Source organism: Ambystoma mexicanum, chromosome 3p (genome assembly GCF_040938575.1).
Source record: "Ambystoma mexicanum isolate Mex_15411 chromosome 3p, UKY_AmexF1_1, whole genome shotgun sequence".
Lineage (NCBI taxonomy): Eukaryota > Metazoa > Chordata > Amphibia > Caudata > Ambystomatidae > Ambystoma > Ambystoma mexicanum.
In genome coordinates this window covers 521303195-521420200 of record NC_090925.1, presented here as the reverse complement: position 1 = coordinate 521420200, position 117006 = coordinate 521303195, and the positions used below count along the sequence as shown (strand labels likewise).

General features: G+C 46.8%; 1 protein-coding gene across 6 annotated transcripts; it reads left to right on the top strand.

Moving 5' to 3' along the window:
- The first annotated feature begins 16330 nt into the window (after positions 1-16330).
- On the top strand, positions 16331-112889 carry LOC138580567 (WAP four-disulfide core domain protein 3-like). 6 transcript variants are annotated; one of them, XM_069651210.1, is made up of 10 exons: positions 16331-16604; positions 31771-31923; positions 36196-36339; positions 36723-36863; positions 63204-63278; positions 69806-69934; positions 76557-76694; positions 88643-88780; positions 111644-111842; positions 112720-112889. In XM_069651210.1, exons 1-9 carry the CDS (start codon positions 16499-16501, stop codon positions 111802-111804), a joined length of 1185 nt encoding a protein of 394 aa, XP_069507311.1. In that variant the 5' UTR covers positions 16331-16498; the 3' UTR covers positions 111805-111842; positions 112720-112889. The 6 variants fall into 6 exon arrangements, with proteins under 6 accessions (XP_069507311.1, XP_069507313.1, XP_069507315.1 ...); XM_069651211.1 differs by having other exon boundaries at positions 16402-16604; positions 31780-31923; XM_069651212.1 differs by lacking the exon at positions 69806-69934.
- Positions 112890-117006: the final 4117 nt, after the last annotated feature.

Here is a 117006-nt window from a genome sequence, read left to right as displayed (position 1 = left end):
AAAAGGCTCTTGATTGATAACACTCATTGCATGGTCTTCAGAAGCGGCTGGTTCAATATATGTGGATTTTCCGGGACAGACAAGGGAGTCAATTTTGCTAGCGGACATCGGGAAAGGGGTAATCAAGTTGCCCTTAAGACTTCTTAAGCCATTCGTCATGATAACGTTGGTTAGGGAAGCCAGGTAAATGGTATGTCACAAAAAGCTTAATGCGGTTCGCTTTAGCAGGTTGTAAGTATTAGTAACATTTACATCAATGTATGTGCTAGGAGCGTTGAAAGCTAGTAGCTAAGTGACAAAATAAGGCGAAGAAATGACTAAGTGTAGTCAAAAAGGCGTTGGTTGTTTTCTCCTTTTTACCTGATGTTATTAATGTAGAACGAGGGGGCCACCAGCTGCCAGCTAACAACTAACAGCAAACAGCGCTATTTAGAGCACGTACCTGAAAGATTGTGGGAAAAGGGGCGGAGTTACCTTAAAAGAAGGAAGAAAAAACACTTAAGAGGAATGGCCCCAAGCTGCTCCTCGCACAATTGACAGCCCCCGGTCTACGATCACAACTCTGGGTTTTGGCTGCTGCCTTATAGCTGACAGCTGGGCAAGGATATATTTCCTCTTTTATTTTTTTTTTTATATACTTACAACACAGAATCAGAGAAATCAGCACAATAAATCTCAGAAAGCAAAGTGAGAATTCCAAAAGCAAAAATGAGTCCGTTCACCAGCTAGTTGTAAAGCAGTTCTGTTTGATACCGCTGAATTCAACGGCACGGAGTACTGACGTTCACAGTTAGATAATTGAAAGTTCGAGCAAGGAGAGCTTAAGCAGCGGGATCAAAGAGACAAGGCTCCGCAGTCTCCCACTATATGGATTACACGGCACACAACTGCTCGTAAGTTTGAAAAGGCAGGAATTCACAGAGGGATGAAAGAGCGAAATCTCCACAGTCTCCCACTGTGATTAGGCACTCAGTACACCGCCCTACGAGAGGACGAGATCTCGTCGGCAGGATCAAAGAGTCTCCGCTCCACAGTCTCCTGCTAGGTTTAAACACTCAGCATGCCGCCATACAAAAAAAGCAAGGCCTGGTCAACAGGATCAAAGAGACACTACTCTGCAGTCTCCTGCTGACATATGAACCTGGCTTGCTCTGCCACAGTGTCCAATCTTCTATCTTCAATCATGTTCACTACTGTGTTAGATCAAAATGACCCAGCAGCGCGAACTCTGACGGCTTTCATTTTTCACAGACAGTTTATTATTTATATATATATTTTTCTCCTCCTTCCTTCCTTTCCCGTGTCACCCGTAGGCCAGTTTTTCGAAATTCACGTGTTTAATAGACAGATACTTTCTCTGTCAGAGGTCAGAAGTTCAGGATGGTCACACTGCAGCATGTGCTTGGCCAGTTGGAACGGGGAGATTTTCTGTCGTCGTTGGATCTAGAGGACACGTATTTCCATGTCCCTATACACAGAAGACATCGCAAGTTCCTGCGCTTCGTCATCCAAGGGAAGCATTATCAGTTCAAGGCTCTTCCCTTCGGACTGAAGTCAGTGCCTAGGGTCTTCACCAAGTGCCTGGCGCCGGTGGTGACCCATCTGCGACTGCAGGGGATTCACGTCTACCCTTACCTGGACGACTGGCTCATCCGGGCCAAGTCAAAGGACATCGCCGTCGATCACACAGCGAGGACCATCCAGCTGCTGACAGACTTGGGATTCTCTGTGAATTACGAAAAGTCCTGCTTGTCTCTGTCGCAGGACGCGCTGTTCCTGGGAGCCAGGCTCAACACGGTGTCCTGCCTGGCGGCTCAGTCAGAGGAGAGGATAGCAGCTATCTTGGGCAAGGTGCAACGGCTGTTAGTACTAAAGATCACCACAGTGAGGACCATCAAGTCGCTGGTCGGCATGATGTCGTCATGCATATACCTGATTCGGCTCTGTTGGTTGCGAATGCGTCCACTCCAGGAGTTCCTCAACGCCCGTTGGGTGCAGGTGTCCAGAGGCTTCCAAGACAGAATTGCGCTCGATGAGGAGTTCCGTCGGGTGATGAGGTGGTGGGGGCGTCCGCTCCAACATCGCCGGAGGTTTGGACTTCCAGAGCCCCACATACAAGGAGACGGTCACGACAGACCTTTCCCTGGAAGGATGGGGAGCCCACACCGGATGTCTTCACACCAGAGGCCCGTGGCTGCCAGAGGAGAAGACGCTACACATCAACACTTGCTGGATGTGGCTTAAGTGCTAAAGTTTTATGTGGCCCGCACAAAGAGTTTCCGGAAAACTTCTCTGCTTTTTGTGAACTTTGGTCCTGTGAACCATGGGAAGGCACTGTCCAAGGCTACCATTTCCAGGTGGCTCTCCGGCTGTATCACTCAGTGTCACTGGTTGGCAAACCGACCGCTGCCTAGCCGTCCAAGAGCCCAGTCTACCAGAGCGATCGCTGCTACGATGGCGTTCCTGTCTGGTGTGCCTCTGCTGGACATTTGCAGGGCTGCTACATGGAGGTCGATGCCCACCTTCACGAAATTCTACTGTGTCGACACTGATTCCAGGGAGGAGTCCAGAGTCAGCCAAGCAGTGCTGCGCAACCTGTTCGCTTGAAGGTGAGCCTGGTGAAGAGGTAAGAGTAATTACTTTTGTTGAGCCTTGCCACCGCCCGTGGTTATGTGTGTGTGTACTGCTATGTATTCTTTATTCATGAGCATGTGAATCCATGCCAGACCCCATGCTGGAGAAGGAACACGTTACTTACCTGTAACTGTTGTTCTCCAGCATGGGTCTGGCATGGATTTGCATGCAAACCCTCCCGCCTACCCCTCTGCGGCTCTTCTGCTGGTCCTACTGCCACTTTACGCGCTACCAAATCTGAAGATGGCTGCCTGGGGAGGGGCTTAGTTGGAGGGCAGTCATTGGCTGGGGGCAGTTTGACCGAGAGCTCAGTGATTGGTTCATAGGAGAAAGACAGTTCAAAAACGAAACTGTTTTTTCTTTTACAGAGGATTCCCAGCCTGACGACAGGGAATATTCATGAGCATGTGAATCCATGCCAGACCCATGCTGGAGAACAACAGTTACGGGTAAGTAACTTGTTCCTTGCCCTTCTGGGCTCCCAAACCTACCCGAGCACACCAAGCAATGGTATCACATACGTTTCCCAGTTGTTAGAGCAAGAGGATGTCCAGAGGCCATGTCAAGTGTTTTGAACTTACCAGGCAGCGCTTGTGAACTGCAGCTGTGCTGGTAATTTACGAGTAACTCCAACCTACTAGCATTGGGCTTGTGCTTTTAATTGCTCTGAACACTGACACTGTGAGTAATTACCAACCCCAAAATGACTAGGGTCCCTCGGGTCAAGAAACCCCACAACTCTTATAGTCCTTTGCAGAGAACTCTGATGGGGCAGAACACCCAACATATGCCTACATTCTCTTATGTGCTTTGCTTAACTTTCTGTGTCTTCCTCCTGAAGCCCTGCTTCTCCTAACTTTTCCCCTCACAATTTATTCTAAATCCATTTGCATCACCAGGAAGAATCTCTCTGACAATGCATCTGTCCATCTTTCCATCTGTCTGTCCCTTCATCTGTCTGTCTTTTCCTCTGTCTGTCGCTCCATCCCTGCCTCCGCTGTCCTCTGTCCATCCCTCCACTCTCCCTTCATCCATCCTTTCATCCATCTACCCCTGCATCCCACCCTCTATCCCTCCATCCATTCCTCTTGGTTAAGACTTAGTCTATGGGGTGAAAGGGCGCTGAGATCAAATTAGACGCCACATGAGTTCTGTAGTACGTTCTTTGACAGCCTGCTTTTTTTGGGACACAGGGCAGTCAAATGATACAGGTGCTGGATCTTTCCACTTTGGGTACAGGTGCTGCCTATGAAGTGTCAGTATCACCAGTAGCATCCCAAGTCCCTGATGGGTCACTGTCCAGAATCCAATACATTGTAATAAGAATATTAGGCCTTTAAATCTATTGTAACCTTTGAACCCTTTTCTGGTTTCATGTTGAAGTATTTATTTGGTTGCTAAGTGGGCTGAGACATATATGTTACATTCATTATTGATCGTATTCGTTCTGTGTAAGATCCTATAAAAGGTTTTTTCTTATAACCTTACTTTCCATTATGGAGATCTTCTTGAGATTCATAGACACTAAAAATCCCTGCCTGTATTCTGCAGAGTGTAACACTTTCCCTCAGAGAAAACTTGTTTTTTCTTTTTAGGCAATGGAAGTGTATTTTAAAAAATCCCTATCTGCCTTATATTTATGTTAATAGAGTATGCCAATTTTAAATTCCAAAAAGGGTATAATCCTTTTTTTAAATCATGTATTTCCTTCATCGCCAACATTAAAAAACAGCGAAAAGGCAACACCTAAAAGAAAAGCTGCCATGTAAAACTGAAATGGATTCCTCCTGCCAGTTAGGGTAGGTGGGCTTACTTTGAGTACTGGAGATGAGGTTAGCGCTCAGTTATCTGAGCGTTAACATGAGTGTGAGGAGAGATTGAGAGTGAGGGAAGGAAGGAAATAAAGTGATTGAACGGAGCCAGGTGAGGGTAAAAGGATGAATTGGCACAGAAAATGAACGGGAGCAGGTGAATGGGGCAACAGTTAATAAGGCACAAGAGTGAGGGGGAAATGCAGGATGAAGAGGATTAAAGGGCGGGGAAACAGAGCAAGGTTTCGGGAGTGTAAGGAGAATGCAGAATAATGGAGGTCTAAAGAGTCAGGGAGAAATGAAGAGTGAGGGGAGGCAAGTGAGTGAGAAATGGGCAGTGGAAGGGCAGCAATGTAAAGGTAACTGGTGCGACGTGGGTAAACGAGGGAGGGAGAAATTGAGTGAAGGAAGGCAGGCGAGTATGCGAATAGCATCAAAATGATGAAGAGGCCGGTATCTTTATAACAAAGAATCTTTGGCAGAAATTGAGAAAGAAAGGTCAAGAGGAGGATTAAGGGAATGAGGCAAGAACAGAGAATGACAGTGTTCAAAAAGAACAGGAAAGAGTGGGATACTAGAGAGGAAATTGCTAGTAAGGAAAAGAAGAGGGCAAAAGGACTGCTGTATGGGAGATAGGGGTTTTGCTAGGTCTGGAAAAGATCCGGGGCTATGCTAATGTAGGGATTGTCAGGACTCTGGGCTAGCTAGCCTTTTGGTTGTAGCCCCTGAGCCTTTATCCGGGGCTACAAACAAAAGATCTGGGGCTGTAGTCCGACCCTCTTCCCCTTAGCAACGCCTCTGATCGGAGAACATGGAAGCAGGAAGGAAAGGAATAAAGGGGAGCAAATTTGTGATGGGAGGTGAGGAGGTGCTTGCCCTAGCTGCCCACCTATATGCAGTCACAGCTGCATTAGATACATGAACGTGGTAGTAATTAAATTGCAGCCACTTAGATAAAAAACGTACGCTCCACCAGCACCCTCAGTATCAGCTTTGTCTCAGCCTCATTTTAATAAACTGATTAGAGGTTGATGATCTAGACACAGGGGCGTCTGGGTAAAGTCTGTAGTCCCTTAAAAGGAGCAATTGGTGGGTGATAATAAATGGGAGGGGAGTATAACGCTGCATGATGACTCAAGCAGATTACCTCATATTGAATTCTCCTTCACTTTTGAATACCTTTTTTAAAAACAAATTATATTGTTTTTAGGTCTACATTCCTTTGCAGGCTGCTACTACAATTGTGCATTCAAGGTGGTGAAAATAAAGCTATACATGTCTTTTTGCTTGACCTATTTCTATAACACTGTATTTAATGTCAGGTTGGTTTCTTATGTCATGTGTGCACTTTTCAAGGCATTGATCAAAAAGATGTCGTTTTTGGAAACCCAAACCGTAAAACATATTTATGTGACCCATCACTGACAAGATATATAGTCAAGTGCTTAAATCACAGCCTGGGTCCAAATACTGATTTCACCACTTTAACAAAATGTGTGATCCTGGGCAAATCATTTAATCTCACTATGCTTGATCTGCTGACATTGGGTGTCGCTATGTTGCAGTTTTTGCTATGAAGAAAAACCCTCATGGTTTAGTAAACTATTGAGTTGTTGTATATTTATAATAGTGAATATTTATATATTGCACAGCATATTATTCTCTTGGCTTACACATGAAAACGTCTTTTAATGTCTTTACCAAAGGTATCCTAGAGTATTGAAGACTGATGTCACTGCTTGTAATGTTATTTACTGTGATGTCACTACTGATCATGTCAATCCATATTGTGCAAATTAAAGTTCTGCATATCTTTTGCTGGACAGGTCTGGAAGACAAATTATAATTGTGCTGTGTATGAGTTCAAGAGCTTCAGGGAAGGGGGGCACGCAGCTGCCCCTATTTTGGCTGTCTTACTACACAGCAACTATTTCTTTCATGGCAATAAATGTGCACTTCGCATTGTGTGCATGCTACAGGGTGCCCTTTTCTGGCAGTTGTCACCTTAACTCAGGGGTATTCAAACTTGTTCATACCGAGCCTCATCCCCCGCGCCTTGAAAAAAAATTCTGAGCCCCCTACCTAGGCATTGGTGCCCCATAGGGGCCCAACAAATGTCTAGTGGGAGGCAGGCTCTTTAAAATATAAGCAGATTTTCTACTGCTTATATTTTCTATTAAAATCAAACAACGTAATCCTTTTTATATTAAAAAACATTAATCTTAATTTTATTTTAAAGAGTCTGCCTCCCCGGACATTCTTCGGCCCCCGTAGTTTGAAGACCACTGCCTTAACTGAAGACTTTAAATGTGTGCTTGGCAGCAGGTTACAGATTGCCTTTGCTAGCATCCAGCAGTATTCACACCTCTTTGTCTTTTACTCTGGTTTCATCTGCATTAGCACCTTGCTGATAGAGCAATTACTAAAGAAATAGAACCTGGGGGTGGGGGTGCATTACTGTTAGGGCAATGCCCCTTGGGCGATAGTTAGAACGTAGCTCCGGAGGCATTACCCGACCGGTAATGCCCCCTCTCCGAGGGTTCTATTGCTATTAGTACCCTGGCACGTTGTACCGGGGTACTAATAGTAATTGTTCTCGAATTGAGACACAGTGTTGCGACCACTTCTCAACTCGGAAAAAAAAAGTGCCCGGAAGGGATCGGAAAGGGAGTACCCGTAGTTCCTTCTCCCTTTCCATGGCAGCCTGAGAAAGAAAGTGAAGGAACATTGCAGGACACAGAGTTTGGAAACGGCAGATGGTGAGTATTTCCCGACCGAGTAACGACCTGGCGAGTGCCAATCAGATTGTTTGTAACAATGTGATTGTCCCTCGCCGGGTACTAATAACTTTTCAGTGGCAGTTTAGTGTTTCAGCTCCTGTGAGATTGATTAAAGGGCATTCCTTTGTACCCATTCTTATTTCAGCAACCCAAGGGTGACACAGACTGTGTCTACCCCTCCTAACTGTAGGCAAGGGGGGGCCAATCATATTGAAATCGTATCCCACAAGCCCTGACAAATGTTTAGCCAGGCCCTGTGAGCGAGTGCTAAAGCTGATCTTTGTTATTCCAATGTGCCTGACTGCCAGCAAGGAGGGAGGGAGGGTGTGTGTGTTGTGGCTGGTGTGGTGAGATGGGAAGGTGTCGGACCAGGAAACGGCAGAGCCCGGTCGCCTTTTGTCTGTCCGAGTGCTAAGTCCACCTTTAGAAAAGCATCATTGTCGAGAGCATGACCAGTGACTTGCTTGCCATCAAGATGTCCATTGCCGTCTACATCACCCCTGAAGCTGGGACTTTTATCATCCAGGTCCTTGTTCATTTTCCTCTTTCATGAAGAGCTAAATGAAGTCAGTATTTTTCATGTCTTTGTGGTGGGGACTGGTATATTCGGTGTAGTTTGAATGTATCAATTCACATCGGTTATGCAGCGTCAAGATGCCAAAGGGTGAACGTGTCCTTTACGTAGCCACACGTTATGTTTTGACAGTGCTCCAGAGTGTGTCAGGTTTTCTGTTTTGGTGGATGGAGCTGTGCCCTGCATGCTGTACGCAGATCTCTACAGCTGGCACATTACCCCTCTGGTTATCGTACCGACTATCCTGTTTTTATTTGATTCTTTTTATTTCAGTAGATACGTTGACTTTGGATTAACTGCATTATATTTAAGAGAACAGGGCTCATTACGGGTCCGGCGGTAAACATGCCAGTGCTACCGGCAGGTTGCCCCTGGATCCTTAATGATTTACCGGTGCCTGACTTCTGGGTAACACCGTGGGATTACAGCCCCGGCGGCCTGGAAAGTCAGGCGCCAGTAAATTGCAAGTCCCCATTCCCATAGTCACATAGGACTCTATGTGAGTGGGGATCACGAAGGCACCATTGTTAAGGGTGCTGGTGCTTCCGTGACGGTCTGCCTAACATTGCTGCTGTGCCCGGCAGGGTCAGACCTGTCGGGCGCAGTGGCTCCAGTAAGCTTACCGGCACCGTTGTTTCCGAAACCGGCAGCCTCTGAATGAGCCCCAACGTTTCTTATACAGGGCTTGTCCTTTCCGGCACCATGCATTTTGTAACAGACAAAACCTCTATTATGCCACTCCTTTAGTTAAATAGGCCAAACCTTGTGAAATGTTTTCGTAGTTATGTAAGCTTCTTAGCCCACACAAGACACATCTTGTGTTTTTCTCTCAGGTATTATTTTGCAATCCTTGTTATCTTCCCCTCGTTTTTCATCCAACATAAATAACTGAAAGAAGGTATCCCACTGGCCTATTTCCCAGCAATATGTACAGCGGTGGACTGGCCTATAGGGAACTCTGGAGATTTCCCAGTAGGCCACTGCACCCTGGGCCTCTATTTTGTGGTAACCTATTTTATTTCCAAATGTTCTCACAGTAAAAGGGTTGGGCCTGCTGAAAACGTGCAATATGGGGGCACTTTGAACATTATTTCCAAGGCCTTGTTTGGTTCCCAGTCCAACACAGAACACGTATGTGTGTATGCATCGGATTTATAAAGTATCAATAAAGATTAGAAGCAGTGGAACACTGTACAGTACAGGGGGCACACATTTAGTGGGCTACAGGTGGGATGATGTTGTAGCAGAGGAGCTGGAATGGATAAGGGTAGCAAGAAAGAGGGGGAGCTCTGGAGAAGTAGAGTTCAGTGGAGTGATCAGCAATTGGCCAGATGTTCTTTGAAGAGTAGGGTCTTCAGCTCCTTCATTAAGTCCAGGGGAGTGAGGGGTGGGGGGGGGCGTCAGTCGTATATGCGTTGGAAACTTGTTCCAGAGACATGGTGCATAGCAGGAAGATCCATTTGATCAAAGTCATAATTACAGAAATGTGTGATTTAAAAGCTTACTTGAAGGAACGGACACTTTCAATGGAAGGACCCACCATGCCAGGAGAAGGAAACCCCAATTTTGGGCAATGGAAGGTTAAAGGCCTCAGACAGGTAGGGTTTATGGTTTTGTAAACTGCAATATGGGGTTGGAAATTGAAGATTTGGATTATGAGACTAACCATTTAGTTGGGTAACATTACACAGCTGTTATTCAGCACCAACATGCCAAAGGGTGAACATGCACTGGCATTATATGGGCAACTATTGTACCTTTTCCACCCATGGTATTACAGAAGGCGCCTCCACAATTAGTAATTCAGTGATGCATAGATGGTGAGAAAGCAAATGTGATTCGGGCTGGTGCTATAGTACGATAATTCTAGGCAGCTGCCGAGTGGACCAAAAGCACAGGACCACCATGGGGCAGCACTTTGTCCCTGATAACCTCACACCTTGCTGATTTGGTGACTAAATGGCAGTTCGCCTGCATCACCATACATTGTTTCATGGGTTGGGACAGTTTCTAGACAATATTACGTCCAGGGCGAAACTCCAGATTATAAACCCCCTCCCCCACGTTGCTCCTTACTGCTATCCCACACTGCACTCCCACTACAAACTAATTTAATCACTGAAATTTAAATATTGTTTTATTGACTTGTACTTAAAATTAATAAGTATACAATGTAGTGGTGTCCCTGACAGTCCAGGGGGGCGCTAGAGCAAGCGGAGTCAAAGAGACTGTGAAATGAAGGCCCTGAGTTGCACATTATCATCCCATTCCCTCCTACCTGCTTAATTGTGTATTTCTGATTTAATCCTTTATGTGCTTTGTGTGCACGCTGTGTGCTCTGTGTGTTTGTCCATGTTTGCTTCCTTGTTTTGACTCCCGCCACCCTATCCCTATTGGGACTTTGGCCAATTTAGGTTATTCCCTGAGGGCAGCCCCTCTGCCTGTGCAGCCCCTTTGGCTGAGAGCCCCATCGCAAAGGGCAGCTCCTGTAGTAGTAGCTCCAGATTGTGTTTGCCAGTGTTCACCGGTGGAGCCTGCAGTGCAGCCATCAACCAGCAGCGACTGACACGGTAAGCAGGTGCGGGCAGGGGGAACAGCTATTACTGTTCCCTATTAAACTGTCCCTCCTCTCTTATTACTCCTATTACCAAAAAGCTTGTAGTCTGCTGCACGTCTCCCACAGTTGTATGTTAGGTGCATCTCGCATTTAGACCCCTATCCAGGAAACTTAAATCTAGGTGTATTGAACTTGTTGTTGTGTTTTCAAATTTGGGCTTTCTTCCCTCTATCCAGGAAACTTGAATCTTGGTGTTTTGCACTTGCTGTTGTGGTTAAAGTTTAGGCGTTCCTCCCTCTATCCATAAATCCAGACATCCTCCCCACCATTCGGCACTGTGCTCTCAGCTCTGGGTGCTCTACTGTGTTACAAGTGAAACAGCTGCAGGACTAAGTCTCTGTATAGTAAGTCTCCTGCGGCTGGCGAAGGAAGGCTGGCAAAGGATCAAGTCTCTTGGCCTCTTTGCCGAGCTTGCCCTCCGCCTGCCGCAGGACTCCCTTCACTGGTCGGGACTTCCTTTCTTGTGTACCCGATTTGTCTGCACCTGGCCTGATGCTAGGCCGCCTGGTGAATTTGTTGTGTATTGTGCAGTTTCTCCCTTGTCCATCTCTCTGCTCTCTCCTTCATGGTGCTTTCCATCTCCCCTATCTTCTCTAACTGCTACTCTATCACCTATACTAACTCTCTTTCGAAGCCTGAAAGGAAAAAGTTCAAGAAAGATCTTCTGATCCCCAATCCAGTCCTGCCCATCACTAAAACCTATGTCAATGCTTCTTTCAGGCAGACTGTCACTGACATCCTCTTTGTCATTCCCTGTCCGGACCTTTGGATTCCCCACATGATCTCATTGATTTCCCCTTTCTCTTCTTCACCCATTAATGGTGGAACCCGATTTGAAGTACTATTAGCTTATTTCCCATCCTCTAAGGGCATCATTAATGTCTGCCAGAAAGGCACCGTCATGCCCCAGGGCTCTCGGCCCAACCGCTTCCTTCATGATAGGCGTCTTCCGTCTCTCATCAACTTCCTCCCATCTCCTGCCACTCCTCCTTCTGCTACCCCTCTGGCCCCTTTGCCGCCTCTGACAGGAATACCACATTCCTGTACCCCTCCTTGGAAGACCTTCAAAGGTGGCAACCAGCGCTACTTAGTTAACCCCAACACTCACTCTGTCGTTAAACACTCCTCTGACATCTGCCACCTCCTTGAAGACTTTGACCTTGATGTCCTTGCTCTTACTGAGATGTGGTACACGGCCAGCCCTGTCACTCTGTCACTATTTTTGACACACTCCTCCCAGAGGGCTACATGATTCTCTCTAAGCCCAGGCCTAACCAGTCTGGGGGAGGAGTGGCCCAGATCTTCCCTGAATGGGTCCATGCTACTATCATACCCACTCTGTCCTACTCTTCCTTCGAATGCCTCATCTGCAGACTTGGTGTCTCTCCAATCCTCTCGCTAACTCTTGCCACCATCTATACGACCCCTGGTCTGCTCTCCCTCTTCCTCTTGGGGTGGTCTGGCCTCACCTCTCCTCTCTTAGCCTCCACCTACAATCTTCTCTTCCTCAGAGACTTCAATATTCACCTTGACTCCCCTAATGTGGCCTCTGGACTCTTACGCATTCTCTGTGACTCTCTTTTCCTCGCCATTCTTCCCCCCGGTCCGACGCAGTCAGCCGGACACACCTTGGAATCTCTCATCTCAGCAGACATCCCCATCTCTAACCCTCTCACTAGACCTCTCTCCTGGTATGATCATGCACTCCTGTCCTCTCACCTGGATCTTTTGAGTCCCCTGACTAAACGTCTGCCCGCACTGCCAGTCTCCTCCCTCATTCGACCGATGAAGCGAGTGTCAGTTGCTGCCTTTGCCGCCACTTTCATTCCCCCTCCCACTCGGCCACTGACACTCACACTGACACAGCCCTTCTAACCTTCACCTCTCCATCTCCAACACTCTGGACATCCTTGACCCTGTCATGAGGATCCGCATGAAGCCTGCCTCCAAAAGCAGCATCTGGTATGATTCTGTCCTAGCCTCTCTGAAACGCAAATGCAGAGCTGCTGAGCGGAAGTGGTAGGCTTCGAGCACATCCTCTGACAGACTGGCCTTCCACCTGCTCCAAAGGCAATACAGACTCTATGTCCGCTCAAAGAAGGTCTATATCCAAGCCTGCATCTCTGGGCTCACTAACAACATGGCTGAACTGTTCTAAATCTGCAAGGAACTCGCCATTCTACTCTGCCATCCCTGACCCTCTGCACCGTACTGGATTCTCACTTTATAACCAAAACTCAGGACATCCTGTCCTCGCTCTCCTCTAGACCCCTCCCTTCTCCCTCACCTGCTATCAGGCCTCCCTTGGCCCCCCTCCACCGTCACTCCTAATCTCCCCTTTCTCACCCATATCACCGGATGTGGTCTCTAGACAAGTCCTCTCTATGAAAGTCTCCTCCAAACAGGTGCTCCCCTGCTCCTCCAGAACTGTTAAGGATAACATTGCCTCCCTTGCTTCAGCTTTGACTGATTTCTGATATCACTCCTTTGCCACTGGCTCCTACACGTTACTCCTCAAGCACTTCCTTGGGCACCCTCTCCTCAAAAAGTCTTCTGACGACCCCTCCTGCTCGGCTAACTACCACCCTATCTCCATTACCCCCTTCTTGGGCAAACTCTTGGAGATCCTGGTCATCTCCCAGTTGATCCATCAGACTGAATCTGTTGGCTGTCTCCACGACCACCTGTCTGGCTTCAGAGCAGCCAGAGGCACAGAAACTGCACTCCTGAACAAATGTGAAGACTTGCTCTCAAGTCACGATTCCAGCTCTCCTTCTGTTCTCACCCTTATTGGCCTTTCCTCTGCCTTTGATACGGTCAATCATGCCACCCTAATAAATCGGCTCTGTGATACCCATGGCATCATCAACCTGGCATTGGACTGGACCACCTCCTTCCTCTCTGACCGACCATCCCAGGTTCAACTGGGCCCATTTTTCTCCCCATCACACTCTTCACCTGTTGCGTCCCTCAGTGCTCTATCCTCACGCTGTTTCTCTTCAACATACACCTTGCCCCTCTGGCCTATTTGATCTCTGCCTTCTCTCCCCACTTCCAGTGTTATACGGACGACATGCAGATCTCATTCAAGCTTCCCTCCACTGCCTCTTCTTCCTCTCTCATTCCTGACTGTCTGACTGCTATTCATGCATGGTGTGCTGCAAACAATCTCTGCCTTAATGCCAGTAAGACTGAGTTCCTTCTCATTGGGACCCCTTCCCTGCTACTCTCTGGCCACCCTCCATTGGCCTCCTCCCCTCACCCTCTGTGATGCAAAAAGCCTTGGTGTCATCTTAGACTTCTCTCTCTCCTTCTCTCCTCACATCACAGACTTTGCCAAGAAGGCCCACTTTCACCTGCACCTCCTCAGAGGCATTCCCCCTTTCCTCACCTTCCCCCAGAAACTCAATGTCTCCAGTGCTCTGGTCCTCTCTAGGCTGTAATACTGCCACAGCCTCTTCCTCAATCTGCCTAAATCCTTCCTTTCGCCCCTTCAATGAATCCAGAATAGGACTGCAAGACTTATCATTGGCCTCAAGCCCAGGGACCGCATCTCTCCAGCCCTAAAATTTCTCTACTGGCTTCCGGTTGATATGATATGATAAGTTATTTATAACGCACTTAATACCCAGAGGTTTCTGAGCGTGGACCCAGGGATCGAACCTGTTTTGTGCCGTGTCGTCTTGCTTCCAAGTCGCACACGTTGCCCCTAAGCTATCCTCCCGAGACTATCAACTTCAGGACCCTCTGCATCATCCACAAGGCTTTCTGGAGCATGGGACCCTGCTACATCCTGCTACATCCAACTTGCTCTCCCTAAATACCTCCCTGCTAGATCGCTTCGGTCTTCTAGTTCTAACTCTCTGCAGATCAGACGCTTTTCCAAGCAGAGAGTTAGGGGTGGATCGCTCTTCCGCAGGAGCATCCCTCTGGAATCGCTTCCCTGCCCTTCTCAGACTTAAGTCAGATCTACTTAAGTTCTGGAAGCTTCTCAAGACCCTCCTTTTCTCTTCTTCTTTCCCTCTCCCCCTCCCCCACTAATGTTCCCTCCTGACGCATTGATTGGCTGCCTGGTTCCTTCTGATTTCTACAGTGCACCAGGCCATCCTTGCCCAGTCATCCCCTGCACCTCGGTCTTCCCTGACCTCCCCCGCAGCCCCACCTGCACTTGCCATACCCGGCACCCTCCCCCGCACTAGCCTGGCTGGGCCTGCACCAATATTGATCCCATCCAGCCCCATCCTCGCACTTAGCATGTGGACCTTCCCCTGCATTCCCTTGGCACTTGTCCACCTGGTCTCCCCATAGCACTCGTCTAGCCCAGGGGCCTTTTCCTCCGCTTCCACATCCCCCCAGCACTTGCACGCTCTCCACTCCTACCTGCTCTTCCTGCCCTCCTTAGCATTAGCGCATTCCACTCTAACTGGCACTTCGCCACCTCCCCACTCCCCTGCACATCTTGTTACTGCACTTGCACGATCCGAATAACAAGACCTTGTTTTACTGTTTTTGTTCATCCCTTCCTCCCCTTGTCTTGTTGTGCCTTGAAACACAATTTGCTGTATAGATGCATTATAAATACCCAATAAAAAAAATATATATATACAGCAATATTTTAAACAGGAATTCAATCTTATGTTTGTGTTTGTTGTCTAAATGAAGGGCTCTCTCCTAGATGGTACTTTTGCAAAAGTGTCTATTGCTGCTTGTGTGGTGTATCTTTTCAACAATTTTGCTCTCAATTAAAAGTGTAGCAAGAGCCAATAGTTCTCTTTGGTTGGTGGACGCTGCGTCCAGAGGCTGTTCCAAATGCTCCTGCAGAAGAACAGAAGATGGGTGTGAAATAAATTAAACGAGTTAGGCGGTGGTGGAAAAGAAGGCAGTGCTCAGCTATATTAAGTAAGGTTAGATCATAAAGAACGTCCTGGAACTACTTCAGAGTGATTTAGGGGAAGACCAGTGAAGTGGGTAGGCCATGAGGTACAGCACATGTTGCCATGTGATCTGCACGACTAGACAAAGTATTTAAAATACTTGTCAATGGTGCCAGTACATGAGCAGTTGGGAAACCTGTTCAAATGACATGGAGACATTCATTTGTTTGTCCAAAATCATTCCACACACAAGGAAATGAGCCTAGTCACTTGGTAAAATACCATAGGCATAAACGAATGGCAATTCCTCCCCATCCTCAGACTACGGCTTCCTTTGGCCATTTACTTTGGTCTCCCACTCTGTGCCCCTTTTGATAAAGCCCGCAAAAAATATATATATATATATTGTCAGTCCATCATAAACTCCCACCCCTACATTCTCACAAGTCAGTGCTTTGCAGAAAGGATCAAACTGTTTAAGCAAGATTAGTTTCGCAAAGAGATGCTCATTTTGGTGGCCGCCTTCTTATAAAGCCTCGGGTGGAGTATTAAGTCATTTGCTGCATCATTCATAGGAGGTAGATGGGTATGGGCTGAGCAGGGGTGGACTGGCCTATAAGGAACTCTTGAGATTTCCCGGCAGGCCTCTGCACCCTGGGCCTCTAATGTGTGGCAATGTTTTCTATTTCCAATTGTTCTCATAGGAAAAGGGTTGGGCTTGCAGAAAATGTGTAATATTGGGCCATTTTAAACATTATTTCCAGGGCCTGTCTTGGTTCCCAGTCCACCCCTGGACTGAGCATGCTTCTGTCCCAGTCTCTATGTGTAGTGCAGCATGCTGTTAAATTCGACTGCTCCCTCTGCTCCCAGGAAGGAGATGAATGGGTGGGGTGGGCTGTCGCCCCACTGCTATTGGAAGAACAAGTCTACCGTTGGCTTAGCCGTTTCCCTAGAACATGAGACAAATGTGCAAGTGAGAGCCGCATAACAAACAGAAGCGAGTCATCTGGTAATACACCCAAAAGGAAGTGCCGCGGGGCATTACAGGTGCACACGAAATGGATTAATTGTGAAACCCAAACAGGGACGAGTCCAAGACAAGCCTACATTGCAACAGTTCCCACGCTGCACTCCTCCTGCTCTGCTTGTCGGAGTCAATAAAAACAGGATTTGGACAGAGCAGCTATCAGACGTATCCCAGCGCCACCATGAAGAAAGCAGGGAGCACCGTCCTTCTGCTGGCAGCTCTGCTCGCCACCATCTTGGAGCTGCACACTGCATGCGGGCAAACGACTGCGAAGCCTACCAACACAGGTGAGTACCAGTGCTTTAAGTGGGGTAAGAAATTGAGGGGGGGGGGTCGTTTGGGGGCATGGCTTCCATTGTGGGCGTGGCCTAAAACGTGCACAAATCATTGTAAGGTGCGCAAACAAATATATAAATGTATGTGAGCATTTATATATTTGTATGCGCACTACTATGGTTTGTGTACCTTTCAAGCCTTATAAACATACCAATGTTACGGATTTCTAGGTTTATAAAAAGGTGGCTTGAAAAGTGCACAAACCATAGTAATTTACGCACACCCCGGCCCACATTAAGCACTGGTGAGTACAGAGCACCACACTCACCACACCGAGGGCCAGTGGGGGCAGGGGTCGTTTCCACGCCGTGCGAAATATGTTTGATAAATGCCGCTCGGAAACCCCAGCTTGCCCTGCAGGGGGCCCATGTATCTGCAATGTTTAGTCTTTTTTTAAAAAATTTTTAGCCCATATAATATTTGAGTATCGAAATGATAAATGGAAAATAATAGGAGCAGAGCATATATTTCAGTATTGGTGAGGTCCGGATTTAGATTGACTGAATCCTAGGTTAGTAACTGTGAGAGATTAGAGAGGCCATGGGAGCACTCAGGTGGGGATAATCTGCTGTATAACATATAACATAACATCCATGGACTCTGCGAGAGTTAAAGAAGAGAGACTGTGTAACTTACTTATGGTATGTAGTCGTTGGCAAGGAGACGGGACCTGAGCTTGATGAGGAGCAGCCAAAGAAAAAGAAAATGGAGGTGGGACGCATGCACGCAGGTATCCTCGCACGCGCTCGTCACCCGATCAGCTAGGATTTTTCTCTGCATGCAAGGGGTAGGCAGGCCCGGCCTTAGGGGGGCGAGCCGGGCGACCGCCCGGGGCGCCGTGAGCCGTGACCCCCAGGGCGCCATTAGCCCCCGCCACGTCCGCTCGGGGGAGTCTTTCAAGGGCTCCCCCAAACTGGCGTAGCGGGAGAAGGCGCAGCAGGCGGGCGCATTCAATGTCAATCGGGTGCTGAGCACCCGACCCGATTGTCACCAAATGCGCCCCACTGCCGTGGGCGCCTTCACCAACAAAAGGCACGGTTAGCCCCCGCCACGCCAGCTCTGGGGAGTCTTTCAAGGGCTCCCACGAGCTAGCGTAGTGGAGGCAGGCACCTCATTGTTAGGCAATGCGCATTTCGGAACAATAGGGTGCTAATGCACCCTATTCATAGAATTGCCTCCTTGCAGGAGCGAGGAGGTTTAAAAAACAAAAAAAACGAAACAAAAGTCACTCCGTGGCCACGTCCCCTGTTGACCAGGGCCGCGCAGGGAAGGGGAGGGCGCCAATCCGCCCAGGGCGCTGCTGCCCCTAAGGCCGGCCCTGGGGGTAAGAGTTTCATCTGACTACCGGAGCCTCGTTGCACACTTAAATGTGTTTGCTGTTGGGTCCGTCCATCTTTTGCCCAAAGAAAAGGGTTTTAGTGCTGTGGGTTCTGCGGAAGAGACTTTACACAAGCACATGCACACCCTTTTTTTGTCTCAGTCCACGCATAGAATACCTAATCCCCCGCACTATCGTGAGTGGGGGTTTAGATTCTATTAAAGACAAGGCGGCAAGTATTATGCTTTCAATCTTTACTACTGACAAAATAGCAGCAAAGAAAAAACTTTGTTCAAACACTAACTTTTTTCTTTTTAAAACAGAAAAAAAAATACATGCACCATAAGCACACAGTGCAGGAACCCAGTCCAAGATGAGGCTCAGACCAGCCCATCAACCAATCAGGATGAACCCACCCCCATAAATGTCCTTTGCTCTAATTGCAACTCCTCTTCTGATGCTGCAAATGACGCCCTAAAAAGCGAAACATAAAAGGTCCACAGACCAATTAAAGAACAGTCCAGCCAACTCCTCAAGGCGCAGACTCTGGAGACCTTCTGCTGATCCAGTTTTCCCAAGGTGATCAACCCGAAGCTGAAAAAGGAGACAAATGTTACCACTGGGTGGGTGGGCAGGATAATACTCGCCTCCTTGTCTTTAATAGAATCTAAACCCCCACTCACGATAGTGCGGGGATTAGGTATTCTATGGCACAACAAGGAGGCTCATATTATGCAAGTTTAAAGCCCTTGCATCACATTGAAAACCACATGATCAATCCGTTTATGATAAAACGTCTTAAAAGTAGATTCCCTGGACCAATCAGCTGCTTTTAGAATCTGCTCCAAACCTCCCCCAAGTGAAGCCTCTTTTGATGCCATGGCACCCCTAACTGAATGAGCTCCAAAGGAAGAAATGTCAATACCAGCTTCTTCAATAACCCATTTAACCCATCTAGCAAGAGTAGCTGAGGACACTGCCTTATGAGGCTTACGGTATGAAATAAGTAGCTGAGTGGTACCTGGGGGACGAAGATCTACTGTTTTAACTTCAAAAGATTTCAAACACTGAACCACACAATTTATTATTTTCAGGAAATGCTGGATAAGAAACAGAAGAAATCATACATTTAGTTCTGTTAGTCACAAAGAAGGTCACTCCCTGAGGAGTGAAGATCTTGTTGTCCACATCAAGAGCTCTAATGTCAGACACTCTCTTAATGGAGACAAGACATAGCAGCATTGCTAAAAAGTTGTTGAAGGAATCATTCCTGATTATGAGGCCAAGCAATAAATACATTCAGAACCTTATTAACATCCCACAGAACGGAATGCTTTAGGAGGAAGCTTAACTCTAATTGACTTCAGAGCCTTCCTGACCAAGAAATGTTTCCCAACTGGTTCCCCTTTAACCAGAACATGGCCAGCAGATATCGCTGATCTGAGCCCGTTAATTGTTCTATAGGCTTTGCCTTCTTTAAGCAATTCCACTAAAAAGTTTACTATGTCTACTGGAGGAGCAAAAATGGGATTGAGGTGTCTAACCATACACCAGCTAACCCAGCGGCCCCATGCCGATGAATACCCTGTCTTGGTGGAGGCTGCCCAGGAATCCTTGATGACGCTTATAGAGTCCTGCGAAAGGCCTCTGAAGCACCAGGAAGAGCTGAAATCCTCCAAACCATAAGGGAAAGATGTCCTTGAAGGACCAGGCTGTGAGGGAGACCCGTCGGGTCCATTAGGAGCTGGGGATGAAATAGAAGAAGGCAAGAAAAATCCACGGCCAACTCTAATAGAGCGGGAAACAATACCTGAGAAGGCCAGAACGGGGTCAATATTATCAAGGTAGCACACTGCCTGCGCAGCTGCACCAGAGCCCTGGCTATCATGGAGAATGGAGGAAAATCATAGGGGATAGGACCTGACCAGTCTTGGAGGAATGTATCGGTCACCAGAGCCATGGGGGCCGGTCTCCAACTGTAAAACCGAGGAACCTGGCAGTTGAGAGGGGAGCCAAAGAGGTCTATCTGAATGGGACCCCAAAGAGACTGTAACAATGCAAAAATACTCCTGTCCAGCATCCAATCGCTGCTGTCCTGAAGGTAACAGGAATTCCAGTCTGCCACTGCATTGCTTATTCCCGGAAGATACTCTGCTTGAAGCAGGATGTTTCTGTCCAGGCAATAATGCCAGAACACCCTTGCCAAGTCTGCTAGGGCCTTCGAGCGAGTCCCCCCCAGGTGATTGATATATCGAACTGCTGAAACATTGTCCATCCGAAGGAGGACGCAGCAATTCCCCTGATCTTTGAGAAGGCTCTTGACCGCGAAGGAACCTGCGAGCAACTCTAGGCAATTTATGTGAAGCAATTTCTCTTGATCTGACCATTTCCCCCCAGTGGTAATCTGACCTATCGCTGGCATCTGACTCGAGGACCACATCCGGAGAGGGCCCAAAGATCGCTCTGCCATTCCAGGCTTTCATATGCTTGAGCCACCAAAGAAGCTCCAACCGGGCTTCTGGATCCAGCTTCACCTTCTGACCATAAGACAGACTATTGCGCAGATGTCTTCCCTTGAGTCGTTGAAGAGCCCTGTAATGAAGAGGCACCGGAAATATAGCTTGAATGGAGGTGGACAACATGCCCACCACCCTCGCTAACTGGTGGAGGGACACAATCCCCTTTCTTAGGATGAGGCAAATTTTTTGGGAATTTTCAAGAGCCTGGAGTCTGGGAGAAGGAGGATGCACTGCTTTGAATCTATATTGAAGCTTAGAAATTGGATACATTCAGTAGGACAAAATATGGACTTTTTGGCATTTAGAACAAACCCTGGATCCTGCAAAAGAGAGATCGTCAGATCCAATTGACCCTGCAGAATCTGGAGATCCTGGGCTGGGAGAAGAATGTTGTCTAGATAAATTATACTCCTGATCCCCTTTGACCTGAGGAAGGCCATCACTGGCTTCATTAGTTTGGTGAAACACCACGGGGCTGATGATAGGCCGAACGGGAGAGAGGCAAACTGCCAAAGGCGACCCCCCCCCAAAGGAACTGAAGAAACTCCTGATGTGGGGGAAAAACAGGGACTACCAGATAAGCGTCCTTGAGATCTAACTTGACCATCCAATCCCCTGGGAGCAGGGTATCCCTCAGAAGATGAATGCCCTCCATTTTGAAATGATGGTAGACTACAAATGACTTGAGGGCTTTGAGATTTATCAGGGGCGAAAACCCTCTTCGGGCTTCGGAACCAGAAAAATCGTGCTGAGGAATTGAGAAGCCTTGAATGTGGCCGGGACTACCGCACCCTTGAAAACAAGCTCTTGAATCTCCGGGTCCACCAGCTTCTGCTTCTCTTGATCGAACACAAGAGGTGGAGGCGGCGAGAGTTGACATGGAGAGGAGTAGAATTCTATCTGAAATCCCCGAACTGTCTGTAACACCCCTGGTCCGAGATGAGACTTTCCCAATGATGAAGAAATCGTACCAACCTGCCCCCCAAACCTTTGTGGGAAGAAACATTTACGAGACAAGACAATACCTGGAGCGGATCTCGCTCTACTTGCACCTCTGCCATTCTGACCTCTCCACTGAGTTCCTCTCTCGGGATAGAAGGTTGTCTGCGAGCCTCGAGCAGAGGAAGAATGATGGGCCCCTCTAGAGGCGTATTGTTGTGGTCGGGAAGAGCCCTGGAAAGAGGAACGGCCAGAAGAGCGGGCTCTTCCTCGTCCGGTCTTATCAAAAATTCTAGGTGCAAAAACCTTTCTAATGTTTGTCTGGGCCTTGTCTAATGCAGTAAAGGTATGGACATAAGCTGAGAGGTCCTTAATAAACTTATCCCCAAAAAGATTTCCTTGAGCTTTGGGACCAGCTTCTCCCTCCGCCATTTCCTGTAGCTTGGGATCTATGCGCCTAAGGAGAGCTTTGCGCCTCTCCTTGGAAATACTGGAATTAGCATTGCCGAGCAGGCAAACGGAACGCTGCACCCAGCCCCTGAGCGCCTCGAAATCTATTTGTGATTCATTAATAGCAGCCTCTTCTGCCAATTTGAATATTTGGGTCAAGGGCCCTAACATGTCAAACAGCTTGTCCTGACAACTCTTAAGTGCCCCATCACCTCCTTTCTTTGGGTCTTTACCCCTTTGGGACAAAAAAGCAACCATGGACTGATCAATAACAGGAGTCATTGCCACCTTGTCAGGAATAACAGGACGGGGGCATTCTGAACGTAATTTATTCCTGTCTTCGCTAGGAAGAGCCCTCCTAACCCAATGATGGAGGAAAGAGGATACTGCCTCAGCAGGACACCATTCCGCTGACCTAGGGTGCTGAATGAGGGAGGGATCAAAAAACGGGACCCGGTGTTATCCAACAATTGCTTCTCAGCAGTCTGGGATACCCCCACAGATGATATTTACCTTTTACGCCTCTTGGGCGGGGAGTCCGAATCGTCAGAGGAATCAGGGGTGATAAAGGAGGAGAGGCCACCCTAATTGGGGCTGAAGACTGGGCAACGCCCTCACCAAACTTACACTTTAAGGCTCTAACAGGGGAGTCGGGGGAAGAGGGAGAACTCTGAACTGGGCTTAGTTGCCCTTGTAAATGTTTAGTTTTGGTTGTGCACTTTCTGGGCGCTGTAGAAGGTCCCTGAACAGGACTAGGATGGAAGTCGGCAATCTTATTAATTAGCCTGTCAAAAGCTGAGGCTAAGGTTGAGTTTAAATTCAACAGAGCTGAATCCATGAAATCCTTTATAGCCCTGGAAATCGACAGGGGTGGAACCAGGGAGGACTCCCCCAACCCCCTCCTTCCGGAATCCTCATTAGGTCTATCACTTTTCTTTGAAGCCGCCTTAACCTGGGTGCTGGCATCCACTGAGGGAACCCCTTCTACCCCTTTATTTGACTGCATTGTTGGTAACAATGAAAAATAGAATGTGAAGGAAAACCACACCGAAGTGACACTGACCAAACAGAAGGCCCATCTTGGACTGGGTTCCTGTACTGTGTGCTTATGGTTCATGTGTTTTTTTTTTCTGTTTTAAAAAGAAAAAAGTTACTGTTTGAACAAAGTTTTTTCTTTGCTGCTATTTTGTCAGTAGTAAAGATTGAAAGCATAATATGAGCTTCCTTGTCGTGCCATAGAATTTGTGTATTTTGTGACACGCTTTAGGTGCGGTCACTGCAATGTCCTTTCAAGAGATGAGGGAGGTTTGTTCTAGTCCGAAAATCTGGAACGTTGTCAACAAGTAGGTGTGTTGCGTCCTTTTTTGTTTTGTTTTCCTATGTGTTAACTGGTAGGAAGGGCGTTGTTCGAGAATTACTAGGACTTTCAGCGAGGTGTCTCTAGGGCTTTACACCGGTCACCAGTCCTAGTGGGAAGGGTATCGCACAAGACCTTGGCGCAAGGTTTCCACCAGTCTCCTCTCCGAGGAACTTTTTTCTTCTAAAACTTCTCGGGAACACCTGGGCCCTTTTTCCCTCAATGCTTTTTCTGTTTATCATTTCTCTTGAGCTGAAGGCATTTGCTTGTCTGATATGTTTGGGTCATTGATAACAGTAGAGCAGTGTCTCTGGAAGGAGTTCAAATAATGCATGATCTGAGAAGAGACTAAAAGTTCAATTGTTTCTTTTTATTTGCAAAAATTCCTACGTGCAAAGAAGTAGGATTACAAGATATATGCTTTGGGATAACGATGTATAGCCGTTTGGTTAAAAAATACTACAATTGGGAATCTCTTTTTTACTCCTCAAAAAAAATTTTAATCCCAACTTCAAAAAATAGGGAGTAGAATACTCCCAACTTCAAAATCGTTTCTGTTGCCCATGCCATCTCAAATCCAATGGGAAATGTAAATGCATTCACATTGTCCCACAACTGCCCTGTGTTGCGTCACATTGCCCCTTAATACTCTGTGTCGCTCTGAATGCCCAGAAACTGACCCAATGCCCCCTAAAATCCCATGTCACTCTTTTGTCCCCTAGAACTTACAAATGTCCTATCACTCTGCCAACGTGATTCTTCCCATGTAACTTACATTGCCTCAATTGTCCCCCGCCATATCTCATTGCACCTCGTTTTGCCCCATGTCACACATTGCTGAGACCTGAACCATTGCCCCTGACTAGCCCCATGTAACTCTTAATGTCACACCCCACAGTCCAGTGATCAGCCTGACCTAGCTCTGTTGGTCCCATCACTGCCCCATTGTTCTGGCACCCTCATTGGCCCAGAACAGACTCATTGCGTCCGATTTGATTGGCGTTCTCATTGCTTCATGGGTTGGCCCATGCCACTCACATTGTCCCCAGAATTACAGCATTGTAGAGTGATTTGCATTGTGTCACTCTACTTCCCACTAGTGGTTCCCCATGCCATGGCCCACAGCCCCTTGTTTTTGTCCCTTTTCACTAGCACTACCCACAGAACTGCTCCATCGCCCCTAAATGTTTCCATGCCAGACTCATTGCACCCTTCAGTTTTGTTCCACGTCGCACTCACTGCCCTTAAATGGCATCATGCCCCATCCCACTGTGCCCCGATTTTCCCATTGTCACTCCTACTGCAGCTGCTTCCTCACCTTTTTGTCACTTGTCAGATCCCTAAAACTGTCCCTTTTCATGTCACCCCCTTATTTTCTGTTGCACAAAGCTTTGGAAGGAACTCTGGCAGAGATCCTTCTCTCGGAAGCAGGTAGTGAGGCAGCAAATTCGAGATTGCGGTGCGATTAGGTTGTGCATACTAATCCCTGCCACCCCCACCCAAACGCCCTTTCTTTCACTGCCCTCATGCTTTACTTCATCTTCCTGCAGCCCAGGGCCAGTGCAAAGACTTTTATCACCCTAGGTAAAGTGTCAGATTGGCGACCCCCACTTAGGCACTTGAGCACTTTCCTTTCATGCTGCACTTGGTACAAATATTTAAATGTACTTCAAGGCCCACATTAATACTGCCTTACAGAACAGAGCTTTAAGATTTCTCATGGCCATGTGCGAGAAAGCCATCCAGTCCTGTTTTTGCTTGGAATTCTGGGACTTGTAGTTTTCCTAAATTCTAAGTGGGGAAAAATATATGCCAGTTTAAAAAACATTTTCATGCTGCCTGCATCCGTACACGTACGTTCAGTCTATATGCAGGCAGATGCCTGCGCCCATACACGTACGTTCAGGCTATATGCGGGCAGATGCCAGCATTAGCATATAAGAACTTACTCCTGTTGGATTTGACAGGAAAACATGTCACTGTAAGAAAGCATGTCCAGACTGGCTGCACCAAGCCAGTATAGCAACCTGCCTTGGTGATGCTGTGACTACCTGACGCATCCTGTTCAGACATGTGACTACCAGCACCACCATGACACAGGCTCAATGAGTACCTGAAACATGATACCCAGGCATTGTGACATTTATGCCCACTCCTCTACTGGTGGAAGCTATTCTGAAGCAGCTGACAGTAGCTGGACTAATGTGCCCTGGAAAAAGAAATCTCTTTATCGACCACATGGCACAAAAAAGTGAGGAGCCGCTCAAACTTTCCCACATTGGTTCTTAAACAAGCCTATTCTGGCATGAGCCACTCTGCTGAGATTGGTAATAAGGGTGCAAGGAGGACCTTTGTGTCCTGGTAGAACTGGACACTGTGGACTGCTGCTGTCACAGCCCACATACTTTAAACAGGCCACATTCAACCATCAGAGGGTGAAGACCTTTCACCAGGCCCCCGTGCAACAGGTTAGGGTGGCAGCTGCAGTGACTGAGCATGGTAATGTTCTCTCTGAATGGCCAAATTGGGAAACAAATTATAATAACCTAAAAAATATTAGGGTATCAAAAGTAAGTAATATTATTTCTGATCATGTTGCATATTCCCGCTTGCTCGGCTGCTATGCAGTTAGAAAGAATGATCAAATGAGTGTGATAGGTCGCACATCTGTTTTTTAAATTAATTTCATGTTTTCTAATGAAAGAATTGGCAAGCCGTCTCAAGGCTTTATGATAGCTCTGGAAGCCTATGTATTATGGCACAATAATTATAGATAACAGTGACAAAAAATGTGCTTTGCATTCATGGAATATTAGGTGACTTAACAAGATATGTCTATGCTGAAAGAAAGCACACAAATCTAACATCTCGTGCTCACAATATAACATAATTAACATGGCCTTTACAAGAGGGGCGACACAAAGGGCAAATTGAGGTTTTGCTTTGTACAGAGAGAAGGTCTCATTCTACAAACGTTTTCTGAAAGGGAATAATGTTTTGCGTGTCCAGGACTTTAATGCATAAAGCTGGCATACTATAGATTGTGTTGCAAAACTGCACTCCATCTGCCTTCGTCTCATCGCCGTCAAAAATCACACCTCCATACAATGCTGGTCCAGTGGGTAACTGTTGCCTGTCTTGTCAAGTGCCTTGCAACATGCCACCTGTGCCTGGCCCCAGTTATAGGGTTGTTGTGAACAGACACATAGAAAAATTGGATATTTAGGCTCAGTTATAGACACTGACAAACAGAAGGACGGTCTGCAACCCAGAACAGTGACACACTCATAGAAGGGAGAAGTTATTTTCGCTCATTTGATCATCATTCTTTCCACAAAGCTTGAAAAAGACCTTTATATTATGTAATAAAATACACGTCTTCAAGCAATTGAGAAGTGGCATAGAAAGTAATTGTTTCTGCAGACATAACTTGGAGGTTTACGGCGGGATGCTTCTCTGCCTCCTTTCAAGCCCCCTCCCCTTTAGTTGAATACACCCTGGCAAGACCTGGCTCATAGTTTCGTTTCCACACTGCGACATACAGAATTCCCACCTAAGCCCACTCTCTGTGCCTTTAAATCCTAGTTTTGGGCAGAGCAACGACCCACATAGCAACTTCATGTGAAAATGTTTATTTGAAAGGGAGTGTTATTTAATTTATTAGGTCTCCATGATGAAAGACAGAAAGGCCCTTGTAGAGGCCAACCGAGACAGAACCACAAAACTAAGGACTAAGGAAGATGAGGGTGGGGCAAAAGGCAAAAAAACCGCAGAAAGCCTAATTTTCCACACCCCATGTACAGTAAATATTTAAATAACATATGTGTGCAGTACAGCCCTGCTTTTTGAACTTCAACTGCAGTACCTTTGGAAAACTGCAATAAACTTAGGACTAAAGGAAAGCATATGAGAGCAGAAGCTTTATGAGCTGCACATAACAGGCCTGAGTTAACTTAAGCTCTGTGTCTGTCTTTCATGCTTAGCCTTGAAAGGAACAGTGGAGCAGGCTGGCTGTCAGGACCTGTGCTGTGGTTAAGGCAAAACTGGTGGCAGATGGCAAAGCCATTTCCTGAAGGACAGATGGACACACACACCTCGATGTCAAAAACACAGCACAACTGTACTTATGTCTGTTCAGCACCCAGAGCCACAAACTAGTGGTTTCGAAGCAAAGTAATAAGGAAAGACAACGAGCATATGGGGCAATGATCGTGTGTTGACAGGAAAAGAGATGGAATTGTTACAGTCACAGTGTCTGTGTCACTCAGTTTCTGCTTTCCTATTGAATAGGAAAGCAGTATTGGCAGCTAAAACATCGTCCACGGCCCCCGCCCCTCTCCTAGCTGACCTGGGAAATGGTCAGCAGATCCCAGATATTTTCCCATGGCCACAGGGGTCACAGTGACACACGCATACATGTACACACTAATTTTCCCTTCCGCTTCCATACATCTATTCTCTATCCTACCCAGTTTAGCTATTGCCGCCCCCTGACTGAGAGGCAGAACAATTACAATAGGGCACCACTCACCTGCCTGTGCTGTGCATGTGTCTGAGTCTCTCTCAGCAGGCATGGCCGCTACACACTGTGGCAGGTTGCAGCCAGTGTGCAGGGCAGGCCAGGGACAGTCCAGACCAGATGACCATCCAGAAGAGAAGAACATTCACACAAGCCTCAGTCACGAGGGCACGTGCAGTGCTAATGCGCAGGTGTGGCCCGAGGCCCTGCACACAGCACAACACGCCACAGCCACACCCGAGTCCCGACCCGAAACTCACGGTGCCTACTGTGCTGACTACTGCTGCTGAGAGGGCGGCCCGCCTCACGATGCGAGAGAGAGAATAATAAATATATGTATGCTAAACATGTATAAGTGGTTATTGCCTTTGGCGGCATTTGAAACTTTAACAAGCACCTAACCTTGCTTAGTGCTAGCACCAGCCCTGCTGCATCTTCCTTTAGGTCAAGGATTGGTGAGGCTCGTGGGCCACTTTGAGGAATTCTCCTTCTGACATCTATCTTTTCTGCTCCTCATTTCATCGTGAAACGGCTTTGTGGTACCAGTGGTTAGCAAGGTCAGGGAAAGGTTGACTCCACAGGGACTCGACAGATTAGACAAAAAACGTTACGTTTAAAGGGCACATTCAATTTCCAAAGCAAGGGTATGGGCAACAAAGGGAAGCAATATGCAAGGAAGAAACCTAGAAAGCTGAGACGGATAAATGTAATGGCAGACAAGTAAGCAATTTCAAGGAGCACGCTTTTTCCCCAGTTTGTGATGCCAGGGAGAGTTAACAGATAGCACAGGGAGATACAAGGTCCAACGTGATGAACGTCAGACCTCATACCCCTTCACTCACTCATCCATCGTCACTTCCCTCAACGGAAAGGAAGTGCTCCTAAGACTGAACGCAGCTGCAGTGCATATTCTTGGGCCACTGGCAGCAGCTTGCTCTCATGCATATGGACAGTTGGACTCCTCAGTAACTCCAGAATGGCCAGGGTTGCAGACCCTATTAGGTTTGTCTGTGAACAGCACTGCTACCCGGTATTACACATCACTGGAGATGGCTTGTGAACCAGAAAGAGGTTGCCAGGTAGTGACACGGTGTCAACAGGAAGTAATGCATGGAAATTACAGCGGTCACCTGGAAGTGATGCATGGGAATGATGAGGGTGACTGTGAAATAAAACATTACTTAAACATTGCCAGTCTAACGTAGGAGCCAGGTAGTACATGACCAAGGTATCGCTCTTCCAGGTACTGTTGGCATTACCTGCACAATAACATCTCTGCAAGACATTATTTGTTATGAACGAATGAGGAACTTAGGGTTGCTCAGGTATGATTTAGCCCTTGTCCATTGAGGACAACAGTAACCTAAAGTTGGAAGCTGTGAAATACTTTTCAGTGTTTCAGGTGGTCTTCTTGCGATCTTAGTTTGCTATTTAGTGGGTTCCAATGTCTGCATCTAGTCTAGTATATTCACAAGTTGGCATAGCAGATCCATGTGAATTCCGCTGCAGGCTATTTTTCCCAAAGCCCTAACCATAGTTCGGGCTATGTTTAATGTTGGCAAAGAAATAAAATCTACTTCTTAATGAGGACACGTTCCTTAAATCCAAAAGATGCTGCCGTCAGCACCGTATTTGGTGGAATGCCTCTGATCTGATCTTCAGTGGGTCCCCGAAACCTATTTTCGAGTTGAAACTGCCGCCTACTGCTGTGAATGGATTATCATTAAGCTTGTGAGGGGCAGCCCCGCAGATCTCTGATAAACAAATCTGATAATCTATCATAGCAGACTTTTCCTTTAACAAAGTGGTTGTTATAAACATTTACAGCATAAACAATTGCTTTAGTTTTCACCAAACCTAGCACACTCCAGTAATCCAGTGGAGAAAGAATCTGTGTTCTTGTTGCCTCCACTTTGGGCTGTAAGTCAGGAAGAGCTTGAAACTTCCTTAGGATGTGGAGCAGGATGTGGACTGATGATCTCACTGCATCTATCTGGGAATGAAAGTGTGTAACGAAAATGGCGCCAACGTTTCTTGTCTTTTCTATGGGTATAGGCCCAAGGAGATGGGCCCTGCGAAGTGGGTAGACTGTAGATTGAATTCACAGCTGTTATTAATATCAAATTGAATGATGCTCAATTTATCGACCTCCGAGGGATGGCAGCTGAGTCGGCCCAGGTGGGATTCAAACCTGCAACATGCAATGTTACCTCATGTCCGAGGCGAAAGCGGGAGCAGTGCTCCAGAAATCTACTGTGAGGCTCTGAAACATAAGCGTTTGGTAAATGCATCAGTCTGGTGTTTGCTTATGTGATACTGCCTTGATGACCCAGGATGCACTGTTTGTTCAATGTGTATATCTTAGAGTGCCCTTTTTCACTCGTGCTTCCATGTAACACTAAATAAAAGTGATAGAGGCTACATCTGTGCAGACCCCAGGCTCACGCACTTACATTCTACAAGCGCTGACTTAAATATTCATTCCAAAGTTGATAAAATAATGCCAGTTTCTAACTTGGACTTCACCATCGAGCATACCAACTGAATCACTTCATAATAATATTGCGTTTTTGCATTCCACTTTATGGCGGATGCCTGCTTCTGAGCGCTGTAATGATGCAGTTGCTATGGTACCCGATGTATCAACTTGGGATTGATAAAGGCTTTCTTGGAATCCAATTTGCCAGCTGCACGCTGGCCCGATGTCTGAGACAAGCGCTTAACCCATAAACTATCCAACCCTTCAGCTTGAGCGCTGTGTAAGAAGGAGACTGTTATCATTGTGCCCCAGTAAGTGGCAGGATGTTGTAAAGATGTGCAAAGAGCCGTTAACCCCAGTTCCCTCTCATCCAGTGCACTAAAAATGTATAGGGCCAATAGAAAGACCATGAGAAGAACAGATCCAATTCCTGATCCCAGCCTAAAATACATTTATTTTGTATATGGATGCATTCTCCTGTGCTTAGGCCAGTGGTCTGCAACCTTTGGCTCTCAACGTGTTCTGGACTCCATCTCCCACCTGCCCTAGCCTGCAGAGTCAGTGGTGGGGGAGCACGAGACCTTCAGATTGATACATTGATTGTTGTTACAGCGCTTGGAAGCCTGAGTAACCCTACATGAAGTGCTATATGTGTATCTAGCCTATCTGTACTTGGTGCAGGGAGGAGAGTAAATGTAATGTGCGCATGCCTAAGTTTGTCCTAGGGTGTTTGTATTACACTTCATGTGTCTGTGGAGGTTAATTTCAAGATCTGCTGGTCTGTGGGCGCTATGGGCAGGCACCTGCGCGTGTCTGACGCAGGTATGTTGGGGTTCAGATGGCCAAGGGTCCATGCACTTATTGACGGGCTGACTTTTTCTACCTGTTTATCGCACTTCAGTGACACCTGCTGACACATGTTCTTCGTTTGGGAGGTTATCTGATTGGCTGAGAGTGGCTGATATCTGATTTAGCTAAACTACGCTGCATTACAGAGGGTTCTGTGTGAAATAGGTGGTCTATAGAGAAAAAGGCAGAGTCTGCAGATTACTGACATCGCCCCTCCCCCACAGCCTTTGCAGCCAGCTTGAACTCTCCGCATTCCCTACAGCCCAGTCGTCCTCCTCTGTGGTTGGACTCCGATGCCTTTCCATCCGGGCCTCTATGTCCAAACTCTGACACCACAGGACGCCCTTTCTTTCTATGTTTCGGGGAACTTGCAAGCCTAGTCTATGAAGTGCTTCGCGCAGGGGCGCGCGGCTTGCTTCATTGACAGCGACCGCCACCGACACGAGAAGTGCTGCAGCTCCCAGTGTGCCCATTAGTGTCTCCAGCCACTGGTCCACACGACTGGGGAAGCAGGCAGCCTGCTGCCCCACTCCTTCCTCCAAAGGCTGCCTTCCATAGTTGAGAGCGCCGACCCCCTCCTCCACTATGAAAACAATGATGAGACCCAGAGGAAGGAGAACTGTGTTGGGTGAGCAAGGATCTTGAGCCAATGAATACAATTACTGATGTGATTTTTTTGCTTCTTAGTCCCAAAAGAGAAGCCCGGAATATGTCCTCCACAGCGTTACCATGAGAAGGACCCGTTCAACGATGCTTACTGTGACACCGATGAAGACTGCACTGGCAATAAGAAGTGCTGCGTTGACAATTTTGACAAAATGTGCAAGCCTCCAGCTAAAGGTATTTATAATTGACCATGTACGTTCATTACAGTCGTCTTACTTTCCCAAACACAGACATTTTCTTTTCAGCAGTGCAAGAATGAACACATTAGGCTTCATGTGAATGACCTATCTCGTGATGTTGAACATCTCCCAGCCATGTCACTCACTCCACAGAGTAGGAGAAAAAGATTCCCTGTGTGCTGTCTCACTGTCGAGGTCATTGCAGCATGGGATGCCGCGTGCTGTAAAGGCCATGCTAAACATTGTCACTGTGAGATGTCGAAAGCACTGGAACTATGGTCATCATAAGAGGTCTCAGCAAGTGTGACACCGTGAGGTGTCTCACTGTCTAGAGCTCTAGAAGCTGCGTGGAGTACAGGGAGCACTGCCATCAAAGGATGTCTCCTGTAGAGCTGGATGGAAGCAATAGCGTCATGAAATGTCTCTCGCTGTTTAGAGCACTAGAGAACATTGACAAAATGGGCCTGTCTCTCACTGCCGAGAGTGCTAGGAAAATGGCTCTACTGGATGCACTAGAATACCCACACTCATTCCTAAACCCAGTAGCCTAGGTTCCAAAGAAGAGTAAAGCTCCATGTTAAATTCCTGCCAAAGTGGCAAAGAACAAATAGCCTTTAGAAGGTCAACCAGGCATTTGAACATATGAACCACATAAAGGTATTGATCACACACATGCAGGCACGCACGCACGCACCCTTAAAGTCAAAACATAGTACATTAGCCAGCATTTCTGTAGCCAGCACACTTTCCCTGTATATCTGATACCTTGATACTAGTACTTTCCTTGTTTGTTTGCCATTGTTTATCTTATTCTGAAAATCACCCTTCCTTCCTCCCTTGGACATCACCCATCTCATTCCTTTCTTCACATGTAAGCTACTTCTTCAGTCTTCCTTTGATGCTGTCTGTCCACATCCAAAACATAAAGCAAGCAGGGTTGAGCAGAGAGGGACATCGTTCTTGCCCCCCACTGTAACTATGTGTGCTCTCTTTGTTCTCGTGTTGGTTCTAGAGTAGTCGCTCACCTTGATTCCTCGCTCTGGTCTCTTATAAAGCCCTCTGATAGCCCAGGGTTACTTGCACTTCGTGCAATTAGTAACGAAATAATTAAATGCTAGATCAGAAATCTACAAAATCTACCTTGAGGGGGTCATCAAGGCACTAAAAGAAATGTCATGCCTTGGTAAAAAAAAAACCTTCCTAAAAAAAAAAAAGACAACAATGTAATTCTTCCAATTTCTGTCTGATCATAACAGTCCAACCATCCAACCAATGCAAAAATCCCAAACACAGGGTGGCCACAGGTGTAAATATCCGGTCCAGTAATACATCAAAGAAGAACTATTGCTTCTCAACGTACTGCCCCCTCACACAACACAATCTTCACCCCGAAGACCCTCACCACAAAAGATCTCCTAAAGAGCCTGTGTACCACCAAGGCCGCAGGCTCCACAGCAGACCCATTGCTCAACACCCTGATGAAAAACAATGGAACATGATTTGCTGCGCTCCTCCCCCACACTCACCACACCCTGACCCCTGGCAGCTCATCAAAAGCAGACCATCAAGCACACAACCTAGACACCCAAACAAGGCTCTGTACATGGCCCTAAATGATGTCTGGACTGCTGCCTCATTTTAAAAAAGAGACCCTAGATTCAAGCTAAACTACAACAATCAGACCATTCACCAATCTCCCCTGCCTGACCAAGGACCTGGGCAGCTCAGTCACCGGCCGATGAAATGATTCCAGGACCAAAGCAGAAACCTTGGCCCTCTCGAAAAATGTTTTTTCGCCTCTTTGCTGGCGCGGAAACTGCTCTTCCAGCAGTAATGAAAGACCATGTTACAGTCAAGCACAGGAAATGCACCCACTTGTTCCCCTCCTGGGCCTGTCAGTAATAACTGAATAAGAGTCTTAGACACATTCCACAAAACACATCATCTACTTCATCCATAATAGAACATGTAGTCCTGGCTCTAAGACTGCAGCCCAACCTCTGCTTGAATTGGAAGTCCCCAAACTTGCTCCTTCTCAGTTCTTTGACACCATATATATGAGCACCCTTAGTGTCGTCCCTGAAGCCTCCGAATTAGGCCTCGACATCTACTTTGAGAGTATCCTGCGGTAGCTGAGTCTTTCAGGCGGGCTGTAGCAGAAATCCATACACACTTCCAGCATCCCTAGCAAAATTGGCCACATAAAATGAGCTTGAACATCTGTTAGCAGGTTTCCTAACAGAAGACCTCGGGCAGCCTGCATCCAGTACAAACCACCACATTAAGGAATTCACATCTATCGATGGAATGTTAGAGCAAATCCTAAGTATCCCTTCTAGCATCTACAATGCACTCCCCTTCGAGTCATATGTGAATGCAGTTGTATTCGCCAACTTCAAGACCCTAGGCTTTGTCCGCAAGCCCTTCCTTGGATAATAATCCACATACGCGTCTTTATGAAGCTCCACCTCTTCACCATCCATTGAAAAGCATTAATGTTGAACTACTCAAAAATGTAGAGGTTTTAAAAAATCTGGCAGCAATCTTCTCTTTGAGCTCAGCAAGGGACACCACCACACTGATAAAACTGTCCATTATCTCCCAGTTTGAGAGCTGCCAATTAGCAACTCCAGGTGTAGGCCACAAATGTCTCTTCACCGTGCCCCTAAATGCTTTGAAGTGGCTATACCAGGGCACTCCCTCTCACAGGCCCTGTGCTCCCACACATTCAGTACAGATCCCCCACCTCCCACCAAGAAGTCAACCGTCAAAAGTAAGTGCTTGCTTGTCTAGAGCCCAGCTCTGTGGAATGCCATAGCCCAGATATCGGAAACCTCTGCAGAACACCAGGCCTTTCACAAAAGCCCCACGTTTGGGCTCTTCAACTAAGCATTAGCACATGCAGCAACCCGAGTCCCCTGAGGCCCTGTCTACACACCATCAGACTTGCATGAGCTGCAGGGTATCATGAGAGTCATAAAAATAATCTCATCTCTTCCCAGTTTTTATTCTCTTTTTTCTGTCCTGGTAATCGTCTTTTCCTCCTCCTCCTAGTTCTTTTCTTCCTCTGTGTTGCCTTTCTTCTCCCGTTTTCCTTTCTTCTCTCTATTCATTCCTTGTTGGCTTGCACCTTCTTCTAAATCCTTTTCCATGTTCCAGACCTTGTGTCCTTGCCCCCTTTTTCCTTCATAATTTCATTATTTCCCTTTTATTCTTTCCTCCCTGACTGGCTCTTATTTGTCCTCTTTACTTTTCTTAGGTTATCATTCCCTCAATTGTTTTCTTTCTTGCTTCATTGTATTGACCTTGATCTTCCCCTCCCCTCTGTTCGACTTTTCTTCTGTTACTCCTTAGTCCCTTCCCCACCCAGCATTTTTCTTTCCCTGCCTACCTTCCATTCCTTGCTGCATTCCGTTGTCACTTACTCCCTTATTTCCATTGCCACCCCACCTTTCCTTTTTCCCGGACTACCTTCTTTTGTGCCTTCCTGCAGCCACCCTCAATGTAATCTTTCTTTCCAGACTCCACATAAGGACAATGGATCACAGAGATTGAAAGGCCTGACGATAAAAGGACTTTCTAACTTTCCAAACTTTGATTTCCCATCTCATTGAAAGACCTCATGAAACCATGCATTTTGCGCAGTCCTTTCTGACATTCTAACATCTGCCCATTCGTGAGACTCTCGCGCAAGGTGGCAGACACTGATGACGTGGTTAGTCTTCCACTGATCTTCTCAGGAAATCAGGACACGTGTCTGTGTTTGCTACTTTAATGGAGAAATGTTATCTCAGATTGCAATTTTAACACACTCCCACTTTTCAGGGCCCTGAGAGAGGTTGCGTGCACGACTTATGTTCCTGACCATAACCCCACGTCCTCAATCTCACGTCCTCTTTTTGTTTAAAGGTAGTGGTCAACTGTGCCTCAAACAGACAACGATAAGCTCCCTCTGTTGGGAATGCTTGCCTTTGCCCACTGCTTCTTGCTACCATTGAGTGCAGATACCCACTGATGGATGTCCCCTTTGCTTCATTGAACTCCCTGCTTCCGCTTACCTATTACACTCGTGCTCATCTGGAGAAACAAAGCAGTGTCCCTTGTCTCCTGTTTCCTCCTGCTGCGCAACATCTGTGCTCCCTCCACCACACGCTTATCTCGATAATCTTAAGAGAAAGCTCAATACCTGGAGGAATGCAACAATCACCGCAGGATATGCTGGGGCCGGTTCTATACTCATGATCTTTCCCATCTTTTCTTACCCCAGATGGAGCCTATAAGTGTCCAACAACATCCTATGATGAGACTTCCCCGAAGAGGACTGATTTCTGCAGCTCCAACAGCGAGTGCGCCCCCAACGCCACATGCTGCATGAAGAATGGCGGGAAGACCTGTCACCCATCAGTGGGAGGTGTGTGAAAGAATTTAAGCTCCTTTTTACTGCTGAAACCGCCCTGTGTAAGTGTGACACGGTTAGAATTGCCATCTCCAGTTTACTATGGTATATCCGTGTATTGCCACACGTACTGGCGCGTGTCCTCATACTGACACAAACTGCTTGTTTGCTTCTTTTTGAAAATAAAACGCAAACTGCTCTTTTCGTTTGGTTAATACGGTGCATTCCTCCACAATCCAAAAGTGGAAGGGGCGGCAGATCTAGAATGAGAGAGGGTAAAGGGGAGGCAGCCAAAGCGGCTGTTCGGTGCGAGGACCCTAGGGTAGGCTCCAGGTTTATCAAATCTGATTTGGAAAGAGCTGCAAAACCTCATGTTTCTGTGTCTTTCTGTCTTTCAGTGAAGTCGGGTGAATGCCCACCTGATCCGATACGGTGCATCCGTGGTATACGGCCTGCATGCCTCGATGACAGCACGTGTCAAGGAAACGAGAAATGCTGCAGCTCCAAATGTGGAATGGAGTGTCTCCCTCCCATTAAAGGTAAAGTGGCGAGGGCTCCAGTTCATAGCACGCCTAGTGATCGCCTAGTGATCGCCTGCTCCCCAGGGTCCTCCTGACGCATCCCCCTTCATTCAGGAGAATTTAACATTTGTTTTGCAGCCACTCGTAACAATCAAGCATGCAAAGACCGTCGATAAAACAGAAGAACAAGGTTTGCGACGAGGCGGCATCTCCATTCGTTGCCAGTGGCAATATTGTCAGAAACCTGCTGTTGCCATCCATGCCAGTACCATCAGGCCCTTCCTGTGCCAATGACCTTATTGTTAGTATGTTCAGTACCAATGCTCCCATACCAAGTGCCTCTGATTACATGAATAGACAGAGACCCCAGTACCTCCAGTGGCAGTATATGAAGGCAGTGTGGGTACCAGTATGTTCCCGATCCCACTACCATTCCATTGCCCGGGAATGGGCAAATACTGGGTCATTACGGCCCAGCTGGACCGGTAATTGCCCATTCCCGGGAGCCGGTAAAAAATGCTCCCCATTCAGAATGGTGCCGGTACATCCGGCATGGTCTGCTCGCGGGTGCCGGTCCGGGGCGAGAGGCACCCGCGAGCAGAACTCATAGTTTGCCGGTACGGTAACAATGGTACTGGCAAGATTACCAGTACCGTTGTTGCTGTACCGGCAAACTTGTAATAAAGCCCTATGTCTGCGTCATTGCCCCCAGAATACCAGCGCCCACAGACCTCATCAGCGTTAATGTTCCTATTGCTAGTACACCAAAATGGCCATCATTGCTAGCGCCTTAGCTATCACCATTGACATAATCGTGGAACACCAGCCCCACCCAGTCATTGTCAGTGTCGATGCTCTAGTCACCTTCAATAGACACGCCCACCGTTATTGCAGGCCCCCCCCCCCGCCCCCAGTTACCATTGTTGTCATCATCCCAGATTCATTATGTTGGAGTTACCATTAGTGTCAGTATCCCGACTGCCAGCACCTGGCGTTGACAGAATTACCAGCACACTGTCACCATGGTGACTGCGTGTCTCAATTAATTCCACTCTCACCCACAGCCATAACACCCACCATCTCTGTGCATCTCACTGCTCGTGCCTGTGGTCACCATCCATGCCAGGAGCCCCAGTCGCAGTATCCCTTTCTTTATACTGTACTGCGCCTCCAAAACACAGTCACATTTAACAGGCAATTTCACTGCTGGCTGAATGGCACTCTACTAGAATGATGTTTTGTAGGGAAACAGCAGAAGCCTGGAAACTTTTTCCACGACCATCAGCGTGACCCTTGACATGTTAGTGGTACATTTGGGAATAGTGTGTGGGTTTTCCATTGACAAGCAGTCTAAATGGCGGAGATCGAGAAATTATGACAATATTCGGGTTTGAAAGAGTAACCTTTGGAAAGTTCAGTCAAAAGAAAGCATACCTTTTTCTTCATTGGGTTTTGAGGCCATTAATGGCTGCCCTCACTGAAGCCAAGCAAAGTGAGCTTCACCTTGAACCAGCCAGCCTTTGCGCTATGGGTCCATTTACGGTTTGAGTAGTTAATTATATTTGTTTATAACTCATTTGTCATCTATTTTTGTATTATTTGAAATATTTGGCAAACAAAACAAACATCAATGTTAAAGGATAGTTCCGGGACTTTTTTTTTATTGTCCCTACGGGTCGGCCATGTGTTTGTAAGCATAAATCGGTAGATCGTAGGAAACTTTCCTATGGACCTTACCCGACTTTTCGCCCATTATCGCACTCGAAATCAGCCTCCATTTTGTGATAATCCTATCATTCCGCCGCATCGACCTGGCTCACCTGCCTTTGCGGCACTAAATCAAATCCCCCGCCCCTGAAACAGACATTATCAAAACATTCATATTCCCCGCCTCTCTCCGTGACGTGACTGTGCTGCGTAGGCAAACGCGCCCAGGCGTCTTCTACGCGACTCCACACAGACCCCGGAAATCAACACAGATCAGCTCACAATACAGCGCGCCACAATTCGGAATATGAAACTGTACTTTGAAATCAAACCGCAAGATTGTAAATGTGGTAAAGTACATTTATTAGACATCAAATGTTTAGAGAATATTCAGCGATTTGCATTTTTATTTGCTCATGTTCCAAAAAGTTCGTATTGAGGAACGCGATGGTCCTTTGCTGTACACAGGGTCTTAGAGCATCTCACAATACACAATTCGGAATGTGAAACCGTGGTTTAAAAGCAAACGGCAAGATTGTACATTTGGCAAAGTACGTTTATTGGACATCAAATGTTTAGAGAATATTCAGCGATTTGCATTTTTCTTTGCTCTCGATCCAAATTAGTTCGTCTTGAGGGAAGCGATGTTCGTGTGCAGTAGACAGGGTGTTGGTTTACGATAAAAATAAGCTCTTCGGTCGCACTGATAATCGCATGGCTGTTCCAACAACGAGGCACTAGGCCACCACAACGGTAGGTATGTTGCATCTAACCGTTAGTACCGCGTAAGGGCATACTTGTACTTGGCGATCGTCCCATAAAATGGTCAGGGTGGTAACGTTGTTCACGCGGAGAAGCAACTGGCGGCTGTAGAAGCCGTCCGCCGGTGTCTGGTACTCGTGACACAGACAGTAGTGAGTGATGTACCTAAAAACATAAAAAATGAAATTAGTCTCACCATCAGATCCTTATTAAAATCAAAGCGAGGACAGCGCTACTGGGTGTACACAAGTGTTTAAAGGCGTGGCGAGGCAGGGAGGGGGGGGGAGTGGAGTACAAGGTAAGTAGCATAAAATAATAAATAAATAGGGCCAGCTGGTGGCAAGTGCAAGGTAAGTGCAGAACAAGTGCTGGGAAGGGGGGCTGTAGGATACTGAGACAGTCCCCCAGTGCAGGGGTTGACAGGGAGGCAGTGCAGGTGGAGAGTGGAAGGGCCCAGGACCGAGGTCGCAGACAGTGGACCAGTTGTAGCAGGGGAGAGGGAGAGAGAAAGCAGAAGCAAAGAGGAAGGTTTTGAGGTGCTTCAGTAAAAGCAGATGTTTCTCCTCAAGATAGTGCGCGGTAGAAAACAATATGCCACATAGAACAAACAAGTACAACTGAACCCGTCTTTAAAGCCACTGTATAGTAATGAAATTGCGGTATACACTCATCAAAAGTTACTTACATTATATTTGCATTTTCCATTGTGTCTCTGTGTAGGGCAGACCCGAAACACCACTCCTTTGCCGACGTTACTTCTTCTAATGAACGTGGCTCATCGTTTCGTTTCTGAAATTTTATTCATTATCTTTTCATAGTCTTTCAGGATGGTCCCGGCCTGTCAAGGTCAAATCACAATAGAACCTTATACTGGGTCGTGGGCCGTTCCGCCACCCGAGCAAAACATCAAAGCAGCTGACCTTCACTTTCAGCGAGCACACATTTCTAGTTAGCTGCAGTCAGTGTAAGGGCAGCTTGTCTGCGTGCCTTTTTTTTTATTGTCCCTATGGGTCGGCCATGTGTTTGTAATACGGAAACATTCTATAATTTTTGTAAAAATGATTTATATTACTGTTTGGTTTAATTGCAATGGGCCTGCAACATGAGGAGACTCGAGAGAACAGACAATCAAATTCCAATCATTTAAACCGTGATGTGTATTTCTCAATGAGCTCTGCTTTAGGTGGACATGGAACAGAGGCAATGTTGGGTGGCAATGCAGTTGTCCCCTGCATAGGTTCGTTCACCACTCCATGTATGTGCCTATCGAGGACATCTACGATAAGTCTCTCAATAAACTCATATTGCATATCCTCAAACACTGGTTTGATCACCCATTGTTTACTTCTTTTAGCGAAGGCCTTATTGTAGCGAAGCGTCCCTAAAGTTCCGGTCGTCCTACTTTGTTGACGGCCAACATTATGGTTATGTGCCAAGACCGCTAGAAGAGTCCGATTTATCATGCCTTCCATGCCAAAATGCAATCTTTTGGGCCTGTACTTTAGGCACATATTGTGGAACACCTCCAAATCTCCTGTGTGGCAGAATTCCGTGAGTCCCCTCAAATCTCTTGTTATAGTTTTATCAAATACAATCTTTTCAATGGCCTTGTGAGTGGGTGATGAAGGAATCAACCACTTCTTCTTCCGTGCCTCCTCTGTGGACAAATGGCCATGTTCACATTTGTGGAAATGCTCATTTGTCGACCATCGATGTACGTTGCTACAGTGCAACATTACTGACCGCCATTTTTCCAGTAGAATTTCCAACGACCCTTCACATGTTTTTGAGCTCCACCAAAGATGGTTGCTGATTGACTTGGACCACTGTGAAATACCTTGCATATTTTTTTTTTTTCCTGCAGCCGACAATTTTTTATTGATTGTTTTTGCAAGATGCCATACGTCAAATTGGTGATTTATATTTTTGTACTCTTCTCTCATTGTCTTGGCAATTGAAACGTGTCTGTCCGTGGCTATCAGGTCGATCACCATTCCCCGCGATTGTAGTTCTTGCATTGATGCTACAAAGCCAACTTTCTCCATGGCCACTGAGGATGTACTTTGTGACACCTGCACGACCACCGAACTCACAATTTTCTTACTTTCCATGTCCTGAAAGTGGTAGGTGCAGTACTTGGCTGAAAATCCTGGGCTGTCGCACTGTCCATCACCGGCTAGCCTGAACCGTTTGCCCGCGAATGTACTATCAATAGACATTTTTTCCATTCTCCAAGCTTCGCTAATGGCTGGAAATAGATAATCGGTTTGGTATTTGTAGAACTGAGTTTTCGCAATGAAATGGATTCCCACAAACTGAAAGAAAGACTCTAACTTTTTAAAACTTGAACCACTAAAAAGTGCAGCCGCTGCACAAAGTAGATTGCCTGCTGGCAGTTGCCCCAGCATGGGTTGTGCAGACCATGCGAACGGATGATATTGTGTACAGGTGGCATGTATTTTAAGGTTAGTGCCTCGAATTGCACGAGTCACATTAATCAATGGCTCCCCACATACTTCCCCACCAACCCAATGCCCACATTTCATCATCATAATAACATCCATCAAACAGCTATCGAATACAATGAATTTGGCCTCTTTCCTTATACTGTCACTCTGCGTCCCAGCTGGTTCGGCCTGTAACGTTGAGGACATGTCACTCGCATGAAAGGTACAATCTCTGATATCGTCTTCCGCTATGCTGAGTGATATTGATGGTGTTTCATTGTCGTCCACTTCATTCGCTTCCATTGCAACATCTGTTCCTTGTCCGGAGATGGGAGAAAAAAACAATGTCTTCAACTTTCGCGCGCTCTTATTTTTTGCGGGTGTGGATTCTGTGAATTGATGTCCGACTGCATCCAAACTACTAGGAGGACATTCACTATCAATGGCTGGTGGTGGTATAGCTCCGTTGTCAATCACTTCATATTCTTCCCATTGGCACGATGCATCTCCAGTCTCAAGTCCCTGCCAAAAGGTTTGACAAGCAACATCTCTCGTTCGCTTCACTGTCTGTGTAGATCTAGTTCGTACACCCACTCGCAACTAGAGGACAGATTGGAAAAGGGATGTTCAGTTTAAACACAACTTACAGTATTGAACTATTAACAGTGAAAAACAACATAATATAGTGACCAGGACACTAACCTTCTTTTGCTTTCTTTTCTTTGAAACTTTCTTGCCTCGAACTTCAACATCTGGACGCTGTTGCTCCGACTCGTGTGTGCATGTCTCCACTTCCTCTTGCGCTGCAACGACTATAGTTTCATGATAAGCACATCCATCACGCACTGACGCTCCATCGACTCCCTGAAACATAGAACTTTCATTAGTATGTATAATAATATTGAAAACACAAAATGTACTTGGGGACCAATACCCACGTACATCTCAATAGCAAAACACGAATGAACGCTTTGTGTAGAACATTCAAACGACAATTATTCACGCATTGTTGATCTAGTTAGATGGAACTGTCAAGATCCATACCTCGGGCTCCGCATAGACTTCCATTGATGATATTATTGAAGATGACGCTTCAGCAACTCCCTGAAACACAGTAATTGCATTAGTATGGTTTTCTATTTTGTTTAAAAGAACATAAACTTTCTGCAGGCGTCAACGGCTCATCTAAATAGACCTGCACAAATGATCAGTTGTCTAAAATAAATAATGGATATCTAAATATGATTCGATTTGCTCCATCGTTGGAAGTGTCACCACCCAGAGATCTGCATCAACTACTAGGGGTGATGTTCTTGTTGAAGAAGCTCCGTCAGATCCCTGAAACATAGTACTTGCGTTAATAAAGAAGGAAGTATAGCGGATGTAATCACGTCATTTGATCTCGCATGATTGATCTGTCAGTATCCATACCTCGAAATGCATAAGAACATCAAGGGACGCTGTAACTGCGGTGCACACTTCTGCAAGCTGTTGCGCCGACCCGTAACTGCATGCTCCCCCTTCTTCTTGGACTAATGCTCCATCGACTCCCTGAAACATAGGACTTTCATTAGTAATGAACACAATATTGAAAAAAGAAGACACATAGGAGGGCGACGACAGAAGGACATACCAATGGCTAAAAACGAAAGAAACATTGTGTGTAACAATCACGCTACAAGAATGCAAGATCTGATGATCTCCATCGATGGAACTGTCCGGAAACGTACCTCGAGCATCTGAGTGACATCTACGGTTGTCGTCAATGCGTTGGACTCCTCAGCATCTCCCTGAAAGACAGTACTTGCATTATTTTGGATCAATTAAAACTATTGATTTACATGCCTAAAACAAGTCAGTGTCAGAATAGCTAAGTAAGATTACCCGATAGGCGCTTGAAGTGGCTGATGACTGCAATAACGACACGGATGGAGAATCTTCCGCCTTCATATTGAGTGGATACATAAATGGGGAAATTATTGTTAGCTAATGCTACACACTACCGCAAGGCCGAGAGACAAATACGTAAACTTGACTCACCAGTGGAGGGATGTGGACGAATAGAGTGGGAATAGCGGTTGAGAGCAATTTTCGCCTCGCTCGCGGTGTTTTCTTCTTTATTAGCAATGATGTGGAGTACATGTCTGGGCTAAAGTGCCTGCTGCAGATGCGGTATCGATCACCCCTCTTGTCCGCAAAGACTTCTAGGACTCTACTTTCTATCTCAGAGGCTGGATATCCGCAATATCGGACCCATTCTCTTATCTGATCTATTGTCTTAGGGAAAACATGCATTATAGTACCTTCAGATTTGTTATGAGTCTTCGAAGGGCAACCGCCAATGGAACAGGCAGGCATTATGGAAAGTTCTGAAAAGTAAAGATCAACAATTCTCTATGAATACCAATGTAAACTCAGAACATGTGACTAGTTCCTTGCATGTACTGTCTTGAACGAAAAGAAATTGGACGCAAAATGATTATGGTACATGGCCTTACCTTGACGAACAAACAGTTAGATGCAGGGATCAGAGTAGTTTCTTGTCGTAGAACAGGGAGCAGTTCACAGGTTGCAAACTGACGAGTTTCCTCGAAGTGGTCACGGAAGTTCACAGAGACGAAGAGCAGATAACCAGCACCTTCGCGGGTTGACTAGCAAAGCGCAAAGAAGTTCTCATTAGAATATGAAGTGGGTTATAAAGAATTCGAAACAGGGGTGTGTTTGTGAATGAATGACGTGTATATGTCGTGGCATTATGCGGTTTGCAGGGGGCCGTCCAGCGTGAGGGGGGATGCTTGGCAGGAGACACGGGGTCTGGAGGTAGACATGGGAACAACAACCCATGCTCTATAGACCACTTTGAAGTGTACATGGTCTTTGGCACTTCTTGGCCTTTATCGCTCCCTGACTGCTCCAGTTGCCAGCACAAGTACCCCGGTGCGACCTGCCTTTGATACGGCGGGGGGTGGATTGGGGCGGTGGTCGTGCAGACAAGACACAGGAAGACTCGTGAATGGAGACACACTTATGTGGATTGCAGGGGGCCGTCCAGCGTGAGGGGGGATGCTTGGCAGGAGACACGGGGTCTGGAGGTAGACACGGGAACAACAACCCATGCTCTATAGACCACTTTGAAGTGTACATGGTCTTTGGCACCTCTTGGCCTTTATCGCTCCCTGACTGCTCCAGTTGCCAGCACAAGTACCCCGGTGCGAACTGCCTTTGATACGGCGGGGGGTGGATTGGGGCGGTGGTCGTGCAGACAAGACACAGGAAGACTCGTGAATGGAGACACACTTATGTGGATTGCAGGGGGCCGTCCAGCGTGAGGGGGGATGCTTGGCAGGAGACACGGGGTCTGGAGGTAGACACAGGAACAACAACCCATGCTCTATAGACCTCTTTGAAGTGTACATGGTCTTTGGCACCTCTTGGGCTTTATCGCTCCCTGACAGCTCCACTTGCCAGCAGCGCAAGTACCTTGGTGCGAACTGCCTTTGATAGGGCGGGGGGGGGTGGATCGGGGCGGTGGTCGTGCAGACAAGACCCGTTTGCCGCAGGGCCTCACCAAGGAGAGGCCATCTAACTGAATGTAAGAGGATGGCTGCAGGATCTACTACATGGAAGGTAGGGGGGTGAGTTTATAAATACCTCACCCTCCCAGGAGAATATACACTAGATTCATTTAAAAAATCAAAACAACCATTGTTAAAATATATGTTGGGCTTTATTTTAGATTTTAGTTAAACATAAATAATAAACATTACACATTGTAAAGTTGAGGTTGCAGCACATCGAGGGAAAATCCGCGGTATTGTCCACTGTCACTGGGGAAATGTTGTCTAATGGCAAGTACCGCACAGGCAGGTATTACTCTCCGAACGCGGTGTCCGAGCCTGCCGTGAAGCCACCAAGTGAAGCAACGATAGGCCACCAGCCTGTACCACCTGTGAAAAAAAAAGATGCAAACTGTATTAAACTGACCAAACTTTCTTATCAATGTCGATTCAGGTAACACATGTCATTTTTCTTAGAAAAAAATTATATCTAGAAAATGCACTATATGGAACCAATTTACATGCGTTCGAATGATATGTAAATGTAATTTTATATGTGGGAGACGACCATGAAATAGTGGTGGCATCACTGACATCACAAACAGAGTATACTTACTCGTTACTCGGATTACGCGGACGAACAGTGCCACGAAGTTCGTGCATAAGCACCATCATCATCCTCAACACTGTCCGTGAGAGGCAGGCTTCCCTGAACTCTGGCAGCTCGGTGATGCATTGCGGACTTTGCTCGCCTTCCTGCAGACTTTGCTCGCTTTCCGAAATGTAAGCCAAGCACCCGGAATTTTCACGGCAGCAGCAGTTCTCCTCCTCAGTTGGCATTAGCTCGCACCGATTGCACGTGCACCAGGTGGAGACGCCGTCCATGCGACATGGTCCAGGCTCTTCATCCGTTGACTGGTCCTCCCAACTGCCGTCCGAATCCCCATCGTTTTCGCGTGCTTGCCTTTCCAGTAGTTCTTCCTCGGTGTACTCGGGCTCGTACATATACGGCATTATTGTAGCCATTGTGTGGTAAAGAAAGTAAGATAATTTATAGCGGTGGTACTGGTATCTGTTCACACGGGCTACAATCAACGAAGGTAGCTGACCAGAGCACAGAAACGAGTCACAGAATACTCAAAGTAACACACAGAGAGGAATGGAATCGAAAATCTGCTGCTGTATGTTGTGAAACGGTCTGTTTATACTTATTGGGGAAAGAGGCGTCCTGCCATTTCCATGGCAACACGTCAATAGCTGAGGCGCAGCGATTGTTGACACGAGACGTGCTTGAAATGGGCAGTACGCGTCTGCTGATGTCAGGCTCAGGGGCGGGGGATTTGATTTAGTGCCGCAAAGGCAGGTGAGCCAGGTCGATGCGGCGGAATGATAGGATTATCACAAAATGGAGGCTGATTTCGAGTGCGATAATGGGCGAAAAGTCGGGTAAGGTCCATAGGAAAGTTTCCTACGATCTACCGATTTATGCTTACAAACACATGGCCGACCCGTAGGGACAATAAAAAAAAAGTCCCGGAACTATCCTTTAACATGAATCTTTGAACTGCCACATGATTCCCAACAAACGATGCCAGAACGTCCAGTCACTAGTGCTCTGTTCACAACACGCCCTCCTGCCAGACCCACAATCCACTTATCATTTTCACTTGAAAGCAATTCCCTTTTTTGCTGTGGTTCCGAAGAGATTGAATGCACCAAACAAATGGTCAAGGTTCAGTGGTGCAAAGGGCCATTCAAGCCCCACGCCTTTTTATGCGGAATTGGCCCCCTTCCGCCTGGAAGCCCCTAGATATAGCCACGCGTGAAATCCGGGCATTAACGGGTGTGCCCAAGGACGTCATTTAGGGGGTGCCAGGGGTCGCACCTGCGACCCCTGGGGTCTCCCTTGCTACCCCTAAAAAACTAAAGAAAAAGAAAGTTCTTTTTTAAAAAATTTTACATTTTTTACCTTAAGCTGAGGCTCCTGGGCTGTAGCCAGCAGGCAGCATGTGGCTCTTTTTTCTGGAGTGGCTGTTTTTCTGATAGATTAAACTGGTAAGATAGCTCAGTGAGTTGAGCGCTCGCTACTGCAATGTGTGTGTGAATGGCAGGTTGCAGGTTGAACTCCCGGCAAGGTCAACTCAGCCTTTCATCCTGCTGAGGTTGATAAATGAGTACCAACACAGGTTGGGTGATATTGTATGTATATTTGTTCTATATGAAGCACTTAAGCGTAAGTACTATACAATAACACATCATTATCGTTTGGCCTTGGACGCCTGCTTGCATTCACAGTTATTTGGTAATATGGCCTATACGCGCTGATATTAATAATACATATGGTTATCCATTCTTGTATAAATGCATATCACTTTACAGTGATATTGCAAGCATATTTTTTGAAGTGTACTTAGAAACAATGCTGTGTGGTGCCACTTCCTGTTTTGTCAAGTGGTGAAAGGCTGTGTTCCATCGCTTCCCGTGATGTCACTTTGGGGTGGCGTCAAATGACATCACTTCCTGTGATATCATCAGAGGTCGAGGGTTGTGTGATGTCACTTCCGCTACCCCTGGCATTTTGGTGAAATGATGTCCTGGGTGTACCCCAGAGAGCACAGACAACACACCAGTATATACCCGTGAGCCAACAAATCTGCTACCAACACCATTGCATGAGTTTTGCAGATTTTCAGTGTAAACTTTACCACTTAGAATGGGTGTTAGAATTCATCAAGTGACTGAGGACATGAATGCTGGAAGCATTTCCCTATTTTGCAATCCTCATTCTCTTAGATTACCAATCAGAGAGGCAGGCCAAGAAGCTTGTATCTGTTGAATATTACAGCAGAGATGCCCCCAGCTCATAAGAAAGCCAGAAAAGGTGCACACCGTTCATTTATCCTTTGTCGGATAATGTAGGCATCCTTGGGTAAGATGTGAGCATCCAACACTTACTTTTAATGGAACTGGTAGCCCTTGAAGGCCTGCTTTTGATTGGGCTTTTGGGTTGCAACCAAGGCGCATCATTTGTACAACTTTGTGAATACCACAGAGAAATCCCTGCTACATTGAAGCACGTAGAGAACTGTAAGAAAGTATTGAAGGGAACATGGAACACACTTACAAAGATGTGGGAAATTTGATTGATAATCAATACCTCTTAATATAAGTTTTTTCCCCAAGTTACATAAGCACTTGCTAGACACCCAAGTGCCAGCTGTGCTAGAGCGTGTTAAAGCTCAGGATAAGGATTTCAGAAAAAGGGCGCATGACGGTGTGGGATCAATACAACACTGCAGACCTAGATTCAAGTGCACAAGTGAGGGCTAGATGAAGGCCTAGAAGCAAGAAGAAAGTTGAGCAAAACAGGATTTGCCACACATACTCTGCTTGGAATAGGGAAAGCATAAACATAACAGCAAAGAAGGGGGGACTTGGTTACTCATTCCAGAAGGAATGGAGCTTAGGGTCTCGTTTTAGGTCTCCTCTAGGCTTAGTGGGATTGTGGGATAAAGGAATGGTTGAACTCCTGCTAGATCTAGGGTAGCCCCTTTAACTCAAACAGGAAAGCTGCAAATACTAGTCTCGGAATGGAGGTCTAACAGGAATATGTGTCTGAAAAGGATTTTCCCAAAACAGGTCCTAATGTCTGCATCCATATCCCTAATGCCCCATTTCAAATTCCCTACACTCAAGTAGGACATCATTTCCCAAGTGCCAATGGTCAGAGTCTTAAACCAGTTCTTGGAATAGAACTCTCAGCTCTCCTCTGTGGTTCCTTCCGGGATGTTTCTTGGTGCAGCTGGTTACCATTTACCTTCCTAGGCTCTTAAAGGTCATTGCAGCATATCCCTACCAAAGTAATGTATTTCTCTCCCTGCCTTAGGACATAACCAAGACTATTACCAGCAGGAATTCTGCCCCTCCTCCTGAGGCTTGTTAGACTGTAGTTATGCTGACCCAAACCCAAGGGTCACCCTCCTGGGCTGTATTTCTGGTTCATCCACTCCTGCCAGGTTCACAGGTCTAGTCCACAGCTTGTTAGCAACGATTCTGGCATGTACTGGCTTTTACCAGGATCTGTGTTTTAGCCTCCAGTAAGTTAGCAAAAAATCTTCTCTTGTTGGCGCTCTCTGGCTTTTAATAGGATCGGGGCTATCGCTCCCAGCAGGCTCTTTGGAGAGTGCTCTCCTTGCTGCCTGACTTCAATCAGAGACTGAGATATATTTCAGTCTGCGGTGGCCCCTTTCTTTCTCCTCTCCTTCTACTACAGCACAACCTTTCTGGACTGCCATCCTAGCTCCCACCGATCCAGGTTCCCACTGCATCTTGTCATACTGCTCAGCCTGTCTTGAATGTCGTAATAATTTGCCAGATGGTCTGGGTAATTTCTCCAAATCAACTATGGGTTCCAGAATCTGTTGTGGTTTCCTTGTCCCACCGCCTCACTATGTGTTTCACCTGCCCTCATTATCATTCTTAAGTGTTGCGGTCTTCCTCCTCTCCATGGTCAGCAATGACCTTAATATTAATGAGTATGCAGGATGAGGGCATAAGTACCCCACACTCATCTTAAGGTGAGGCAGGACTGTCTTGGAACTTGCGTGGCTCTGTACCTAAACCCCCTTTTGAACAGTTGAACGGCTCCCTAGGACTTCATGAATGCATACAATTTGCTTTTGCTTAGCTGGCTAATACTCACAAGGGGCTTGCTAGTGTGGTGTGCTGGATATTGTCTGTGTTCTATGTTTCCTTGTTGCTGGAGACTGTTGCCTACCACTGTGAGAGTCATACCATCTCAGAGTCAGCAGCCTCCAGTGATATCCCCTGACAAAGCAGGTTTGGTTGCAAAGATATTCCTCAGAATCCTCTGTGAACCAACTCCAGGAGTTGAATTGTGGAGTTGATGGCTTCTCCTGGCCCCAGAGTCTCCTTGTCCTCCAAAACCGAATTCCTAGATGTGACTTTGTCACAGGTGCAGAACAAAAAGACTGGGGGCTGACAGAAAAGGGCAGCAGAATCAATGAATCTTTAAAAGCAGGTTTTATATCGTTCATCAAAAACATGATCAACATAAACATGAGGGACAGTAGCAGGACATAGCGAAGAATGGGGTACCCAGTGGAGGTAAGGAGGAAATATTTATGATATTCTGCAGCTGTCGCGATTGTGCTGAGCAGAATCACAGGCAAGGGGTGTGCCTCCCGTAAGAGTGAACCAGCTGGCAGCAACACGGCTTACCTGGGCTTTCAGGTGACCATGGTTCCAGTAGGATCATGCTGAACTGAATGCATCCTAATTTCTCCGACACTGTTGGAGGTGGGCACACTAATGCTGGCTAGTGTCTCAGCTAACGCTCCAAGATAGCCACAAGAAGTTTATCTAAGCGCTTCCTGGGCAGTAGCTCAGAGGGACACCAGGTTGAGATGAACTAACCCGGAGAGAAGGCTTTTAGAGCCCAAGCAGTATATGTCCCTTTGGGGATGGCCTCACAAAACCATACTAAGAGGTGTATCGCAAGTGCATGGTTGCAGAGGTGAAATTAAAATGGAAGGTAGTTGTTGAAGAAGGGAACGGCTTGATCTTGTTTGGTGGATGATTGTATACTAGACAAGGGCTTGTGTAATTCTAATGTTGCAGTAACAATGACCAGGGTTGGCCAGGCTACTGATGAAATGCCCAAGGGTACAAACTCTAAGATCTGATCCTAGCACCCCAGGGGATACAAACACAAAATAGAATGTAACACAGTAGAATCCTCCAAGGGCACGGTCTATTCCAGTGGACCTCTCCCTAGGGAAAGGGACCTGAATATATAAACTGAGTTTGCTGCTACTCATTGAAGGGTTTGCCTGACTGGCCATAGTTGCTGTCAACAGGGTAACAAAATCAGACAGACTTTAAAAGACACAATGCAAGTGTTCCATCATTGGAGATTTGACATGACAGGTAGCAAGGCAAGAGAAAGGTACATTCCTGCGTTTGTTCAGGGTGTACTTCGAGAATGTCTGACTCCAATGCAAGCCAAAATGCCCTAAGCCCGGGGCACTCTGAGGTTAGTGGTAGCCCAGTATCACAGGCCAATGTTTCTTTCAACTGGATTATTGCAATGCGGTCTTCCTGGGACTACCATAATATACCACACACTGAGTGAAACCAACCCTAAACACAGGCTCTCATTTGGTACTCTTGACCTCCACGCCGGACTCATATTTCCCTAGCACTGCAGCAACTACGCTGACTGTCTGTGCCCAGCTCGACATCTGTTAGTCCCTTTGCAATGTTGAACAGGGCTTGTTATCCGCAGGCTACCAATTTCATGATTAGGAAATGCACGTTTTACTTCCCTCCTGTTATCTTCTTTCAGCTTCGCAAGGCCACATGCTGGTACCTAGGAGCACGAAGCAGGATTGGGTAGCCTGGTATTTTCACTCTGAGCTACTGAACTCTGGAAGTAGCTCCCAATGCAACTCTGTACTATAACTGACCAGCTCTAGTAAACCAATGAGATTTAATGTGTCCCCGCTGCCTCCTCCAGCTGCTCAATCCAATTGGCCCTTTCGCTTCCTTTCATTTAGGATTTCAGTGGTGGGGGCCCTTTTGGGAAGGGACATAGGTTTGCGCTTTTATAATATAACATTACCTGGACTGCAAAACCCACTCTGGAAACAGGTTCATACTGGTGATCATGGACTAGGTAATACAGTATTCAGAAGCTGTGCCTCTCTGGTGTATTCCAGCTGCAGTGTCGATAAGGGGACCCCTGTGGTTGCTAACCCGTCACCCCATTTGTTGTTTTACATCGCTGGAGTATCTCTGGCTTTAACCTGCTCAAGCTTTCCTTCATTATGAACACTGGAATGCCCAGGCCTGCAGTCTTTGGCTTGCACAGGCTGTACTCCATTATGAACAGAGGAATACCCAGGCCCACTGTGAGGAATTCAACCATCGGCACAGTGGGTGTGCACTCGGCTTGGCTTTTTTAAAATTGTATATGAAATTGAATAATGGTAGCTCAACCTCTGGGAAATGTGTGGGGCTAATTTGCACACATTTTCCCATGCTCACTGCACGACAAACACATAGACATGTGTACTCTGGGTGGACACAGCCTACAGGCGCAGTCTTCCCTATCACATTTAGTTGGAATGTGACACCCAGGAGTAGATCAAGGCCACTCAAAAGGTGAGGGCAAAACCTTCCTCCTGCAATGGCCCAATTAAATAACAAAGGCTCCATGGATCCGCCCTATCCTTTGTAAGCCCTGCTGATGGCAGCTATGCAAACTTAGGAGAGTTAATTTAAGCAGGCCCATGAGAGGCCTGGTTGCAGGGCTGACAAAAGACAGGAAACCCCAACACCTTTGATATGCATCTGTGTCAACCTGAAGCAAGCTCCCACCTCGCAGTATCAAGGGCAGTGACCTGTGATGTCTGGTACATGTGTTTACAGTAGGCAAACCCCCACAGGGGAACCCCATTCAGAGTGTAGGAGTATGTGATTTGATGGAGACAGAAAGTCTGTTCGCACCACAGATTCAAGGGAGACCTGGGGCTTTAATTAGGAACAGCAGAGAGCTCAATTAAGTAGAGAGACCATTTGATCCACAAAAGACAGGAAGATGGGTGGGACTTAGTAGTACATGTTTTCACCCCTTTACCTTTCCTGTTGCAAATCACTCTGGTTATGACCTCACACATACAGGGGATTGTTGGTGGGGTCCTAGGATTGGTTAATTAAGGTGGACTTAGCCTACACCAATCACTGGGCCCCTCTTTTGGCAGTTCTTCTGAATACTTTGCAAGGAGTAACAAAAATAACTCATTTGGACCATGGCTGAAGGTACAGTCTGCCTTGCAGCTCCCACCAGAAAAGGAAGGCCGGATTTCCAAGAGGTAAGCAAGATGCCTCCTGTGAACTTCTCCCAGGGAACAGAGGGAGATACTGAATCCAGAGTACCCTCCAAGCAGCTCCAGAAACTGTACCCAGCCAGCTCACAGCATGCCCTACTAGCCTCTGCAAGCATCCTATGTGGGAAGTGCCAGAGAGTCTCTGAACCAAACCCTGTGCAAGGCCCTTGCATGCAACACTCTAATCAGCTTTGGGCCGTCCACCTTAAAGGATTACACGAGCCCAGTGAAGAAGCTAGGAGGAGTGCATCGACAAGCATCAATCGGCGTCCGCTGTAATAGACCTTTTCAAGCCAGGCGAGCTCCTCGAGCTGCAACCCACTGCACCATTGACTGTTGTCACACTGCAGTTGCTAACATTGTCTGAGACACCTCAACCAGTGCTTCAGACCCACCAACCAGCACTGAGACAAGGATTCCGGACCCCAAGCCGTCCTGTAGGCCAGCCTGCAGCCATCCGTCCAGCCTCACTCGCCGAACTGCCTGCTGCCTGATGCCTGCAGCTGTCTCCTATCTTCAACTCTGTCGCAGAATCTGAAAGGCGCCCTGAAACCGACTCGAAGGTGTCGAGCACCAAGGCCCATAGTGACATTTTATGACCCATTGCTACCTTTGTGCTGAAACCAAGTATCCTTGAACTATTGTGATTAATTAGTTTCCCGACTACCCTCCTATCAGTATGAAGAGTGCATCCCCTTTCCTCCTAGAAACTGTCTGTCCTCTGCATTCCTTTACATGGTGGGTTGTATTTTGTAGTGTGCTAGAGCTGTCTGTTGTGATAATAATAAAGTAGATATTGTTATACAACCTTGACTGGACAGTCCATTTTATCATTGGGTAATTGCATTTTCGATGTGTTGCAACTAACCAACAATCCACGGTCTTGAGGAGATAATCCGGCCGTTCCATCCACGTTACCATAATTGGACAAGGAGGTTTATAATTTGCTTGTCTTTCCAATCTGTTCGTTCTGGTGTACTAGAGGTGTGGGGCTGATTGATGGTTTAGAAACAGATATTCATCCGTGGACCACTGGCTCCCAGGAGCTTGATTCGTCACACCCAGAGTATTTGGCTTGCACAGGCTCTCCTTCATTATGAACACAGGAATGCCCAGTCTTAGTCTTGCCCAGGGCTCCAGTCTTTGACTTGCACATGCCCTCCTTCATTATGAATGCCCAGGCCTGCAGTCTTTACCTTGCACTGAATCTCCTTCTTTATGAATCCCCAGGCCTGCAGTCTTTACCTTGCACTGAATCTCCTTCTTTATGAATGCCCAGGCCTGCAGTCTTTGGCTTGCAAAGGCTCTCCCTCATTATGAATGTCCAGTGCTGCAGTCTTTACCTTGCACTGGCTCTCCTTCATTGTGAACACCCAGGCCTGCAGTCTTTGGCTTGCACTGAATCACCTTCTTTATGAATCCCCAGGCCTGCAGTCTTTACCTTGCACTGAATCTCCTTCTTTATGAATGCCCAGGCCTGCAGTCTTTACCTTGCACTGAATCTCCTTCTTTATGAATCCCCAGGCTTGCAGTCTTTACCTTGCACTGAATCTCCTTCTTTATGAATGCCCAGGCCTGCAGTCTTTACCTTGCACTGAATCTCCCTCATTGTGAATGTCCAGTGCTGCAGTCTTTACCTTGCACTGGCTCTCCTTCATTGTGAACACCCAGGGCTGCAGTCTTTACGTTGCACAGGGTCTCCTTCATTGTGAACCCCCAGGCCTGCAGTCTTTACCTTGCACTGGTTCTCTTTCATTGTGAACCCCCAGGCCTGCAGTCTTTACCTTGCGCAGGCTCTCCTTCATTGTGAACCTCCAGGCCTGCAGTCTTTACCTTGCACAGACTCTCCTTCAATGTGAACGCCCAGGGCTGCAGTCTTTACCTTGCACTGGCTCTCTTTCATTGTGAACCCCCAGGCCTGCAGTCTTTACCTTGCGCAGGCTCTCCTTCATTGTGAATTCCCAGGGCTACAGTCTTTACCTTGCACAGGCTCTCCTTCATTGTGAACCCCCAGGGCTGCAGTCTTTACCTTGCACTGGTTCTCCTTCATTGTGAACCCCCGGGCCTGCAGTCTTTACCTTGCACAGACTCTCCTTCAATGTGAACGCCCAGGGCTGCAGTCTTTACCTTGCACTGGCTCTCTTTCATTGTGAACCCCCAGGGCTGCAGTCTTTACCTTGCACTGGTTCTCCTTCATTGTGAACCCCCGGGCCTGCAGTCTTTACCTTGCACAGGCTCTCCTTCATTGTGAACCCCCAGGGCTGCAGTCTTTACCTTGCACAGGCTCTCCTTCATTGTGAAACCCCGGGCCTGCAGTGTTTGCCTTGCACTGGTTCTCCTTCATTGTGAACCCCCAGGCCTGAAGTCTTTACCTTGCACTCGTTCTCCTTCATTGTGAACCCCCAGGCCTGCAGTCTTTACCTTGCACTGGTTCTCCTTCTTTGTGAATGCACAGGCCTGCAGTCTTTACCTTGCACTGGTTCTCCTTCTTTGTGAATGCACAGGCCTGCAGTCTTTACCTTGCACTGGTTCTCCTTCTTTGTGAATGCACAGGCCTGCAGTCTTTACCTTGCACTGGTTCTCCTTCTTTGTGAATGCCTAGGCCTGCAGTCTTTACCTTGCACTGGTTCTCCTTCTTTGTGAATGCACAGGCCTGCAGTCTTTACCTTGCACTGGTTCTCCTTCTTTGTGAATGCACAGGCCTGCAGTCTTTACCTTGCACTCGTTCTCCTTCATTGTGAACCCCCAGGCCTGCAGTCTTTACCTTGCACTGGTTCTCCTTCTTTGTGAATGCACAGGCCTGCAGTCTTTACCTTGCACTGGTTCTCCTTCTTTGTGAATGCACAGGTCTGCAGTCTTTACCTTGCACTGGTTCTCCTTCTTTGTGAATGCACAGGCCTGCAGTCTTTACCTTGCACTCGTTCTCCTTCATTGTGAACCCCCAGGCCTGCAGTCTTTACCTTGCACTGGTTCTCCTTCTTTGTGAATGCACAGGCCTGCAGTCTTTACCTTGCACTGGTTCTCCTTCATTGTGAATGCACAGGCCTGCAGTCTTTGGCTTGCTTATTATTTCATTGTGAAGGAGAGCCTGTGCAGATTGCAAAGCTGCTGCAACAAGGAATCACAGAAACACATGATTTAAAATGGTCACAACTGTTGAAGAAAAAAGGTGTACGATCTCAGCAATCAGGGTCTGAAGAAAATGAACGTGACGATTTCGCCCTCCTAGTTAAAAACAATGTGTATACAAAAGAGTAGCAATCCAGTCCTGTTTCATATGAAAATAACAATGTTTTTCATTATGACAACAGTTTTTTTTTTCTCGAAAACACTACAAACAGAAAGCTTCCACCACAAAGTGCTGGAGCCTTGAGCCTCTCGCCCCCCTCACCCCATTCCCCAGTGTCATGACCCGCCACTGCATCCAGTGAAGATGGGCGAATGTTTCTCTTCCCTGTTTTAAAGTGGAAACCAATCTAAACTGCTGTGGCTTATATGCGTTTATGTGCATGAAATTGCTGATTTAATTTGGAAAAGGGTTACACTCTATTTTCTTTGATCATTGCCCAGCATTAAGAGGCTTCTTTCTTTGGTTTAACTGCACAAAATAGAGTTTCTTTTCTGGGAGAGCCCTCTTGTGGAATAATTTGTTACTTCTGAACGGCTAGTGTAATCTCATTCCCCTTTTGATGACATTCCGGGCGCCCAGGGCGTTCAGCCCAGTTGCTACTGCTGATAGGAGGGAATGACAAGCAGCGCCTATTTGGGCTGCATTGGGGTGACAAGGTTCCACAACACCTCGACAGAAGTGGTCATGGACCCCGATCTGTGCTTAGCACCACATGCCAGCAATCATCATGGACACTGATCTACTCTTAATACCCATCACAAGCCAGCATCATGGACACTGATCTATTCTTAATACCCATCACAAGCCAGCATCATGGACACTGATCTATTCTTAATACCCATCACAAGCCAGCATCATGGACACTGATCTATTCTTAATACCCATCACAAGCCAGCATAATGGACACTGATCTATTCTTAATACCCATCACAAGCCAGCATAATGGACACTGATCTATTCTTAATACCCATCACAAGCCAGCATAATGGACACTGATCTATTCTTAATACCCATCACAAGCCAGCATCATGGACACTGATCTATTCTTAATACCCATCACAAGCCAGCATCATGGACACTGATCTATTCTTAATACCCATCACAAGCCAGCATCATGGACACTGATCTATTCTTAATACCCATCACAAGCCAGCATCATGGACACTGATCTATTCTTAATACCCATCACAAGCCAGCATAATGGACACTGATCTATTCTTAATACCCATCACAAGCCAGCATAATGGACACTGATCTATTCTTAATACCCATCACAAGCCAGCATAATGGACACTGATCTATTCTTAATACCCATCACAAGCCAGCATCATGGACACTGATCTATTCTTAATACCCATCACAAGCCAGCATCATGGACACTGATCTATTCTTGGTAACAATCAGGAGCCATCATCCAGCCTTCATCAGGGCAGGAAAAGTGCCAGAACAAGAAGGAGTGGAGCTCCGGCAAAGTTCATCTTGCCAGAGCGCTGCTGCAACCCCAGTTTAAGAAAACTCTGCAGGGGAGACTGAATGCACAAACAGCCAAAGTCTCACATACTGCTGAGCATCTACCCAAATTGCTATAAGTGTCTTGCAATTTTGAATTTTTTTTGTTACGGTGAGTGTTGTGACTAATTAAAGGAGCAGAGTCCAACTTCATTACTCGCTCAAAAGGGTTTCCGACTGAATTACTATCAGACATATTTAACATTTAAAGCTGTGGGAATTCTTATGTTCCCATAATACTCATTGCTTTAATGCAAATGGGTAGACTTGGGCTCTATAAAGAGATACTGTGTTGCATAACCTGGTCTGGGGCCAAGCCCCTGTGCCCCACACCCTCCCACCCATTGTCCCACCCACCCAAGGAGAAGAGGGTTCTCCCAGTAAATGTATTCCATTTCCAGCACTGGTCTTGCTTGCAAAGATCAGCTATTATCCTGAACACCGATTTGTTATTGATACCTCAATCAATTCAGTAGTGAGAGCGTCTTTAGTCCATCTCAAATATGACTGTTCTCTCGCAATAGGAGGACATTTTTTGTTTGACTTAATAAAGAATCCAAATCTTGAATGTGGGAACGTTTTGCATGTGTTGAACCATTCGTGCCTGCCTGCAGTATATGTAGCATTATTATGAAAGAGACAGGTACATTCTGGCTCAAGTATGACATGGGTTGGTGGCAATGTTACTGACATTTTTTGGTCCTCTAGTGCGGTCTATGGCCTGCCTTCTTTGCTACTGCCTTGTGTGTTGCATACTTAAGCAATACACCCCCAAGCTGGGGGGGACATTGCCGCTTCAGCTAATGCCCCGGGCCCGCGAGGGCTTTCACACAGGCCCAGGGTCATTACCTGAAGCGGTAATGCCCTCCCAGCTCGGGGTTATTGCTGCTAGTACTCTAGCCAGTTAGACCGGGGTACTAATAGTGTATTTTTTTCAGTTGCGAAACGGCTTCAGCATATCACAACTGAAAAAAAGGAATTAAAAAAGATGGGCGCCACGGAACGGGATGAAGGGACTATACGTAGTCCCTTTACCATTTCCATTGCACCCATTCAAAATGGAAAAAAAAGTAAACAAAGAAGACGGCTGTCATGGAACGCAAGAATGAACTACATGTAGTCCCTTCTCTCTTTCCATGGCAGCCATTGAAATGTGATTTTTTTTAAAAAAGAAAGATGGCCGTCAGGGAACGTGGACTCCCTTCCCAGTGTGGCCAGGACACGGCTGCGACCGGGCCAACAAAGGCTTTGTCTGGCTGGTAACGACCCCGCGAGGGCCAATCAGATTGCTTATTGCAAACTGATTGTCCCTCGCCATGTATTAATATTTAATAAGCAGCTATTTGTTGTTTAAACCCCGATTCAAATCTTTGCTTTCCTCACTTTCCCAAAACTAATCCAAGCAACCATGGCAGTAGCAGTCACCCTCCTCTGCTTTTTAAATGTACTGTAAGGAGGAGCAACTACTTACCCCTCCTTCAGTACACAGAGGTCAGATCATTTCTCGATCTTGGCCTGCAAAGTCACAATGACCCTGTATTATATGGCTCTGCTGCATCCCAGACTCCCGCTGCATTGGCATCTTCTCAATTTGCAGTGTCGACTTAGCCTTGTGGTGTATTGGTCTGGTTTTCTCGAAAGCCAGAGTGGTCTGATATAAGCCAACATCTGTGCATAGTATCACAATGCTGCTTTCGGCGCTGCTCTGCTCTGCATCTCTTTTCGGGCCACAGTGCTTAAAACACAACCCAAGCATGGATGCACGACTTAACTTCCATAAAGCACTGAAAAGTTGACATCTAACAGTCCAATCCCTGGTGCTTTGTCAAGTGCGTCTTCACGGAGGAGGCCCTAAGTCACGATAAAAAAAAGCTTAATTTCCTCCCAACATACGTGGCCTCCCCTCAGGGCAACAGGATTGGGGCAGGAATGTTGCAGGCCCTGGAGGCAGCGGCACAGGGATACAGATCTCTAAATACCACTGAATATACATGACAAGAGGCAGTACTTGGCAAGATGGCCGCCTGCTGCATACATGGCCTGCGTTGCCACAAGAAGAATTCTCCTCTGCTATGCATGCATATGGTCTTAGGTTCATTGCACCATCACATAGAAAAGCCTGTTGTCCTCTTTGTCACTACAGATCCCATTCCTACGCCGTCCCATGAATGCAGCCAGACTACAGCCTACTAACATTCGTGAATGTGCAGAGATGCACTGCCATGGCAATGAATGGTGCGGGCCATGTCCTAACAAATGCAAATTGCTGTAATAAAATTGCCAATAGCATAACATATCTTTATGCTTAGGTCACATTGCCAGTAAGGATGTAGGCGCAGATTGTCACATTTGGGCTATATTTCCATTTTGACCCTCAGTCACGCTCAATTTATCTCTGAAAACAGCATGTGAATTTTCAGGTTGGCTAATCTGGTGCCAAGATTAGGCATGACTGAACGTATGCCAATTGACCTGTGAATATTCACGGGCAACTGAGGGGGCAAGGCATCTGAAGCCTCCCTTCCTTCGCCTCTGCCATGGAACCTTTTGCCCCTCTCCCAACGCCCCAATTTTTCATAAAGGGAAATGTCCCACATGACGTACCTCACGGCAAGCTGGAAAAATGTGTTTTCTATTTCTGCTGCTCATCTGCGCAGACAGTAATTTTCAAGATTGGCAAGCCCACTCATGTTAGAAACTGAAAACTCAATTTATTTATATTTCTAACGTGAGGGAGATAGCTGAGGGACGTCGTTTCACCAAAAGGCCAGGGGTAGTGGAAGTGACATCACCTGACCCTTGACCTCTGATGACATCACCGGAAGTGATGACATTTGGCTCACCCCACCCAAGTGACATCACCAGAAGTGATGACACACAACTTTTCACCCCTTGACAAAACAGGAAGTGGCATCACATAGCATTTTTCCTCAGTACACTAAGAAAAATATGCTTGCGATATCAATGTAATATGATATACATTTCATGCAAGAATGGATCACCATATGTAGCATTAATATCAGTATGTAAAGGCCCATATGAATGTAAGCAGACGTCAGACACAACAACCTGGACTATTGTACAACATCCGAGCTAATCTGTAAACAGAGCATCCCGAAGAGGCCTAAACCCCAAAATGCAGACATTCAGTGCCTGCCAAGGGTCTGGCCACGGACTGGAAACAGCAACTGACCAACACAAGTCCAACCAGAAGAGAAGCAGAGGCTGTACCACTTAATGCTTTTTTCACTTGGACAATACGGGCAGGGCTTTTCTTGTCAATATTTGCACAGCAACCCACTCCCGCCAGTCACCCTGAGCCTGAATATCCCCTAACCAATTTCACCACAAGCGCCCCACCATCCACTGTGAATTGCTAAGGGCACTCCCTCGTTGTTGGATGCAAGATAGAGGGGAAGGATGTATTGCAAGTCACAGTAATTGCAGTTTTTTTTAATCTTAAAATGTAAACAGCAGAAAGAACCAGCTGCTCGATGACATTACCCGTTGAAAAGGCCCATTTTAATATTTTCTTTGGTCCTTTATATCTTGCTTAATGCCAGCCTCCTCCAGCTTCTAAGCACTGCAACAGGAACTGAACCCATGTTGCACTGCTTCCTCTTATTCCCAAAGCAAGTGTGTTTCCACTGAGCTATCCTTCCAAATATATATATTTTTTTCTTTGAGGAAGCAACAGATGGTTGGCGGAGGGCAACTTCATGTACATTAATTAACTCACCTTGCGTCTATCTACAGTGTGACTGTGATGCAGGTCTGGCAGATCTGGGTCAGGTCACACAGTGCCCAGGCAGGTTTGGTTGCAGAAGCCACTGGGCCACACACCCCTTTCATCACAAGCCCAGTGGCTCACTGGATGTGCAAAGCAGACAATGAGAAACATGGATGAGATTTGCGTTCATGCTGTGCTGTCACTGAGTACTGCTGGCTGCTCTTACCCTTTCCCAGCTAGCTAGACCTAGCCCTCATACTCATCCTGTTGCTACAGGACTGGGTAGGAGCTGCACAGACAGCCCCACCTCCGAACCCAAGCATTCAGGCATTCTTCACTAATGGCACTGCCAACCTGGTAGCGATGGCAGCTTCGTGGTTTTTCCTGCATCCCTGTTATTTCTCCAGCTAACAATATCTACATTCCAGGTGAAAAAAGCTACGGCACATTCAACTGCATTTACAACAGTCTTTTTCAGTTGCAACACAGATATCTGCTCTTGGCATTGCCTCTTTGTCCGGTGGCCCAAGGGCCACAAGGACAGGTCGAGGGGTAGCAGAGGGGGAGCCAGGGGTAGCATCTGCTACCTTTGGCAACCCCAATGGCATCCCTGCACCCACCCCAGGTTTTATTCTGTCATTCTTGGCTGCACGGCCCTTTGTCTTAAATCTGTCAGCACCTCTCACCCTAGCCCATGACTGGCCAATTCGAGCTTCTAGCTATGATGTAACAATAATGATAATAAAAATCATTATGAGAGTATACAGACTGGGGCTCATGACCTCTTACAATGCGTTCTGCTGAGTCGTACAGGATGACCGCTAACACAGTGGTTGCGAATCCCAGCACTGTTTGCACTGCACAGAGCTTTTAAAAATGATGGGATCCTGATCGCAACGCTGAGGCCTGCGACAGGATCCCAGATTACGTGATCCACAGTCTAAAAATTCTGGCAGTGCTCTCTGCCTGCAGATTTGGGATCCTGAATACTGACAACAGCAGAAAACAAAAAAAACATGCCAGTCTTGCAGGAAGGGAATGGCTACACTGTGAACGAGCGGCATAAATAATGTAGCAGAACTTGAGGCGGAAAGGGTAAATCAAAGGATTGTATATCTTACAAGATGCACAATGACTAGTTGCTGTTTGCGGTTAATACCCTTCTCAGGCTTTTCTGTAAGATCTCTGATGGCAAGATATGCATGCCACCAAGTAGAACACCCAAAGGAACGCACAGATACTCATCCGGTAAACATCAAACTTTCTACACATATGCTGTGCAGATAAATTGCCATCACTAACCATCGAGATGACATCAAAACTAGTGTTCTAGAAACAGTTCATATGGATTTGTTCAAAACCAAACTGAAAGCCTACCTCGTCGCCTCCGAATAACCCTCTTAACCTTCATCTCATCTGCCTGCTAGCTAACATGTTTCCCTTGCCTGTAACCTGCCTGTGTCCCTCACTTTGTCTACCTCCACTGTAGCACTTCACCCATCATGGTCACATCCTTAGTACAGCTGGCCGTACCGCCTACCTGCACTTAAAAATGTCCAATATTCATTGTTCTTCATCTATGCATGTCTACTTATGCCTCCTACAGAGCACAGCGACCCGAAGCAGGAAGTTGCACCCAATCAAGAAGCCGTGAAGCCTGTTTGCCCCCCAGCACGACAAGGTAAGTGTGCTTATGTCTCATCCCATAATGCCGCTAATCATACTTGTGCAAACCCCACCCCCAGCTCACAGTCATCCGACGACATGATGATCGCCGACTCAATGGCTGCCACACCTCTTCAGACCAGCACACACTCTACAAATCTACAGTATCCTTCCGGCTGGTAGGCTTCATGCTTCGGCCACTCTGATCCCTGCCCATGAACCCGAGCATCACATACCCTCCCCAATGGAACCTTCACCGAAGCTACTCACTCACGTGTCCACACAGAATGCACCTCAATACAGCCTAGCATGCCAACAGCTGATTGGTTCTGTGTGAGACCTCGCCACTTTGACGACCTCAATACGGGCGTCCCACCAGTCGCTTTGCACATTTCCCACACAGCACCTCACACCACCATGGGCGCTCCAAGTCCCCCTGCCACACTTCCTCGCCCAAAGAAACTAGAGATTCCTTAGGAAGCTTACCTACACACCAGCCACTGCCGCACAAACTCTCCTCACTAGGACTTGCAGGCTGGCTAGTCCTACTTAAGCCACCTGCACGGATACCCTAATAAGACACATACCACTTTGCGCCAACCCACCTTCAATAGGCCCCCCTCAAGGTATCACTATCCACACCCACAATGTGACAAACCACTGCCAAGGTCCCAGCTACCCAGCAGGCACAGCTAAAAGGTGCCCTAATTATTGCTAGGTCTGTACATGCCCATGTCCTTGACATCCAGGAACTTATTACATCTCATAGTCTGGACCTCCCAGCCCTTATGGAATCCTGGCTACATCCAGCCTCACGCCCTGCACTTTCCCTAGCCATCCCCCTAGGATTCACCATCCTAAGATCAGACAGGCAGGATGCCAGGGGAGGTGGGGCTGCACTTATCTACTGATAAACCTTAAATATCAGAGAGTGCCCATACAAACTAGAGGGTAACTGCAATCTAATCCCTCTTAAAATCACCACTTCGCACACTAGTTCCACTCTACTCAATTTAATATACCGACTGCCTGGCCCCATTGGCACCTTCAAGGATGACCGTCTACATCTCCCTAATGCCAACCTCAAACCTTCAACCAAAATGATCCTGTTAGGAGATATGAACCTGGGCTTGAATGATCCTACAGACTGTAACGCTTCTGCACTAGGGAGGGCTCTAAAGGCACTAGGTTTCACACTCTGGATAAATAGCCCAACCCATACCAAAGGCTGCACCTTGGACTGGCTGGATAACCTGAACTGTGAAGCCAGCATCACATCTATCTCCTCTTGCCCTTGGTCTGACCATTACATCATTAACTTTGACATCCCCTTAGCACGGGATGACCGCAGCGCCGGCACCCCATTACCCCCCACCTGGGCGAGAAGTTCTTGCAAAATTACAAAAGACAGCATCACACCCCTTCTCTCTAACCTCCACCCGGAAAACACCTGGCACCCTGGGCCGACAACTCAGATGCTCTAGCAGACCTATACCAAAAAACAATGGCAACAGCTGTGAATCTGGTCGCCCCTCTGGTACCTCGTAAGGCAAAAGACATGTCCCACACCAACTCCTGGTTCACAGAGCATCTCCAAAACCTAAGAGCCAAGAAGCACCAGACAGAAGCGTCCTGGTTAAAACATCCAACAGAAGCCCACAAGGTGATGTTCAAATCCACTGCCAGAACCTGCAAACTTGCTATCACCCAGGCCAAGGCCACCTCCTACAATGACAGAATTGTAAATGTGAATTCTAACACAAAGGAGCTCTTCACAATCCTTAAGGAACTTGAAGCCCCTGCAACGCCGCCACTAGACATTATCAAGGATAATACCTGGGGTGCTAACATCCAGGAAGCCTTGTTAAACAAAATCACCACCCTTCAAGCAAAAATCCTTGCCAAGCAAACCTCAATAAAAGCCTTGCCGCCCAGCTCGGCACCACCCACCTTCCAAAACTAAGCCCCCTTCCATTTCCGCCAGGTCACAGAAACGGAAGTAAGTTATATATTAAAAAACCTGAAACCATCCAGATGCAAAGGGGACACTTGCCCAGTCACGTTCATCAGAGAGTGTGTGGAACCCCTCATCCCCTTCATTACCAGTTTCATCAATGCCTCCCTTACCTCCAGTACGGTCCCCACCGGACTGAAAGAAGCTTGAGTCCTCCTCTTCCTTAACAAAACCCTCAGTAGATCTGGCCTCGCTGAGCAACTACCGACCCGTCACGACAGTCCCATTCTTGCTGAAAATTCTAGACAGGGCGGCATACTTATAAATCCAGCACTTTCTAGAATCAAATAAAATCCTAGGTCTGCGCTAATCCGGTTTTAGACCGGGTCATGGAACTGAATCAGCTTTGCTGGACCTACAAAACCAACAAGACTCTCTCAGAGACGGAAGGCAAGCCTGCTCTTCTTCTTCTGCTGGACCTTTCGGCCACCTTTGACATGGTGGACCATAACATTCTCTGCAGCCACCTCACCTCAGTGGCCAACCTCTCAGAGAAAGCCTCTGCCTGCGTGGCCTCCTTCCTGGCCAATAGATATATAAGAGTTTTTTCAGAAGTTCCCTGTTCCCCCACGTCCCCCATCTCCTGTGGAGTTCCCCATGGCTCCTGTGTCTCCCTGACACTCTAGAACACATTCACCAAACCCCTTTTCGACCTCCTGGACCCAATCAGCATCTCCTACACACACTATACCTATGACATGCAAATCATGTTACCCCTCTCTGGTAACGACTTGGAAGACTCCCATGCTTTAAACGCAATCTACGCAACAATCCAGGCTTGGATGGCAAACAGCGAACTGTGTCTAAATGACAAGAAGACTGAGATCCTATTGGTCGCCCCCTCTAGTCCGGAAAAATCTCAGCCCCCAATAAGCACATTTCAGCATTGAGAAGCTTCTCATCAGCGTCTCCTCCTCAGTAAAGACCCTTAGTGTCTACCTGGACTCATCACTCTCCCTGACATGTCAGGTCAACATCATTGCAACCTTGACTATTGCAATGCCCTTTTTGTAGGCACATCCGCTCGCAACATTCACAAATTGCAAGTGATCCAAAATTACGCCATCAGAGCAGCTCTCAACATCCCCAAAAGAGAAGAGCACATCTCTGAGGCAAGAAGAAATGCTCAGTGGCTGTCAATCAAAGAAACGATCATCTTTAAAAAACTTGCTATCACGCACAGATGCCTTAACAACCAAGCTCCATCTTACCTGTCCGAAAGCTTTGTCAAAGTGCAGTCCTCCAGACCAGTCCGGGCCTACGCTCACAGACTAGTCTTCTATCGAGCAAAAAGCAGAAGCTCTAGCTTTACTTCTGTTGCCGCCTCTCATTGGAACTCACTCCTTGTACACCTGAGGGTGGAATAATCGTACTAGGTCTTCAGAAAGGCCTTGAAAACTTGGCTCTTCATCTAATGCCTGACACACTCTTCCCTTTGCCATGAACTCCTGTCCTTCTCTTGTAGCAACAGCGCCACGATGCCCCTAGGTTTTGCGTGTTTAACAAATGTAAAAATAAATAAATGAAATAAATATTGTCCCGGCGACTGTTCCACTCCACAACCTGGTCCGAATATCCATCAACCTCACCCCATTGTAGGAAGCTCATCGCTTCCCCTCAAATCTGATTTCTTATTTATTGTACATTCTTTTGTAATCAAAAGAGCATTGTTCCTCCTGTATATAAACAAAGGGAATCTAAACTGAAAAGGGTCGCCCCTTGATTTACCTCACTAGGAGGAGGAGCACCTACTCAAGCAGGAGTTTCTACAAGAGACTCTAGAGAGAAAGAGTAAAGTCACCGAACTCTGTGCAAGCTCCCCAGTACACAGTCTCGAAGAGAGCTTAAGAGGGGCGTAAGCTCCTACTTTCACACTCAACAAATATATGAACATATAGGTATGTTAAAAAACATTGAAACCACTTTATTCATCTCTTCAAAACAATACTGGACATCAAATGAAAAACACGTGTCTAAATTAGTGCTGCTAAATTCATATGTTAAGTTAGTAACCCAATAAAGTGCAATGTGCAACAATAGATCTAAAAGGTGCAGTGAACATGAATCACATAAGACATAAATCAATCCACTTCAACACAAGAAAAGAGGGAAGGCTGTGTATCAATAGCATCCCCTTACACTCTCAATGCAAAGTCCAGCTTAATCAATTATGGCTTACAGGGTGTCATTAATTCCAACACCAAATGAGCATTATTTTCACGGTCATGGTGTCTATCCTAATTACCCCGTAGATGTCGTCATCACCTAAGGATGTATCTCAAAGAATGGATCATTCACTCATTACTATAAATAACATGTCAACACAGGTGTTTCGGCTTATAGATACCCAGGATCCACCCATCCCTAGTGTCCCCAAAGCATAATTCTGCAGCCTTCACCAGCACAGGAGGATCAATTGTGATGCACACGTTTTGAGCTGTTCTTTATTTAGGAGAGGCCCTCGATGGACAAAAGTCTTCCTTATAAAGTACTAGTGGTGCTGGCCGAGCAGAGACCATTAATTTGTCTTGAACCTCACATCATGAAGCTCACAGCTATGATGATGTCACAGCTTGAAACCTATCTTTACACATGCCCGCTATCCCAACATTTCAGCAGCCCAATTCATCAAAAGATGAATGCGGTGTGGACAAAAACCACTTCAAACGCGTAATCAAAACACGTGGGGTCCCGGCACCATTGCAAATGTTCTGAAATTACTGAAAATGGTTTGTTGAGTATGAACCCGGGAGATTACGCCCCTATTGAGATCTGCTTAGGACTACGTACTGTGGAGCTTGCACAGAGCTGGATCATTTTACTTTGCCTCTTTATCTCTAGAGTCTGCTATAAATAAATAAATACATCGTTCCAGTGGTTGACATGCTGAGTGCCTCCAGATGTTCTCCATTATATCCCAATTTCAGGCTGGGGTAGTCCAGCCCTGCAATGGAAGGAACCTGCAATAATCAGATAGTGGAAGACAGCCATGCACCCACATCTGCCTAGCAACAAGACATTGCTATGGTGGGAACTTGAATTCGGGTGAAACAGCCCCTCCTCCCCATTTCAACCAGTTCAGTGCACAAAAATCACTGACGAGGCTACCTTTGCAAAAACCACACACGTGCAAGATCTCCTATGGCCCTTTTTGATCTGAGAGAGCGACAAAGGATATTCAGCAAAATCAATGGTTCAAGCAGAAAAAAACAGCCATTTTGAGCACATGATCACTCAAAAGGCATCACTGTGACAACAATAATTGTGTACAGTACTGCACAGTTAACCATTATTTTCTTTTTTTATACTTTTTTTAGTGCAACCGGCCTGTTCAGAGTGCACAGCAATTAGTAGTAACTGAAATGGAAATGTGGGGGGGAAACAATATGACAATCTCTCCCTGCAGTGGTAACCATAGAGGCTGACTTCCCCCAAAAAGTGAGTAATGGTCCAAATGAGTAGATATGCCAGGAATTCAATTGAAGTCAATGAGGAAAAAATGCTAAGCGAAAAAAGGGTTCATAACAGAAGAGGCTCAAAAGGAACGGCATCTTTGGCCAGTACATTGCCCATTAGGAAGGGAAAAGTGGGCTTACCCAAATCAGAAGGATCAGACATGGTTATGGAGTAAAAAAGGAAGCGCGAGGAGAGGTTTTAACTGGATCAGTATCCACTGTGTATCGGAATGTGGCCTATGAAACCTGAGAGATGCCATGACCTGGTTTTCTCAAGTTCTGCAAGTGGTCACCTCTGGGCACAAACACAAAAAACACTCAAAATGAATGTCTTAACTGATTACTTTGTAAAATGTAACAATATAATCCGGTTCTGTCAAAACATCAAAGTAGATCATCATAATACATGCAGAAAAAATAAGAAGATGGCCTCCATGAGCGGTGCCACGGGTCACCCCTTCATTGGCACAGGGAAAATGGCCCAACAGGAGGTGGAAAGTCTAAAATGTATTTATATTTTAGCGAGGGGTAGCAATGGAGATTGAAGGGGTCACCCCCAAATGACTTCCCTGAGATTGCTCTCTCTAAAATTATTTAAATCTTTATATTTCAAGTAAAAAGGAGCCCGTTGGCACTAAAAAAAAGACAAGTTTTTCTGAATGATTTATTTTTCTTTTCTCCTGCATGAACAGGTCTGCTCGCTTTATGAGTAGAAATAACTTTTTTCCTAATTAGCTAGATAAAAATGGAAAAGGTACTTTCTTGTATTGTACCGACGGACATGGGCTTGCCAGCCTCGTACAGGGCACAGGGTAAGTTTTAGGGTCCTGCATGGTCACAACTTCTGTGTTGGGGCCTGATGAGTAGTAAGTCAAGAGGAACCTGAAGAGACACAGAAAGGGGTCCCCGATTCTGGAGAGTCACAAGAGAAAGGAGTGTCGAGAACTCGCACGCAGATCTATTACGGAGACTCAGGGGGTCAGAACAGGAGGGGACCCTAGGTCAAAGGTGAAAACTGATAACATTAATGAGCTGCAAGCTTCATACTAACATGCATGTTTCCTTTCATAAAAGGATTTTGCCCTCCTGACACCACGCCTCCAAATGTGATGACCCCCTGCCTTGTAAATTGTGGTAACTGCAAGGAAACGGAAATGTGCTGTTCTTCTGGCTGCATGAAAGTATGCAAAGAAATGACTAAAGGTATCGTTCCTTTCACTCCTTTTCATTCTCTGTGCTACACCAACAGTATGTATCACTGAACTCATGCTCACTATGACTGTTTGGAAAGGTGTTAATGTAAGAGTCCCATATGGCTGCAAGCAATCACCCTGTGTAGATCTAAATCCTCCATCAGCTCGTATTGCTCTAGCAACAGGTGTCCCGCATTAGGTGGGGTTGACCGCGCTTTATACCACATTTAGTGAGGAAATTGCCCTTTTCATGCTCTGGCCCTCCATGAATTTCCCTGGGAAGCTGAGGCTGCATCAGCATTTCAGTGTACAAGCACCCAAATTACATTCTTAAAGCTGAGTCCTGGGAACCAAGAGGGAACCAGGGCTGATATGTAGGCATAGGGTTGGCCAATGAGAGTCAGGCACAGGGTTCAAAACCATGCCCAATGACTTGGTAGGGCTGAGGTCAGAGTTCGTCATCCTAACTACAGTCTGTATCCTTGGCCCTGCAATCAGCAGACGGGGTAAGGGTGCAAAACTCAGGATACATGAGCTGGTGCAGAGCAAAGAACAGATGGGTGAGCCTCGCTCCAGGATTCGGAACATAGATTGAGGTGCAAGGCTTGAAAGTAAGATACAGTTCAGTGCTACTATGGTCATCGTTAAAGTGCAAGGAGTTAGACACATGGCAGAGCTAAGGTAACCGGGCACAGGTGACAGAATCTGGATGTATGCCAGCTGCTACAGCTGGCATACAGTTGCTTTCTCATTGGGACCCCTGCTCCCGCTTTCCCACTTTCACACCCGCCGGCCTCTCTTGGCCCTGCGCCCTCACCTACCAATGAGGCAAAAAATCGAGGGGTCATCTTCGACTCCACTCTCTCCTTCTCTTCTCACATATCAGACATCTCCAAAAAGTCCCACTACCAACTTCACCTCCTCAGAGTTATTCTACCTTTACTCACTTTCCCCCAGAGGCTCACCACCTCGAGAGCCCTGGTTGTCTCTAGGATGGACTATTGCAACAGCCTCTTTCTCAATCTTCCTACTTCTACCCTCCATCCTCTACAACTCATCCAGAACAGAACAGCAAGACTTATCCTTGGCCTCAACCCCAGGGACCGCATCTCTCCAGCACTTAAATCCCTCCACTGTCTCCCCGTGGCTGCAAGGATCAAGTTCAAGACCCTCTGCAAAATGCACAAGGCTTTCTGGGGCCAGGGCTTGTACTATCGACAACACTCTCTTCCTAAATACTCTCCCTCTCCAGTCCTCTGCTCGTCCTCCTAAAACTCTCTGCAGATGAGCCGCTTTCACAAACAGAGATTTGAGGGTAGATCTCTATCCTCTGCAGGTGCCTTCCTCTGGAACCACCTCCCTGCCTCGCTCTGTCTTGAGCTGGAGCACCTTAAGGTACGGAAATTCCTCAAGACCTTCCTCTTCTGTTCCTCCTTCTCTCTCCTTCTCCCCTGCTAACCGCTGTTCTTTTTCTCCCCTTATCCTCCCTAACTCTGTTCAGTTTTTGCTCACTGGTTGCCTAGTTCACCTCCAGAGCCTGACAGGTCCCAGGCTCCCCGCCAATATTTTGCACTTGCCTCCTAGCCACAGCACTATGTTCAGCATTACTGCCCTTTCAGCTTACGTTCCATGAGCAGGGTAACCTCTCTGCACTTAACGCAGGGCCCTGCTGGACTGGACTCGTTTACTCCCCTTCATCCCCCTTCCTCGCACCTCTGTCTGTACGCATGCATAACCTAAATGTACTAGGACTAGTTAGTGCGTCTGTCCTGTTACTCCCCCCCACACTTTTTGTCCCCCCTCCCTAGCTTGGTCGCAACTGTAACACTTCATGCACTTGCACTAGGTGAAATGCCGTCAGGCCTAGTATGCTAGTTTTTCTGTTAGATCATTGGGAAACTTCAAGGCCTAAGAATGATTACTGTATTCTATTGTTCCCTTCCCGCCTTGAAGCGCTTTGAAGCACTCCACCTGTGTATAAGTGCTATAAAAAAAACAATTTCAGGAGGTTCAGATGCGTTTTAAACAGAAAGCCATTGATTTTACTGACACATGTGCCTCGTCTTTGAGGAAATCAGTGAAGGTCTCCCCATCTACAGTGTTAATCAGTGAAGGAGGATCCAAAGGAGAGAGCTACAATTCTAAAGTGTGTCCAGGAAAGGACACCTGCCCAGAAGGAATGACAAAGGCTCTGGCTGGGATTCAGGGACAAACAGTTGAATTTAATATGGTTTCTGTATGAATTGGGAGAATTCGACCCATAGATAAGTGCAATGAAAACCAATCTTAATGAGACATGCTACAGCAAGATTCCTGTGGGTGGCATCACTTCAGCTTGTGTGGCGCTGGATGCTGGACCAGACTTGTAATGTTTGCTGCGCAGGACAGTAGTGTTTTCCTATCTTTATACATATTCAATACAAAGATTCAACAGAAAGCAAAACCCTCAGTGAGTTGGGACCCATTTCACTAAGAGTTCCACCTTATTGGGAACCACATATTATGCATTTCGTAGAGATGCCCAATTCAAATGGTTGCCCCCGTTATGTGCCTTCAAATATATGGTGGGATTAAGCCTACTATGGGATGGGCAATTTATTTCTGGATAATGCACGCCTCCAAGTTAATGCCTTTGGGGAAGGGCATTACCCTGAGCGATTATGACCCATTCCCCAGTCTACAAGGCCTTAGGCACTTTGTGGTAGAATACAATACTGAATGCTCCATCCGTGGTTAGCCTGCTGTTGGAGTGGAAATCTTGGGAATGAGGCCAATAACAATGATTAGCACTCTGTCGTCCATTCCAGCCAATCAGTGTGCTAGGGACATAGAATATATTCGTCAGGTATCATTTCTGCATACCATACGTGGATGCCCGTCCAATCCCATCCTTGATTACAAGGACATTCTGCATTTTTTATGTTGTCTCCCAGATCCCACTTTGTGGTCCTTGAAAATTGCTGTGGGTTGACTTCCCATGCTGGGAGACAAGTCAGCAAGACAACCCTTAAACGTCCAATCCAGCTGTAGCATTTGGATAGAAGCAACTCGGGCAATGCCCAGATACGGTGGCCAACTTAACAAAATGGTTTCCCAGGACTCTTTAGATCCGGTAGTGCATCAGATGCAGTTTGCGACATGCGCGGTTCCAGCCGGCATCATTCCTGCATACCTTTTCCTCCACCCCATACACTTTTATGGTAACTTAAATCGCAAAAGGCCTTTTAACACAAGCACAGCACAAACAAAGATTACATGGCTGTCATGCATAATTGCAGACGAATTGCAAACGGCCTGGCTCTTTTCCCACTTTTTCACAGAAGGTTTGCTGCATAAAGCACCATTTAAAACCATTATTTTTGGGGTCCGTCTCCTAGACTATGCTCAGTCACTCTGGAATATTTGTGGGCAATATTTACACCCCCTTTCCCCCCAACTAAAAAGAATTCACCAGCCTCCACTGGATTCATGTGGTATTTGCAATGGCTGGGCAGCGTGGGGGGGTCTCTTTCAGGTGGATTACAGTACTAGATCCTGTGTGTTTGATTTAACCTCTGTCAATGGTTCCCTTGTTATATGGGTACAAAATGCATATATAAAACTATTTATATTTTGAGCCTCTGTGGGGTGGGAGGGGAGGTTATTCTTTCCTAGAGAAGTCTGGATTTAATAAGCTTTTCACTTAAGGAGAATGTTTACGGGTGAGGCCTAATGTCTTGAAGTATTTCAATTGCATTTAACTTTAAATCCAATGCATCAAAAAGTACAAATCAACATTTAACGGCAAAGTAGAGAATGGCGTCAGCTCAAGGTTTGGGGATGCCCACACAGAGCCCTTTCAGATATGCATGGCCGCAGATGGCGAGTCCGACTGGCTTTACACTGATGCTTGTGGTCATTCATTGGCCATTGCCCATTACTGCATAGCAATGGTCACGTGTATGCAGCGTCAAGTACGGAGCACGTCTCCAGCATCATCGCTCACATGCACAACCCACGGATGCACAGAACTTTAGTTAACTCCCCTCTTCACACTTGCACTCACGCCGGATTCTTTTGAGCGAGTATAACCCGCCACAGGCTGGGGGACACGAGGAACCGGACACCTGCCCCCTGCTCCACACTGGACCAGTCACTGCACGCACCACGCGCCTCAGGACCTACCTCGGTGCAACCCAGCTTCAGCCACACGTTTCTAAGGCCAGTTGGGCACAAACAGAAAATGTGCATCCAGTGCACTATTTAATAACCAACCAGGCTGTGGTCTACTGGATACCTGATCTCTGCAGCGACTGCTCTTTCAGGCATAGATGCAGCACTGCCAGAGTATACCAATGCCAACAGTGCCCGATATGTTGTTATGTTATGTTACTTGGCATTTATATAGCGCTCTATATATCATTGGTATGACCTCAAAGCGTTGGTAGGTGGAACGCCCTAGGGAACCGTAGTTCTGGTCAGTAGAGAGAGATGTTGTCGTAGGATGCGTGGGTGCACCAGATATGTGTCCAGCTGATGTAATTGTCGGATGGTAGCTGCATCCTAGCTATAGGTATGGTGCTGAAGATATTAGTTGGATGTGAGCGGTCTGGTGGGTGGACACCCAGACTGGGCTCTGGCTGTGTTAGGCCTGAAGAACGCATGTGAGCAACATGGCCGTAATGTGCTCAGCTGGCTGTGTTTTATTAGGGTGATGAGGTGATCATGGGGTCGTATTTGTATGTGAACAGCTAGGCCGAATTAATCAGGGGTATAGCTGTGTTCTAGTTGAATGATGGTGTATAGTAGAGAGGAAGCGTAGTGATGTGATATGATGGTTATCTTTAAAGCGCCCGAGACCAGGCACGTGAACAGGATGGCAGGAAACAGGGCGACAACACGGACACATGGAGGCATGGGGATGGGCTTACAGCGACAGGAGGGGGGATACGGATATATAGCAACAGCATGGGAAGAAGGAAATCAGGGTACACAGTGATACACGTGTAGGGCATGTTAACATTTACATTTGCATTTCTATCCAGATGCGATTCAGGCTAATGTTCAGAGCTCCACCCAAGTGTAGGACATGCCAACATTTGCATTTCTGTCTAGAAGCGACTCAGACTAACAATCACAATCCTGTCTGGTCTGGCGAAGGCTAACGTTCACAATTCCAACAAGGTGCGGCATTGCTAACAATCACAATCCGGTCTGGGGCAGGCTAATGTTGAGAAATCTAACCAAGTGTGGCATTGCTAACATTCAATCCTGTCTGGGTCCGGCGCAGGCTAATGTTCACAGTTCCGAGTGTGGCATTGCTAACATTCATAGTTCTGAGGTAGGATAATGTTGAGTGGTATGGGTTTTCGCAGTAAAGTAATTGCTCTACTCCCCGCCCATGGCACACTGACTTTTGGGTTGCTGCGGGTTGACGGCTGGTCGCTGGCTTCACTGACTTCCCCTGCGGACACCTGCTGACACTTTCTGGAGCCGCCCTTTGCCTTGGGGCCGCCCTTTGCCTTGGGGCCGCCAGGCAGAGGGCTGCCCTGGGAGGGACAAAAAATAATGGGTGAGTCTGCCAATCAGAGGCTGTGGGTGTGGCTCGGAGTTTCCTATAGATTGGGCAGCAATGGTGGAGCGAGGACCAGGGCAGCACTCATCTGCTTCTGTCGGTGGGAAAGACGGCCAGCAATGGGGTCTCAGACCCTTGCAGGTGTAGTATCGGGGCCTACGGACCAATGGGGAAGGTGCAGGCAGGATGGGAGGAGGGTGGAGACAGGGGATTGGAGGGACAAAGTTTGTATTGGCGAAGGGAACGGAAATACCAAAATATAAATAAATAAAAAAGAGAAAAAAGGGGGAGGGTCGTGTTTGCTCGCGGTCACTGGGTGCCGAGAAATGTGCAGATAGGTCCCCTTATGGGGTCGGAAAGCGGCACAGCACTTACCCTGTGCGCAAGGACCACACTGGCAGAAAAGAAGATGCAGTATACCAATGCCAACTGTGCCCGATTCAACACCCCTTGCCACTGACAATGTATCTAGTGCTTGTTAAAGGCTCACTATTGATTCGCAAGTAATGGAATATCAGGAGTCTTGTATAGGGCCCTGCTGCTGCTATAGGGGGCCTTCCTGCATGTGGATCTGTAAGAAAAAAAAAGATGGGGCTCATTAGTGGGACCCCGGGAGAGGCAGATGTGACACCAGTGGTGCCATGTTGCATTGTCAAAATAATCACCAGCAGCATATTCAACGTCTGGATAATGATGTCAATGATTTTATGCTAGAGAAGTTTGTGTTCAATATGGTGAGAGGAATGAGAGTGAACCCCCATTAGACTCATATGCCATGTTCACCTCCATGCCAAATTTCCCAGTTCCATGCGTGGCACATCGAGCCAGTTCTGAATTTTGTTTCCAATTGCATGCTGGAACTTGTAGTTTCGGGTTTCCCATTGTAAGGGTGGGCCTACAAGTCCTAGCATGCCGTGTGAGAATAAAAAACAGGACTGACTCAAAGATTCCACATGAAACTGGGAAACGTGGCAGCTATGTGTTCAGATGGGGTTCCCTCATTTCTTGCACGTGGTTCCTTGCGTTTGCTAGACCACCCTGAACCAGCACACTTTAATGTAACTTTTTTCTTTTGCAGAGAGACCAGGATATTGCCCACTTAACTTTCTGAAGTGCGCAATTCGCGAGATTCTTTGCAAGGATGACCTCGGCTGCAGTGATACTGAAAAGTGCTGCATTTCTAAGTGCAAAAGGCAGTGCGTGCCCCTTCTAACTGGTGAGAAAACCTGGAGAGCCGAGGGGCCAATCAGTGTCAGGGATTTGAGGGCACGGTAACACGAGGCATGCAAAGAACAACCCGGGGCAATTATAGCGACTTCTGAGCAGGTGCAGTCAGACGCCAGAGTTGTGAGCAGGCGAAAGTCAGAAGTTAGCGAGTTGTGAGCAGGTGCAGTCAGAGGCCAGCGAGTTCTGAGCAGGCGAAGTCAGAAGCAGGCGAATTCGGAAGCGCAGTCAGAAGTCAGCGAGTTCAACGCATGCGCAGTCAGAGGCCAGCCGCGCAGTGTGGCCTGGCAGGGAAATCGGGAGGAACTGGGGACACATCCCAGCAGAGGTTCTAAGAGTAAACTCAGCTAGTATTTTCCTAAATGGCATTTTCATTGCTATGTAGGAGAACCATTAGAGGCTGTGCTGTATTATTTTAACCTCTGCAAATAGAAATTACATGTTTAATGCACGATTATTCTACATATAAACTAGTATCCAATGCAGTAAAATATAAAAAGAAGTAGGGCCTTGAATGCAATGCAAATGAGGGGGTGGGGGTATGGGGTGAGTGTAGAAACCCTCACGCATAATGATTTTGTGCTGGAAGGACCTCTTTAGTTTAACGTTATCAGAGCCCAGGGAGCTGAGCGCGACTCAGATTTCGTCCGTAATTGGAATAATTTCCATTTTGACAAGTGGTTTTGTTGAGATTTGTTTTACCGTTTTTTTTTGTGGCACATTATTTGAAAACGCATTTCTTTGGTGAATTCTAAGTTTGTTTTCGAATTTTTGAAGACTTTTTAACAATCTTTCTTAATTTCTTTCCTGGCCACCTTTAATTGATTCCTATTATAAAGTGTTATGTACAGGCCCCTGTTGTATCCCTCACTGGCTGTTTTCCTGCATTCTGTGTTCTTTCCGTTGCCCTTGATCTTTCCATTTGTTTTATATTTCAATCTTTAATGTATGTGACATCCGGTAATTCCCCCTTCTTTTTCAAAATTATATTGTCCCCTTTTCCCTCCAAGCCTGCCCCCTCGTGCCCCTTTTCTTCCACTCACCCCTAGCCTTCTCCCTAAACGTAATCCTGCCTCTGTAATCTCTGGTCTAATTTTGCTGAGTTTTAATTTTCCAAGGCCTCCCCTGGTCCTCCTAATGTAACCCTAAATCCACCACACACACCCAGTGCTTCATTCTCCACCCTAAATCCGCCACACACACCCAGTGCTTCATTCTCCACCCTAAATCCGCCACACACACCCAGTGCTTCATTCTCAACCCTAAATCCGCCACACACACCCAGTGCTTCATTCTCAACCCTAAATCCGCCACACACACCCAGTGCTTCATTCTCAACCCTAAATCCGCCACACACACCCAGTGCTTCATTCTCAACCCTAAATCCGCCACACACACCCAGTGCTTCATTCTCAACCCTAAATCCGCCACACACACCCAGTGCTTCATTCTCAACCCTAAATCCGCCACACACACCCAGTGCTTCATTCTCAACCCTAAATCCGCCACACACACCCAGTGCTTCATTCTCAACCCTAAATCCGCCACACACACCCAGTGCTTCATTCTCAACCCTAAATCCGCCACACACACCCAGTGCTTCATTCTCAACCCTAAATCCGCCACACACACCCAGTGCTTCATTCTCAACCCTAAATCTGCAACACAAACCCAGTGTTTCATTCTCAACCCTAAATCTGCAACACAAACCCAGTGTTTCATTCTCTATTGCCTCACATTTCCCTTGTCCCTATTTTGTTGTTGTTGTTGTTTTCCCGATCATGGCAATTCAAAATGATGGTAATCTCTTGGACTGGTAACAAGTACACTTTGTCAGATTTATGTTGTTATCTACAGCATCATTAAGAAAGTGGAACAGAGATTCACACATTATCTCACACAGGCTGTGTTGTAGTTGTCCTTGGTGAGGTCTGGCCGTGCGTTCTTAAGAGCTCTGCCAAATAATCAAAGCAAGGGTTTCACGACCTGCTTAAGCACTGAGCCCTGGGTCTGCAGCCTGGAGCTCTTCGTTTGTTTTAGACTAAAACTCACATGATCCTTCACCATTCATTATGCTGGTTATGGCCGATGGAAGTTGTAGCCCATCTCATCTGGAGAGACAAAGGTGGCAGACCCTTGCACTAGACCATACACTAATCACGTATTTTACCAATGGAGGGTAAGTCCCTTGTCCCTGATCAGAATATCTCCCTAACAGTGCCATATAGTACGGCTGGTACTTTTATATCACAACCGAAGCAGACTAAGGCCCTTCTGTACCTGGGTGGGACTTGATGCGCCTTAACTGGGACAAGGTTTAAGCGCCTTGAGACTACAATGGTGGTGAGGTGGCGCAGTATAAAAAAAATAATGGATACCAGTTATATCAAAGGGCTTCGGACCTGGGCCTCTCAAGGACCATGAAACGCATCAAATTATTGTTTAATTCGGCAGAGAGATGTGTTATTGAGTATTAATACTGCACCCATCGTCGCTGTAGAGGTCTTATGGCACCTTATCCTTGTCAGAGAGGTAACTTTTTGTGACTTTGCCAGGGTGCCACTAGACCTCAGTGTGTGGGTAGTAAAGGGGAGGTTTGGGGGCTGGGATGGATATGAGAATGAGAGTTTAGCCATCAGAAGAACAAATACAGAAGGGAAAGGATATGTGGGATGAGGAAGAGTTAACATGGTTGTGATATAGGGATGCAGGGTTCTTAACCCTGATTAGTTATCGGTAAGCATGAAAGGACGTTTCAGAAATGTAAAGCTTGGTTTAAAACCAAAGCTCGAATCTAAAGGCAACATCTAGACCAGATGATACATGGTACTAGATAAAGTTGGTGTGTGGTTGCGTGATGGACTTGAGATTTGCTCAAGCGGGCCCTTCCATTATGGAGGCTATCCAGTGGTCGAAGTGTACAAAAAGAAGTAGTGGAGCTATGTTCCCTACTGGTCTGCACCGCTCCCCGCAAACCCCATCGCCACACCCCCTCCCATGCACAATATAAACCCCCAAATGCATTCGCCTGCAGTTTAAGGGAATGTTCAGTGCACTGCACTGAAATTGCAAGTTTCAACTGCTTCCTACACTTTCATTTTAAAACGAAACAGTTCCGGAACGGTTTCTTTTTAAAATAAAAGTATAGGAACGGTAAAACTTCATTAAAAGAAGTAGAGGAGCACCGCTCCCGCCCACATCGACCACTGAGGCTATCATCAGAATCGTTTTTATCAACGAATGGCAGAACTGGTTTTGCCAAGCCAGCTGACCGATGTTTAATTGCCAAAAGTGTGTAGTGTATAGATGAATGCTTTGGAAAAACATGAAGTAACCATAACGAGTGGGGAAGAGGGGCAGCAATGAAAATGAGCCCAATAATATTAAGTTCCAAAGCTGTGAGCCAGGTATCATTCATCATGTTTAAGGTAGCTGTCTATTTAGATAAGGACTGTAATGTCCTCCACATGCATTAGTCTTCCCTTTAAACCACTAGATGGGTAAACGCTACATATTTCTTCTGCAAAGCATTTTGGATTTTGAATTGCAAAACAAATGGATGGTTGCTCCGAGAGTATCTCAAAAAGGAGAATATACTACAACTAGTCAATGTGTCTGGTGGGAAATTGGCAAAAGGGCATTTGTCTCTTCCTCCACTGCACATATTCTAAGAAACAGCTCCCGCCAGCCCTCTCCGGCATAGGCAATGGTGAGGGATCATGGGAGTCATTGTTCAAAATGTCAGAAGATTCAGAGATTGCAGACCCCTAGTCTAAGTCACAGAAACCTAGCTACATGCAAGATAACATCACCATAGACTTTTCTTGATACATACAAAATGTGGTATTCTTTTCTCGAATTTGTGAATACAGAGTAGAACCACAGATCCAGGACCTAACGAGGCATCATCAGGTGAGCACCAAGACACACCACATGAACCTCCTGGAGCGTTTCTTATGCCTTTAATAAAACCAAGTAACCCGATCATGGGTCCTCTGGCCATGGAATCCCCAACCATACAGGAGGAACAGACATAGTGGAACAAGTGCTCTTCTGGTAGACCACATCTCCCACACTGACTGGAAAGTTCTGGCCGTGGAGTGCAGGACACGCAACACACAAACTTCAAGTGCAGTAGTTTCAAGCAGCACTTAAAGGTGAGCGATATATTTCTGCTGAGAACTATAAGTCCACTGGCTGTCGTCCGGCACAAACTGCATATCTCCCTCCCATCTATCGTGATGTTCAGTGTTTATACAGGTGTCACCCCGAGTGACTGCAGTGTATAGTCCAGACTAATCGTCGCCCTCCCCGAGCTACATCCGTAGCAGCAAAAAAAACTCCCAGAGGCAATTCACCGCCAATGGTCTTGAAGCCCTTTACGGTAGTGAATGTTACTCTGGGGAATACATTACCGAATGTACTCCGCTCTAGCCTACCTAGAGTTTTAATTTAAGAGTAGCTCAAATGAATTGGGAATGCAGAGGACCCAGACCAGAGGATTCAGCAGAGCAGAGGTAGTACAGTTGCTCCAACTAAATTTCCCTAACAAGTTCGGCCCAAGCCAGACCGTTACATTGAATCATATTACTATCTGCATGGTAGGCCAATACACATCCCAGGACCTAAGAGAAGCACATAAGCCTCACATGAGGTCAATCAGGTAAAGAGAGGGAACCAGCGAGAGAGGCAAGGAGCCTGGTCTAGTAAATAATATTTCCAAGTCTGGAACTGAAAACCCCTCTGTCATATGGCAACCCAACTGTGCACGTTTACCTGCCCAGATAAGCTGAATTAGTAAAACACAACGTTTTGTGAAACATGCTTTTCGCAGGACCAGCAGGGAACAGGATGTTTAGTAACGGAGAAACTTGAGAAGGCGGTCTATTTTAACTGATGCAACTCACCCGATAATTGACAGTTGGGGGTTAATCCCTTAGCCTATTTGAGAATCAAATTTGCTGATCATGGTCATGATGTTTAATTTATTTTATATTATTTAGAGAATTTATTATGCAAGGACCTAGCTCCAAGAAGCAGAGGATCTTTGTATATCAGAGGTTGGTGGGAACACGTCAGTAGTCAGTTACAACAGGGTGGAGGTACATTACAATTAAGCAACAGGGGCAGTAATTAAAGATTCAGCAGGACAAATGGGGATGGGATCCAGGATGTTATGGTGAGTGAAAAAGATGCTCCTTGAAGAGGTGGGTCTTGAGTTTCTATCTGATTTGCATGAGGGTGTGTGCACGTGTAATGTTGATGCATGTGAGATTTCACAGCCTTGGGGCATACATTAGAAAGCCTGTTTCTTGATTTTTGTTTTCCTTTTTGCATTTTGGCATTCTGGCTTCTTTTGAAGTGTTGGCCTCCAGAGATGGTGGTCTTGTTGGCCAGGTGGGAGGGCACTTAAAAGGTGACCGACTGCTCAGTAAATAGTGTAGCTGGTCTTGAAGGCGATGCGTACTTGTAGGGGCAAACAATGTAGTTCGATGAGTGTGGGCGTAACATGGTCAAAATTGCAGAGGACCTTTATGACGGGAGCTGCAGCATGTAGTATTTTTCTCATTGCTGACAGGATGGAGGTGTTTAGGTTGGTGAGAGCGTCTTTTACTGTCCAAGATCTGAAGTTGTTATTGTCTGAATGAAAGGGCTTGATTTTCCGGTTGTATATCTCTGTGCACTCGGTGCTCTTAGTTGTTGCAGGTGCCTCGCAAGCACCCAAGACAGTGTGCTAAGTGACCAATACCTGTGCTCCAATCTGAACATTTGAAGCCCCCAAGTCTGTGAAAACAGCATTGGTACAGGACATTGTCTGCCCTGTGTCACTGACCTAGCAAAAGTGCACCACGCCCTCACAACCGAAGCCACAGACAAGCTCCCAGTTAATCTTCTACAATTGGGTCTAATACAATAGGCAACCAGAGGTATTCCTCTGTGAGACACTGCAGCAAAACTCTCAAAGCATGTCAACATATTGATTCACAGCTGCCGTATAACTCCAACAGCAATATTCAGTGGTGATTTCTCCCAAATTAAAGCAAAACAGAGGGGTTCCCTCCCGCCCTACTGCCCACAGCAATCAAATGCTCTGGGCTTCCGCACCTTTCCTACCACTGGGTCCCCGGCAGACAACTTAAAACTGTCACCCCCCATTCGAATACACCCAGTAGTGTGTCCAGCCTGTCGGGCATCTAGGTGAAGGGCATACAGCAAAGGGTAGCTAGCCCCTATTTGCCTGTTCACCCTCCCCCAGACCCCTTTGAGACAAATTGCCATCACCATCCCTCTGGGGGAATATGATGCTCACCAATGCATGAACCACCATACACATTTGCTTGTTTTAAAGGCTAGTGACCCTATGAGCTCTACTGTGGCTGCCAGTGGCTCTAGAGCTGTTCTTTTGAAGTTTGAGTTGCTAGTGGCCTACGTGGTTAGGCCAAGCAATGACACATGTGACACTATAGAATTGGGTTTCACAAAACGTGGCTCTATGCCGTATTAGTACCAAGGAGGTGATGTACTGGCACCTCTCAGCCGATCAGGAAGCTCAGAAGGTTGGCTTTACCTCATGGGATTTGCTCCGCTCGAGCCTGTTACTCGGCCCACGGGCTATTTCCTGACCTGAAATCCCCCCTACCTTAGCTGTTATTGCTTTATTCAGATAGGGTAGTGATTTTACCAAACACCTATAGGAACTATGGAAGCATCTATAACTAACAAGGGTGTTCCTATAGCAAACAGTGCCAGGGATGGAACAACACAAAGTGTGGTTTTCTCCAGGTGATCCTCACGTCCACATGTCCAAACAGTAAAGTTCTTAACCTGTGCTTAAGAGTCATTGTCCCTTCAGGAGCCCCCTAGTCCACAAAGTAATGCTCAATGAAATGGTCAACAGAAAATACCACATTCTAATGTTAGCAAGCCCTTAGGCTTCTGGCAACCCTAAGCTATACAGCAAATGTTCCAATGAGGGGCCATGAAAAGAGCTCACAAATCCTACTCTCCAATATCCAAACCTAGTCCAATACAACAAAACATTAAAGTTCTCATAGGAAGGCTTTTGCAGGGATTGCTCCCAGTTTGGACTCTTTGGTCCTCCTAAAGATAAACAGAGCAAAGCCCTTGACAAAGCACTCCTCGACATAGGCTTCATCCAAAGAGTTACGGACCCCACCCATGTCAAAGGGGGTATACTCGACTGGATAGCGGACCACAACTGTGCCGCCGATATCAGCTCCAGCACCCCCTGCCCCTGGACTGATCATCACCTCCTACACTTCTTCATCCCCACGCAAGCCCATACGTACTAAACCAGTTCCCCCAGCAATGGCTAGATCCTCCAGGCTCCTCACTAAGGAAAGGCTAATCCCTCTCCTTAAGTCAGCCCCAGTGTTAAAACCCCCATTCTCCACAGACCCCGTAGAGTTGGCAGACTTGTACAACACTACCATACAAACAGCCCTGGACACTATTGCACCACTATTGCCGAAAAAAGTGAAAAATAAGAAACCCTCTGACTCATGGTTTACACCAAAGTTACTAGACCTTAGAGCCAAGAAGCGACTGGCCCTCACAACATGGAAATCCCACCCATATTCCACATCTCTAGAGGTGTACAAAACACTCGCCTCTCAGTACAAAAAAGAAATCACCACAGCCAAATCCTCATCATACAACTCCAGAATAGACAACGCCATGTCAGAGTCAAAGGAACTGTTCGCCATCTATAAAGAATGGGCATCCCCGCCAACAAACACCCAGGAAACAGTAAAAGATGAAGAATGGTGCAACACCATTCAAAATGACATCATAAATAAAATAAACACCCTCCAAGAGAAAATAAAAGCCCACCTCAATGCCCTCCCAAAAACCAACACACACCCTACATCAAACTGTCACCCGACAAAAAAGACAACCAACCATTCTCATTCAGAGAAGTAACTGAAACAGAAGTCATAGCACTCATGAACGGAGTCAAACCCTCCTCCTGTAAGGGGGACACATGCACTGCATCCCTGATTAAAGAATGCAAAGAACCTCTAGCCCCATTTCTCACTGCTTTCATCAACGCCTCACTATATTCAGTTGTCGTTACCCCCTCCCTCAAAGAATCCTGGGTTCGCCCGCTTCTGAAAAAACCATCACTTGATCCAGACCAACCAAACAACTATAGACCGATAACCACCATCCCTTTTTTTGCTAAAAATACTAGATAAGGCAGCCTACTAACAGATTGAACAATACCTGGAAAACAACAATATCCTTGGCAAAAGGCAATCGGGCTTCTGGCCACGCCATGAATTTCCGTGGGAAGCTGAGGCTGCATCAGCATTTCAGTGTACAAGCACCCAAATTACATTCTTAAAGCTGAGTCCTGGGAAACAAGAGGGAACCAGGGCTGATATGTAGGCATAGGGTTGGCCAATGAGAGTCAGGCACAGGGTTCAAAACCATGCCCAATGACTTGGTAGGGCTGAGGTCAGAGTTCGTCATCCTAACTAGAGTCTGTATCCTTGGCCTTGCTATCAGGAGACAGGGTAAGGGTGCAAAACTCAGGATACATGAGCTGGAGCAGAGCAAAGAACACAAGGGTGAGCCTAGCTCCAGGACTCAGAACATAGATTGAGGTGCAAGCCTTGAAAGAAAGATACAGTTCAGAGCTACGATGGTCATCGCTAAAGTGCAAGGAGTTAGACACATGGCAGAGCTAAGGTAACCGGGCACAGGTGACTGGTCAGAGTTGCAGCTAAGGTGCCAGAATCTGGACGTATGCCAGCTGCTACAGCTGCTTCCTCATTGGGACCCCTGCTCCCGCTTTCCCACTTTCACACTCGCCGGCCTCTCTTGGCCCTGCGCCCTCACCTACCAATGAGGCAAAAAATCGTTGGGTCATCTTCGACTCCACTCTCTCCATCTCTTCTCACATCTCTAGCGCCATGATGCCTTTGGGCGAACATTGCGCTTTATAAGTATTGATAAGATAAGATCTCAGACATCTCCAAAAAGTCCCACTACCAACTGCACCTCCTCAGAGGTATTCTACTTTTTCTCACTTCCCCCAGAGGCTCACCACATTGAGAGCCCTGGTTCTCTCTAGGCTGGACTATTGCAACAGCCTCTTTCTCAATCTTCCTACTTCTACTCTCCGTCCTCTACAACTCATCCAGAACAGAACCGCAAGACTTATCCTTGGCCTCAAGCCCAGGGACCGCATTTCTCAGGCGCTGAAATCCCTCTACTGGCTCCACGTGGCTACAAGGATCAAGTTCAAGACCCTCTGCATAATCCACAAGGCTTTCTGGGACCGGGGCCCACACTATCTACAACGCTCTCTTCCTAAATACTCTCCCTCTAGAGTCCTCTGCTTGTCCTCCTCCAACTCTTTGCGGTTGAGCCGCTTTCACAAACAGATTTGGGAGTAGATTTTTATCCTCTGCAGGTGCCTCCCTCTGGAACAGCCTCCCTGCATCCCTCCATCTTGAGCCAGAGCACCTTAAATTCCAGAAACTCCTCAAGACCTTCCTCTTCTGTTACTCCTTCTCTCTCCCTCTCCCCTACTAACCTCTGTTCTTTTTCTCCCCTTATCCTCCCTAACGCTGTTCAGTTTTTGCTGACTGGTTGCCTGGTTCACCTCCAGAGCCTGACCGGTCCCAGGCTCCCCCGCCAGTATTTTGCACTTGCCTCCTAGCCGCTGCTCTATGTTCAGCATTACTGCACTTTCAGCTTACACTCCATGAGCGGGGCAACCTCTCTACACTTAACCTAGGGCCCTGCTGGACTGGACTTGTTTGCTCCCCTCCACCCGCTTCCTCGCACCTCTGTCTGTACGCATGCATGACCTAAATGTACTAGGACTAGTTAGTGCGTCTGTCCTGTTACTCCCCACCCCCCACTTTTTGTCCCCCCTCCCTAGCTTGGTCGCAACTGTAACACTTCATGCACTTGCACTAGGTGAAATGCCGTCAGGCCTAGTATGCTAGTTTTTCTGTTAGATCATTGGGAAACTTCAAGGCCTAAGAATGATTACTGTATTCCCTTGTTCCCTTCCCACCTTGAAGCGCTTTGAAGCACTCCACCTGTGTATAAGCGCTGTCAAAAAAAAACAATTACAGGAGGTTCAGATGCGTTTTAAACAGAAAGCCATTGATTTTACTGACACATGTGCCTGGTCTTTGAGGAAATCAGTGAAGGTCTCCCCATCTACAGTGTTATATCAGTGAAGGAGGATCCAAAGGAGAGAGCTACAATTCTAAAGTGTGTCCAGAAAAAGGACACCTGCCCAGAAGGAATGACAAAGGCACTGGCTGGGATTCAGAAGCAAACAGCTACATTTAATATGGTTTCTGTATGAATTGGGAGAATTCCACCCATAGATAAGTGCAATGAAAACCAATCTTAATAAGACATGCTACAGCAAGATTCCTGTGGGTGGCATCACTTCAGCTTGTGTGGCGCTGGATGCTGGACCTTAGTTCATCTACTTTTGGGGTGGGGGAGGGTGTCTCTTTCAGGTGGATTACAGTACTAGATCCTGTGTGTTTGATTTAACGGTTAAATGGTTCCCTTGTTATATGGGTACAAAATGCATACACAAACTATATTTTGAAAAAGCCTCTTTGGGGCGGAGGGGGGCTATATTTCATAGAGAAGTCTGGATTTAATTAGCTTTTCACTTAAGGAGAATGTTTACGGGTGAGGCCTAATGTCTTGAAATATTTCAATTGCATTTAACTTTAAATCCAATGCATCAAAAAGTACAAATCAACATTTAGGGGCAAAGTAGAGAACGGCGTCAGCTCAAGGTTTGGGGATGCACAAACAGAGCCCTTTCAGATATGCATGGCCGCAGATGGCGAGTGCGATTGGCTTTACACTGAGGTTTGTGGTCATTCATTTGCTCACATTCACAACCCACAGATGCACAGAACTTTAGTAAACTCCCCTCTTCACACTTGCACTCACGCCGGATTCTTTTGAGCGAATATCACCCGCCACAGACTGGGGGACACGAGGAACCGGACACCTGACCCCTGCTCCGCACTGCGACAGTCACTGCACGCACACGCACTTCATGACCTACCTCACTGCAATCCAGCTTCAGCCACACGTTTCTAGGGCCAGTTGGGCACATACAGAAAATGTGCATCCCGTGCACTATTTAATAACCGACCAGTACACTGTGGCCTACTGGATACCTCATCTCTGCAGCGACTGCTCTTTCAGGCATAGATGCAGCACTGCCAGAGTATACCAATGTCAACAGTGCCCGATACAGAATTCCAATGCCAACAGCGCCCGATACAACACCCCCTTGCCACTGTCAATGTAGCTAGTGCTTGGTAAATGCTCACTATTGATTCGCAAGTAATGGAATATCAGGAGTCTTGTATAGGGCCCTGCTGCTGCTATAGGGGGCCTTCCTACATGTGGATCTGTAAAATAGAAAGGGGCGGGGCTCATTAGTGGGACGGCCGGAAAGGCAGATGTGACACCAGTGGTGCCATGTTGCTTTGTCAAAATAATCACCAGCAACATATTCAACATATGGATAATGATGTCAATGATTTTATGCTAGAGAAGTTTGTGTTCAATATGGTGAGAGGAACGAGAGAGAACCCCCAATAGACGCATATGCCATGTTCACATCCATGCCAAGCTTCCCAGCTCCATGCGTGGCACATCGAGCCAGTTCTGAGTTTTGTTTCCAATTGCATGCTGGAACTTGTAGTTTCGGGTATCCCATTGTAAGGGTGGGCTTAAAGTCCCAGCATGCATTGTGAGAATAAAAAGAGGACTGACTCAAACATTCCACATGAAACTGGGAAACTTGGCAGCTATGTGTTCAGATGGGGTTCCCTCATTTCTTGCATGTGGTTCCTCGCGTTTGCTAGACCACCTTGAACCAGCACACTTTAATGCAACTTTTTTCTTTTGTAGAGAGACCAGGATATTGCCCACCTAACTTTCTGAAGTGCGCAATTGGCGAGATCCTGTGCAAGGATGACCTCAGCTGCAATGATACTCAAAAGTGCTGCGATTCTGAGTGCAAAAGGCAGTGCGTGCCCCTTCGAACTGGTGAGACAACCTGGAGAGCCGGGGGCCAATCAGAGTCAGGGATCTGAGGCCACGATAACACGGTGCAAATATGGCGAGGTCTGAGCAGGTGCAGTCAGACGCCAGCGAGTTGTGAGCAGGCGTAGACGGAGGCCAGCAAGTTCTGCGCAGGCGCAGTCAGAGGCTAGCTGGACTGCAGGGTGTCCTGTTAGCGCAGACTGCCAGAGCTCGGATGTGAACTATACCGTACACGCATGCGCCTACAGTCACGCAGAGGAGGCGGACCCAGGCAGGGCGGAGCGGTGACTGGGTGGAGGGTGCTGGGCTCGAGGAGGTGGAGCGGACTCTCGAGGCGGATGCAAAGAGTGAGTGTGCTTGGAGGAGGCGGTAAGAATGGGTAAGGGGAAAGGGAAGGTTGGAAAGAAGGGAGGGGTGGAGGAGGAGGCGAAGAGGGAGAGAACGCCAACTGTGAAGTCTACACCTGTGGAGGGGGGGGAAAGAGGAAAGGGAAGAGCGCCATCGTAGCAGGTCTCCACGGAGAGATGATGGAGGGGGGCTGGACCGGGGCCACTCTGGAACGGTGACTCAGGAAAAGTGCGTTTTGAAAGGGCTGGAAGCCTCATAGAGCGGTGTGTCTGGGGAGGAGACGATGCAGTGTGACAGTGTGTGGAAGGTGGTGTTGAAGCCTGATAATCGCGAGAAGACGTTTCTGGGGGTGAATCCATGGGAAATTGCTAGATGGGTGAAGGCGGCTGTGGGGGATGTTACTCGGGTGCTAGTGGTGGCTGGGGGCCGGTTGTTAGTGGAGGGGACGGATGCTGGTAGCAAGGCTAAGATTCTGGAGGTGCGTTGTCTGGGTAGACATGCGGTGCAAGTGTTTGATCAAAGTGGTGTGTCGTGTAAGGGGGTGCTGTATGGAGTGCCAGTGTCTGTGAATATGTCTGAGGTGGAAGAGAAATTGGCAGATGTGGGGGTGGTGGAAGCGTGGAGGTTGGGGAGGAGAGATGCACATGGGGATGTGGTGTCTACGACTGTGGCAGTGAGGTTTGCGAGGACAGAGTGTCCGGAAGTGGTGGATTTGGGATACCAGAGGTTTCGTGTGAAAGTTTATGTAGCGATGCCTTTGAGATGTTATAAGTGTCAGCAGTTTGGACATGTGGCGAGAGTATGCAGGAATGAGAGACACTGTGGGAGGTGTGGTGGAGATCACGATATTAAGGAATGCAAGGTGGAGACCCCGTAGAAGTGTGTGAATTGTGGGGGGGGACATTCTACCACGTTTGAGGGGTGTGAGAGTCACAGGGTGACGAGAGAGGTGGTGCAGGTAAGGGCAGCGGAAGGTTTATCTTATGCGGAGGCTGTAGCAAAGGTGAAACCGGTACGGGTAGTGAGTGAGGTGAGTGGGAAAGAGCCAGTGGTGGATGAAGCTGTGGGAAGGAAGAAAGTGGTGGGTGAGGTGAAAGGCGTAGAAATGGTGGTTGTCCCGAAAACTGAGTTTATGTGCTTTATAGTGAGTGTGCTGGAGCTGGTTCAGGGGAATTTATCTGTCAGTGTGTCGGATCTTACGAAAGGAGTGGTGGAAGCGGGGAGGAGGTTCTTGAGTGTTGTGGATGTGATAGAACAGGATGTGTTTAGGATGGTTTCTAAAGTGCGGAAGCAGAGTGGGGTGTCGGCATGAGGATTTTGCAGTGGAACGCGAGGAGTTTGTTGAGGAATGGGCAGGAGTTGAAAGCGGTGTTGTGTGGGGAATTGAATGTTGATGTGGTTTGTATTCAGGAGACGTGGTTAAAGGGTGATCTGAGGTTTGTGATTCCAGGTTTTGAGTTGTTTCCTAAGGATAGGTTGGAGGGGAGAGGGGGGGTGTGGCTTTAGCAGTTCGGAAGGGGTTGGTTGCAAGGGAGATTGTGGTGAATGGAGCAGTGGAGGCGATTGGGGCGGGGATTCGGGTAGGGGGTTCGGAAGTATTGGTGTTGAATTATTATAATCCGTGTGAAGTGGTGGAGGTGGGTGTGCTGTCTGGAGTGTTAAGGGGACATGTGGGACCTTGTGTTTTGTGTGGCGATTTTAACAGTGCCAACACGTTGTGGGGTAGTGACCGGACAGATGCGAATGGGGAACTGTTGGAGGACATAGCTGATGAATTGTGTCTGGTGTTGCTGAACGATGGTTCGGGTACGCGGTTGGATGTGAGGACTGGGAAGTTGTCGTGTTTGGATTTGACCTGGGTGTCTGCTGCGATTGAGGGTGAATGTGATTGGGAGATGCATGAGGAAGGGGACTTGGGGAGTGATCATTCTGGTATTTTGGTGACTGTGAGGGGTGAGGTAGGGATCAGGCCACGGATGACTGGGAGTCGGTTGAATTTTAGGAAGGCTGATTGGGAGGTGTATAAGGGAGTGTGTCGGGAATTGATTGTTCCTCAGGGAAGGGATGGGGGGGTGGATGAATGGAATGAGCATCTGGTTCAGGGAATGAGAACAGCGTCTGGGGCAGCAATTCCGGAGATTGAGAAGGGGAAGGGAGGGAAGGTTGAGGTTCCTTGGTGGTCGGTGGAATGTTCGAGAGCTGTGGCGGCGCGTAAGAAGGCTAGGGCCAGGGCGGTAAGATCGGGAATGTTGGTGGATCTGGTGGCATATAAGAAGGCTAAGGCGGTGGTGCAGAGGGTGATTAGGGAAAGAAAGCGTGGATATTGGAGGGGCTATTGTGGGTCCCTGGGGAGTGATTCTGTGTGGGTGAGGTTTGGAAACAGTTCAAGCGGATGTCCGGATTGATGAGGCCGCAGGGTGGTATGTCTGTGTTGTTGAAAGGGGAAGAGGTGGTCAGTGAGGAAGGGGAGAAGGCGAATTTGTTGTGGGAGTATTTTGCGGAGGTGCACAGTTCAGGGAATTTTCCAGAAGCGGTGAGGCTAGGTATGGGTGTGGTTGAGGAAGAGATGCAGGAGTTGTTGGCGGATGTTGGGCCTTGGGAAGGGCAGTATGAGGTTCCGTTTTCTATGGTGGAATTGGATGGGGCGATTCGGAAGGGGAAGTGGTCTAGCCCAGGGGTGGATGGGGTCATGTATGTATTTTTGGAGAAGTTGCCAGTGGAATGTAAGTTGGAGGTATTGGCGCTGTTCAATGAGATCTGGAAGAGTGGAGTTTTGCCCAAGTTGTGGAAGAGAGCATTTGTGGTGGCGATTTTGAAGGGTGGCAAGGTTCCTACGGAGTGTAAGTCGTATAGGCCGATTGCGCTGAGTGTTGTGATGTGTAAGGTTATGGAACGGATGGATGGAACGGATGGTGGTTGAGCGATTGGGGTTTTATTTGGAGTCGAATGGGCGTTTGAGTGATTTTCAGAGTGGGTTTAGGAGGAATCGGTCGGTGGCTGATCCGTTAGTAAGGTTGGTGACTGGTGTGGAGGAGGCGTTGTGTGATGGGGAGTTGGTGGGGGCGTTCTTTTTGGATTTGGAGAAGGCGTATGATATGGTATGGAAGAGCGGGTTGTTGATAAGACTGTTGGAGATGGGTGTGACGGGGAGGATGTTTCGGTGGATTAGGGCGTTTTTGGCTGATAGGACCTTTCAGGTGAGAGTGAGGGGGGTGCTGTCTGAGGTTTGGAAGATGGAGAATGGGACGCCGCAGGGGAGTGTGATTAGTGCAATGCTGTTTAATGTGATGGAGGATGGGTTGATTCGGGCTTTAGCGGGAATCGGGTGTCAGGTGGATTTCTTCGCAGATGATGGTGTGGTATGGGTAAGAGGGCGGAGTTTGTTGTTGGTGCAGAGTCGGCTGCAAGCTACGATAGTGCGTATGGAGGAGTGGTGTGGGAAATGGGGCTTTTCGGTGTCTGTGGATAAAAGTGTGAGTATGGTTTTCTCGAGGAGAAGGGTGCAGCAGGAGTTGGACTTGGTTTTGAAAGGTGTGAGGGTAAAGAGCGTAGAAGAGTTTCGGTACTTGGGGGTGATTTTGGATAGGAAGTTGAACTGGAATGTGCAGGTGGATGGTGTGGTGGATAAGTGTAAACGTAGGTTGAATTTGTTGCGGGCGGTGTCTGGGAAAGAGTGGGGTGGACAGCAGAAGTGTTTACGAATGTTGTATAGGGGGTTGATTTTAAGTGTGATGGATTTTGGATGTCAGGTGGCAGTGGGTTTCACAGCGAGTCAGAAGTTGCGGTTGGATAGGGTGCAGGCGAGGGCATTGAGGGTGTGTTCGGGTGTGATGAGGTCATCTCCAGTGAATGCGGTGCAGGTGCTTGTGGGGGAGATGCCATTGGGGTTGAGGAGGGATGAGTTGAATATGAGGTGGTGGGTGAAGTGCAGTGCGAAGAGTGTGGCTCATCCGGTGCGTGAATGTTTGAAGTATAATTGGAGGTTTGACTACTATAGGGACCGGTGGAGGAGGAAGGGTGGCACTATGGGGTTTCATATGTGGGAGAAGGGGGTGAAGTGGGGTGTAGGTGAGTTGTTGGCTGTGACGGGTACGGATTTGGTGAGATGGCCGATGTGGATGATGGGGTCTCCAAAGGTGTGTTTAGAGTTGGCAAGTGTAGTGTCGAAGAAACGGGGTTTGCGGGGTGAGATCAAGGCTTTGGGTCAGGTGTATGTGGCAGGGAAGGAAGGATGTAAGGTGTTCACGGATGGTTCGAAAGATCCTGTGTCTGGGAGAGTGGGTATGGCGTATTATTTGGAAAGCACTGGGGAGTATAAAGTGGGGCGACTGACGAATGATGTGTCTATTTGAACAGCTCAGTTGTTGGCGATTGCATTGGTGATTGATAGTGTGTGCGAATTGGGGTATGAGAAGGTGGTGGTGTTCTCGGATTCATTGAGTGGGTTGCAGGCGATTGTGGCAGGGGATGGTGATAGGAAGGATGTGATTTTGGACATCAGGAGGAAGATTGATCGGTGTGTGCGTGGGGGAATGGATTTGGAGTTGGCGTGGGTCCCCAGTCACAGTGGAATTTTGGGTAATGAGTTGGTGGATCTGGCGGCGGGTGAGGGTATGAGGAGGGGAGCGGTTGATGTGAGGTTGCCTTTGACTGTGGATGAGGTGACCGCTGTGATGGTGAGACGGGTCATGGATGAGTGGCAGGAGAGGTGGGTGAGTGGGGTGAAGGGCAGGTGGATGTTTGGTGTTCGTGGGAAAGTGTCGGTGAAGGTGGATGCGGGGAGTCTGGAATGGAGGAGGGGGTGGAGGTGATGCTAAATCGATTGAGGATAGGGCATGTGGGGCTGAATGAATGTCTGTTTCGAGTGGGAAAACGTGAGTCGAGGGACTGTGCGGTGTGTGGGGTGCCTGAGACTGTGGGACATTTTCTGCTTAGGTGTGAGAGACATGTTGAAGAGAGAGAATTGATGAGGGTTCGGTTGACTGCGCTGGGTGTGGCTGAGCTGAGTGGGAGGGCTGTGCTGCGAGGAGACGGGGTGAGAGGCAGGAGGAGGAGCAGTGTGATGTTGGATTTTGTGAGGCAGACGGGGCGGTGGGAGGAGTTGTGAGTTTGTGAGCTAAATATTGATTGGTGGGTCTGGTGCACATCATCCTTTAGGATGGGGAAGCGCCTGCGTGGGTCTGCCCACGCATCCGATAATTAAGAAGAAGAAGAAGAAGGGTGTCCTGTTAGGGAAGTCGGGCTGAACCGGGGACACATCCCTGCAGAGGTTCTGAGAGTAAACTCTGCTAGTATTTTCCTAAATGCCAACACACTAGAGGCTGTGCTGTATTTATTTAACCACTGCAAATAGAAATGACATGTTTAATGCATGATTATTCTACATATAAACTAGTATCCAAAGCAGTAAAATATTAAAAGAAGTAGTGCCTTGAATTCAATGCAAATGAGGAGGGGAGTGGGGGTATGGGGTGAGTGTAGAAACCCTCACGCATAATGATTTTGTGCTGGAAGGACCTCTTTAACGTTTCCAGAGGCCAAGGAGCTGAGATTTCGTCCGTAAAATAGGAATAATTTCCATTTTGACAAGTGGTTTTCTCGAGATTTGTTTTACCATTTTTTTTGTGGCACAATATTTGAAAACGCATTTCTTTGGTGAATTCTAGGTTTGTTTTCGAACTGTTGAAGCCTTTTTAGCAATCTTAATTCTTTTCTTGGCCATCTTTAATTCGTGTTTCCTATAATTAAGTGCTATCTACAGGACCCTGTTGTATCCCTCACTGGCTGTTTCCTGCATTCTGTGTTCTTTCCATTGCGTTGGATTTTCCATTTGTTTTATATTTCAATTCTTCATGTATGTGACATCCAGTAATTCCCCCTTCTTTTTCAAAATGATATTGTCCCCTTTCCCTCCAAGCCTGCCCCCTCGTGCCCCTTTTCTTCCCCTCACACTGGCCTTCGCCTTCTCCCTAAACGCAATCCTGCCTCTGCAACCTCCGGTCTAATTGCGCTGAGTTTTAATTTTCCAAGCCCTCCCCTCACCTTCCAAACGCAACCCTAAATCCACCACACAAACCCAGTGTTTCATTCTCTATTGCCTCACATTTCCCTTTTCCATATTTTGTTGTTATTTTCCCGATCATGGCTTCAAAATGATGGTAATCTCTTGGACTGGTTACAAGTACACTTTGTCAGATTTATGTTGTTATCTACAGCATCATAAAGAAAGTTGAACAGAGATTCACGCGTTATCTCACACAGGCTGTGTTGTAGTTGTCCTTGGTGAGGTCTGGCCTTGCGTTCTTAAGAGCTCTGCGGGGGCTCTTTCCTCCCCAATGCGCTGTGCGTTCCTATCTGAGCTCTTGTCCTCCTTCTTCTTCTTCTTCTAAATTACTGAATGCGTGGGCGGACCCACGCAGGCGCTTCCCCATCCAAAAGGATGATGTGCACCTACCCCCACCATTCATACACATTGCCCTCACAATCTCATAACTCCTCCCACCGCCCAGTCTGCCTTACAAAATCCAACAACACATTGCTCCTCCTCCTGCCTCTCACCCCGTCACCTCCCAGCAAAGCCTTCCCACTCAGCTCAGCCACACCCAGCGCAGATATCCGAACTCTCATCAATTCTCTCTCCTCAACATGTCTCTCACACCTAAGCAGAAAATGTCCCACAGTCTCAGGCACCCCACATACTGCACAGTCCCTCGACTCACGCTTCCCCACTCGATATAGACAGTCATTCAGCCCCACATGTCCTATTCTCAACCGATTCAGCATCACCTCCTCCCCTCTCCTCCATTCCAGACTCCCTGTATCCACCTTCACCGACACTTTCCCACGGACACGAAACATCCACCTGCCCTTCACCCCACTCCCCCACCTCTCCTGCCACTCATCCATGACCCGTCTCACCACCACAGCCTTCACCTCATCCACACTCAAAGGCAATCTCACATCAACCGCTCCCCTCCTCATACCTTCACCCGCCGCCAGATCCACCAACTCATTACCCAAAATGCCACTGTGACTGGGGACCCACGCCAACTCCAAATCCATTCCCCCACGCACACACCGATCAATCTTCCTCCTGATGTCCAAAATCACATCCTTCCTATCACCATCCCCTGCCACAATCGCCTGCAACCCACTCAATGAATCTGAGAACACCACCACTTTCACATACCCCAACTCGCACACCCTATCAATCTCCAATGCAATCGCCACCAACTCAGCCATACAAATAGACACAGCATTCGTCAGTCGCCCCACTTTATACTCCCCAGTGCTTGCCAGATAATATGCCATACCCACTCTCCCAGACACAGGATCTTCCGAACCATCCGTGAACACCTTGCATCCTTCCTTCCCTGCCACATACGCCTGACCCAAAACCTTGATCTCACCCCGCAAACCACGTTTCTTCGACACCACATTCGCCAACTCCAAACACACCTTTGGAGACCCCATCATCCACTTCCGCCATCTCATCAAATCCGTGCCCGTCACAGCCAACAACTCGCCCACACCCCACTGCACCCCCTTCTCCCACATGTGAAACCCCAAAGTGCCCCCCTTCCTCCTTCACCGGTCCCTGTAGTAGTCAAACCTCCAATTATACTTCAAACATTCACGCACCGGATGAGCCACACTCTTCGCACTGCACTTCACCCACCACCTCATATTCAACGCATCCCTCCTCAACCCCAACGGCATCTCCCCCACAAGCACCTGTACCGCATTCACTGGAGAGGACCTCATCACACCCGAACACACCCTCAATGCCCTCGCCTGCACCCTATCCAACCGCAACTTCTGACTCGCTGTGAAACCCACTGCCACCTGACATCCAAAATCCATCACACTCAAAATCAACCCCTTATACAACATTCGTAAACACTTCTGCTGCGCACCCCATTCTAGAGGTACGTCCTCTTATTGGGCTCTTGTGGAGCCTTCTCAGAGCTTTAGCTCCACCCCCCTGAGGGTGGGGGCCGCTTTGTGAGCGCTCGCGCTCCTAACTCCGCCCCCACGTGTGGGGGCTGCTTCGCGTGAACTGTGCAAATGCTTTTCCTGCCTGACCATTGTGCTTTGGTTCTGAGGAGGAGGTTGGAGACCCCTAACGTGTCGGTAATGCGGCACGGGGTCGCCGCCTCCTCCTCTCTTCACACGGTACCGAATTATAAATTTATATGCTCCACACTGTCGCATTTATACCATATATGTTTCCTAATGTGTGGTGTCTCAGGAGAATTCTAACGTTCTCGTAGCCCTACAAGAACGCCTGCGCGTATAACTAGTGGGCATTGGTGTACAATCTTGCATTCAATCTAACATTTATTCTTTATCTGCTCTTCAAATCACCTAAACTACGCAGCTAGGTATAAAAGGTACTTATCTGCTTGGAGAGTAGGAAAGAGGAGGGAGAGCACAGGAAGTGAATGGACTAGGGTGACAGGGACAGGTCATGAGGACTACAGCAGACCCAGGGCAGAAGGGAAATGTAGTTTTGTTAAAAAAAAAAAAAAATCTCCATTTAAATGTTAACAAATGGTTTATTGTTGAAACTGCTGGAGACAGGAATACAATAGAAGATGAAGCATAATGCTCGCCTCGGTCTTGACATAGAATCAAAGCAAGGGTTTCACAACCTGCTTAAGCATTGGGCCCTGTGTCTGCAGTCTGGAGCTCTTCATTTGTTTTAGACTAAAACTCACATGATCCTTCACCATTCATTATGCTGGTTATGGCAGATGGAAGTTGTAGCCCATCTCATCTGGAGAGACAAAGGTGGCAGACCCTTGCACTAGGCAATAAAGTAATCACGTATTTTACATATGGAGAGTAAGTTCCTTGTCACTGATCAGAATATCTCCCTAACAGTGCCATATAGTACGGCTGGTACTTTTATATCACAACCAAAGCAGACTAAGGCCCTTCTGTACCTTGGTGGGACTTGATGCCCCTTAACTGGGACAAGGTTTAAGCGCCCTGAGACTACAATGGTGGTGAGGTGGTGCAATATAAAAAAATAATAATGGACACCAGTTATATCAAAAGCCTCGGACCCGGGCCTCTCAAGGACCATGAAACGCATAAAATTATTGTTCAATTCGGCAGAGAACTATGTTATTGAATATTAATACTGCAGACCATCATCACCGTTGAGGTCTTGTAGCTCCTTATACTTCTCAGAAAGGTAGCTTATTGGACTTTGCCAGGGTGCCACTAGACCTCAGTGTGTGGGTAGTAAAGGGGAGGTTTGGGGGCTGGGTTGGATATGAAAATGAGAGTTTAGCCATCAGACGAACAATTACAGAAGCAAAATGATATGTGGGACGAGGAAGAGTTAACATGGTTGTGATATAGGGATGCAGGGTTCTTAACCCTGATTAGTTATCAGTAAGCATGAAAGGACGTTTCAGGAATGTAAAGCTTGGTTTAAAACCAAAGCTCGAATCTAAAGGCAACATCTAGACCAGATGATACATGGTACTAGATGAAGTTGGTGTGTGGTTGCATGATGGACTTGAGATTTGCTCAAGCAGGCCCTTCCATTATGGAGGCTATCACAAGAATCGCTTATCAACGAATGGCAGAACTGGTTTTGCCAAGCCAGCTGACCGATGTATAATTGCAAAAACTGTGTAGTGTATAGATGAATGCTTTGAAAAAACATGAAGTAACCATAACGGGTGGGGAAGAGGGGCAGCAATGAAAATTAGTCCAATAATATTAAGTTCCAAAGCTGTGAGCCACGTATAATTCATCATTTTTAAGATAGCTTTCTATTTAGATAAGGACTGTAATGTCCTCCACATGCATTAGTCTTCCCTTTAAACCACTAGATGGGTAAACGCTACATATTTCTTCTGCAAAGCATTTTGGATTTTGAATTGCAAAACAAATGGATGGTTGCTCCGAGAATATCTCAAAAAGGAGAATATACTACAACTAGTCAATGTGTCTGGCGGGAAATTGGCAAAGGGCATTTGCCTCTTCCTTCCCTGCACATATTCTAAGAAACAACTCATGCCAGCCCTCTCTGGCATAGGCAGAGGTGAGGGATTATGGGAGTCATTGTTCAAAATTAGATCCAGAGATTGCAGACCCCTAGTCTAAGTCACAGAAACCTAGCTACGTGCAAGATAACATCACCATAGACTTTTCTTGATGCATACAAAATGCTGCATTCTTTTGTCAGTGAATTCAGAGTAGAAACACAGATCTAGGACCTATCGAGGCATCATCAGGTGAGCACCAAGACACACCACATGAACCTACTGGAGCGTTTCTTATGCCTTTTAATAAAACCAAGTAACCCGATCATGGGTCCTCTGGCCATGGAAGCCCCAACCATACAGCAGGACCAGACATAGTCGAACAAGTCCTCTTCTGGAAGACCACATCTCCCACACTGACTGGAAAGTTCTGGCCGTGGAGCGCAGTACACGCAACACACAAACTCAAGTGCAGTAGTTTCAAGCAGCACTTAAAGGTGAGCGATATATTTCTGCTGAGAACTATATGTCCACTGGCTGTCGTCCGGCACAAACCGCATATCTCCCTCCCATCTATCGTGATGTTCAGTGTTTATACAGGTGTCACCCCGAGTGCCTGCAGTGTATAGTCCAGACTAATCGTCGCCCTCCCCGAGCTACATCCGTAGCAGCAATAAAACTCCCAGAGGCAATTCACCACCAGTGGCCTTGAAGCCCTTTACAGTAGGCAATGTTACTGTGGGGAATACATTACCAAATGTACTCCGCTCTAGCCTACCTGGAGTTTTAATTTAAGAGTAGCTCAAATGAATTGGGAATGCAGGGGACCCGGACCAGAGGATTCGGGGGAGCAGAGGTAGTGCAGTTGCTTCAACTAAATGTCCCTAACAAGTTCGGCCCAAGCCAGACAGTTACATTGAATCATATTATTATCTGCATGGTAGGCCAATACACATCCCAGGATCTTGGACCTATGAGAAGCCAGAGCACATAAGCCTCCCGTGAGAGGTCTATCAGGTAAAGAGAGGGAACCAGCGAGAGAGGCAAGGAGCCTGGTCTAGTAAATAATATTTCCAAGTCTGGAACTGAAAGCCCCTCTGTTGTATGGCAACCGAACTGTGCACGTTTACCTGCCCAAATAAGCTGAATTAGTAAGACACAACGTGTTGTGAAACGTGCTTTTGGCAGGACCAGCAGGGAACAGGATGCTTAGTATTGGAGAAACTTGAGAAGATGGTCTATCTTAACTGATGCAACTCACCCGATAATTGACAGTTGGGGGTTAATCCATCCGCCTTTTTTGATAATCAAGTTTGCTGATCATGGCCATGATGTTTAATTTATTTTATATTATTTTGGACATTTTGGGAATTTATTATGCGAGGACCTAGCTCCAAGAAGCAGAGGAGCCTTGTACATCAGAGGTTGGTGGGAACATGTCAGGAATCAGTTACAACAGGGTTGTGGTATATTAAAATTAAGCAACAGGGCAGTAATTAAAGATACAGCAGGGCAAATGGACGATGGGATCCAGGATTTTATGGTGAGTGAAAAAGGTGCTTCTTGAAGAGGTGGGTCTTGAGTTTCTTTCTGATTTGCATGAGGGTGGGTGCACGTGTAATGTTAATGCATGTGAGATTTCACAGCCTTGGGGCATACATTAAAAAGCCAGTTTCCTGATTTTTCTTTTCTTTTTTGCATTTTGGCATCTCTAATCCCACCAGAATCTGGCTTCTTTTGAAGTGTTGGCCTCCTGAGATGGTGGCCTTGTTGGCCAGGTGGGAGGGCGCTTAAAAGGTGACTGCTCAGTAAATAGTGTAGCTGGTCTTGAAGGCGATGCGTTCTTGTAGGGGCAAACAATGTAGTACAACATGAGTGTGGGCGTAACATGGTCAAAATTGCAGAGGACTTTTATGACGGGAACTGCAGCATGTAGTATTTTTCTCATTGCTGACAGGATGGAGGTGTTTAGGTTGATGAGAGTGTATTTTTCTGTCCAAGATCTGAAGTTATTATTGTCTGAATGAAAGGGCCTGATTTTCCGGTTGTATGTCTCTGTGCACTCGGTGCTCTCAGTTGTTGCAGGTGCCTCGAAAGCACCCAAGACAGTGTACTAAGTGACCGATACTGGTGCTCCGATCTGAACATTTGAAGCCCCCAGTCTGTGAAAACAGCATTGGCACAGGACATTGGCTGCGCCGTGTCACTGACCTAGCAAAAGTGCACCACGCCCTCACAACCGAAGCCACAGACAAGCTCCCCATTAATCTTCTACAATTGGGTCTAATACAATAGGCAACCAGGGTAGCTAGACCCATTTGCCTGTTCACCCTCCCCCCGACCCCTTCGACACAAATTGCCATCACCATCCCTCTGCGGGAATCTGATGCTCACCAATGCATGAACCACCATACACATTTGCTTGTTTTAAAGGCTAGTGACCCTCTGAGCTCTACTGTGGCTGCCAGTGGCTCTAGAACTGTTCTTTTGAAGTTTGAGTTGCTAGTGACCTACGTGGTTAGGCCAAGCAATGACACATGTGACACTATAGAATTGGGTTTCACAAGAGATGGTTCTATTCCGTATTAGTACCCAGGAGGTGATGTACTGGCACCTCTCAGCCGATCAGGAAGCTCAGAAGGTTGGCTTTACCTCATGGTATTTGCTCCGCTCGAGCCTGTTACTCGGCCCACAGGCTATTTCCTGACCTGCAATCCCCCCTACCTTAGCTGTTATTGCTTTATTCAGATAGGGTAGTGGTTTTACCAAACACCTATAGGAAGCATCCATAACTAATAAGGGTGTTCCTATAGCAAACAGTTCCAGGGATGGATCAACGCAAAGTGCGGTTTTCTCCAGGTGTTCCTCATGTCCACATGTCCAAACAGTAATGTTCTTAGCCTATGCTTAAGAGTCATTGTCCCTTCAGGATCCCCCTAGTCCACAAAGTAATGCTCAGTGAAATGGTCAACAGAAAATACCACATTCTAAAGTTAGAAAGCCCGTAGGCTTATGGCAACCCTAAGCTATGCAGCAAATGTTCCAGTGAGGGGCCATGAAAAGAGCTCACCAATCCTACTCTCCAATATCCAAACCTAGTCCAATACAACAAAACATACAAGTTCTCATAGGAAGGCTTTTGCAAGGATTGCTCCCAGTTTGGACTCTTTAGTCCTTCTAAAGATAAACAGAGCAAAGCCCATGACAAAGCACTCTTTGACATGGACTTCATCCAAAGAGTTACGGACCCCACTCATGTCAAACAGCATATACTCGACTGGATAGCTGACCACAACTGTTCCGTCGATATCAGCTCCAGCACCCCCTGCCCATGGACCGACCATCACCTCCTAACTTCTTCATCCGCACGGTAATCAAGCCCATACCTACTAAACCAGTTTCCCCAGCGATGGCTAGATCCTCCAGGCTCCTCACTAAGGAAAGGCTAATCCCGCTCCTTAAGGCAGCCCCAGTGCCAAAACCCCCATTCTCCACAGACCCCGTAGAGTTGGCAGACTTGTACAACACTGCTATAAAAACAGGCCTGTACACCATTGCACTACTATTGCCGAAAAAAGCGAGAAATAAAAAACAATGTAACTCATGGTTTACACCAAAGTTACTAGACCTTAGAGCAAAGAAGTGACTGGCCCTCACAACATGGAAATCCCACCCATCTCCCACCTCTCTAGAGGCATACAAAACACTTGCCTCTCAGTACAAAAAAGAAATCACCACAGCCAAATGTTCATCATACAAAAAAATGTTAAAAAAATATATTTTGTTTTCATTTTGTTTTCTTCCAAACCGCCCCAGGCATGGCCAGAAACCGGCCCCCACTCCCCAGGGACGATTTCGGCCCAGCCACGGGCCGCAAGGCCGAGGGGCCAATCCGACCCTGCTGGCATCCCCGCCAACAAACACAGAAGAAACAGTAAAAGATGAAGCATGGTGCATCACCACTCAAAATGCCATCATAAATAAAATAAACACCCTCCAAGAGAAAATAAAAACTGACCTCAATGCCCTCCCGAAAACCAACACACACTCTACATCAAACTGTCATCCCGACAAAAAAGACAACCAACTATTCTCATTCAGAGAAGTGACTGAAACAGAAGTGATAGCACTGATGAACGGAATCAAACCCTCCTCCTGTAAGGGGACAAATGCCCTGCATTCCTGATTAAAGATTGTACAGAACCTCTAGTCCCTTTTCTCACTGCTTTCATCAACGCCTCTCTATCTTCAGGTTTTGTTACCCCCTCCCTCAAAGAATCCTGGGTTCACCCGCTTCTGAAAAAAACATCACTTGATCCAGACCAACCAAACAACTATAGACTGATAACCACCATCCCTTTTTTGCTAAAAAATATTAGATAAGGCAGCCTACCAACAGATTCAACAATACCTGGAAAACAACAATATCTTTGGCAAAAGGCAATCAGGCTTCCGCCCACGCCACGGGACCGAGACAGCCTTACTAGATTTAAAAATGCAGTTGCAGCAAACCATGGACCAAGGAAAACCAGCACTGCTCCTGTTCCTAGACCTCTCCGCTGCATTCGATCTTGTGAATCACAAGATCCTCTGCAAACATCTCAAAGATGCTGCACAATTTTCCCAACAAGCCACATCCTGGATCACCTCTTTCCTTGAAGGAAGACTCATGAGCGTATTCTCCGACCAGGACTGCGCAACCCCCACCCCCATCCACTGCGGAGTCCCCCAGAGATCCTGCACTTCACCCACCCTTTACAACATCTTCACCCTTCCTCTTTACAACGACCTTGATGATCACGGCATAGCATACACTAACGATGATACTCAGGTTCTTCTCCCACTTATTGGCTCTTATGAACAAGATGCAGCCCCACTCAACAAGATCTACTGTATCATCCAGGCGTGTATGGCGGCTAATGGTCTTTGTCTCAATGGAGACAAGACAGAAATATTACTGTTAGGTCCCAAACAAGTCCTCAGCAAACTGGATAGCAAGTATGGATCCTTCGACATTGACAATACGACCATCACCACTGCAATGGCTGCCAAAACTGTAGGGGTATACCTAAACTCCACACTTTCCATGTCACGCCAAGTGAATGCGATAGCATCCTCTGCGGCACTAACAACTAAGATCATTAATGCTGTGAAATCCTACCTCTCCCTTAAAAACTGCCTAGCCATAGAAAGGGCCACAGTGGGAGCTAAGTTAGACTACTGCAAAGTCCTACTCCTAGGCACATCCTCCAAAACCCTGAATAAACTACAAACTACACAAAACAACGCACTAAGAGCAGCCCTCAGCATTCCCAAGAGAGAGCACATCTCCCAGGCTAGACGAAACACCCACTGGCTCCCAGTGAAAGAGGGCATGTCTATCCCAAACAGACCGCCTTAGCTGTCAGAAGCTATCCACAGAGCCACCTCCAACAGACCTAAACGGACCCAACACTGCAACCAGCTCATGGTCCCTACTTACAAAAGACTCAAAGCAGGAGAATCCAGCTTTGCCGTCCTAGCCCCCAAGAAATGGAATGCGCTACCACCCACCCTCAGGAAAGAGCCCTCAATCTCCCTATTCCGTAGGGCACTCAAAGCACAACTCTTCCACTAGCTCCCCTCCCCCCAGAGGGTGGACCCACATGCACCGCTACTGCTGTATGTAATGCCTCCTTGTAGCTTGACCTGCATCTGTTCACTAGCCTGAAATAAGTATGCTGTATCTCACTATGTAAACTGTATGTTCTGCCCAAGCCAAGTATCCTTTAACAGTGCCACAATGCCCCTGGGCCGCTGGCGCTTTATAAATCCAAATAAATAAAGTATGAAGCCGCAAAAGAACTCACCCAGGCTTCTCGCTTCTCTCCTCTCAGGCTTCACCTTAGCATCCTAGCTTTTACTCCAGGTCTCCCCATAGACGCTGGTCTTTCTCAGGATTCAATTAACTTCTTCCCTTCAGGCTTTCTTCTGATTGTACTGCTTGGCTTGGGAGACTCTACTCTAGGACCATGTATGCATTCAGCCTACCCTCTCATTGGTCAGTGCTCTGAGTTACCTTCTTCCAAATCTACTGCAGGTTTACTTCCTCCAGGTAGCAGTGTTCCTGTATACTCCGGGATCAATGTGAAGCTCCCTGGCTTCCCGACAGCTTTCCCTTTCCTCTCGTCTCATTATCCTTCTTTTGTAGCCCCTTTGCAGTTGCTCCTGGTTGGGCACTCGTGGCATCCTACTGTCACTAGGAATGCTTTAAATCTCACAGCTTCTCCACCCAGTTGCAGGGTTTGTGGTTGAACAATTCCCTCACGTGGTGAGTTCAGCAACTTCCTTAATCCTGCTCGCAAGTTTAGAATGTTAATTTGTAAACATTATGCTGGTTTGACAAGGCTTGGCCTGCCCGCTTCCCTGCAGGGTTTGATTATAGATAACGTGTAAGTAAAGCTGCTCCAGAGTTCTTCTGTCTCCTGGGAAATAGATTATCACCATTCCCGTACAAAAGTGTTTGAGAGCTTTACACCAGGTTTTTTCTGGTATTCCCTCATAGATTCGTTTGAATGCCTTTGAGCCAGAGATCTGCCACACTTCTGAGCATATCATACTTCACCTGCTTAAAGGTCAAGTCTGTGGGATCCCTCTCCTTCCACCCTCTGGGGTACACATAGGGGAGCAGCGGAACAACTTGAGTCCCTAGCGGCTCACCCCTTCATGTACTATGATGTTGAATTCATCCAATTCTCCTATCTTAAAAGAAGTACAATTTGGTTTTCAGTGACCATGCAACCTGTGCATTGGTCCTAAACGCCCAGAATCCTATACCTTGGTTACTAGTGACCCTGCAAACACTAATTCGGTTGTTAGTGACCCTTTAACCTGCGCTGCGGTTGCTAATGACCCTAGAACCTTTACTTTGATTGCCACTGGCGCTGCAAAGTATACTTTGGTCGCTAGTGACCTTGTAGCCTGTCATGGGGTTGCTAGTGAGCCTATAACCTGTAATTTGGTCACTAGTGAAGCTGTGATCTGCAGGCCTCTTGTGACTCTGTGACCTACTATGGATTCTAGTGGCCCAGCAAACAGCACTTTGTCGCTACCTCTTCTTTGGTCATCAGTGAACCAGTAATTTATACTTTGGTCACTAGTGACCTACTGGGACACTACAGCTTTCTCCTCCCTCCATCATTTCTCATTCTCCTACTCTGATCCCCCTCCAACTCATTAAAACGTACCCTAATCCCCTGTCTCCCACCCCCATCTCCCCATCTCCCCATTACTTTTGCATCCCTGTCTTTTGCATCACCCATAAAAGCTGTCCTGGCTGAGAACCGTGCTGCAACCTCATTGATGCCCTTCACCTCCTCTCCACAACTCCCCAACCCCCTTTCTCCTACACTGGGAAAAGGAGTGCCCATATATATATATGATATAGGTTATTTATAAAGCGTTTAATACCCAGAGGTTTCTAAGCGTGGACCTGGGGATGGAACCTGTGTTCCTCTGTGTCGTCTTGCTTCCAAGGCGAACATGCTGCCTCTGAGCTATCCTCCTGAGACTTTCTCTTTGCAAAAAACCAAACAGCCTTCCTATTTTACCAGTCGACTCCCACATCGAGAACTTGAAGCCATGGGCATTAAATGATACTGCATTACACCCCTTGATACGATCACGCTGCCCCTGATGCCGAATCTGATGCATTCATTAATTTTTTGATTCATGCTTAATTTCAGAAACTCATAAACATTCTTATCTAAAACCAAAACACAATTCCGAGGATTAAAACTATACAAATAACTTTATAGTAATGAACATTTTTGAAATTTGCATATGTTCATAAACATAGATTGCTAAATGAAAACAATTACAAGGACCTGTTTCTTAGTGAAAAGGCATTCTGTAAAATGTTTCAATGCCCTTTTATTCTTCATGGACAATGCCCATAGAAGACATATCAAAGATGGACACAAACAAGGTAAATGTCCTTTATAATCTTATATTTCAGAGAGCAAGTAGCACATGGGACCGACTCTGGAGTGTTTGAACAGAACAGACCATCCATGTTCCCAAGAAAGTCTATTGGTCATTTGGCAGAAATCGATCTTAATTCCAAATAAGTTAAACTGAAATCTTGTCAACAAAACTCGGTCACTCATAAAAGAAAACTATGTCGGGTGTGGTAGGAGCGTATCAAACTCCGATATCTTAGAGACTGACACAGTAGAGAACTTCTGTAGTTTCACATTTTGGCAGTTGCTTTTATTAAACCTTTACAGAGATACCTGTATCTCATTTAACTTTTCTATAGATAAGAGACATCCCTTTCTTAATCCTCATTACATCATCTGTTTGCATTGATTACACTCAGGCATGATTGCTTATACTTTATTCATGAAATCAACTCCATCTCAGAAAACATGTGCAGATCTAATGCTATTCTAGATAATCTAGCAGCTGAGCTACTAAGATACTCAAGATCTCAAGATACTGTAAACACAGATCAGTATTTGCCAAATAGGAAGCAAAAGAAGTTGGCTATCCAAGGAACCTCTTACAGAAGCTAATCTGCAATGTGTCATCATTTCTCATACCCCTCACACCCATCTGCTATTTGGTAATAGCTATCAGTTTACCTTGATACATCCTGCACATTTTGTCTATAGGCTGTTTATTGAAGGTCTTCCAAAAAAGGAATATCCCTCCTATGACCTGTGCCATTTTTGCTATTTGTTTCGTTGCATGATGTTTGGCAATTAACACCTGATCCATATAGATCCTTCATTCATGATCCCCCTGCTGGCCATCAACGGAGGTGAAGTTAGCCTAATGATCACCAAGGCCAGTCCCCCGCCCCCTTTTTGGCATCTGACTTTCTCACACCATGCTTTAAACACACTGACATTCAACTCCTTGCGCACACTCACCACTGGGATCCTGATTACAGGCTCTCTGTGCACCTCAATACTTTCTTTCCTGACCGCATCCTCCTCCTTGACTCTCTTCCCACCAAATCTCAGTTTGCTATTATGGAGCCTTCTACCTCCTGAAAATATCTTGCTTCCACCAACTTGCCCTTAACTTTCTTCTACACTGACCTCTCACCACAACCTACTTACTTACACAAAGGAACTCTACTGGCTTCCTCTTTCTGTCACCATCCCTTACCACAACTATCCTTACTATTTACCCTTCCCTATCCGACCATTCTGTCCTCCACATCTCTCCACCTCCGCTCCCCGTAAGAACCATCTCTTCTATTTACGAATGAAAGTTAAAAAACGATACCTCAGAGGGTTGTTGGCTTAAAACCAAAATATGCCTTTGCCACCGCTGGCACACATCTCACTTCCCCCCACTCTTTACCATCTTCAAGAATTCTCTCTTGGCACTCACTAAGGCTCTGAAAACTGCTAAATGCAATTACTTTACCAAACAAATGTCCTTCCTTTGGCCATCCTATTCATGCTGATTGCCCCACCTCAAATCTATCCTCTTATAATGACTTTAAAATGTACTTCTCATTGCAAGATCTGTGACACCCATACTGCCCCTTATCACCCTTTCTCCTCAAACCTTCTTATCTCGCCCATATCCTGCCTTTGCGCTTTTGGCTCAACCTCATCTGCTGTGCTACTTCGCATTCTTATGACAGCCAACTCGTCATGTGATCTAATGGATCTCTATGCTCAACAAAATCATGAAAGCCATTACTCCTATAAACTACTCCTGTCACTCCCTCACAGCTGTAATCCTCCCCCGCTTGCTTCAAGCAAGCCAATGTTCTACTTATCCTCAAAGTTCCCTGCTGACCCAAACAATCCAATCCAGCGAGCTGCAGGGTTGTCTCCCTTCTTCCACATTATTCTAAGATCCTACACCATGTGGACTTCAATAGGATCACCAGTTACTTGAGAAAAAAAACTCTTGTTTCCCCCTTCAATCTGAGCTCTGCATTAAGCTCTGCATAGATATGGCCTTGTCCAAAGCCTCCAACTGTTTCACTACTCATCACCTCAAACATTAATCCTCCTTGACCTTTCTGACAGCTTCACATTGTGGATCACAGTCCTTTCTTTCTAGCCTTGTCTAACTTCAGTACCCCAGACACCACACTGCATTGCTCCCTACCTCTCGGATCATAACTTTCTCCATCTCCACCAACATAGAAATCTCTGATGACATACCCTCCTAGCAGGGTCCACCTAGCTGCAGCCCACTAATCTTGTCCCTCAACATCACCCCGGTGATGGGTATAGTTTTTCTTGCACTATCCAGATATTTCCCAACATGTTCTAGGACTGGACTGTGCTTATTATGCTGGACCTAGACTATAAAATGGCTTCATGCTGACATTAAAAAAAATGTCTTCTATTTTTAACATTTGCCGATGTTCAGTATGACTAGTGTTTTCACATACAACCCTACACCTCTATCTTTTGTAAACTCATCTGCTTCTTTGGCTCTTCCTTTTGCCTCTGCGGGATGACTTGCAGATCTTTTTCCCCTTTCCCACTTTCAACTTGGATCTTTCTTAAAATATCTTAGACTCTCTATCACCATTGTGAACTGGAAGACACTTTGATGTCGTATGCTCAACTCGTCTAACACCAAAGTATTCTATTTCCCCATCCCAGTAGACGCACACATCCACCCCTCTCCAACAGCCTTTCTTGGAGTACTCTTCGACAGTGATTTGACGCTCCAACATTCCATCACCTCTGATAATACTTCTGTCACGATCAATTTGTTGAGCATCCTTAAATCTGCTCCCTTCTCATTCACCTCTCCACAAAACCTTTAATCTCTGCACTGGTACATGACTACTACAAGAGCCTCCTCTTGGGCTTCCCCCTTCTAATCTTTTGCACCCATGGGCAAAAACCCAACATTTCAACTCGCGCCATCTAGCTACCCTGCTCTACATCCACCTCTCAACTCTACTCCATGTTGGCTGGCAATCCATGCACAACCGACCACTTCTAAAATTGTATCATATGGTCTACCAGGTTTCTTTTGCCACACGCTACTCCCCACTTCTCACCCTCCCTCGCCTTGTGCATCCCATCACATCCCTCACCCCTCTAGCCCCTTTCCCACTGAAATCAAAAGCACCACTAACATTCATCCAATCACAAGGACTCCTACGTTCCATCTCTTTTACACTGAAAGAGCTCCCGAAATATGTCAACATCTCCCCAAACCTCCTATGCGCTGCCCTCATTGTAAATACACTGGCATCTCCTATCAGTATTGCTTGCTGTCCCCTGCCTGTATACTCAATGAATCTAATTCACTTTCTAGCTCACATTTAACATCACCTGGTTTCATTTTCGATAAGGACATTTTCTAAAGCACCGCTGCGGGACTACGCTAATGACTGTTTATCCAAATGTGTGTGGTTCTTGTTGAAACATAATGTCTCTGAGAAATAAATATAAATATTTGAAGATCTGGGTGAAGAGCACATTGGCCCACTTCAATTTGGAGTTTAAACCAGTTGAAGCCCAGCCAGCATAAGGTTTGGGGTTAGATCTGTTAGATCTCTTCTCTAAATAATAATAGCTGTAGCCTCATTGTTGGCAATCAAAACCTTATTTTACAATTTTCCAAAAGTGTGAGAGCACTCTTCTGGGAAGTCTGGGATGGCGCCTATTGAGGAAGGACTATAAGGATGTTTTAGCTCTACATGCCTTCCAGAGTGGAAATGTCAGTTATCTTATCGGCCTGTCCTGAGATTCCAGCACCGAAATGCTAGGAAATTCCCCTCTGAACAAAGGTACCAACAGCAACCCCAGACAAGTGTTATTGCCTTGCTGGGCATCATCAGGGAGAGGGTGGCATCCTAAGTGTTTCGATATTTGCCAAAAGTCCAAGACCCTTCTGCTGAGAAAGAACAGAAAGCCCAATATACACTTCCAATGATGGGTTTTAGACTGTTTCCTATATGATGTGAACATTGTGTTACTCCTTTACCTAAACGTCTAAATTGCACAGAGGAGACTGCCAATGTGTGCACCTTTGTGCACTTTAGTCCATGCATGAAATTGTGCTAGGAAGAGCAAATAAGGTGTGAAAAGCTGGTGGATCAGAGTGTACTTTGTACTTGTAAGTGCCTCCCACCATGCACGCGTGCCGGGATGGATTGACAATAATTCTTATGAAATCCATCTGCTTTTATGCGATTGCATCAGCATGAAATTGATTGGTTGAAAACAATGTGTTTTTTGGCAGGATGAGCCGGAATGGCAAACTAAACTGTGATCACTAAACAGTAATTTCTTTCTGTGGCCCCACAATGCTTGTCAAAACATCCCAAATCTCTCGAAGCACAAAAAGTGGTGTAATTCTATTATGTCTGATTGTAACGCCACTTTGTGAACCCTAGAATATTAGAAAAAGCCCATCTCTGAGTTTCTGCATTCTGCTGTGAATTTTCAGCTAAGTAAATTCCCTCAATCGTGTTTCTTTCTAGAAATTCCTAGAGAGTAGTTCATGTTCTTTCCACACCCATTCTTCTCCACAGACAAACCAGGAGTGTGCCCTGCGCCATCAACATCGTGCCAGAAAACAAACGATACCCCTGATCCTAATCCTGTATGTACTAAGGACCTCCATTGCACAGGGGACCAAAAGTGCTGCATTGTTGGCTGCTCCCAGAATTGCACAGAGCCGACGTTTGTTTGAGCCTTGAAATGCAAGAGAATGGTTAAAGGTTAAAAAAGGTAAGAATGCAAGGATGCACAACCTGATACATTGCAGGAATGTTGGGAACACAATTCCTCCAAGCACCTGTGATAGATGGATTTTCAAAGACTGAAAATGGGGAATTTCAGTAGACTCGCTGTTGTGAATGTGAGGAATGTAATAAATATCTTGAAATTGTTCAAAAGAAAAGGAGGGACCAATGTGAATGAGCAGGGGAAGGCCAAAGGGATTAAGGCTAAAGGCCTTTCTCAAGGCTCATGTAAAAGATGCTTAAAGCCCTCTGCCATCATTATGTAAGATCCTGCCTTCTTGAGACGCTGCAGCTGATGCCCTCCATCATCAGTCCTCCAGGCCCAACCACGTGCATGCTTTGGGAGCCTTTTTTCTGCATTCCTTCTTTACCTTCCCAATCTCTAATGGGCCCTGCATCCTTAGACCCATTGGTTGTGCTTCTGCAATCTTGGTCCTCTATATTTTCACCTGCCCAGCGCCCTTCTGCTCTGAAATATATGTTGATCCTTCTGCAGTCCTCTCACCCATCATCAAAGTTTATGTACTTTGTAGAGGGCACTCTGAACATGCACTTTCGTCCTAGACCCTTATGTCCCAGCCATCCATAGAGTGCACTGAAAGCTCTTCCAGTCTCAGTCCCTAACATCCTCTTTCCCAAATCTGCCACCCTTTTTTGGATCTTGATAAGTGTTCACGAAGGAATTGCAGATGAAGTTGCTCAAGATGCATCATCCACAATGATACCAGCTAATTCGATTTGACTTTCATGTCTATCACGCTAGGGGGGGGGGAGCTTAGGGGGAGGGGGGGCTATAGAGTACAAACCAGATGGTCTGATACTTAGCACTGACAGTTTTGTGTTTTCTTTTCTTTTTTCTCTAGTTGGAATATCCCTGTGGTACCGCCATCCTGATACCCGGGCGGGGTTTCCTCCCTTTGTCATCACCTAACATATGTCCCAGTTGATGAAGACAAACATCAGGGCCTTCCCTTTGGAATCTGTATATTCACTGAACATATTGTAAGAATAAAAGTAGCTATTATGCAACAGAGTGATGTATTGTGTGCATACGTTCCAAAACAGTGTGAATGGGAATGGTTTCAGAAACTATATATATTATGGGGAAAATTCCTTCTCAGCCAGCCAGCATGGTCATTTATTTACAGTGGACTTCCTGGAATCTACTACCTCGCCATTAGCCTCCACCTCAACTGTGGACTGGAGGTCACATAAGCAAGCTTTCTGTAATGTTCTGTAAGATATAGGATCAGGTGCTCATCGCATGTCATTTGGAAGTTGATGTGATTGTTTGGGGTCAACCTTATGTAGAAAGATCTCTGCAAACTTCTGTGTGTTTTATAGGGAAACTGCGGAACAATAGCAAGCTATGAACATACGTTGATTTGGACAAAGATACTCTATTAGTCATATAGACTAAGGCACAGACACAGAGAACTTGGCTTTATACACTGTCTACCCATAATTATCCATGTTGGGAAACATTGAGCCCTTGAAATATCTTGTTTGTAATAACAAGTAATGTATATGTGTTTGTGTGTGTGTGTGTGTGTGCGCACATTTGTGTGCACACACGTGTCTGTGTGCGCGCACGGACACGTGTATGTTCATTATACAGCATATAGCGCCCCCTCAATGGTATTTCTTGGGGGAAGAAGAGCTTGGTGTGTGAGGGGAGGAAGGAGGGGCTAATGTGATGGTGAATAGGTGTCTAAGAGTGAGAATGAGCTTAAAAGTGAGCACAGTGAGAAATCACTGGGGCAAAGGCCACCATGCATGCAGTTCCCCCCCTCTTACTGTGGTATTGAACTACGCATTGCTGTTCCCTGGCTCTTGCCCCGTTTCATAAAGTTGCCTGCAATCCCAGAGCAGTACTATTTGAGAAAAGAGATGGCGAGAGCTGGGGGCATGTCCAGATTAACACCCCTTCATTTCTCTAGGCAGGTGGGGTTTCTGGGTGGGCAGAAGCCTCAACAGATGGTGACATTGTCCTGGCTCGGAGTGACAGGATCATAAGGTCCGGCGCAAGGCTGCTTCAGTGTCTGCGATGCGGAAGCTCCGTAGGTCAGAGGACTGTGGTTCCATCGCAGAACATTTGCCGTGCATGGAGAAAGTACAGAGCAGAATACTACTCTTTCTGCTCCAGGATTAGTCCCAGGCTGTGAAAGAGGAGAGGCAGCTACTGAGCCTGCCATCTAAAACTGGAGAGCGGGGCAACCGTGTGTGGTGTGAAGAGAAAAGGGAGTATGCTTTAAGACACCTACATACATGCATGCCCAGCGCACGCAAAATACCCTCATTTGACAGGCCTCACCAATATTTTCAATCATTTTGGTCGAAAAAGGATATTTATCCCATTCGTGACCTTCAAAAATAATTCTCAAGTCCAATGCTGTTCAATGGAAAGTTTCATTTGGAGATGCAAAAAATAACCCTTATTTGAATTTTGATGAAATAATACAATCTCTCAGATCTTCACCTGAAATAACTCATCACGGGTTAAGGCGGCAGTGAAAGTACATGAGTCGTACTATCCACTGCAGCACGTCCAGGAAACATATCAAGGTTATAATATAATCCGAATCACAGACATACATCTGTTTATAATGGAGAAAAGTCTAAATAAAATATACGTAGCATACTGTGACTGGTAATCCGTTCATATCAAGCAATCTATCCCTAAACTGCAAACAACTGCTCATTAAAGCTGAAGATGGAGTCTGCAATGGCCATGCTGATTGTAGTTTATACAAGATGTGAGACTACTTCAGCCAGTTTAAGAAGAGATGCTTACTGTTGTAAATGCGTGGGGAATGAAGCGAAGATCATTTTAATTTAATGTATTTGGTTTCTATAGTTCATGCCTGAGCAGAGAACAATGCAAAGGTACATATTTGCAGTGGCACAGCGACCATTGGGTAGATTGGGCTTTAGGCCCCGCCCTGCTTGAAATGTTGTGGAATGTTGACTTGGCCTGCCTGACCTACAGAGCCTTGGCAGGACAGAACAGGACACAGCCAATAAACAGTGCCTTGGGCTGCACAGTTAACGAATACCTGGCAATTACTAATGTAAAAGGGTTCATTGTTAACAACTGCGCTCACATACAGACACTCTCAGGCAATTGAAATCGTGATGGGGTGTTAATAAGTGATAAGTGCATGCCAGAGTAGTGATTGGAAGGGTGGGGGGAGTAGACAGCTCATTCTCCATTCTCACAGCAGTCTTCAAGTGTATGTTTCAGATGTGAAGGGGAGAGCTTTTAACATTGAAACTGAACCAGTATAGTCTCATTAGAATGTGTGAAGTAGTAAGATGCCCCCACGCAAGTAAGTTTGCCCCTCACCATAGAGTCTGAAGTTAGCCCCTCTCCCAACCTTCGCCTCCCCCCCCCCCGGAATCTTGGCCTAAGTGCACCCCTGCATAATTGTAAGAAAATAAAAGTTTTGCAGGTACCCTGAAAACATTAGCAGGGGTGAGAATAAATAGGACAGGTTTTTAAAAAGAGAGGGGACAGAAGAGAGCATGGAAGCGGACCGAGCAAAAGAGGATGAGCATCGCAGTGGATAGGGGCAAGACCAGACCTTGCAACCCTCCCGATTAAGGCGGGAGACTCACGATTTTGTGGGTTTTTTCTCATAGAAAATGTTGCTGTTTTTCACTTTCTCCGACTTAAAATAAGTCGTACCCAAAGGCTATCCAATGGGAGAATTCACTGCAGCAGAATCTCCCTCCCAGGTGCTGCAAAACGTTGGCATGCATGTTATGTTGACTTTAACCGCGCACCGCTACCGCCCAGGGGCACTCTCCAGGTGTACAAGATGCGAGAAGGAGCAGACCCGGTAATGAGCACATGGAAGGTGAAGTACAATCTGGCAAAGGTGTGAGGAGGAACCAAAGGGTTCACCCAGATGAATTGACAGTGAACACGGAAACGAGCTCACAGGGGGATCAGGCCATAGATGCACGTAAAGGCTGTGGAAAAACAAGTGAAGCCAATTGAGCCATTTAAGGAAGACGAGTGATGGAGAAATTGAATAAGAAGTTGAATAGAATAGTGGCTCGGAGTGACAGGCTCCAGAAGCTGAACATGAGCCTCACTCAATATGACCCGCCAAATCAACAACATTGCCTCCACAACAGCCTAAATGACAAAACTCATACTAGCAAGTAGTCCTTTTGCTATCCACCACCAACCTCCTCACAGTTGCCCGTGATCTTTTGCTATCCAAGCTAGACTATTCTAATGCGGGACCTCAAACAAAACCTGAACAAGCTACAGGCCATTCAAAACAATGCTCTCGGAGCATCCCTGGACCTGAACCAAACTGCCCACATCTCTGAGGTAAGGCGGTCAGTTCATTGGCTCCCCATCCAGGAAAGAATCACATTTTAAATCCTTGCGATTGTACCCCGCTCTCTGGCGTACAAAGCCTGCACGTATCTCGCCCCCTCGAGGTTCAAAAAATACTCTCCAGCCAGACCACTCAGATCCTCCAACAGCCAGCGACTACTTACTGTCAGATTTAGATGTAAACGAGCAGGTGGCTCAAGCTTCCCCGCTGTCATGGCCAAACTCTGGAACAACCTTCCGCTTCACCTGCACATCTTACCAACTTTTCAGGAAAAACCTAAAGACATATCTCTTCAACTAATTTTGTGATTCAACACTTGCTTGGACTAGACACACCCATGTAACTATGCCCACCTCTATGACTAGTGTCCTAATGCCACAGGGCTTGGTGCGCTGCTATAAATGCTAAAATAAGTGGTAAAAAGATTTCTATGCAAAGGACACCATTGTGGAAACCAAAGAGAGAGCATAAGTTGAAGCAAAAATGGTTATAATATGTTTGAGTCAGCATGTTGAAAAGTTGTATGTGACAAGTCCGGGCTACAAAAGAAATATGAAAGCAAAAATTGAGGCGAGGATCAAAGATGCACCAGCATTTCAATCAGATGTCAAAAGGGAAGGGTGTAAAAGGAAGGAACCGAATGTAGGTAGGGGCCGAATGGTTAGGGAGGAAAAACAAAACTTCCATTTTTGAGAAGTTAGGATGAAGTGAATGGGTGAGCATCCCCTGTTGAAAAGACAGATCAAGATCTTGGAGTGAAGGGGGGATGAGTAAAAGAGGGATACAGAAAGATTT

Coding starts and splice junctions, on each gene's coding strand:
- LOC138580567 (XM_069651210.1), top strand. CDS start 16,499: ATGAAGAAAGCAGGGAGCACCGTCCTTCTGCTGGCAGCTCTGCTCGCC. Junction 16,605..31,770: donor TGCGAAGCCTACCAACACAG/GTGAGTACCAGT, acceptor TTTGCTTCTTAG/TCCCAAAAGAGAAGCCCGGA. Junction 36,340..36,722: donor CTGTCACCCATCAGTGGGAG/GTGTGTGAAAGA, acceptor TCTGTCTTTCAG/TGAAGTCGGGTGAATGCCCA.